The 144,179-nt window shown below is 42.4% G+C and overlaps 1 protein-coding gene across 1 annotated transcript; it reads left to right on the forward strand.

Annotated features, from left to right (window-relative positions):
• The first annotated feature begins 6,953 nt into the window (after window positions 1-6,953).
• reep3a (receptor accessory protein 3a) lies at window positions 6,954-77,315 on the forward strand. Its single transcript, XM_060933375.1, has 8 exons — window positions 6,954-7,039; window positions 37,389-37,461; window positions 43,643-43,719; window positions 43,885-44,005; window positions 50,397-50,510; window positions 58,988-59,114; window positions 69,905-70,032; window positions 71,971-77,315. Exons 1-8 carry the CDS (start codon window positions 7,008-7,010, stop codon window positions 72,043-72,045), a joined length of 747 nt encoding a protein of 248 aa, XP_060789358.1. The 5' UTR covers window positions 6,954-7,007; the 3' UTR covers window positions 72,046-77,315.
• The last annotated feature ends 66,864 nt before the right edge of the window (window positions 77,316-144,179 follow it).

The raw sequence follows: 144,179 nt of genomic DNA on the forward strand, positions 1-144,179 counted from the left end.
TCAAAAGCCTTCCATCCATAGATTCTGTCAATTTCTTTATCTGTTCACAACCAACATTGTGTGCAGCAGCAACCACGGCCTCCCAGACGCTGTTCAGAGAGGTGTACTGTTTTCCCTCTTTGTAGACCTCACGTTTTATAATGGACCACAGGTTCTCTATGGGGTTTAGGTTATGTGAACAAGGGGGCCATGTCATTATTTTTTTCACCTTTCAGACCTTTACTGGCTAGCCACGCAGTGGAGTATTTGGACGCATGAGATGGAGCATTATCCTGCATGAAAATCATGTTCTTCTTGAAAGATGCTGACTTTTTCCTATACCACTGCTTGAAGAAGGTTTCTTCCAGGAACTGGCAGTAGGTCTGGGAGTTGAGTTTGAGTCCATCCTCAACTCGAAAAGGTCCAACAAGCTCGTCTTTGATGATACCAGCCCATAGCAGTACTCCACCTCCACCTTGCTGGCGTCCGAGTCAGAGTGGAGCTCTGTGCCCATTACTGATCCAGCCACAGGCCCATCCATCTGGCCCATCAAGAGTCACGCTCATCTCATCAGACCACAGCACCTTAGAAAAATCAGTCTTAAGATATTTCTTGGCCCAGTCTTGACGTTTTATCTTGTGTGCCTTACTCAGTGGTGGTTGTTTTTCAGCCTTCCTTACCTTGGCCATGTCCCTCAGTATTGCACACCTTGTACTCTTTGACACTCCAGGAATGTTGCAACTCTGGAATATGGCAGAACTGGATGCTAATGGCTGCTTGTTAGCTTCACGCTTGATTTTCTGCAGATCATGTGCAGTTATTTTGCGCCTTTTTTTCCCCCCACACGCTTCTTTCGACCCTGTTGACTATTTGCAATGAAACGCTTGATTGTTCGGTGATCACATTTCAACATCTTCGCAATTTCAAGAGTGCTGCATCCGTCTGCAAGACATCTCACAATTTTAGACTTTTCAAAGTCTGTCAGATCTCTCTTCTGACCCATTTTGCCAGAGGAAAAGAGGTTGCCTAATAATTATGCACACCTGATATAGGGTGTTGATGTCATTAGACCACACCCCCTCTCATTACACAGATGCACAGCACCTGATATACTTAATTGGTAGTAGGCTTTCAAGCCTAAACAGCTTGGAGTGGGACAACATGCATTAAAAGGATGTTGTGGTCAAAATACTCACTTGCCTAATAATTCTGCACTCGGTGTATATATATATTAACCTTAGACATGGCAAAGGCACTCTCTGAATTCAACTTGATCTTGATGATGATGATGATGATTAGTACTAGTAATAGACTACGAATACACTTAAGCACAGTGAAATTCCTCTCTGCATTGAACCCATCTGAAGCAGTGAGCACACACACATACCCAGAACATGGAGCAGTTTGGGGGTTAGGTGCCTTGCTCAAGGGCGCTTCATGTTCACCTCACTGCATGACTTTGGACACGCATACACGGGCAAAACATGCAAACTCCACACAGAAAGGCCTCCATCAGCTGCTGGGCTCGAACCCAGAACCTTCTTGTTGTGACTTGACAGTGCAAACCACTACACCACCTATAGTAGTAGTAGTCATGATTGTAGTCGGCGGCACGGTGGTGTAGTGGTTAGCACTGTCGCCTCACAGCAAGGAGGTCCGGGTTCAAGCCCCGTGGCCGGCGAGGGCCTTTCTTTGCGGAGTTTGCATGTTCTCCCCGTGTCTGCGTGGGTTTCCTCCGGGTGCTCCGGTTTCCCCCACAGTCCAAAGACATGCAGGTTAGGTTAACTGGTGACTCTAAATTGACCGTAGGTGTGAATGTGAGTGTGAATGGTTGTCTGTGTCTATGTGTCAGCCCTGTGATGACCTGGCGACTTGTCCAGGGTGTACCCCGCCTTTCGCCCGTAGTCAGCTGGGATAGGCTCCAGCTTGCCTGCAACCCTGTAGAACAGGATAAAGCGGCTAGAGATAATGAGATGAGATGAGATGATTGTAGTTGTCGGTTTATTTGCAGTGCGCTTTTCAAGATTCAAGATTTTATTGTCAATGTGCAAGTCCAGTGAGATGTCATATGGAGCAAGCCTGTAAGCCAAAATAAAAGGGTGACATTAAAAATAAGTGTTGCCAGGCAAAACAAATCTCGCCTGGCAGCACTTATTTTATACCTATATGTTGATAATGGTAAGATTTCTCAATCATCAGCTGTCAGGTTATAGATATCCATCCATCCATTATCTGTAGCCACTTATCCTGTTCTACAGGGTCCCAGCTGACTATGGGCAAGAGGCAGGGTACACCCTGGACAAGTCGCCAGGTTATCGCAGCGCTGACACAGAGACAAACAACCATTCACACTTACACCTACGGCCAATTTAGAGCCACCAATTAACCTAACCTGCATGTCTTTGGACTGTGGGGGAAACTGGAGCAGACATGGGGAGAACATGCAAACTCCACACAGCAAGGCCCTTGCCGGCCGCTGGGCTTGAACCCAGGACCTTGTTGCTGTGAGGCGACAGTGCTAACCACTACACCACCGTGCCGCCCTGTCAGATTATAATCCTATGAAAATCCATGACCTTGAATTTAACATTTCAAAGTCCGTCAAGGTCAAAGATCATGGTGCCAAATGAAAGCCCATATGGCACTTCCTGTAAGTTGATAATGATAAGCATCTATCTACCATCAACCGTTTTCAAGTTATAGCCCTCTGAAAATCTGTGGCCTTGAGTTTGACCTTTCAAAGTCATTCAAGATCAAAGATCATGGTGCCAAATGAAAGGCCATATGGGAGTTCCTATATGCTCATAATAGTAAACATCTGTCTATCAGCAACCGTTTTTGAGTTATAATGGAAAATATATGTTATTTTGACCACAAGGTTGACCTTTCCTGTAACCTTGACCTTCACCTTGACCCGATTACCCCCAAACAAACAAGGTCAAAGGTCATGGTGCCAAATGAAAGTCCATATATGACTTCCTATATGTTGATAATGATAAACATCTCTCTATCTCTAGCTGTTTTCTAGTTATAATGGAAAATATGCAAATTTTAGCAATGACCTTGCCCTCCCCGACATTTGACCCCAACCACTAAGAAAACTATGAGAGATACCCTGTCATGTAGCATGTTAATGGAAGCAGAATTGAAAGATGAACATTTTGGAATTGGTTTGAAGTAAATATGGTGAATATGAAGGAAGATATCGCAAAAAGAAACAATTTTGACCTTTTTGGTGGCCTTGACCTTGACCGGATGACCCTCAAAATGCTGGTGGTTCTATTTGAGACCAATGCCCATCTATCCTGAAAGTTTCATGAAGATTGGTTCAGCCGTTTTCCCGTAATGTTGCTAACAAAAAAAAAAAAAAGAAACAAAGAAATCCCACTGAAAACAATACCTCGCCCCCTGGTGGACTCCAGCCCGGGCGAGGTAATAAAAAGTCCTTCCCGCACGGCAAATTAGGTGGCGCTGATCTCTGTTTCTATAGCCCTCTGCCTCTCACATAGCTAGGGTTACAGTGGGGGGGGCTGGTCCTCTGGTAACCATGAGAGTTTGACTCCTCACTCACATCTGTACTGCAGCATGCCTTGCCAGATGGCAGTAGGTGCCATTTTTATGATGGTCTTTGGTATGACCTGACCACGAGTAGAACTCGCGATCTCACACTCGAGAGGCGGACACGCGAACCACTAGGCCAACTCGCAGTTAGATCAAGGCTAATAAAGCTATGAACAAATCTATGCCAATAACACTATTAAGTAACCTTTAATAGGAACTTGTTTTTGGTTCTAAGATCCCTGTTCTTGGCTGTAGGCATGGAACCCAATAGCCTGGGCCCGCCCATCCTAAGTGTGACGCAACACGAGGGCCTGTTGCGAGCTTAGTCTGGCCAGGCAAGCTATCTACAGCTCTTCCAAGCTCCCGAAAAATCGGGAGCCAATCAACTTTGAGCATCTCCAACGGCCCTGGGTAGAGGCGTGTTCAAGGCAGTGACGTAGTAGAACTGCGACCGGAAGCCATAGATTGTTTACAGAATCTATGCCGGAAGCGCTTCATTCACATCACGAACATAGAGCAGCGGCAAGTCTTTGACACAGCAGTAGATGCTGTATTGAAAGCATTCAACGGGACGTTCTCATTGAAAACAGAGCAAAGAGCAGCCCTGGAGGTATTTATCTTCTTCCTGTTACTCGAGCAGTTTCCGTCGCGTCACATACGTCAGAGGAAAGAGTGATGTAATTGGTTTAAGCTTCGTCACAGCCTTTTCTGGCTTCGACCAGTAGCAAACTGAGGCATTTCAGGGAGGCGGGTCAACCACGCGCTTTGGGAAACGGTTGAGCTTAATATCTTTGCCAGACCAAATGCTCACAGAGCTTTGAAGTCGCGTTAGCCAGACTAGGAACCCAATGTGGTCTTCTGTTTTCTGGTGCATGCTGAGATGCTTTTCTGCTCACCATGGTTGTGAAGAGTGATTATATGAGTTACTATATGAATTCCTTCCTGGCAGCTCGAACCAATCTGGCCATTTTCCTCTGACTTCTCTTCTCAACAAGGCATTTGTTTCCACCCACAGAACTGTCGCTCACTCACTCAATGATGTTTTTTATTTTTCGCACCATTCTGTATAAACTCTAGAGAGTGTTGTGTGTGAAAACCCCAGGAGATCAGCCGTTTCTGAAATACTCAAACCAGTTCAGCTGGCTCAAACCAACACCCATTTAATACAAATCTTGCTTCTTGACTTAAACTCACTTTTGAGTGAAGCAGACATATTATTTCCCTCTACCTCTAAAATATTAAATACAATAGAACACTGTATTTAACTTTGTTGAACAGTGTTGTGTATATAAGCTATTCAGATGGTTCCTTGGTCAGGTCTCGGGACCTTACTGGTGAAGTAGCACCCTCATCTGCTCATTACTGGAAGTTGACTTTCACTACAACTGGCTGGGTTAAATAAATCACAGGCTCCCAACCGTTGTCCTTGAGAACCCTCTGTCCTGCATAGTTTCGTGTTTTCACTGCTCTAACACCCGAGTTAATTAATTAACAGCATGTACAGCATGTTCTGGGTTGTAGTGTGTGTTGGAGCAGGGAAAACACGAAACCGTGCAGTAAGGGGGAGTACATCAGGACTAGGATTGGGATCCTGTGGTTGATATTATTTGCATTGGCTTTCCATTTACTTCAAGTTGTGCACCTGGACATGACAATGAAAGAGTTTGAGAGATAATAATAATAATAATAATAATAATAATAATAATAATAATAATAATGAGAACCATTATTCCCACCTTGGGCTACCATCTTGTCATGCCTTGATGATCCTGAGAGCTATGCTGGCAGGAGCAAATGCTCCTGGTAGGGCCACCCAAGCCAGACAGGTCGAAAGTGAGGGGCCTGACAAAGTAGTCCAATACCCCGTAGCCGAGAAATACCGGGTTGGCGTCCGGCTGGGCATAGCCATGTCTTATGGGTAGGAGGGGCCCTTTAATCTTGGTTGATATCCCTCCTAGAGATGATGGCTCAATACAAATACTGGTTGATGGTAACCTTAAGACACACCTCAGTTATGAGCAAAATCTCTATTGCAAATAATGTAAATAACAGCGTGAACAGGGCTGGGACCAATGGTGAAGGTCTCTTGCCCAGTATGTGTCTCATTGACCCGCAGGGTGGGCCCGACCATCATCAAGCGACTGCGATGAGAACCACAACAATACCAGTGGTCAAAGGCGCTCTTGGGCTCATCAAGAAGGGGATGGAAAAGTACACCAGTAAAATCCCTGGGAAGATCAGAATGGAAGAGCTTCAGAAGATCATCCTCCTTGGAACTGCTCACATACTCAGGAGGACCCTGTCCATCAAGTAATCCATCACACCCTTATGATTGCCCCAAGTTCAAGGGATGAACTCAGCTCCATAAAAGAAAAGAGCTGGACTTCAAGGATAATAATAATAATAATAATAATAATAATAATAGACAATACTTTATTTTTTAAAAATACCCAGGACAGGGATTAATATTGTTGATTGCTTGTTTGATTTTTTTTTTTCAAAAATTGCTGTATTGCAGTATATGTGTAATAAACTCTGACAACCAAAGTGGAAAGTTTCACTGATTTTTTTTTTAATTTATTTAATTTTAAAAATAAAATCAAGCAATATGAGCAAACCTACCTTACAGCCTATTAAGTCAAGCCAGTTTATTTGTATAGAGCTTTTAACAATAGATATTGCAGCAAAGCAGCTTTACAGACAAAATATAGATTTCAAAAATATGAATTAATAAATTCATTCCATAAATGTATCATATTATACTATACTATAATCTATATACACTAAACTACTAGTTTATAACTATCTGACTATTTTTAATGATATCTCATGCTGTTATTCAGTTCTAACCCGGAAACTGGCCACTAAAAGCATTTGTTTGTTTGTTTGTTTGTTTCATAATCCAAAACCTCATGAGTTTATTAATGTTAAAAACATTCTCATGAGAACAAAAACCCTGTTGTGCAGTGCAGAAAGAGGACATCATTAAACCAGGCACGCAGACGTCATCTAGAAAATCTATCCAATCAGTGTTTTCAAGAGGCGGGGATTAGGCTCAATCCTAAATTCTGATTGGACACAATACCTATCAGTTAACGTTCTAGCCTAACCTTTTTTTTTTTTCAGCGACAAAATGGATAAATTATGATTTAGGAATTTGGATGTAAGCAAATAAAACACGATATGGCACCGTTTAATTAAAAATGTAATAAAAATGTCATGTTGCTCTGACGATAGTTTAATTCGGTTTTGCTTGCCGGGTAAGCAGCAAAGGAAAGTTTGAGCCCAATTCCAAACGGATCGAATTGTACACATGATGCACTAGGTAGGGAGTAGAATCTGATTGCTTCCTGGGTATATGTAGGGCGCCTATGTAGGGACTGTGACGTGATTCGGAACACAGATATCGATAAACTTCCCTTATTCCCACCTTAAACGTTGCTTCTGGCAAGCGACAGAAGGATAAAATGGTTTCGTGGATTATATCCAGAGTTGTCGTGTGAGTAAACAAACAAACAAACAAACAAAAAAATGTCTTATCAATTTTTTTATATATATATGTGTGAAATGTAGAGGGTTTTTTGTGACTTAGCAGTTTGCTAACTAGTAGTTATAACAGTGAGTGTGCGCGTGCGACCACTGACACTAATACAGTCCTCTGTTGTTGTTGTTGTTGTTATAATAAAACACATTTATAAATAATTTATTCTTATCATTAGAATTCACAACACTTGCTACAGATGTGTATTTATTCTGGATGTGTGAATATTTTCTTGAAAGGAAAACAACAACAACAACAAAATTTAGTTTTCCAATCCAACTGATATAACATGAATAACCAACCTTGGCATTGCTTTATTTTTCCCTTAAAGCATCATTATATATATATATATATATATATATATATATATATATATATATATATATATATATAAAATGCAAGTGTTATAAGGTTGTAATAACAGTTGAGGGCTTTGAACAAAAGCCCTGAGAGTTTTGCCACAGGCTTTCTTTCTCTGTGTAATGCTGTAATGCTACACCCCATTTTTTAAAATCTTTTCCTGTTTCAACATCTCAAAAATAAACCTGTCAAGTTTGAAACTAGTGTTCCTTAGAAGTTTAGCGAGACACCAGGACTGGAAAATCCTGTAATGTTATTCATCCTGCTTGAGGAATAAGGTGACGCTGGTCTACCTGCATCGTCTCATCGTCTACCATGTTGTTTTTGTTCACATGGAGGCATCAGAGATCGAGGACATGATCTGTGTATGGTATTTAACTTATAACGGGAAAGTAAGGTTAATAATATAACTAATGGCCCTTTTCCACTACCCTTTTTCAGCTCACTTCAGCCCGACACGGCTCGCGTTTCGACTACCAAAAACCAGCACGACTCAGCTCGCTTCAGCCCTGCTTAGCCCCTAAAACTCGCACCGTTTTGGAGTGGGGCTGAAGCGAGCCAAACTGAGCCGAGTGAGGTTGGGGGCGTGAGCAGACACTCCCCTGTGCACTGATTGGTGAGGAGGAGTGTCCTCACATGTCCACACACGCCCCGCGAGCGCGCTGGGATCTGTAAACACCGCAAACCCGGAAGGAGAAGAATTACAAATTACGAGAATTTCTGAAGCCTTATGCGCCTCGCCTCATCTATACGCTCTTGCCAGTATCTGTCCGCGTTGTCGGTGACAACAAGCCACAGCACCAAGACCAGCAACACTAACGACTCCATGTCCTCCATGTTTATTGTTTACTATTCGGGTCGTGAGACTACCGCTTAAAAGCTCACTGATGTCACTGTTTGCGCTGCTTAACGACATCACGTGACATCCACCCACTTTCGCTAACTCCACCCAATGTGTCCACCCACTTCCAGCCAGCACTGTTCAGCGCGGCTGTAGTCGAAATGCAACTCCAACAGCCCCGCTCAGCTCGACTCAGCACGGCACGGCTCAGCCCGACTCAGCCGCGTTTGTAGTGGAAAAGCGGCATTAGATTACACATTTTTCAGTGTTACTCAAATTAGGGTGGTGCAAAAATGAGTACACCCCACAACAAAAACTACTACATCTAGTACTTTGTATGGCCTCCATGATTTTTAATGACAGCGCCAAGTCTTCTAGGCATGGAATGGACAAGTTGGCGACATTTTGCAACATCGATCTTTTTCCATTCTTCAACAACGACCTCTTTTAGTGACTGGATGCTGGATGGAGAGTGATGCTCAACTGGTCTCTTCAGAATTCCCCATAGATGTTCGATTGGGTTCAGATCAGGAGACATACTGTACTTGGCCACTGAATCACTTTCACCCTGTTCTCCTTCAGAAATCCAACAGTGGCCTTAGGGCCTCTGCATGCTCTTGCGACAAGGCTTTCGCAGATAGCTTTTCGCAGACAGTTGTAATTTATCATTGAGCGGGGAGTAATAGGCGTGTGCGATGTTATTCACTGCCACAACGCAAGGGGGCGCGAAGTCGTGAAATCGCTAGGAGTAGTTGGTGGGTGTAGTTAGTGGAGTGTTTATCCTCCAGTTACTTATAATGACTAGAACTGGAGTTGTATAGATGTACGCACTTCCTCACTTCCTCGATCAACCGCTCTTCGTGCTGCTCCATCTTCGCTCGTGTTTTTAAAAATGGCGGTTGTGAAAACAAACCAAACCGGGAAAGTAGGGAAGCGGAAGTGCGTGTACAGCGGATGTAGAGTCAGGCTTTCGTCTAAACGGGGGAACAGGGGCACTGCGCCCTCTTACTCTTGGCGTGCGCCCCCTTACCGACTCCGTGAAAACATCCCAGCAACACTACGTGACAATGTGTCTGATCATCAAATACGTTATAATCAGGGCTTTGAACCGGTTCAAGGAACGAAAACGAAAACCGGGAACTTTTTCTATTTCACATGGAACAGAAACGAAACCAGAAACTTTATTATTTTTTATGTTCCGGAACAGAAACGCTTATTAAAAATAATGGTAACCGGTTAATACCGGTTTTTATTTCGTTCCTCAAAGTTTCTGTAGCCTACAAATAGTCATTCTTCTCCTGCGCAAGTTTCTATGACCCGCTGGGGTTCACTTCCTGTGTGACGTTCGCTGATTGAATGGAGAGAGCGGGAAGGTGGACTGCTAGTGAGTAAATGCATTACTGAGTGTCTGAGCAAAGAAGAGCCTGAACGATGCAACCTCCCTATTGGCTGTTTGTAAAAATGTATCAGTTGTTGCCCTTCCCACGGGAATCATCGCGGGCTCGAGAGACGAGACCTGACGAGTTAGTTCGTTGGTAGCAGAACAAAATGTCTGGACACAAATCGGGTTTTCAGAAAAGGAAAGAAAATAAACGGAGGGTCGAAAATACAAAAAAGGAGGCAGAAAATGCAAAACGAGTTTTAAGGTAGGACAAATGGTTACTTTTTAAGGCAGCCCGCCGTGGCTGCAGGCTTTCAGTTGTGTCATTGAATGGTTACTTTTCTGAGGCAGCCCGCCGTGGCTGCCTGCAGGCTTATTTATTATAGCCCATTTAGTTAAAATAGTTGATATAAAATGTTTATAGTTATAGTTATGTGATGGTTGTCCTGATTTAGACTGGTGTATTTTTTTTTTTTGGGGGGGGGGGGGGGGGGGGGGGGGGGGTTGCGCGATGTTGCACCCGGGTCCAGATTAGGGCAGAACCGGCCCTGGCTACATTTCAGGTGTAGTTTGTTTTATGTATGTGTGTACTTGCATAGATGTGTACTTGGTCTTCCAATATGGCGCCTAACAAAATCTCGCAGCGCAGTGACGTCATGCGGTAGCCCTCTATAGGGCCTGACTAGCCTTTGGTAACACACTAAACGAATTCTCTTTCATTTTTGGCACTTTTTCTGTTTGTGTAGATGGGAAGACATACTGAGAATCCAAATCGCCAACATTTGAAATAATAATTGTTTTGAATTATTTCTTGTCTTATTTAATGAAAGTTGTAATAGAATTGGCCTACATTTGGCTTAAGCTGGATGAGACAGAGACATAATTTTATAGCCATTTGTTAAACAGCTGACAGGGAACGTAATTAACCGTTCCGGGAATGAAATTTTTTTTGTTCTAACCGGTTCGGGAACGTCTATTTAATGGTGGAACCCAAAACCGGAAACGTTAAAATTCCGTTTCTGTTCGGAACGAACCAATAGGAAAAAAATTCCGGTTCAAAGCCCTGGTTATAATTGCTCCAAAAATATTCCAATCATAGTAGATACACCGCCAGACGGTGCAAAAACAATCCGAATTGGCGTTTTCCAGACTGAGGCACCATGTTGTTTAGTTGTTTACTTGTCGCGGCTGCTCTCGCGAGATTTGACATGTGTTACATACAAGGTCAGCTGACTTGTAGAGCGAGATTTCTCGAGACTGAATGACCTTTCACCCACCGGCGCGGGAGCTTTTGACAGAAGTAGTTCGCGAGTTGTTTTTGTTGACACTTGGGCATTTAAAGACGTCATCCCGTGGCACGAAGCGGAAGAAAGCCAAAGACTGTCCGGGGCAGAAGAAGATTACTTTTTTCTTTTTCAATGTTGACAGACAATTTGTTACAATTTCCCTCTCAGATAGCCTCAGAATGTCCCATTGGAGCATTTTTCAAAGGCTTTGCACGGCGGGGGGGGGACAACCGGCACCATCCCCCCCCGCTTCGCTCCCTCGCCATGGTGAGCGCCCTCATACTAAATTTTTCTAGAAAAAACCCTGAGAGTGGACCAATCAGAGCCCTCTTGTCTGCGATGCTGTCTGCGAGGCTTCTGCGGTGGTCACAATTTTTGGGAGGTGCGCGCAGAGCGTCTGCGAAGGGGGGGCTACGCAGACGCCATCTGCGACGCCATCTGCGAGGACTGCGTTGTCAGCATAAATTGGCCTTTAGATGTGTGTTTAGTCATGTTGGAAAAGTGCGCGATGACCAAGGGCACGGAGTGATGGTAGCATCTTTTCTTTCAGTATAGAGCAATACGTCTGTGAATTCATGATGCCATCAGTGAAAGGCAGCTCCCCGACACCAGCAGCACTCATGCAGCCCCACATAAGGACACTGGCACCACCATGTTTCACTGTAGGCACTAGGGATGTTAACCGATGACCGTTTGACCGATGGTTGACCGAATCAACGTCAACCGGTTAATTTTTTTTTGGTTGTCGGTTAAAAAAAAAAATCAATCGTTTTGAAGCTGCCGATTTTGGAGTGGAGAACCTGGAATTCTGTGTTGTAAACGCTTGGGGCATGCCATGCGGTGTAAGGACGACAGCTGACAAATCAGAAACACCCATTCAGTCATGTCCCGCCCTCCCGCCCCAGTTGAAGACAGCTGCCACTCGGCGAAAAAAAGCGTAGACACAGGCTTTTTAGCTTACAAATTACTATTCTGTTTTTTTTTTTTAAATTATTATTAGAAGGCACATCGAGTTTAGTCCTGCCTTGACCAGTGCATTCTGAAAGTATGTTTCGGATGCCGCCTTTTTCACGGCTGAATCGTGCAGATCCGATTTTTTTTTTTAGGGGGGGCGTTGGAGTGTCTGAATAATTTCATCAGAGTAAATTCTGTATTAAAATTACTAAATAAACAAATGCCATTACCGTCCATGAAACATAGGAAGTATAAGTATGAGAAGAAAACAATAAATCAGAAAGCCGCGCACGTTTTCGCAGAAACTGTGCAAATGTGCGCAGCTTTCTGATTTACTGTTTTCTTCTCATACTTCCTATGTTTCATGGACTGTAACGGCATTTGCTTATTTAGTCATTTTAATACAGAATTTACTCTGATGAAATTATTCAGACACTCCAACGCCCCCCCTAAAAAAAAAAAAATCGGATCTGCACGATTCAGCCGTGAAAAAGGCGGCATCCGCCAAAAGGCGCGCCGTTTGCATCCCTGTTTAAACTCATAGGTTAACCGACTTTAACCGGCTAATGAGGCTCGGTGGTCGGTCAAGATTTTTTTTAGTTTTCACCATCCCTAGTAGGCACCAGGCATTTTTCTTTGTATTCCTCACCTTTGTGAAGCCATCAGTTCCAAAATCATTTATCTTGGTCTCATCACTCCAGAGTATAGAGTCCCAGTAGTCTTCATCTTTGTCAGCATGGGCCCTGGCAAACTCTCGGCGGGCTTTTTTGTGCCTGGGCTTTAGGAGAGGCTTCTTTCATGGACGGCATCCGTGCATGCCATTCCTCTGCAGTGTACGCCGTATTGTGTCACGGGAAATAGTCACCCCAGTTTGGCTTTCTACTTCTTTAGATAACTGCAGTGAACTTGCATGCCGATTTTCTTCAACCCTTCATCAGAAGACGCTCCTGTCGAGGTGTTAACTTCCATGGACGACCTGGACGTCTCTGTGAGATGGTTGCAGTTCCATCTTTCTTAAATTTTTGGACCACTTTTGCTACAGTATTCTGACTGATAAGTAAAGCTTTGCTGATCTTCTTGTAGCCTTCACCTTTGTGGTGGAAAGAAATGATTTTCTTTGGGGAATTCTGAAGAGACCAGTTGAGCATCCCTCTCCATCCAGCATCCAGTCACTAAAAGAGGTCGTTGTTGAAGAATGGAAAAAGATTGATGTTGGAAAATGTCGCCAACATGTTCATTCCATGCCTAGAAGACTTGGTGCTGTCATTAAAAATCATGGAGGCCATACAAAGTACTAGATGTAGTAGTTTATGTTGTGGGGTGTACTCATTTTTGCACCACCCTAATTTGAGTAAAACTGAAAAACGTGTAATCTAAGGTATATTATTAACCTTTCTTTCCCGTTATAAGTTAAACAGATGTTATATTAAACTTTGTCTTGCCAACATTTTGTGTTCATTGAGATATTGTTTAATATGTTACTTTTCAAAGGGGGTGCACTCATTTACGCTCAGCACTGTAAGTGTAGTGCGCATGTGTAAATCCAACCCCCCCCCCAAAAAAAAATTTAAAAATAAACTCCTTTATCATGGTGTTAGCGGTCACAACAGCAGATAATATCCCTCCATGTCCTCCTGTCCTCTGTATCTTCTTCTGTCACACCAACCATCCTCATGTCCTTCTTCACCACATTCATAAATCTCATCCTCGTTTTCTTCTACCTGGCAACTCCATCTCCAGCATTCTTTTCCAAATGTAACCTGGATCTCTCCTCTGTATGTTATTTCTGTTGTCTTGTACACTTTCCCTTTCACTCTTGCTGGCAGCCTTCTGTCCCAAATCACTCCTGACATCCTCCTCTCCTCCATCCATCCATGCATTCCAACCTGCTTTCACTCTCTTCTTCACTTCTCCTCTGCACTCTCCATTTCCTTGTACAGTTGACCCCAGATGTTTGAACTCATCTGCTTTGACCACCTCTGTTCCTTGCAGCTGCACCATTCCACCGTCCTCCCCCCCGCATTCCTGCACATGCACTCCGTCTCGCTCCTACTGACTTTCATTCCCCTTCTCTCCATTGCTCCCTGTTCTCCCTACAGATCAACGGTATTCACTATTGATCCTGAGCGTATTATAATCTTGGTCAGGAACATTGTGAGTATGCATGTCGCATGGCAACCCAGGAACATCTAAACCTCGTAAACATTTTGCAGACCTGTTTAAACTCCACGGACCCCCTCAGGACAGATTTATTGAACGTAATCCTTCTGTTAAAATAGTTACACTACCGTTCAAAAGTTTGGGGTCACTTTGAAATGTCCTTATTTTTGAAAGAAAAGCACTGTTCTTTTCAATGAAGATCACTTTAAACTAATCAGAAATCCACTCTATACATTGCTAATGTGGTAAATGACTATTCTAGCTGCAAATGTCTGGTTTTTGGTGCAATATCTCCATAGGTGTATAGAGGCCCATTTCCAGCAACTCTCACTCCAGTGTTCTAATGGTACAATGTGTTTGCTCATTGCCTCAGAAGGCTAATGGATGATTAGAAAACCCTTGTACAATCATGTTAGCACAGCTGAAAACAGTTGAGCTCTTTAGAGAAGCTATAAAACTGACCTTCCTTTGAGCAGATTGAGTTTCTGGAGCATCACATTTGTGGGGTCGATTAAATGCTCAAAATGGCCAGAAAAATGTCTCGACTATATTTTCTATTCATTTTACAACTTATGGTGGTAAATAAAAGTGTGACTTTTCATGGAAAACACAAAATTGTCTGGGTGACCCCAAACTTTTGAACGGTAGTGTACCGGTAGATCATTATTGGAATATATTATATGGACACGAGTGTTTTACTGGGGAATACGGCACTCGTATTTTCCATACGAGCTCCATCCAGGACATGGAGAACCAAAACCGGGACATACACTACCGTTCAAAAGAATGACTGAATGGGAATGCGATGGCCTCTGTCCTTCAGTTTCTTTTGTTTTGCTCCGGGCGGCTTGTTGTCGGAAGCTAAGGTTAGCATAGCACCTTGTCAGGTGGTTTCTGAGGTTTGTAGTATTCCTACAATAACTAAGCTCTGCTTGGCATATCTTACAAACTACCTTGGTTTTATCAAGCTCTTCGTCCTTTGTCGTTTTAAATTTGAAATGATTCCACACGTCAGATTTCATTTGAGACGGCTTGCCGAGCGGTGTTTTCCCTGCCTCAGCCATGGCTCTGGCCTCAGCCATTTTGTGTGCATGCTTGAACGTCACAGCGTACGACTGCGCAGCTGCGTCATCACGCACGAGACGGCTGAGGGAGGAAAATCACACAATACACGAGATTGTGTTGTGGAAAAAAAAAAACTCGATCTCATGCCCTGTGAATCGATAGTGCGAAATTTAAATGAAATCGATCCAAAATCGATTAAATCGATTTTTTTACCCAGCCCTGGTTATGGGAAACACCGGATGCTGATTTCAGCGCAGTCTGCACGCGCATATAAGGACACTGTTTTCACAGAGGCTTTGCGAAGTATTATCATCACTGTCATGTTTGTTTCTAGCCATGTTTATGACTCTGCTTTCGGTTTTGTTTGTGTTTTGTTACTCTGACCCTGCCTCACATTTTGTTTTTGTAAATATCACGCCTGCTAATAAGCACTCTTCCTGCACTTAGAGCCGTCTATCACCACATACCTGACCGAATACTTCACAAAGTCTCTGTGAAAACAGTGTCCTTATGTGCGTGTGCTGATTGCACTCAAATCAGCATCAGGTGTTTCTCATAACGACTGGGTCTCAAGAGTGCACAACGCGCTCTGAAGGATCCCCGAATGTAAATGCACTTTTCAAGTCTTGGTGAGGTGAGGCGAGGCTCTGCCGAGCCGCTGTGTTGATGAGGCTTCCGCGAGCATCGGGGACATGGATTCGAGACAAATACATCTCAAGAGGCTCGACGAAGGTTCCCCGAACTTCGTAAAGTATTTCCAAACCCATCTGCAAGTATTCACCGCTTAGTTTGCCAATGAAAACATCTCTACCAAATTTCAGTGCATGCACTGAAATTTTTTCACGACTTTTTGGCCACGCATGAGGCAGAGACACACCAAAAAACAACTTGCAAAACTTGAACATTTGCCGTTTGGTGCATCACACGATTGGTGGTGATGTGACCAGTTTTTCATTGCCAAGTATTCGCAAACCCATGGCAAGCTGTAGTGTTACCAGAGCCCTAGAGAAGAGCTTTTTGTTCTTGCTCTGGTTGGTGAATGTACGGGTCTGCCAGGTAGTAGTAGTAGTAGTTGTGTATGTTTTTTTTTTTTTCTCACACCTCCAAATTTATGTTTGCAATCCAATCAATGAAAGTTTGGCCAGCTTATGGCCCTTTTCCACTACCCTTTTTCAGCTCACTTCAGCTCGCTTCAGCTCACTTCAGCCCGACACGGCTCGCGTTTCGACTACCAAAAACCAGCACGACTCAGCTCGTTTCAGCTCTGCTTAGCCCCTAAAACTCGCACGGTTTTGGAGTGGGGCTGAAGCGAGCCAAACCGAGCCGAGTGAGGCTGGGGGCGTGAGCAGACACTCCCCTGTGCACTGATTGGTGAGGAGGAGTGTCCTCACATGCCCACACACGCCCCGCGAGCGCGCTGGGATCTGTAAACACCGCAAACCCGGAAGAAGAATAATTACGAATTACGAGAATTTCTGAAGCCTTATGCGCCTTGCCTCATCTATACGCTCTTGCCAGTATCTGTTGGCGTTGTCGGTGACAACAAGCCACAGCACCAAGACCAGCAACACTAACGACTCCATGTCCTCCATGTTTCTTGTTTACTATTCGGGTCGTGAGACTACCGCTTAAAAGCTCACTGATGTCACTGTTTGCGCTGCTTAACGACATCACCTGACGTCCACCCACTTTCGCTAACTCCACCCAATGTGTCCACCCACTTCCAGCCAGCACGGTTCAGTGCGGTTGTAGTCGAAATGCAACTCCAACAGCCCCACTCAGCTCGACTCAGCACGGCACGGCTCAGCCCGACTCAGCCGCGTTTGTAGTGGAAAAGCGGCAATAGTGGATCGTCCTGTACCCCCCCAGGTACTGCCGTGACTGGGGGGTACGACACTAGGTGGTCCGTGTCTTGTGGGGAAATACCACATGCTGGGCATGTGGGGGAGTCACGGTAGCCCCAACGGTGCAGGGTGGCTGCTGTTCTGCCATGTCGTGACTGACTGTAGCCTATTGGCTTGTGTCCACTGCTTTCAGGCATGATGGTTAAAACTGGACAGTGGTTCAGTGGGGTCAGTGACTAGATCATCACCTGTGTGTGTGGGGGGGGGTTCCCTCCATTTTTCTTTCCAGGTCTCTTTGATGTTAAAGTTGTCTTTTTGGAAGCTATAGAAAGGTTTTCTCGACTTCAGTCATAAGGTGTTTGGTGGGCCCTCAATTATGTGTTTGAGTGCAGTATTAATGTCTGTACTTCTGATGTATTGATGTTTTTGAGTGGCCTCCTCTTGGTGGAGTGATAGCACTCGTTGTTGGCAGCCTGTTGTTGTGTTGATGTTGGTGTGGATTGTATGGCACCTGATATAATTTGCATCGTTTCATTGAGTTGGATATCTACTTTGTTTGCATGGACACTACGTGTCCATATTAGGGCACAGTGTTCAGCTGCACTGTGGCACAGCGCTAGTGCAGATGTTCTAAGCACCGCCTGTGATGCTCCCCATGAGGTCCTGGCTAGTTTCCTAATTACAGAGTTGCGCTTTCTGTGATTTTCTAAGTGTTGTTTGTAGGTTAGTGTTCTGTCAAGCACAACTCCAAGGTACTTGGGGTGTGTTTCTGGTCACATCAAAGTCCCTCTCATGGCAGAATCTGGTCTTCCCAGGCAGTCTCCTGTCCCAGTACTAACCAACTCTTTTAAGGCATATGGGTGCAGCACCAATCTCCGTTTCGATAGCCCTCGGCTTCTCGCCTATTGAGGTATTTCACCTGACGTCACAGGGTCACGTGACGCCCCGGTGTCCGCCATTTTGGAAGGCAAGCTAGCTAATGTCAACAACAGTAGCTGGTATGTTACTGTAGCAATGTTTACGTTCAGTCATTTGGATGACTGTTAAAACCTTTCAGTCTCAAGTTTTTCCTTTACTGGATTTACTAGTTTACTGAGCTAGCGCGTGCCGGCCGGCCGGCCGGCAGGCTGGCTAGCGCGTGCTAGCCAGGCTCCCGGCCGGCAGGCTGGCTAGCGCGCGCTAGCTCCCGGCTTGCCCGAGCGCGCTAGCTCAGTAAACTAGTAAATCCAGTAAAGGAAAAACTTGAGACTGAAAGGTTTTAACAGTCATCCAAATGACTGAACGTAAACATTGCTACAGTAACATACCAGCTATGATGTTGTTGACATTAGCTAGTGCTAACAGCTAGTTGCTAATACACTGCTACAACTACACCGACCCTAATAATACAGTTCTTGGTCATTGCCTGGTAACAGCAAATTTATAACGGGCCATGTCTCAACAGACTAAGAAGTTATTTCAATGACATTTAATAACATTTTGTTTATCCTGAGGACCGAAAGTAAATGAAAATGTGAACAAACCTTAGCCGTAATAAGATGGCGACCACCGGCTCCAGGGACGACCCGCTGATGTAGGCATGTTACCCAGCCTGACACAAAATATTTGTAGGTATCCAAACTCTTATACGCTTTCAGATCAATACCTGTGTATGGCGATGGGTTTTTAACGACATAGGTATACAGATCATGTGGGCCGAAGTCAGGTAAAGACGAGGGCTTCGTGTACTTCCGTACGTCAGTGAACAATCCTGGTGGAAGCAGGTAAACGTCGTTCTCTAAGCCTGCTAACCTCAATTTTTGCAAATACCTCTCCCTCTGCTCGCCCTGTAAATGCCCTACGTCGCTGGATAGTGAAGGTGTTTTCTGCATCTCGCTCCTTTTTCTTTTATGTTTTTCGTTTATCGCCTTCCTCGCATTCAAACTGATTCGAGCCGTGCCATCCAAAATGGCAGCATCACATGACTTGGTCTCGTGAGTGAAATACCTCAATACAGCTCGGGTTACAGTGGGGGGCTAGTCCTCTGGTAACTGCGAGAGTTTGACTTCCCCACTTGCATCTGTATTGCAGTGTGCCTTGCCAGATGGTAGTAGGTACCATTTTTATGATGGTCCTTGGTATTACCCGACCACGAGCAGAACTCGCGATCTCCCGGTTGAGAGGCGGACACGCTAACCACTAGGCCAACTTGCGATGTGTGTTTCTGGTGGAAGTAGAGTATTTGTTGCCTGTATTTTGCAGTGTCTGGTTTTCATTTTAAGGTACCAGTTATTGAAAAAGGATTGGATGGCTTGTGTGTCTTTGCTGAGTATGGTCTCAAGTTCATTTATGTAATTTGACTGGTAGGCAATGGCTGTGTCGTCTGCATATCCAAACTTAGTCCGCCAGGTAACCGCGAGTAAGAAAACAGCTAACAGTCCAGATATAAATGTACTCAAGCGCTCAAGCGATGATTTATCACTGGAAAAAATACAGAGAGCAAAAACAGAATTGTCAAAACTCAGTTCATTAGTATCAAAGTTGTTTTTATTTACTCCAAGCCACCCTGCATCTGGTCTCTAGTTTCTTGAAGCTAGTTACGTTCGCATGTGATATTAGCATGACACAGGAACAGTGCGTATTTGTTGTTTTATACATGTAGCAGAGATAGCTAAGGGTGGAGAGATGGTGAGGTAATGGGGGAATTGTTCCAGCAGCTCCCATCTATGCTCCCACACACACACACACACACACACACACACACACACACACACACACACACAGTATCAGGCGGTGCTGTCGTTCCCATAGTTACATGAAAATATACTGGCATGGATGCCGTCTCACTAAAGGCTGCACTTTTCCCACAAACACACAATCAGCGCTCATGGTGCTGTCCACTTGGCTCAGTTTCACTGACAGTTTTACAAGATAAAATAATTTTTTTTTAAATGACTAACGTTTATAAATCTGAAATAGAAAGATACACACACACACACACACCATACAGAGGATGCTCGAGTATCCACTGAATGAAATTATCCACTGAACAGAAAATACTATCATGTCCGTGTTGATCACATGACTTAAGGAAAGAATGAAACCTTTTGGGATATGGTCTTACAGGAAAATAATCAACCATAGGGACAGGGTGGTGTGTATTTTCAGCACATCCTGAAGTGTGTTATTCCTCGTACAGCACAGAGAGATGCCAAGAGTTATAATTTATTTATTAAACACTGACAGGTCAGGCATTTTTTTATCCATTTATCATTACATTTAATGTTGTGGGACAAAAAAAAAAAGAAGTTAGTTTTCTAGCTGCTAAGCTGTAAACAGTTGTTCTATCACCAGTCTCGCTTTTTCTCCTCCCTCTGGAAGTTAATAAAGCAAAAGCAAAAAAAAAAGCTGCAGTCTGTTCTAAAGCTGACACTGGAGACTCCTTCCATACATCTTAAGTACAACTCCAATTCCAAAAAAAGTTGGGACGCTGTGTAAAACAAATAAAAACAGAATGTGATGTTTTGCAAATCATGGAAGCCCTTAGCCTGGCAAGCCAGACTAAATGTGAATATTTAGTCTGGCCTCGATCCGTAGACATTTCTGACGGGGGTAGGAGGAACAAACCGCTGTCTTTCAAACGGTCTCTGTGCGTATAGGCCAACGCTCTGACCAATCAGCGCAACAGTGACTGTGACGTAGTCAGAGCGACAGAAAGCAGCGGGGGAGGCCTTGAAATAAATAATTTTTCAAAATGCGTATTAATTAATAAACAGGTTCTAGATATTAAGAAGTTTGGAGATAATGACCACAAGTTTGGAGTCTGTACCACATACACTCTTTTTTTTCCAAGTGTTTTTCAAGGGTTTGCTTAAACTGTTTTTGAGAGTTTTTATTTAGTGGTGTTTGGTGAAATAATTTCCCTTAAATTTAAAATAACGGGAAAATAAGAAACAATCAAAAAGTAATGTTTCAAAGCTGTTTATTAATTCTTCGTACTGCACAAACTAGCCCCATCCTTTTGGCTACGAGCGGAGCCAGCTGGTAGATCAGACTTTTGCCATAGCCGGTCGGCAAAACAGCGAAAACGTCCTTCTTGAAAAGGAATGAGCGGAGAGCCTCTTCCTGCTCATGTTTCAACGAAAACTCCAAGTCTAATTCTTCTAAAACTGATTCCAAAGCGAAGTCAAACGCGCGCTGTTCTCTAGCCGTAGCCATCTTTCCTGTTGTGCTTTCTCCAGCATCGCGCAGCCTTGTCGTCACTCCTGCAAAAGCCCGCCCAAAGAATCCAAACAAAAACCTTGCGTTGTGATTGGCGGGCACGAGTTGATGTCTGGGGTGTTTTTGTTTATATGGTGCGAGGCTAGACCCACTCGTAGGCAAAAATATTTTTGGCCGCTAGGCGGGTGGGTCTAGTTTACTAGGCTAGGAAGCCCTATATTTCATTGAAAATAGTACAAAGACAACGTATCAAATTTTGAAACTGAGAAAGGTTATTGTTTTGTTTTTTTTAAATATATGCGCATGTTGAATTTGATGTCAACAGCAAGTTTCAGAAAAATCAGGATGGGGACAACAAAAGACTGTAAAAGTTGTGTAATGCGAAAAAAAACCCTAATTTGTTTAATTGGCAACAGGTCAGTAAGATGATTGGGTATAAAAAGAGCATCCAAAGAGGCGGAGTCTCTCAGAAGTAAAGATGGGGAGGGGTTCACAGCTCTGTGAAAGACTGCGTGGGCAAACAGTGCAACAATTTAAGAATAGGGTCATTCCATGTCAATTCACACACCCTCCCCAGTGACACCTCTTCAATTTGCCTGATATTTATTTTCTTAGTGCCTTATGATGTCAAAAGAAAGAATCCAAAATTTTAGCTTCCTAGCTGGAACGGTTTTTGAATTTTGGCCCTTCAAAGTTTGGGTGCCACGCCCACTTTTGGGGTCCGGGAATTGTACACTTAATTTGCAAGCATTTTTGGAGGCCCATATCTTTTGTTCTAAGGGGGATATAGACCTGTAAATTGCTACATCTATGTATTCTGGCCCTGTCTATCAGATTCTGCACCTAAAAATAACACAAGTTTACTAACTTTAGAGATATTAACCCCTTAAAAGTGGATTTTTTTAATGACAAATTTTTTTTGACATTTCAGGGATCCATATCTTGGAAAGTTTTTGTGTTGATAGGGTTTAAACTGATTTATCGTCATATTTGGGAACTCTACTGTGTACTTATGCCGCTTTTCCACTACAAACGCGGCTGAGTCGGGCTGAGCCGTGCCGTGCTGAGTCGAGCTGAGCGGGGCTGTTGGAGTTGCATTTCGACTACAACCGCGCTGAACCGTGCTGGCTGGAAGTGGGTGGACACATTGGGTGGAGTTAGCGAAAGTGGGTGGATGTCAGGTGATGTCGTTAAGCAGTGCAAACAGTGACATCAGTGATCTTTTAAGCGGTAGTCTCACGACCCGAATAGTAAACAATAAACATGGAGGACATGGAGTCGTTAGTGTTGCTGGTCTTGGTGCTGTGGCTTGTTGTCACCGACAACGCCAACAGATACTGGCAAGAGCGTATAGATGAGGCGAGGCGCATAAGGCTTCAGAAATTCTCGTAATTCGTAATTCTTCTTCTTCCGGGTTTGCGGTGTTTACAGATCCCAGCGCGCTCGCGGGGCGTGTGTGGGCATGTGAGGACACTCCTCCTCACCAATCAGTGCACAGGGGAGTGTCTCCTCACGCCCCCAGCCTCACTCGGCTCGCTTTGGCTCGCTTCAGCCCCACTCCAAAACGGTGCGAGTTTTAGGGGCTAAGCAGGGCTGAAACGAGCTGAGTCGTGCTGGTTTTTGGTAGTCGAAACGCGAGCCGTGTCGGGCTGAAGTGAGCTGAAGCGAGCTGAAGTGAGCTGAAAAAGGGTAGTGGAAAAGGGCCATTAGAGAGTTTCAGGGCACTCAGAGGTTTGGTGGGGGTACAGGAGGGACCCAAATATGGCTTCGGGACAAAATTACTGTTTGGTACGCCCTACTTCAGGCCATGTGGGCACATGATGACTGGAATGAACCTTTAACCCTATCAACAGACACCTTTTATCAAACTTTTAAGCCAATAAAAACTTTGATTATCCAACACCTTCAATATAAACTAAGCATTTGTATATGGTACTGTTTTTGCATATTTTCTGAAAAATCCTAAGTCCGGAAAGTAGGTCAACTGTTGTTTTGACTGCCTGTTCATGTTTAAGGTAGTAAAGGCACACCCATATAGTGATTTTAATCTATGGGAAGATTATTTATACCCAATACCCCATTAGTTATATTGACAATTACAAGGGATAAACCCTTTCCCGGCTGTTTCACGATGCTGTTTTTTTTACATTTGACACCTTTCCCTGTATCCAACCAAACTCTGACCACTATACACTTAATAGTTAAATGCATCTTTCAAACAGGAAAGGGAAAGATGCAAACAAGGGGATGATCCCAAGAAAAACATCCTGGTTGCGTTACTACATTTGTTCTGACATCCAATCTGGAAGTTAAACCTAGACTCATCAGTTTTTTTTTTTTTTAAGAAAAGGGGAAGGGACCCCTAGCCACTCATGTGGGGAAAATTAGCATATCAATTTTCCCCTTTTTACTAATTGATATGCTAATTTTCCCCACATGAGACAGACAGAACTGAGGATGCCTTTCGGACGAGAGGCGAAACGTCTTCAAGACTTTTCAAGCAAGTCCAGTTGCTCTCTTCTATCAACCACAGATTACTATGTACCTGGATGACTGAGATTCTTCACAGATATGTTTCTACGCACTTTGGGATGAGATCCCTTCGACTGGTGCGGGAGTATGAGAGGACTTCCAGAAAACTGGCAGACATCTTAGCCAGAGAGGATCGTTCTTTTTTGTCAACCTGGAACGACCATCACTGAACAGAGGTGGGGGTCTATTAGGGCTGTAACAATACACCCAACTCACGATTCGATTCGTATCGCGATTTTTGACCCACGATTCGATACGCCCACGATTTTTTTTTTAAATGTTTTTTTAAAGTAGTAAATTTGACTTATTAACATTTACTTACTTACATTAACTATTTAATAACAAATAATTCAGACCACTGCAGAGAATGAGTAATATGTATGCAAAAATGAACAAATGTATATCCAAAGATTGTTTTATTTCTCAAAATAATACTGTTGAGCTGGAAGCTCTGTTTTTTTCGGTTCTGAAAAAGTCATTTTTCCAAATCGTGTAAATCCGTTAAGATTTTTTTTGGGGGGGGGGGGGGTATATGGGTGGCTCTCTCACTGTCTCACTCTCATAGGGCCAATGATTTTCTGTGATCGCGGAAAACAGATGGAAATCACGGAATTTTTATGGTGAAACATTGCTCGCGTGTCAAAATGTAACTACTGCAGAAGGCTTCCGCCCAAGCAGACATGCCTTCAGCGTTGCCAGATATTGCTAACGTTTTCCACCCCAAAATATGTTCAAAACCAGCCAAAAAGCACCTAAACCTGCCCAATCTGGCAACACTGCATGCCTTTCCGGTCAAGTGATTGTGATTGGCTTGTGGCACACCTAGCCAGCCAATGAGCTGCTTGTTTACAGATTCGCTCCCCGCGTCGCAACCAGAATGGTGACCGCTTAAAAGAAATGAATGCTCTGTCAGTGGTGAGTGTGGACGTTGCGTGACTCGCAGAAGATTGTCGCAGGTCGGCGAAAAAACGACTTACTAATAGATATAAAAAAATAAAAGTAATTTAAGTAAGTTTAAAATGTAATTTAAATAAAAAGTAAAGTATTCATAAATTGAAGTTTGGGAGCGCCTCTGTTTTTGGGCTGAGGAGAAGTTTGAAAGGGTGTACCGCGATTCTGCCTTCTTGTATCGTGATACGGATCGTGGCTCTGCGTATCGCGATTTCGATTTCGATACGCATATTGTTACAGCCCTAGTGTCTATGACATCTTTTATCAGCCACCTACAATGCAGCCATCAGCATTCTGATTCAGATTCTATGATGATCCATGAGAGGATAAATACTTGATACTCCCTATTAGACAGACAGAACTGAGGAAGCCTTTCGGACGAGAGGCGAAACGTCTTCAAGACTTTTCAAGCAAGTCCAGTTGCTCTCTTCTATCAACCACAGATTACTATGTACCTGGATGACTGAGTACTGTATCTTCACAGATATGTCTTGTCTAATGTGTACATCATAATCCAAGAAGGCTAGATTATTCCCACTGACGTCCTCCCGAGTGAAGTTGATGTTGCTATCCACTGCATTGATGTGCTTAGAGAAGGCTTCCACTTCATGGGTTTTGATTTTAACCCAGGTATCATCCACATATCTGAACCAGTGGCTGGGAGCAACTCCTGCAAAAGTGGTCAAAGCTTTATGTTCCACTTCCTCCATGTAAAGATTGGCCACAATAGGGGACACCGGTGAGCCCATGGCGCATCCATGCTTCTGTCTGTAGAAACTTTCATTAAACTGGAAATAAGTGGTAGTCAGGCAGAGGTCAAGCAGGGTGCAAATCTGATCCGTGGTGAGGTTCGTTCTATCCAGTAAGGTGTTGCCTTGAAGGAGTCGTTGTCTATCAGATTCGACTGCTTCTGTGGTGGGAATGCAGGTGAAAAGAGAAGTGACATCGTAAGAAACCATGGTTTCATCGAAGTCTATGCTCTTAAGACTCACACCAACAGGATGACTCAACGACACCTTAGATGAGCTTTTCATCCATGAGAGGATAAATACCTGATACTCCCTACTAGTCAGACAGAACTGAAGAAGCCTTTCGGATGAGAGGTGAAACGTCTTCAAGAATCTTCAAGCAAGTCCAGTTGTCCTCTTTTACCACCCACAATTGTGACTAAAAGTATCGAATAATCGTTTGTTGTTGCTGCTCTTAACTGAACCACGCTCCAACTCCTACACAGTTTGCCTATGGGTGACGTGAAACTCCTTTTTTGTCCATATTTTTGAAGAGAAACACATGACTCATTTCTGTTGGACACGGAGATATCTGCGGTGAGTTTCCCGATAATGTTTCCCTTTAGGGCTAAAGAGTGAGTTTAAAGTCGCTCTTAAGCAGCAAACGTTGTCTCTGTACGTGGTTGTCCCGAACTCGCTCATAAGAAGGAGTCTTAAGAGCAACATTACTAAGAGCGTCTTTGCAAGGCATTAGTGGCTGCGAAAGGCATTTGTACTGTAGTTGCTAAATCCAGTCAATGAGGTCACATGGTGTTCGTTTTTAACCAAAAAAACAATGAAATATAAAGTGTTAAAATATGTTAATATATTTTATTTTTTTTCGGTCCAAATCCTGCGCTCTGACTGGCTGGCGAGCGGGTCTGTATCCTACGATACGGACCCCAGTTACGGACCTCTGGCGACTCGCTCGTTCACAACATAGTAGCATTTTTTGTCAACATTTATCTTTTTTTTCTAAGCTTTATTTATAAGATTATCAAAAATCTTATAAATTTTTGCCAGCATTTCTCAGGAGAATAGCATTAATTTTACAGCATGGATAGCGATAACGACAGTCTTCACAGCGAAAGCGAGTTTTACTACCCTGAGGAAGAAGAAATAAAAGAAAACATTTCAGGAGAAAGCTAAAAACCTGTAACTTGCTAACGCCGAGGAAAAACATGGCTGAATCCTGAATGACTCAATTTTGTATAAATAGGGGACTACATAGGCGGCAAAATGTAGTTTTTTTCCTGCCATGGAAGTGCACTTGTATACCGAGGAGGAAGCCATTTGCATTACAGCCGTGAATGAGGATTCAAAATAGCGACTCGGCTCGGTTTTGCCTTTCGGGCGCTCTCGTTTTCTGTCAGAATTTGTTAAAGAAAAAAATAAATATATTATTTACCAGCTTAAGGTCGGTCCGTATGGTGAAATACCGTGACCTCGGCCTTGAATACTGACCTCGGCCCAGAGGCCTCGCTCAGTACTTTCAAGACCTCGGTCACGGTATTTCATGATACGGACCTCCCAGCTGGTAAATAGCAAATATGTATCATTGTTAAGCATTACATATATGTGGTAATTAATAAATTGAAACTATTTTACATTTTTGGACAATAACATTTTTTATTCCAAGCATGATTTTTTTAATTAAGTGAACAAACGTTCACATTAAAGAATGAGCAAATAATAAGCTAAATAAGTAAATGTTTTCCCTGTGCCTGCTCATTTCACTGTTACCCAGTCATGCAGTCAGGATTATTTCAACTGTTATCCACAATGTTCTCCATTTTATACAGCGTTAGAGGTGCAGAAATTTGTCTCATTTATAACACTAAATGAGATAAATGACTTGCCTAATGGAGTTAAATTTGATATCGCCATATTTTAATCAATATGGCATTACGATATCCGTGGTGTAATGGTTAGCGCTGTTGCCTCACAGCAAGAAGGTCCTGGGTTCGAGCCCCGTGGCCGGCGAGGGCCTTTCTGTGTGGAGTTTGCATGTTCTCCCCATGTCCGCGTGGGTTTCCTCCGGGTGTTCCGGTTTCCCCCACAGGCCAAAGACATGCAGGTTAGGTTAACTGGTGACTCTAAATTGACTGTAGGTGTGAATGTGAGTGTGAATGGTTGTCTGTGTCTATGTGTCAGCCCTGTGATGACCTGGCGACTTGTCCAGGGTGTACCCCGCCTTTCGCTCGTAGTCAGCTGGGATAGGCTCCAGCTTGCCTGTGACCCTGTAGAACAGGATAAAGTGGCTAGAGATAATGAGATGAGATGTTTTTTCGTATATTTATTTAATAATTCACTCGATGTATTGATGTACATCAAAAATAATGTAACACCGGCAGCAGATTCAGGACTTTAGTTCGGCCTTTAATCTTGTTATTCCCAACCACCTGGTGCACAAACTGCATGGACTGGGCCTCAACAGAACCATCTGTAACTAGATCTTGGACTTTCTGACCAACCGCCCCCAGTCTGTCAGAATGGGAGAATTGACATCCTCCACGCTCATCCTGAAAACTGGTGTCCCCCAGGGTTGTGTTTCGAGTCCCATTCTGTATAGTCTCTTCACACACGATTGTCAGCCTGTTCATAAAACAAACACCATTCTGAAATTTGCAGATCAGTGGTCTGATCACGAACAGCGATGAGTCAGCATACAGGGACGAGGTGAAAAACCTGACACAGTGGCGTTCCACCAACAATCACGTTAACAATCACACTGAAATTCCATCTGTCGAGCATGTATAGCATATCTGACAATAAAGTTGACTTGACTTGACTTGATTATAAACAAGTGTTGCCAGGCAAAACAAACCTCGCCCAGTAGCACTTATGATGAATATGAAGGAAGATATCGCAAAAAAAACTATTTTGACCTTTTTGGTGACCCTGACCTTGATTTTGACCTTGTGTGTGAACATACTTGACAAGTAAACATGGTCACACACACCATACTGCTCTCAGCCAATCAGAACACACCGTACTGCTTTCAGTACTGGATGAATATGAAGGAAAATATCGTGAAAAAAACGATTTTTACCTTTTTGGTGACCTTGATCGGATGACCCTCAAAATGTTGGAGGCTCTATTTGAGGCCAGGGCCCATCTATCCTGAAAGATTGGTCCAGCCGTTTTCCTGTAACAAACAAAGAAACCCCACTTTAAACAATACCTCGCCCCCTGGTGGACTCCGTCTCAGGCGAGGTAATAATAAAAAGACAAAGGAGATCATAATGGATTTCAGGAAGAAGAGGAAAACCGCTCATCAACCAGTGCGCATCGGAAGCAAAGTAGTGGAGAGGTTCCATCCATCCATCCATTATCTGTAGCCACTTAACTTGTCCTACAGGGTTGCAGGCAGGCTGGAGTCTATCCCAGCTGATTATGGGCAAGAGGCGGGGTACACCCTGGACAAGTCGCCAGGTCATCACAGGGCTGACACATAGACACAGACAACCATTCACACTCACGGTCAATTTAGAGTCACCAGTTAACCTAACCTGCATGTCTTTGGACTGTGGGGGAAACCGGAGCACCCAGAGGAAACCCACGCGGACACGGGGAGAACATGCAAACTCCGCACAGAAAGGCCCTCGTCGGCCGCTGGGCTCGAACCCAGGACCTTCTTGCTGTGAGGCGACAGCGCTAACCGTGGAGAGGGTCTTCAGTTTTAAATTCCTTGGAGTGAATATCACTGGGGCGGCACGGTGGTGTAGTGGTTAGCGCTGTCGCCTCACAGCAAGAAGGTCCTGGGTTCGAGCCCCGGGGCCGGCGAGGGCCTTTCTGTGCGGAGTTTGCATGTTCTCCCCGTGTCCGCGTGGGTTTCCTCCGGGTGCTCCGGTTTCCCCCACAGTCCAAAGACATGCAGGTTAGGTTAACTGGTGACTCTAAATTGACCGTAGGTGTGAATGTGAGTGCGAATGGTTGTCTGTGTCTATGTGTCGGCCCTGTGATGACCTGGCGACTTGTCCAGGGTGTTCCCCGCCTTTCGCCCGTAGTCAGCTGGGATAGGCTCCAGCTTGCCTGCGACCCTGTAGAAGGATAAAGTGGCTACAGATAATAAGATGAGATGAATATCACTGAGAACCTCTCCTGGGACTTGCATCCATCCATCCATCCATCCATCCATCATCAGGAGGGCACAACGGCGTCTCTTCTTCCTGAAGAAGCTGAGGATAGCTGGTCTGCCACAGAACCTTCTGGTCAACTTCTACAGGTGCACTGTAGAGAGCATCATCACATACTGCATTACGGCGTGGATTACCAGGACCGGAGGGCTCTACTAAAGCTTATCAAGGCAGGACAGAACATCATCGGGTCCCAGCTCCCTGAACTTGACGACATCTACCAGGCCCGTTGTCATAGTTGGGCCACAAATATTATCCGCGACCCAACACACCCTGGCTACCATCACTTTCAAGTACTCCTCCCGTCCGACAGCCGATACAGGACTGTCTTTCCACACACCACAAGACTGAAAAACAGCTGTGAAACTGATGAATATGCCCCTGGTTCTATACCCCCTTCCTTGGCCCACTCACTTATACACATCACTTAATTCTCATCTCATCTCATTATCTCTAGCCGCTTTATCCTGTTCTACAGGGTCGCAGGCAAGCTGGAGCCTATCCCAGCTGACTACGGGCGAAAGGCAGGGTACACCCTGGACAAGTCGCCAGGTCATCACAGGGCTGACACATAGGCTACATCCACACGACAACGGCAACGAGATTTTTTTTTTTAAATATCGCGTCCACATGGGCAACGGATCAGTAAAATTTCAGGTTCATATGGCAACGCAACGCTTGCTGAAAACGATGCAATACACATGCCACACCTCTACGTGTGCTGTAAGACGGTCCCATCGGAGACACCAGAACAATAGAAGTAGACGCATGCGCATAAACCCCTTCTTCTGTAGCATCAGCCACATAAAGTTTTGATTATTAATCAGTAGCGTAAAACGAAAGACGCGGAAAGAGGAATGAACGGGGGTAGATGGAAGCCGGTACGCCAACATTCTGATATCCTCCAGAATTCTTTAATGGTCCGGACTAAATTGAATGCTACACGTTGATGGATTACTTTGTTCTTCTACGCCCTTTTTGAGGAATGTATTGTCGGACTTAAACCAACATCTGAAGAGGTGAGATCACTCCTTTTTTTTTTCCTGTGTTTGCTGGCAGGATTGTTTTTGTTTTTGGAAAGCGCACGGGCGGTGCGTGGTTTGGTACTGCTTCCGCAGTGTTTGGATTAAAGACTCTGCCCTAAGGGCTATTCTCTCACACTCTCTCTCTCTCTCTCTCTCTCTCTCTCTCTCACTTTGCACCATTATACAATAAATATTCACAGTGAAAATATTTTGTAAGCGCGTTTCATGAACCAAGTTATAGGATTTGTTGACAACTCACATCGAGTTCGTTACACTTCTACCCAGCGTGAAGCACTGACAGTCATGTGGTTGTGACGTCATCGTAAACAAATCCGTTCTACTCATCCAGACGACTTCGCAACGGCGCCGTTGCCAAATTTTTTCACTCTGGAACCCGTTCTCAAAAGATTTCGTTTTGGGGCACCCAAAACGCCGGTGCCGTGTGGACGCCAGGCCGAAACGATAAACAATTTTATGAGATTCACCTGAAACCGTTGCCGTGTGGACAGGGCCATAGACACAGACAACCATTCACACCTACGGTCAATTTAGAGTCACCAGTTAACCTAACCTGCATGTCTTTGGGGGAAACCAGAGCACCCGGAGGAAACCCACGCGGACACGGGGAGAACATGCAAACTCCGCACAGAAAGGCCCTCGCTGGCCACGGGGCTCGAACCCAGACCTTCTTGCTGTGAGGCGACAGCGCTAACCACTACACCACCATGCCACCCCATCACTTAATTGTTGATGTTTATTTACTGTTTATGTTTACATACTCTTGCTGCCTGGCTCATTGCACTTTATTTATTTATTTATTTATTTATTCTAATTACACATGGCACCTTACTGCTCTCCGGTTTTAACTGTTTGTTTTCTAACTGTGTTGTTTTGTCGAGGAATTGTTTTTATTGTTTTTAACTGTTCTGTTTGTACCTCAGGGAGTGCTGTCTGAATCTCGTTATATTGTTGTTGTCTGACTCCAATATAATGACAATAAAGCTACCTGATCTGATCTGAGATTCAACACCAGTCTCCGCCTACTGACTGTAAGAGTCCCTTGGAGATGCATCGCATTCTGCGTAATCGGCTGTGAGCGAGTCGCTCTTTGTCGTGAAAGAGTGATCCAGGTTCATCGTAAGTTAAGAGCGAACTAAAGTACTACTTTGGCTACGATGTTATTTGGGAAAACCACGTTAGCTTAACGATGGATCTTAAGAGGCAGCTAAAGACGCTCTTAGCCGTAAGAGGCTTTCGGGAAACCCAGCCCTGTCCCCTCTGAGGGCTAATAGTTTTTCAGAACAAAACACAAAAGCCCTGGACACTATGGAAGTCTCATTAGCTACACCAGCTTCGAAGAGAAAGTTTGCATGTCAGGTCATGTGACCTTTTCAGTAAGGACACAGACATTTACAGTCGAGTTAAAGCAGTGCTTTCTCTAATATGTTTTTTTGTAAAACAGGAGCTCTGAAATATTAATACGTTATCTTTTCTACAGTAACAGCTTGTTCATAGGGACTTGTACAGATGACTGTCTACATTAGCAAATTTTAAATGCATGGAATCAGTGTATATAATGATGATTCGCCAGTGGTTTTGGAAGGAGTCTCCAGTGTCAGTCAGAGGTACAGCTGTAACGTGTCTGAGCTCTAAATGTTCTGACTTGTAATAACACGAACTAACTTCTTTCATGGATGTTCCACGGTATTAAGTATACAGTTGTGTATACTTTTTTTTTTTCATTTGTCTGATTCTGTATCAAGCTGTAAGGTTTATGGATCGATCTTTTAGACTAATATGCATTTTTTTTGGGTGAACAGTTTTCGAGGTTCATTGCTGCTATGATTAAACGTAGGCAAATAATTAAACAGACGGACCATGACTAATAAAGTAATAAAGGGAAACTACTCCCTCCCCCTCGTTTACATGGCACTCTCTTAGTTAATGTTTAACGTTTAATGACTGACCGTAGTCAGAAAGTGGGGGAATCCACTCGCTCACCAAGTCACTCACAAGCTCCTGGATCTGTCAGGTATGGACCCTTTTCACGTGACGTCATGACAAACGCGGCCGCCATTTTGGACATGTACTACCAGTAGTTTACCACAGCCAACATTGAGGAACGGCAGCAAAGAAAGTGTTTATTTTCAGCAAGACTTCCATCATGCCACTATATTGTTGTGCACCTGAATGTAGTAACCATCAACAAACAAGGCAAGGGTTATCATTGTATCGGATCCCGGTAGATGCTGACCGACGGAGAAGATGGATAGCGGCATACCAACGCTTGTGTAGTGACCACTTTGTTGGAGGTAAGACGAATAAAATTAGCCAGAAAAGGCATTACATTGCTGTTAACATTCCATTCTAGTTTACTGTAATTATGATCTGGCAGCTATTTACACCTGATCCAGTGTAAATAGCTGCCGGAGCCAACGTCCGAGGTTCCGGAGCGCGCTAGCTCGCGGCCGGCCGGAGCGCGCTCCGGCAAGCTCGGACGTTGGCTCCGGCAGCTATTTACACTGGATCCAGTGTAAATAGCTGCCAGATCATAATTGCAGTAAACTAGTAAATACAGTTTTCTGCATCTCGCTCCTTTTTCTTTTATGTTTGTCGCCTTCCTCGCATTCAAACCGATTCGAGCCGAAGTCCACTACATGTCCAAAATGGCGGTCGCGTTTACGAAGGTCACGTGACTGAAAAGGGTCTATAGGAGTCAGGACACACACATGATGTTGGTCTGAATAAAGTAACATCTTTATATGAAAACAGCGGTCATCACCATGACAGTGTACAAAATGCCATATTTATAGCCTAGTAAACTAGACCCACCCGCCTAGCGGCCAAAAATATTTTTGCCTAGCGAGTGGCTCTAGCCTCGCACCATATCAACAAAAACACCCCGGGCATCAAATCGTGCCCGCCAATCACAACGCAAGGTTTTTGTTTGGATTCTTTGGGCGGGCTTTTGCAGGAGTGACGACAAAGCTGCGCGACGCTGGAGAAAGCACAGCAGGAAAGATGGCTACGGCTAGTGAACAGCGCGCGTTTGACTCCGCTTTGGAATCAGTTTTAGAAGAATTAGACTTGGAGTTTTCGTTGAAACATGAGCAGGAAGAGGCTCTCCGCTCATTCCTTTTCAAGAAGGACGTTTTCGCTGTTTTGCCGACCGGCTATGGCAAAAGTCTGATCTACCAGCTGGCTCCGCTCGTAGCCAAAAGGATGGGGCTAGTTTGTGCAGTACGAAGAATTAATAAACAGCTTTGAAACATTACTTTTTGATTGTTTCTTATTTTCCCGTTATTTTAAATTTAAGGGAAATTATTTCACCAAACACCACTAAATAAAAACCCTTGAAAAATAAAAACCCTTGAAAAACACTTGGAAAAAAAATGAGTGTATGTGGTACAGACTCCAAACTTGTGGTCATTATCTCCAAACTTCTGAATATCTAGAACCTGTTTATTAATTAATACGCATTTTGAAAAATTATTTATTTCAAGGTCTCCCCCACTGCGTGCTCTGACTACATCACAGTCACTGTTGCGCTGATTGGTCAGAGCGTTGGCCTATACGCACAGAGACAGTTTGAAAGACAGCGGGTTGTTCCTCCCACACCCTTCAGAAATGTCTACGGATCGAGGCCAGACTAAATATTCACATTTAGTCTGGCTTGCCAGGCTACCATATTTACTCAATAACTAGCAAAACAGACTCATGGCTAACAACTTCTGCATAACAACACCACCGCTTGTGCATCAGAATTGATTCGTTTCTAAGGATTTGATTCAATCTGATATGATTCGATTCTGATTCAGTATCGATTCAGTGGGAATGTGTGCGTTGAATGGAGATTGAATCCGAATTGAATCGAATTAATTTGTGGATCGGAATCGAATCAATCTCATGCGATTCGATTCTGATTCAATATCAGTTCAAAACACACACACACACACTCCCACTGAATCAGAATCGAATCATCTCATCTCATCTCATCTCATTATCTCTAGCCGCTTTATCCTTCTACAGGGTCGCAGGCAAGCTGGAGCCTATCCCAGCTGACTACGGGTGAAAGGCGGGGTACACCCTGGACAAGTCGCCAGGTCATCACAGGGCTGACACATAGACACAGACAACCATTCACACTCACATTCACACCTACGCTCAATTTAGAGTCACCAGTTAACCTAACCTGCATGTCTTTGGACTGTGGGGGAAACCGGAGCACCCGGAGGAAACCCACACGGACACGGGGAGAACATGCAAACTCCGCACAGAAAGGCCCTCGCCGGCCCCGGGGCTCGAACCCAGGACCTTCTTGCTGTGAGGCAACAGCACTAACCACTACACCACCGTGCCGCCCAGAATCGAATCATATCAGATTGAATCAGAATTGAATTGCATGAGACTGAATCAAATCATTAATTTGTGGATCGGAATCGAATCAATTCAATCTCATGTGATTTAATTCTGATTCAATGGTGATTAAATCTGATATGATTCACTTCTGATTCAGTGGTAATGTATGTGTGAATTGATATTGAATCGCATGAGATTGAACCGATTCGATTCCAATCCACAAATTAACGACTCGATTCAATCTCATGCCATTCAATTCTGATTCAATATCAATTCAACACACACATTCCCAATGAATTGATACTGAATCAGAATCAAATCATATCAGACTGAATCAGAATCAAATCACATGAGATTGAATTGAATTGTTAACTTGTGGATCCGAATCGAATCGGAGCAACGGTGCCGATACCCAACCCTACAGTCGCGGTCAGAAGTTTACATACACGAAGGTCATGGCAGTACTGGTCTTTCAGTGATTTCTTTGAACTGTGATTTTTGCCTGGCAGAATGATTGTCCAGCATACATCGCTAATAAAAAAATAATTGTGTGCACAAGTTTTAATTTATTTTGGGGTTTTCTGAAATCAACACAGGGTCGAAAATATACATACAGCATCAAAAATACCTGTCCACAATGACCTTGATGTCCATGTATGTAAACTTCTGACTGCAACTATAATTACTGAATAATAAAAAAATAATAGCTTGTAAATGCAGATTGCTACAGTGTAAGAGGAATAAAGCATTTTGGGACGAGCTGTAATGGGAGAATAATCAGATTTGGAGTGGTGCAACATCGTAATAATTAAGTGAGATTTTTGCAGAAAATTATACAAATACCTGACTCTTAGAACACGTGTCTGTTATACACTATCACATTGTCATGAAAACTGAAATAGGAAATGAACTTAAACTCTCCTGTAGCTCATCTATATTGATAACAGTAAGAAAGAAATAAGGGTCTCAGACTCTTACCATGATTAAAATATATATATTTGATTTTAAATACAAATTTTCAAGTCCTGCACAGCAATGTTTGTACCCGGTGGTGACTGTGTCATACACGGCTCGACATTAAAGGTAGTCCGACTGTCTAGGACAACCAAATGTTTGGTTCAGACAAGTCAAACTTGTCCAACGGGACAAGTTAAATAGTTCTTGAAAATCACCATTTTTATAGGAATTATTCAAGAGTTACATCAATAAAGTTCCAACAAAGCTAGTTCAATCCCCCCAGTGATCCGGCCGTGTTAATTCTACTTTAATTATTACACTTAGATTCTCCTGGTTAAATTCAGAACTGCATTTTTAGCGCCAATAGGTTTTACTCTGGGACGTATACAGTACTGTCACTTATATTCTGTCTACATTCACTGGATATGAGCAATCGCGTGTGCTCATTGGCTACTCTACTACTACACTATCCGCTCATATACCGTGAATAAAAAAAAAAATGGTGGGGCGTGTTGCTGAACCAACCAAGTTCGAAATAAAAACTCTACTTGATAAACAAAACCCCAAAAATATTTAAAAAAGCAAACAAAATATGGAATGAAAGTATTTGATGATAAGAACATATCTTTTTTTTTTCAAGAATTATTATATTGTATTTTCACAAATTGCTCCTGTCATTTTGCCGGTTTGTTTACATTCTAAGCGAAAATGATTTTGTCGGACATTTTGTATTGCTAAAAATAAAAATGCTCTGTTTCTCAAAATCCAGTGATCGTGGATAGAATAAAACAGTTATTCCACTCAATCTCGTCATACATTGCTTATAGGCAACTCGGTGCTATGAGCTCATGTATGACTCGATTTCGTGGATTAACTGTTAAATATCTCATCTCATTATCTCAAGCCGCTTTATCCTTCTACAGGGTCGCAGGCAAGCTGGAGCCTATCCCAGCTGACTACGGGTGAAAGGCGGGGTACACCCTGGACAAGTTGCCAGGTCATCACAGGGCTGACACATAGACACAGACAACCATTCACACTCACGGTTAATTTAGAGTCACCAGTTAACCTAACCTGCATGTCTTTGGACTGTGGGGGAAACCGGAGCACCCGGAGGAAACCCACGCGGACAACATGCAAACTCTGCACAGAAAGGCCCTCGCCGGCCCCGGGGCTCGAACCCAGGACCTTCTTGCTGTGAGGCGACAGCGCTAACCACTACACCACCGTGCCGCCCCGCTGTTAAATATAAGATTTCATAATTTAAAGTGGTATTAAAGCTGTTCTTTTTTTTTTAAACTAGTAGGCTAATAAACTTCATGATAATTCTTTGGCTCCTTTTCTACAAAACATTGGAAAACTCAGCTGAACTTGTAGTCACTTGTCAAGTGATAGTTCACGATTTGTTTGTATTAGATATATATTTTAATAATAATAATAATCTATGGATTTACTGTATGTCTGAATGTGTGTGTTCATGTTCCAGGCTTTTCTTTGGCACGCTTTATCCAGCATATTACTCCTACAAAGCAGTCAGGACCAAGTGTGTAAAAGAATACGTAAGTCTGATTTACTTCCTTCCTCATAAAACAAAATCAGCTGAAAGAGGTGAATTCTGGCTGGGAGGATGGGATGGGGTGGGATGGGGTGGGGTGGGGTGGGGTGGGGGTATTTAAGGGTAATTTAGAGAGAGAGAGAGTGATGCACCTAGAAATAATATTTAAGATTTTCTTATAGACTCAGTTATTTTTCATATATTTCAGTTTCTTTATGATACTAAGGCCAAAAAAAAAAAAAAGTGTGTTTCCGGTAACCCGACCGATCGAGAATTTCCGCGTCGAAATTGCCGACCGTAAAGTTTTTATTACAAATTTCCCTTGATATTTTAGTGTAAGCGGCGTTAGTTTGTCATAACTTTTTGTTTCAACGCATTCAAGTTGTGAAAGAAACGATAAAAAGTAAAATGTTTCGCCACTTCTATCAGCCCTCCTGCATAAACATGGAAGCGCACTTGTATACTGAAGGAGGAAGGGAAAACCGAGCCGAGCCGCCATTTTGAATCCTCATTCAAGGCTGTAATGCAAATTGCTTCCTTTTCAGTATGCAAGTGCACTTCCATGGCAGGGAAAAACACTACGTTTTGCCGCCTATGTAGTCCCCTATTTATACAAATAAGAGTCATTCAGGATTCAGCCATGTTTTTGCTCGGTGTTTTTGCTCGACCCAAGTTCTACAGTAGGCTAGGCTAGGCCGTCTGCTTTTAATGGAAGTAGCCTAGCCTAGGACGTTATTTTCACGTTATTTCACGTTATTACATGAAAATATCTTGAAATAACGTGATAATTTCGTATCATGAAATTACGTGATGTTATGTTATTACATGATAAATATATTGTAAAAACGTGATAACTTTGTTAACAATATCTTTTCACGTAATTACTTGATTCTAAGCCAGTTTGTTTTTTGAGTGTGGCAGCAATACGCTTCCGTAGATCATAACTCGAACTCTTGCGATATTTTATTTTGTTCGTTTAAAGATTTAAAACACTTTTATTTTATTATGATGTGTGGTATAAAGGATTCTGTGCCAAAATACTATTTTGTACAATGTTTACTTGTGTTAATTTTTTCGAACAAAATAAAAAAAATTAAGAAAAAAAACCTTTTTCCTACCTACCGACCTTATTTTAGTATTTCATGTTACCTGAAACACACTCTTTTTTCTTTTTTGGCCTAATATTAAATTACATGATACTGATATTAAACAACACTCGGTATTAGTTTAAAGGTGCCCTTCCACCGAAAACGTTTAATACTGGCTCTTTTTGAAATACCATAGTTCACTCCGAGTTGCATATGCATGCTGCATGTGAAAATGTAATTCTACTCCCATTCCCTGTATTAGCTTATGAAAGAAAATAGTTGGAAAAACGAGCGAATCTGAAAAAGCCCTACAAACTTACGTCACTTCGAAAATTAGTATTCATGGCCTCGCCCATCTTGGCTTGCGACCGCCCACGGGAAGAAAGTTCGGATTTAAGCACGAGGAGAGATAGCTGAGTCCATCTCGTCAGTAGCTAACGAAGAGGACCTAACAGCAAGTTGAAAACATGTCTGAACAAGTTGGTGCCTGTGTTATTTGTGGCAGTAACACATCAGCATTGCATTTCTTGCCCAAGATAGAAGAGCTGAAGAAGAAATGGTTGGAATTTATCTTTGGAACACCACCAGCGAAGTATAATGCAGCATTAGTACTGTGTTCTGATCATTTCAGCCACAGTGACTTTTCAAACTTCGGTGCCTTCAGTAGTGGTTTTGTTTCGTGGTTGTTTTTAATCCCTGGATCTGTACCGTCAAGACGATCGACCACCAGCTCACAAGCTGTAAGTAAAGCATGTTCGAAGGTTTTTGTTACAAAATAGCATGTTCATACACTACCGTTCAAAAGTTTGGGGTCATCCAGACAATTTTGTGTTTTCCAGGCCATCCTTAAAAAAAAATCCGTTTCCTGTCCACCGGGTGAGCAAAAAAATTTTCAGTCGGGAGGGAGGGATTTTTTTTTTTTTTTGTTACTGTATATATGGATGGATAAGAAATTGCAATGCTGTGTTTGCTTTTTCTTTCAATACTTTTTTATTACAAAAGCAGACACATTTAATAAAATATGACAGTTTAATCAACTGAAATTTGTACAAAAACTTTAAGTTAGCATTTTAAATGCTGACTGCAACATTTGCAAAACTTTTACAAAGGTACTTAAAATGTCCGACACACGGACTTTTTGTAGTTCTGAATCGAGCGTTAGGCCTAGTTCGGATGAAATTACACTATTAAAATGATCACTGAATGATTTGTTTTTCTGAATCTTTACTATTTTGTTGTTCGCTAGAATACCATTTTGCGATTTCACACTTCAGCAAATGTTTGAAAACTCCGGATCTCCTTCCTTCATGGTGGCTGCCATTTTTTTGTGCCGCACGGCGCATGCGCAGAGCTGATTCGACAGGGCTTTCCACAAGCGCCGGCTGCGGCCACACAATTAAGTCCAGCCGGCTACTTTAATGACTATTTTTGTAGTCCACAGGCTCTAAATATTAATTTTCGATTTTAATAAAATTAAATGTTTATCTAACGGACTGACAGTAATGTCAAACTGAACCGCACTCATTTAAGTTGTGATTCGCGCTGTTTGTACCGATAATAACCACAAATTCCCCGCCGACTTCGTTGATCAGGGGAGAGTAACTCATCCGCGGTCCCGACATGCGGTGTGTGCGCACACTCGGCGGAGGCAGTATGAGCCTTAGTGGAAAGCCCTGGGAATGCGTAAATGTCAAGTTCGAGTTTAGATTTACGAGCCCGAAAAAAAATGTCGAAAAACCGGCGTTAAAAAAAAAATTTCACCCGCACAAACGGCACTCACCCGGCCGGTGGACCGGAAACAGAACATTTTTTAATAATGGCCCCATGAAAAGTCACACTTTTATTTCCCACCATAAGTTGTAAAATGAATAGAAAATATAGTCGAGACATTTTTCTGGCCATTTTGAGCATTTAATCGACCCCACAAATGTGATGCTCCAGAAACTCAATCTGCTCAAAGGAAGGTCAGTTTTATAGCTTCTCTAAAGAGCTCAACTGTTTTCAGCTGTGCTAACATGATTGTACAAGGGTTTTCTAATCATCCATTAGCCTTCTGAGGCAATGAGCAAACACATTGTACCATTAGAACACTGGAGTGAGAGTTGCTGGAAATGGGCCTCTATACACCTATGGAGATATTGCACCAAAAACCAGACATTTGCAGCTAGAATAGTCATTTACCACATTAGCAATGTATAGAGTGGATTTCTGATTAGTTTAAAGTGATCTTCATTGAAACGAACAGTGCTTTCCTTTCAAAAATAAGGACATTTCAAAGTGACCCCAAACTTTTGAACGGTAGTGTATTCTCCACGTTAGCATGCATGACATGGTCACAAGCTAGGCAGGGATGAGTTTTCCGCTTTTCGGCGGATTTCCGCTTTTTCTGAGTAAAAAATGACCTTTTTATATTATGCCAAATCCGTTGAGAATTTTTTTTAATTAATTTCGGGGGGTTGAGGTATGTTCGTTCATGCTGTTCAAACTTTATTAACTCCAGTGATGTTTACACATTATTTGTAAGTCGCCATCTTTAGTCTCGTTTAAATCTCGTTGAATGTGATGTAAAATTCGTGTTATCTACCGTACATTGTTATTGGTCAAAACATCGATGTCGAGACCATAATAGCCAATCAAAACAGTTTTTACAAAGACACCCACATTAGGGTGCGTCAGTTGCCCTCACTTTCATAAAATCTGATGCATTTTTGTTTGGGTGTTCCTTTTCACCAATAAAGACATCCTGTAACATTTTTTGACCATATTCAAAAGTCTAATGGTGGCACCATGAGGTTCATTTTTTTTTGCCAAAAAAACGCTTATTTTATGTTTTTGCGTAAGGTTTGAATCACAATGTTGGACTCCATTTATTGATTTCTTGTGACCCAGAGATCATGTTAAGAACCTTTGCAAGGGATTGACAAGCATTAATGTGATTCATAATACTGTATTAAGTATTGTTTAAAAGTAGTTGAACAATGATTCAATGAACAGCTAAAACTCAAACTGTGCTTGATAATATATTTAGAATATGCACTAAAAATGTGTATCTAAGATATTTGGTATACTCTATAAGGTGCCATAATGTTTCATGAAAAGTGATCGAAATTTTGTCATAAAAGCCATAAAATAGCAGCTTTTTCCATAACTTTGAGCTCCTGGTGCCACCATTAAACTTTTGAATTTTGTCAAAAACATTTCACCCAGTGTGTTTTCTTACCAAAAGGAACATAAAAACAAAAATGCATCATGATCGGAGGAACTTTTTATTTTTAGGGGGCAACTGATGCACCCTAACCCACATCCGTTTGTTCTGACCCACTGGAGGTAGCGTCACCGTGCTGTTAGCCAATCAGAGGTAACACGTTTACATGTCATGAATATTAATGAGTAAGCGCTGTCGTTCTCCCGCCACCCACTCCTCCACCAAACTAGAACATCCTGAAACAGGAGAACCACAGCATTTTTTTTCCACCAAAACCGGCTCACAGGGCATTCATTCATACTAGAGACCACCGCACAATTAATGAAAAAACGATGCAATGAGACCTTTAAAGTGCTGATGACACATTTTTGACATCTTTGGCGATGTTTTATAACATAAAAAGTAATTCCCGATGATCCATATATTAATTCACGAAGGCGCCTATTTTACAAGTTATGATGATAAACGCAGCTATTTGGGCAAATTTGACGGGGCTGCAGCACCCAGGAGACGAATGAGGAGGAGGGGCTATATGACGTCAGCGAAAGAACCTTCCTCCTAACTTACCAGTTTGTTGTTGATGCGACAGGTGTTCAGTTTATCATTATTAGTATTTTTATTAGACATTATTATACATTATTATATATATATAGTTATTATGCCTTCGCGTTGTGTTGCCGGCTTTTACTCCAAAACCCACAAGGATGGGGTAAGTTTATTCAAGTTTCCCAGAGATCCCGAGCTGCATGCGAAGTGGGTGAAGCAAGTCAGGCGCACTCGTGACAAGTGGGAGCCCTCACCAACATCCGTCCTGTGCTCTGAACACTTCGATTTGGATTGTTTTGACACCCTTCCCAGCTTAAAAGAATCTCTTGGGTGTTCAGTTCATCACAAACGTGTGTTACTACCATCAGCAGTGCCTACACAGTGTTGCCAGATTGGGAGGTTTCCCGCCCAGTTGGGCGGTTTCAAGTGCATTTTGGTGGGTTTTGAACATATTTTGGGCTGGAAAACGTCAGCAGTATCTGTTGCCAGATACAGTATCTGTTGCCAGATACTGCTGAAGTTTTCCAGCCCAAAATATGTTCAAAACCCACCAAAATGCACTTGAAACTGCCCAACTGGGCGGGAAACCTCCCAATCTGGCAACACTGCCAGTATTCCGGAGGGGGTCTACTAGTAGCTATGCCGGATCCAAAGACAGTCCTCCTGTCAGAACATGTGTTGTGAAACGACATAAGATAAAGGTACGTAGAGCTATAGATTCTACATAATAATCATAAACGTAATCATAAAGTCGGCGTGATATCAGTCATGTATTTGCTTGTGAAAGCTTGCGGCTTTCATGTAACTGCCGCCTAGCAACGAGAGGCAAAGGGTAAAGAGAGTAGGCTATCATAGATTCTATTCGGAAGAGATCAACACAATTCTAGACTCCCAGAAGAGGAAGAGCTAGCACTAGAGAGTTCACCGGCGTTTTCATGCGCCATTTCCATTGAATAGAACCAGAGTAGAACAGCCAGTGAACCGCAGCGTGTTCTCCCGCTGACATCACAGCATGGCCGCGAGCCACGGACCCAGTTTTCTTGCGCTGTGCAATTAAAAGTTGGATATTTGCGTAACAACAGCTTCTTTTCACGTAATTATAACAGAAATCTAACATGTTTGCCATGTTGTATAGTTTATTTAAGAAATTGCGTAGAGTCATGTTCGTGTCATTAGCCCTTTAAAGTGGGTTTGTTATTTGTGTGTCTGATGTTATTTGTGCTGAATCAGCGTCTCGGCCTCCTGTGTAGAGGAAAAGCAGTACAGCAGACAGACTAACTGATCCATATCAGGGCCTCCTTTCATTTCCCTTTCCTCCGTGTGTGTATGTGTGTGTGTTTCCGCAGGTGCGGTGGATGATGTATTGGATTGTGTTTGCTCTTTATACTGTAGCAGAGACCATCGCAGACCTCTCCATAGCATGGTGAAATGTCACACTCTGGCTTTCTGTCATACCTTTTTAAACAAATACTTCACTTGTTTGTTAGGACTCTACGCCACGCGTTCAACACTTCATTTGTCCCTCGTGACCTCAGTCACATCTTCTTCTTCAACGATGTCACTAAATATCCGTTTTCCGAACCACCAGGTTTCCGTTGTACTACGAGTTAAAAATGTGTGTGGTGATCTGGTTGGTGTCGCCGTACACCAGAGGAGCCAGTCTGATCTTCAGGAAGTTCCTGCACCCACTGCTGGCCTCAAGAGAGAGGGTACACACATTACATTACAACAGCCAGGCTGGTTTCAAGGAGAACTGTCCTCCAATATGGACACCATTAGGGCTGTTTCACAGTCATGGTTGTCTTTTTGAATAACACCAACTAACTTCTGCACCTAGTGTATAATATATATATATATATATATATATATATATATATATATATATATATATATATATATATATATATATACACATGTTATTTACCAACTGGGAGGTCCATATGGTGAAATACCGTGACCGAGGTCTTGAAAGTACTGAGCGAGGCCCTCTGGGTTGAGGTCAGTATTCAAGGCTGAGGTCACGGTATTTCACCATACGGGCCGACCTTAAGCTGGTAAATAATATATATATTTTTTTCTTTACCAAATTCTAACAGAAAACCAGAGCGCCCAAAAGGGAAAACCGAGCTGAGGCGAGCCGCCATTTTGAATCCTCATTCACAGCTGTAATGCAAATGGCTTCCTCCTCGGTATAGATAGTTTTCACTGACATCACGGCATTCCGGGGAACGCCCCCCAGCCGCCATCTTGGGGGGCAAACAAAACGGACCATTGCCACTACCGGCTACGTTATCTCGGACGAATTTATGAAGTTATATAGTCAGTTTTCTAAAATAAAGATCAATGTCGGCAAAATCAAGCAAACAGAAGTATATAGATACATTAGACGACATCTCACGACAACGGTATGCAGCCAAACTGGCCTTGATTGGGGGAATTGACCCCTACGAAGTGGACAAAGATGCATTTTCAAGTGACTATGCAGGGCTGCCAAAGCCTGAAACTGCCAAAGCCTGCTCCAAAGCCTGAAACTGACTTCATCAAACTTTAAAGGCTGTCTGATATTAGCCTGGGCCCGCCCATCCTAAGCATGACGCAACACGAGGGCCCGTTGCGAGCTTAGTCTGGCCAGCCAAGCTATCTACAGCTCTTCCAAGCTCCCAAAAAATCGGGAGCCAATCAACTTTGAGCATCTCCAACGGCCCTGGGTAGAGGCGTGTTCAAGGCAGTGACGTAGTAGAACTGTGACCGGAAGCCATAGATTGTTTACAGAATCTATGCCGGAAGCGCTTCATTCACTAGAAACATTACGAACATGGAGCAGCGGCAAGCCTTTGACACAGCGGTAGATGCTGTATTGAAAGCATTCAACGGGAAGTTCTCATTGAAAACGGAGCAAAGAGCAGCCCTGGAGGTATTTATCTTCTTCCTGTTACTCAAGCAGTTTCCGTCGCATCACATATGTCAGAGGAAAGAGTGATGTGATTGGTTTAAGCTTCGTCACAGCCTTTTCTGGCTTCGACCAGTAGCAAACTGAGGCATTTCAGGGAGGCGGGTCAACCACGCGCTTTGGGAAACGGTTGGGCTTAATATCTTTGCCAGACCAATGCTCGCAGAGCTTTGAAGTCACGTTAGCCAGACTAGTCTGATATATACAACTTTATATATTCACAGTGTGCCTTTTGGCGGATGCCGCCTGAATCACGCAGATCCGATTTTTTTTGGGGGGGGGCGTTGGAGTGTCTGATTATAATTTCAAAGTAAATTCTGTATTAAAATTACTAAATAAGCAAATCCGTTACAGTCCATGAAACAGGAAGTATAAGGATGAGAAAAAAACAGTTTAAATCGGAAAGCTGCGCACATATGCGCAGTCCTGCACACCGCTCGGGCTGCGCAAATATGCACAGCTTTCTGATTTAAACTGTTTTTTTTTCTCATCCTTATACTTCCTGTTTCATGGACTGTAACGGATTTGCTTATTTAGTAATTTTAATACAGAATTTACTTTGAAATTATAATCAGACACTCCAACGCCCCCCCTAAAAAAAAAAATCGGATCTGCGCGATTCAGGCGGCATCCGCCAAAAGGCGCGCTGTTTGCATCCCAAACACAAATCAAATCTTACAGAATAGACCTCAAATGTTTTTCAAAAATGACCCTTGCGTGAGTGAAGTGACAAGTTTCAAATAGAAACGTGACAAACGAGCGATATTAAGTGTACATTACAATGTAAACGTACACTCAGCGGTTCCAGTTAGGCATTCTCCAGAGATTGTTCACATGATGTTTTGGTTTCCAAAAACAAACTTAAACACAATTGATTGTTTATTTAAACAACTTGCCACTTATAAAATGATCGGAGCAGACTTTGCTGTGTTTGGAAGGCTGATAATCCTTGCGGTTGATTCTTGCAAGCCATAGATTTCTCCTTTGTATGCTGAGTTTCTTTATTTGCTCGCCTTCGTGCTCCCGTACAGTGGGAATTCCATAAAAGCTCCGCTTGACGTCATCATCTGACCTATTACGACAGCTGTGAATGCAACAGGTGTGCACCATTGCTAGCTTTAAATAGCCTGCTTGGGTTCTTTTGAAGACTTTGTACTCGCGCGTTACAATGTGTGCTCAGTCACCCGTACGGTAAGTTGGACCCCCAAGATGGTCGCCACTAGGGAATCCCCGACTCTGTGACGTCATGTGAAAACTATCTATACAAGTGCACTTCCATGGCAGGAAAAAACTACATTTTGTCGCCTATGTAGTCCCCTATTTATACAAATAGGAGTCATTCAGGATTCAGCCATGTTTTTGCTCGGCGTTAGCATCAGTTACAGGTTTTTAGCTTTCTCCTGAAATGTTTTCTTTTATTTCTTCTTCCTCAGGGTAGTAAAACTCGCTTTTGCTGTGAAGACTGTCGTTATCCATGCTGTAAAATTAATAGTATTCTCCTGAGAAATGCTGGCAAAAATTTATAAGATTTTTGACAATCTTATAAATAAATCTTGTAAAAAAAAAAAAAGATAAATGTTGGCAAAAAATGCTACTATGCTTGTTGTTGTGAATGAGCGAGTCGCCAGAGGTCCGTAACTGGGGTCCGTATCGTAGGATACGGACCCGCTCGCCAGCCAATCAGAGCGCAGGATTTTATGGAAACCGGACCACGAAAAAAATAAATATATACATTACACATACACTGGAGTTTCTACTACCTTATTTTACAGGGACACACCTACAGCACTAATGTCTCTTATAAGTTCTTACAAATATGTTTGTTTAAGAGTCAAATGCAGCTCAGTTTTGACCTTCATTTAATTCTACTTTAATTATTACACTTCGATTTTACTGGTTAAATTCAGACTTGCATTTTTGGCACTAATAGGTTTTACTTTGAGACGTACACAGCAGGGTTCCAGTCGAGTCACTAAACCTCGAGTCCGAATCCAGTCTCGAGTCCCCAGTGGTCAAGTCAAAGTCATTGAAGGAAATTTCTAGTCGAGTCCGAGAACAAGACTCCAACAGCACCATTTAACGGTGGCTGTTGCTGCCTTCATGTGAAAGCGTCTCTGCTACTGTGTTGGACTAACGTTACTGCTCGACTGCCCCGTTTTAGTTAACAGGCTACAGATAAAAAGCTTGTTCATCGCTCAGCAAGCCCCGCCCACTATCAACAGGGCAAATAACATGACAGAGGGTTAACACTAGCTAGTTCATCGCTCAGCAAGCAAGCCCCGCTATCAACAGAGCAATGAACACCGCGTGTCACTTCCTTCTCTGGGTGGAGACTTACCAAATGACGATTGAAGTTCGAGGTCGTCCCCGTCGTCTCCTCGATAGTTCTTCTACATATGGAACACATAGCAGTGCATTTTTTCCCACTGCACGAGAAGTCTGTATAAGCAGATCGGACAATCCTAGGGGCGTCTCTCCAGGCATTTTAGCGCCATTAACGTTAGTTTGTTAATGAAAACTCCCGGAGATTTCAATGAGTTTAGATTTTGATTGTTTTGTTTGGAAGATCTAATCAGTCTGCACAAAAGTTACTTCCTGCTTTTGTGATTTCTCATTAACAAGACGTCAATTAGGCCGATTAAGAAACTTTCAGGAAACTCGCTAGTCCTCACTGAGTTTTCAATAGATTTTGATTCTGATTGTTTTGTTTGGAAGATCTAATTGTTCTCATGAAGAGCAACTTACAGTAGTTCATTATAAACGAGTCTGGTTTCTCATGGTACAGCCGTGTGAGCTACTGCGTCGCTGACGCTCTGGTTGGACTATCATGGACCTGAAAAGTAAAGCCTGATTGTCAAACAGCCCATTAATGATAGAAACTTGGGGCAGTTAGAATGTTATCTGCTCCCTACTGGACATTAAGGGTAGTATCTCACTGGGCTGCAACAGCCCGCGACTAGTTAGAGACACAACAATTGCGATAAAATATGCGAATTAGCGACAATTTTCACTTGGAATCACACTGAATTGATATTCACATATTTTACCGCTATTGTTGTGTTTCCAACTAGTCTCAGGCTGTCGCAGCCTGGCTTTCCCTCGACAGGCAGGGAAGTAGAGGAAGCCTCACGGAAACTGACTTGAGAAGGGTTCGCGACGGCTTTGCGACACCAGCGATGCATTTGCGGCTATTTTGAGAGAAATTTTGTCGCGCGAATTTTTTGAACATGTTCAAAATTTCAGCGACGAAGGAACGACACTTTGCGACTCGTGCGAGGAAATTGAGAAGCCCCGCGAATGTTTCAAGACACTTTTGAAACTCTATCGCGAATGACGTTCGCAATTTGTCGCAAGCTGTTGCAGCCCAGTGAGATACTGGCTTAACTTTGTTACTTCTGAGACTGGAAAAGCTGCAAAATGAATATGTGTAGGTCATGGCTTTAGAAATAGACACATTGAAGGTTCTGGGTATTTACAACCCCGATTCCAAAAAAGCTGGGACAAAGTACAAATTGTAAATAAAAACGGAATGCAATGATGTGGAAGTTTCAAAATTCCATATTTTATTCAGAATAGAACATAGATGACATATCAAATGTTTAAACTGAGAAAATGTATCATTTAAAGAGAAAAATTAGGTGATTTTAAATTTCATGGCAACAACACATCTCAAAAAAGTTGGAACAAGGCCATGTTTCCCACTGTGAGACATCCCCTTTTCTCTTTACAACAGTCTGTAAACGTCTGGGGACTGAGGAGACAAGTTACTCAAGTTTAGGGATAGGAATGTTAACCCATTCTTGTCTAATGTAGGATTCTAGTTGCTCAACTGTCTTAGGTCTTTTTTGTCATATCTTCCGTTTTATGATGCGCCAAATGTTTTCTATGGGTGAAAGATCTGGACTGCAGGCTGGCCAGTTCAGTACCCGGACCCTTCTTCTACGCAGCCATGATGCTGTAATTGATGCAGTATGTGGTTTGGCATTGTCATGTTGGAAAATGCAAGGTCTTCCCTGAAAGAGACGTCGTCTGGATGGGAGCATATGTTGCTCTAGAACCTGGATATACCTTTCAGCATTGATGGTGTCTTTCCAGATGTGTAAGCTGCCCATGCCACACGCACTAATGCAACCCCATACCATCAGAGATGCAGGCTTCTGAACTGAGTGCTGATAACAACTTGGGTCGTCCTTCTCCTCTTTAGTCCGAATGACACGGCGTCCCTGATTTCCATGAAGAACTTCAAATTTTGATTCGTCTGACCACAGAACAGTTTTCCACTTTGCCACAATCCATTTTAAATGAGCCTTGGCCCAGAGAAGACGTCTGCGCTTCTGGATCGTGTTTAGATACGGCTTCTTCTTTGAACTATAGAGTTTTAGCTGGCAACGGCGGATGGCACGGTGAATTGTGTTCACAGATAATGTTCTCTGGAAATATTCCTGAGCCCATTTTGTGATTTCCAATACAGAAGCATGCCTGTATGTGATGCAGTGCCGTCTAAGGGCCCGAAGATCACGGGCACCCAGTATGGTTTTCCGGCCTTGACCCTTACGCACAGAGATTCTTCCAGATTCTCTGCATCTTTTGATGATATTATGCACTGTAGATGATGATATGTTCAAACTCTTTGCAATTTTACACTGTCGAACTCCTTTCTGATATTGCTCCACTATTTGTTGGCGCAGAATTAGGGGGATTGGCGATCCTCTTCCCATCTTTACTTCTGAGAGCCGCTGCCACTCCAAGATGCTCTTTTTATACCCAGTCATGTTAATGACCTATTGCCAGTTGACCTAATGAGTTGCAATTTGGTCCTCCAGCTGTTCCTTTTTTGTACCTTTAACTTTTCCAGCCTCTTATTGCCCCTGTCCCAACTTTTTTGAGATGTGTTGCTGTCATGAAATTTCAAATGAGCCAATATTTGGCATGAAATTTCAAAATGTCTCACTTTCGACATTTGATATGTTGTCTATGTTCTATTGTGAATACAATATCAGTTTTTGAGATTTGTAAATTATTGTGTTCCGTTTTTATTTACAATTTGTACTTTGTCCCAACTTTTTTGGAATCGGGGTTGTAGAAGAAGAAGTGGTGAAGCATGTGAATTTTGTTGCTGAATGTTTTCTTGGTGTGTGTGTGTGCTTCAGGAGATAGATGATTACATTGTTCAGGCCAAAGAGAAGAGTTATGAGACCATGGTGAACTTTGGAAGGCAAAGCCTCAGCGTCGCTGCTTCAGTCGCCGTCACTGCTGCTGTCAAGGTAGAGCACATGCACACACACACACACACACACACACATGCAGAGAGAGAGAGAGAGAGATATTCATCTTTGTTTCACAAAGGAGTCTTTCACAGTTTCTCAGATTTTCACTTCACTCCTGTCCTACCAAACCAGGCCAATAGAGTTATAACTGTACCGGTATCTTATCGATTGAATAATTAACAGCTTAATGGCTCAGAACACTGACTACACAAGCAACCTCATAAAAAAAAAAAAAAATACAGATTCAATGAATATGCAAATTAGAATGGCAGTATCGATAAGACTTACAGTCCTGTGCAAATGTCTTAGGTACGTGTAAAGAAATGCTGTGGAACAAAAATGGCTTAAAAATAATGAAATGAAATGTTTCACCATTAAAAAAAATACTATAAACAGTAACCAGTAAGCCGTAATAAATGAAACAAAGTCACTGTCAGCTCAAAGCAAGAAGGTTCTGGGTTCAAACCTCACGGCCAACTGCGGCCTTTCATTGTGGAGACTGCATGTTCTCTACGGCTAGTTTTTTTTTTTTTTTTAAGGAAAAGTGTAAAATTGTCCATAAATGGCTTCGAGTTTTGACTTTGTAACAAATAATCTGTCATAAATATAATTTCTCTGTTCATGTTCTCAATAATGACCACAAAGCACAAGGCTTATCGCACAGACATCATTAATCTGGGAAGCTTCTTCTCCCCCCCCCCTTTTTTTTTAAGAAATATGGCATTACATAAAATCTTTTTTTTAATTTTACATTTATTTCTCAGGCTCTGCTGCTAAAAATAATTTCTTGCTTCTGCATCTTATTCCTGAAGGTCGTGGGCATTGCTACTGTGCTTTGCTTTTGGATATTTCACTGTCATTCACTCTCTCTCTCTCTCTCTCTCTCTCTCTCTCCCTTCTTCCTCTTTCTCTTCACTAGACTAACCCTGTAATGGTCTTTGTACCTGGCTAAAGGTGGTGGAGCTGCAGGTAACGCCGTGATTTGTTTTATGTTCTGCTCACTGGCTGCTCCTTGCACACAAACACACCGACACTGCTCAATAATTATTGGCACATTGGTCTGTTTAAAATAAAAAGAAATTGTGAAAAATGCCTTCGTGGTCAGTTGGCTTTACGTCACACTGCCATGGGTGCAAGTTTTCCGGCATGTGCATGTGCATGTGCCGGAAGCTCCGTTTTTTTCGGTTCTGAAAAAGTCATTTTTCCAAATCGTGTAAATCTGTTGAGATTTTTTTTTGGGGGGTGGCCCTCTCACTGTCTCACTCTCAGCGTATTACCGGGTTACCGCGGTACAGTCTCTGCACGAGACACATCTTTTCATCTCATCTTCGCCACAAACCTCATTCAATTTATACGCCGCTCACCGATGAGCGGTCCTGACTAGCCCGTTGTTTCACGGTGTTATACATGTGTGATATCATGTTTCACGCACGTAGCACATTGTTCGACCAAATCACAGGGCTTTCCACAAGCGCCGGCTGCCGGCCATACAGCCGACTACACAATTAAGTCCAGCCGGCTACTTTAATGACTATTATTCTTGTAGCCCACAGGCTCTAAATATTAATTTTCGATTTTAATAAAATTAAATGTTTATCTAACGGACTGACAATAATGTCAAACTGAACCGCACTCATTTAAGTTGTGATTCGCGCTGTTTGTACCGATAATAACCACAAATTCCCCGCCGACTTCGTTGATCAAGGGAGAGTAACTCATCCGCGGCCCCGACATGCGGTGTGTGTGCGCGCGCATGCACACTCGGCGGAGACAGTAGTGTGTCGGAGGGAACAGAAGCAGAGATAACGCTTATTTTGTCTCCGGTAAACCAGTCTTCTCTCGTTCAATTACGTGCTGGCATCAAAAGACACCGTTGGTTGTAAATGAAACCAAACTGAGTGGTTGGAGTGTATTTTCATACACAAATGGAGAAATGTTCGCTGAGCGTTTAATTGTGTAGCCACCACTCCAGACCGTTGTCGCTGTTAATTCATAGCATGCTCAGTTGCGTGAATGTGTCATGCACCGAAAATAAGAGATTTACAAGCCAGGAACGCCTCATGATGCAATATGTGAGCTTGTATAGCCTATTACTGATTATTTTCAGTGCGCAAATCACAGTTTTCATTGGTGCATTAGCGTCTGGCATACACTAATGAATAAAAAAGATGCAATATGTTGTAGTAATAATAATACAACCCCAATTCCAAAAAAGTTGGGACAAAGTAAAATTTGTAAATAAAAACGGAATGCAATAATTTACAAATCTTAAAAACTGATATTGTATTCACAATAGAACATAGACAACATATCAAATGTCGAAAGTGAGACATTTTGAAATTTCATGCCAAATATTGGCTCGTTTGAAATTTCATGACAGCAACACATCTCAAAAAAGTTGGGACGGGGGCAATAAGAGGCTGGAAAAGTTAAAGGTACAAAAAAGGAACAGCTGGAGGACCAAATTGCAACTCATTAGGTCAATTGGCAATAGGTCATTAACATGACTGGGTATAAAAAGAGCATCTTGGAGTGGCAGCGGCTCTCAGAAGTAAAGATGGGAAGAGGATCACCAATCCCCCTAATTCTGCACCAACAAATAGTGGAGCAATATCAGAAAGGAGTTCGACAGTGTAAAATTGCAAAGAGTTTGAACATATCATCATCTACAGTGCATAATATCATCAAAAGATTCAGAGAATCTGGAAGAATCTCTGTGCGTAAAGGTCAAGGCCGGAAAACCATACTGGGTGCCCGTGATCTTCGGGCCCTTAGACGGCACTGCATCACATACAGGCATGCTTCTGTATTGGAAATCACAAAATGGGCTCAGGAATATTTCCAGAGAACATTATCTGTGAACACAATTCACCGTGCCATCCGCCGTTGCCAGCTAAAACTCTATAGTTCAAAGAAGAAGCCGTATCTAAACATGATCCAGAAGCACAGACGTCTTCTCTGGGCCAAGGCTCATTTAAAATGGACTGTGGCAAAGTGGAAAACTGTTCTGTGGTCAGACGAATCAAAATTTGAAGTTCTTTATGGAAATCAGGAACGCCGTGTCATTCAGACTAAAGAGGAGAAGGACGACCCGAGTTGTTATCAGCGCTCAGTTCAGAAGCCTGCATCTCTGATGGTATGGGGTTGCATTAGTGCGTGTGGCATGGGCAGCTTGCACATCTGGAAAGACACCATCAATGCTGAAAGGTATATCCAGGTTCTAGAGCAACATATGCTCCCATCCAGACGACGTCTCTTTCAGGGAAGACCTTGCATTTTCCAACATGACAATGCCAAACCACATACTGCATCAATTACAGCATCATGGCTGCGTAGAAGAAGGGTTCAGGTACTGAACTGGCCAGCCTGCAGTCCAGATCTTTCACCCATAGAAAACATTTGGCGCATCATAAAACGGAAGATACGACAAAAAAGACCTAAGACAGTTGAGCAACTAGAATCCTACATTAGACAAGAATGGGTTAACATTCCTATCCCTAAACTTGAGCAACTTGTCTCCTCAGTCCCCAGACGTTTACAGACTGTTGTAAAGAGAAAAGGGGATGTCTCACAGTGGTAAACATGGCCTTGTCCCAACTTTTTTGAGATGTGTTGTTGCCATGAAATTTAAAATCACCTAATTTTTCTCTTTAAATGATACATTTTCTCAGTTTAAACATTTGATTTGTCATCTATGTTCTATTCTGAATAAAATATGGAATTTTGAAACTTCCACATCATTGCATTCTGTTTTTATTTACAATTTGTACTTTGTCCCAACTTTTTTGGAATCGGGGTTGTAATAATAATAATAATAATAATAATAGAGCAAATGTCTGAAAAATTAATATAGCTTGTCTATTATGCAGGCATACTTAGGCTAATAATAATAATATGAACGGTTTTTGAATAATGCTCTCCTGCAATAAATAAATGGTCTGTGGAAAATACATTTAATCCTGGGAACTGCGTGCACAGAAGTTTATTTTGTGTTTACTCCCCCCCGGCTGGCTACTTATTTGTCATGGCTGGCTAGTATGAGCCTTAGTGGAAAGCCCTGAAATCAACACCGCTATTCCAGTGTATATATTGTAAAAAAGGTATCACAGCAAAAGCATATTAAAAATGGTTGTTTCAACATTTAAATTAGTAGTTGCTAGATGTTTTGAAATATCAAGCCTTGTACTTGAAATATTGTTATTTCAGATGAATCGATGAAACGTATTAAACATTTGATGTGAATATGCAAATCATATAACTATTAATATTATAAATGTTTGCATGAGATTGCATGAGAGACAACCATTTTAACTTGCAATTTAAATTTTTTTTTCGAGCCCTAAGGGGAGCTCACCTGCCTTTGTAACCCCCCCTGCATGGCTTTCAGGTTTTTGAAAATTTTATACTTGCACCCATGCACTACAAATCGGGAAATCTAACTTTTTAACTGATGTCGATTTATGCTATTTATTCCCCCTTTTTGTAAAAAAGAAAAAGAAGGACAATCCCTTGACCTGATCATTAATAATTAGTGATGAGGATTAAAGGAACAGTCCACCGTATTTCCATAATGAAATATGCTCTTATCTGAATTGAGACGAGCTGCTCCGTACCTATCCGAGCTTTGCGCGACCTCCCAGTCAGTCAGACGCAGTCAGACGCGCTGTCACTCCTGTTAGCAATGTAGCTAGGCTCAGTATGGCCAACGGTATTTTTTGGGGCTGTAGTTAGATGCGACCAAACTCTTCCGCGTTTTTCCTGTTTACAAGGGTTTATATGACCAGTGACATGAAACAAGTTCAGTTACACAAATTGAAACGTAGCGATTTTCTATGCTATGGAAAGTCCGCACTATAATGACAGGCGTACTAACACCTTCTGCGCGCTTCGACAGCGCGTTGATACGGAGCTCAGATATCAATGCGCTGCCGAAGCGCGCAGAAGGTGTTAGTACGCCTGTCATTATAGTCCACAAGGTGGGAGAATTCATCAGTCAAAGGGTTCACAAACTTTCAAGCACCACGGTAAATGTAATAACGGCACAGCGTAGACTTGTGTCACTTATCTACGCCGACTCACATAAAATACTTTGTTTTCCACCTTCCCTTTGAATAGTTTTAGACCAAACTCCGTAGCATCTTTAGTGCTTTTAGGAACAGCATTTTCTTTCATCATTTGTAATTCTTCCTCACTTACAGTGGCGAAGCGATTGTCCGCCATTTTGCCAAGTCACTCGAGGTGATTATCGAGAAATAGCGTCTGGATTTCTCAACCAATCAGCACACACAATTTCCTATAATCACCTGTGTATTTATACTGAATGTATTTATCATTCAAATTATTTTTATGTCATTTTGATTGGCTGAGTGAACTGCAAATAAAAACGTAAAAACAGTTAAAACATGAAAAAAAACTCATCGTGCGAACTTTATAATCAGTATTTCAAAAAAAAATTTGAATGATAAAACAATTATTGAACTTGGTTTTCACAAAATATCGTGATTTGTTAAACCTCGCCCAATAATTGATTATTATTTACCTAGTTTAGCAAGAGAAAGTGTGTAAAGAGGCATTAGATTTTTCTTTTTTTAATATTTGCTGTGGTTCTTTCCAGGGTGACGTGATCTACAAGAAGATTAAGCTAGTGTTATAAAAGTGATTAAATATTGTTTATAAGCTAGTGATGTTTAAATCTGTCGGAGAAGGTAATATCGTTTAAAAAAAAAAGTCACAGTTATTGGCACACCCAGAAATGTGCATGAAGAAGAATTTGAGTAAAAAGAAATATATGTTATTTACCAGCTGGGAGGTCCGTATCGTGAAATACCGTGACCGAGGTCTTGAGAGGGCCGAGGTCAGTATTTAAGGCCGAGGTCACGGTATTTCACCATACGGACCGACCTTAAGCTGGTAAATAATATATTTATTTTTTTCTTTACCAAATTCTAACAGAAAACGAGAGCGCCCGAAAGGGAAAACCGAGCCGAGCCGCCATTTTGAATCCTCATTCACGGCTGTAATGCAAATTGCTTCCTCCTCGGTATACAAGTGCACTTCCATGGCAGGAAAAAACTACATTTTGCCATCTATATAGTCCCCTATTTATACAAAATTGAATCATTCAGGATTCAGCCATGTTTTTGCTCGGCGTTAGCAACAGTTAGAGGTTTTTAGCTTTCTCCTGAAATCTTTTCTTTTATTTCTTCTTCCTCAGGGTAGTAAAACTCGCTTTCACTGTGAAGACTGTAGTTATCGCTGTCCATGCTGTAAAATTAATGCTATTCTCCTGAGAAATGCTGGCAAAAAATGTATAAGATTTTTGATAATCTGATAAATAAATCTTATTAAAAAAAAGATAAATGTTGACAAAAAATGCTACTAAGTTTGTTGTTGTTGTGAACGAGCGAGTCTCCAGAGGTCCATAACCGAGGTCCGTAACTGGGGTCCGTATTGTAGGATATAGACCCGCTCGCCAGCCAATCAGAGCGCAGGATTTGATGGAAACCGGACCACGAAAAAAATAAAAAGAAATATTTCCTTTTCTTTTTGCTCTGCTGGAGAAGGAAAGTGCTATCTACCGTCTTCCAAATACATTACCTCACACACGCCTGTGATTGGTTAATGTCCTGTTGATTAACAGGGGAAGGAGTAATACCATCTCTCTCTCTCGGACGCTCGTCCACGGGTAACTGTGATATCATGAGGATCCATACTTGCATGTCCCGATGATGATGATGATGATGATGATGATGATGATGATGGGCTGAATTTCGTAAAAAGTGCTCAGGAATGCTTATATCGCTAGACCTGAGGTGACACAGAAGCCATAATTTCCTTAGCAATGTAATATAATAGATTAAAAATTATGTTACTTGTTAGAATAGGATGAAGATCACATGCAGTGTCTTGCAAAAGTATTCATCCCCCATTGGTGTTTGTCCTGTTTTATCGCATTACAAGCTGGAATTAAAATTGATTTTTGGGAGGTTGGCGCCATTTGATTTACACAACATGCCTACCACTTTAAAGATGTGAATAATTGTTTTTATTGTGAGACAAACAATAATTAAGATGAAAAACAAACAAACCCAGAAGTCTGGAGTGTGCATAGGTATTCACCCCCCCCAAAAAAGTCAATACTTTGTAGAGCTGCAATTACAGCTGCAAGTCTCTTCGGGTATGTCTCTATTAGCTTAGCACAACTTGCCAGATTTCTGTTTTTTCATCTTAATTATTGTTTGTGTCACAATTAAAAAATGGTAGGCATGGGGCGGCACGGTGGTGTAGTGGTTCGTACTGTCGCCTCACAGCAAGAAGGTTCTGGGTTCGAGCCCAGTGGCCGACGAGGGCCTTTCTGTGCGGAGTTTGCATGTTCTCCCCGTGTCCGCATGGGTTTCCTCCGGGTGCTCCGGTTTCCCCCACAGTCCAAAGACATGCAGGTTAGGTTAACTGGTGACTCTAAATTGACCGTAGGTGTGAATGTGAGTGTGAATGGTTGTTTGTCTATGTCTCAGCCCTGTGATAACCTGGCAACTTGTCCAGGGTGTATCCCGCATCTCACCCATAGTCAGCTGGGATAGGCTCCAGCTTGCCTGCGACCCTGTAGAACAAGATAAGCAGCTACAGATAATGGATGACTGGATGGATGGATGGCGGTAGGCATGTTGTGTAAATTAAATGCTACTAACCCTCCAAAAATCCATTTTAATTCCAGCTTGTAATGCGACAAAACAGGACAAACACCAAGGGGAATGAATACTTTTGTATTTTGTACAAGACAATGTACTTATTTGTTTCCCTTAGTCTGTATTAATGCACTTAAAAAAAACAAAAATATTTGTTGTATTATGTTTGGTATCACTTTTTAGGCCCATCAGTTCGGTTTCTGGGCAACCACAACATAGGACTGGGCAGCATCCAGAAGATTTCGCTTGCCATTTGTGTACTTACGCTTCTTCTTTCTGCTCATAGTTGAATGAGTGCCCTTTGCAACGATTCAGGAAGTTACCGTTTTACTTCCTGAAAACAAAATTAAACACGAAATAACAAACGAAAGTGCAGTTCAGTCTAATGGTGGTCATTAGTAGATATAAGAGTCTCTCTGCAAATCTGACATTACAAATTTGCACTACACACACGGCATCAGGAATCCGTTCAATTAGCAATCGCATCTGTCTAATTCAGCCTAATCCATCTTGGGCGAAGAGACAAATGTAGGAATCGAGACATCTGTTGTAAACATACAGACTCGCTCCTTACAGCTGTGCCCCAGTCTCCAGAAAGATATTTCCCTCATTAGCGACAGCAGAAGGAAGATGTTACAGTGACAGGATACTGAAGGATATTACAATCGTGAATTGTGTGAAAATGCCAAGGCTGGGCGATGAAATCCTCTGCTACAGAACATCTTTGTGTATGTGAGCGCTTGGACATGAGCATGCTGATTGATTTGGCAACATGATTTGGTTTTACAGGGACAGGGTGCCATCAGCGAGCGTCTCAGGAGCTTTAGTATTCCTGACCTCTCCCAGGTTCCTTCCAGCCAATCAGCATTCGCCAAGCCAGCCAATCAGAGTGCAGACCCCAGGACCCAGGGCTCTGGTAGGAAACTGACACACAAACCTTCAATTCTCTTTCGTCAGAAGTCTAGGAATAACATATTTAATAACAGTACAATTATAAACATGGATAAAAACATGTTTCCAGACAACACATGGTCTCTTTTGGTCTTTTTATTTTTTGATAAAGGAGTCTTGTACGGTACAACTCTTTGATACCCACTTTTACAGGAAGACTGATGACCTTCTCAGTCCCAGGTTACAGTATTTTCATGAAGTCACCATTTCCGCAAGTTGTATCCCAGGATCCATTATAGAATTTACAGTTAGGTCCATATATATTTGGACACTGACACAAATTTTCTTTTTTTACCTGTTTACTGAAACATATTCAAGTTATAGTTATATAATGGACATAAAGTCCAGACTTTCAGCTTTCATTTGAGGGTATCCACATTAAAATTGGATGAAGGGTTTAGGAGTTTCAGCTCCTTAACATGTGCCACCCTGTTTTTAAAGGGACCAAAAGTAATTGGACAATTGACTCAAAGGCTATTTCATGGGCAGGTGTGGGCAATTCCTTCGTTATGTCATTCTCAATTAAGCAGATAAAAGGCCTGGAGTTGATTTGAGGTGTGGTGCTTGCATTTGGAAGATTTTGCTGTGAAGAAAACATGCGGTCAAAGGAGCTCTCCATGCAGGTGAAACAAGCCATCCTTAAGCTGCGAAAACAGAAAAAAAAACATCCGAGAAATTGCTACAATATTAGGAGTGGCAAAATCTACAGTTTGGTACATCCTGAGAAAGAAAGAAAGAAAGCACTGGTGAACTCATCAATGCAAAAAGACCTGGACGCCCACAGAAGACAACAGTAGTGGATGATCGCAGAATAATTTCCATGGTGAAGAGAAACCCCTTCACAACAGCCAACCAAGTGAACAACACTCTACAGGAAGTAGGCGTATCAATATCCAAATCTACCATAAAGAGAAGACTGCATGAAAGTAAATACAGAGGGTTCACTGCACGGTGCAAGCCACTCATAAGCCTCAAGAATAAAAAGGCTAGATTGGACTTTGCTAAAAAACATCTAAAAAAGCCAGCACAGTTCTGCAAGAACATTCTTTGGACAGATGAAACCAAGATCAACCTCGACCAGAATGATGGAAAGAAAAAAGTATGGCGAAGGCATGGTACAGCTCATGATCCAAAGCATACCACATCATCTGTAAAACACGGCAGAGGCAGTGTGATGGCTTGGGCATGCATGGCTTCCAGTGGCACTGGGTCACTAGTGTTTACTGATGATGTGACACAGGACAAAAGCAGCCGGATGAATTCTGAGGTATTCAGAGACATACTGTGTGCTCAAATCCAGCCAAATGCAGCCAAACTGATTGGTTGGCGTTTCATAATACAGATGGACAATGACCCAAAACATAAAGCCAAAGCAACCCAGGGGTTTATTAAAGCAAAGAAGTGGAATATTCTTGAATGGCCAAGTCAGTCACCTGATCTCAACCCAATTGAGCAGCATTTCACTTGTTAAAGACTAAACTTCAGACAGAAAGGCCCACAAACAAACAGCAACTGAAAACCGCTGCAGTAAAGGCCTGGCAGAGCATTAAAAAGGAGGAAACACAGCGTCTGGTGATGTCCATGAGTTCAAGACTTCAGGCAGTCATTGCCAACAAAGGGTTTTCAACCAAGTATTAGAAATGAACATTTTATTTACAATTATTTAATTTGTCCAATTACTTTTGAGCCCCTGAAATGAAGGGATTGTGTTTAAAAAATGCTTTAGTTCCTCACATTTGTATGCAATCATTTTGTTCAACCCACTGAATTAAAGCTGAAAGTCTGAACTTCAACTGCATCTGAATTGTTTTGTTCAAAATTCATTGTGGTAATGTACAGAACCAAAATTAGAAAAATGTTGTCTCTGTCCAAATATTTATGGACCTAACTGTAACTGTGAATAATCATGTTTAGCCATTTTTATATTTTCTCTGAAGGATTCTTCTGGACAGCCTACAGAAATCAGTTGCAGTTTCTCCCTGTTGTGCAGAGCAGAACTGTCAGGACCTTGTAGGCGTTTGGAGAAGGCCCAAACATATCAGCATTTCAAAATGTTATATTTAATTTCCTTCATTCTTTTGTAATTTCATAATAATTATTCTCTTATTGGCCTCATTTTCTATCAAATTTTCCTCAGAAATGAAAGGGTTACTGTCCTGAAAACATGAAAATCGAGTTATCCAATGAGATTTTTGTTTGTTGTGTCTAGGCTGAGAAGAGTTTAGAGCTGCTCACTCATTGGTTAGGACTTCATTGCCGGGACAGAAGGCCATGGCAGCATATGTTTATGTAGGAAGTGACAAATTAATTATAGTGGGAGGGACCAAAAATTTATCGCCCTCGGCCTTCTCAAAGGCCAACACTAGTTTACCCATGGGTCGGCACCGTCAGCACAGCAGTGAAGTCACCTTCCAGCCAGTGTAGCGTTCATCAGTAGTGTTAGAGAATGCTAATAAAGCAGTCAAGCCAGTGCTATCTATCGAGAGCAAGTAGCACAGGCTAACAACCGAGAAACTAAGATTTCTGTCTCCAGATTCTTCTTCCACACTGCATGCTTGCCACGGTATTTTTCACTCAGACTTAAGTATTCATTTCCCTGTGTAATTTACTGAGTTACTTTTAAAATCAACATCAACAACTACACACAACGGAGCAACCTGGCAGCCTGCCGCTAATCCCTTACAAAATCCTTTGCCCTGCTGCTTTTTTGGTGTCTGGCTAAGGTTTGGCTGAGCTCAAGTCCCAGCTCTAATAGTAACAGTTCGCCACTGATTGTAAACATGAATGAAGAATATCTAATGAAGTTTTGGAGCCTTTCGGGTGTTCTACGCATCTTTTTCTTTCCCGGCGAACAAAGAAATGCTTCTGCGCATGCACAGCAGAAAACTTTCTCATTGAATATTCGCATCAGGTCCGACGTGTGACGTCATGTTGTCTTGACAGCCATGCGATATCGTAAACCATATTCAACACTCATTCTCCATTGGGCAGAGTGGCATAATACATGTAGGATAAGCGATATGCTAACAATATTGCATGCTATCGAACCAAATGAATGAAACCTGCTAGAAGGGAATAGAACACGTTTTTATTCCATTGAAAAAGCGTCCTGTATGTATAATAATGAATAATATCGTATGTATTCATTGCACAACCAGAAAAGAACCCACTCACTGATACAGCTTTAATTAATTATTACAGTTCAATAATATTGTTGGGTTGGATCTATTAAAGGAGAACTGAAGGCACATTTTTTTATTATCAAAATTCTATTTATCTAATTTTATTAAATATAGGAATGCGGGCGGCACGGTGGTGTAATGGTTAGCGCTGTCGCCTCACAGCAAGAAGGTCCTGGGTTCGAGCCCCGTGGCCGGCGAGGGCCTTTCTGTGTGGAGTTTGCATGTTCTCCCCGTGTCCGCGTGGGTTTCCTCCGGGTGCTCCGGTTTCCCCCACAGTCCAAAGACATGCAGGTTAGGTTAACTGGTGACTCTAAATTGAGCGTAGGTGTGAATGTGAGTGTGAATGGTTGTCTGTGTCTATGTGTCAGCCCTGTGATGACCTGGCGACTTGTCCAGGGTGTACCCCGCCTTTCGCCCGTAGTCAGCTGGGATAGGCTCCAGCTTGCCTGCGACCCTGTAGAACAGGATAAAGCGGCTAGAGATGAGATGAGAATGAGATAGGAATGCGTTTTTGATCGCTATTTTGTCGCTGCTACAGCAAGTTATGAGTGTTTGAAATATGCTCTGTAATATATCAGTCCATATGTCAAAGCAATGGCCGTAAACAAGACGCGTTGAGACCTGTGCGAGACATCGTAGGACGGAAGTAAAACGTACATCGGAAATCAAAGTGACCGACATCTGCCAACGTTGTCAAAAGACGCGCGCGGCCTCTTTCGAATGCTGATGTAATCAAGCCGGAAGTTTTTTTGTTTTGATAGCGTTCAGGAAAGTTTGCGAAAAGTAGGCAGTAATCGTCATTTAAACTCGTTTTTGTGCAATACTTCGTTTGGAAAACAGTTTTCAAAATGGCGGCACTGACACCTGGTCGACACTTCACGTTTTGAAGTCTCACACAAGTCTCGTGAAGATCGCGCAGATAAGCGACGCCTGCCGTGGACCAAACGAACTAAATTCAACACGGCTAAGAACCGAACAGGCCGATAAGTATCATATTTAATTGCAATTAGTTGCCAATACGAGTCACGATATAAGGTTGCTAAAACCGAAAACGTAATTGAATAACATGTTAATTAAGAAATAAAGCAAGTTTAAAAATGACTTCAGTTCTCCTTTAAGAACAAGGTTCTTGAACAACTTAACGGACCAAACACATGCACACTGTTTCGCAGATATGCACTTTAAGAGAGTGTGTTAGCAGTATAGTTGTTCCTTCTCTAACTTCTGCTCAGCTCTGGAATATAAATAGAACATTATATGCCCTGGCACTGGCATTGCCTTTTTCAGTCGAGTCAGAATATTCTATGAATATCACAATCCACTCGAAACCTACAGACTGTCATTCCTGTTTATTCTGCACATCCTGCAAAAATTTCTATTCCATAAGCTGCTTTTTTTGGTGCAACTTTCCCCACAGAAATAAGGAACGGATGTGAATATTTTTGATTACTGGCTGCTGTGGCTGTGTTGCAGGATAAGGAGGGCGCACCTTGATTAAACTGCCTGAAATGATCCTCAAAAGCTTCAAAGACAGAATAATCTCTCAGTGATTTAATTTGAATAGCAACTGGTTTTACTTCCATCCAGCCTCATGTTTTAGTTAGTAAATTACTTGCAGAATTTAATATTGAAAGTGATCTTGTGAGTTGGATAATGGACTTTTTAACAAACAGAACACAGAGAGTTAAGGTAAATGGTTGTCTCTCTGAAAGGCGTGTCTCTTCTACTGGCTCCCCTCAGGGTTGTGTACTTTCACCTTTACTATACATCCTCTACACTAACGATTGTAGGAGCCAGTATAGTAATAGACATATCCTGAAATATGCTGATGATACAGTCATTGTCAGTTTACTGCAGAAACATGAATCCCAGCATGGGCCTGTGGTCGACGAGTTTGTTAGTTGGTGTGACAGGTCTTTTCTCCAGATCAACACCTCTAAAACTAAGGATATGCTGATAGATTTTAGGAAAAAACAACCTGCTTTTCCTCAACCCACCTGTATAAAAGGTAGCAGTATAGAGGTGGTAGAGCAGTATAAATATTTGGGTACTGTGATAGACAGTAAACTCAAATTTGATGTAAATACAGAGACTATCTGCAAAAAGGGTCAACAACGATTGTACTTCCTAAGGAAGCTTAACTCTTTTAATGTTGATAAGGTTATTTTGTCTTTGTTTTATAAATATTTTATTGAATCTGTTCTTACTTTTGCTTTCATTGCCTGGTATGGGGGTATCAGCCTGAAGGAGAAAAATAACATCAACCATATTGTGAAGGTGGCTGGTAACATAATAGGCTGTCCACAGGCTTCCTTAATAGATATTTATGAGAGGCAGGTTATGAAGAAGGCAGATGACATATTGGATTGTGTAAATCATCCTCTTTATTGTTCTTTTGAGGTCCTCCCTTCAGGCAGGAGATTCAGAGTCCCTTGTTTTAAGTTCAACAGGACAAAGTACTCCTTTGTACCAAGTGCGATTAGGTTGCTAAATTTGCACAATCCTTGCACTTAGATGAGAAGCTGTCTATAGCATTTTTAACTTGTAGTCTGTGTTACTAATTTGTATGTGTATGTGTTGTTATCTGTTGTGTTATCTGTATGTTTACCTGCTGCAAGACAAGTTTCCCCTCCTTAGGGGACAATAAACTTAAACTGAACTGAACTGAACTGAACACTTTGAAAAGCTCGTTTATAACTCTGATCGCTTCTGACATTTCCTGTGTACCTCTAAATACCGGGACACGACATTCCAGAAATATTCCTCGCCCACTCTAGATTAGTCACGCACTCAAAGACTGGTCATGAGGACAAACTCGTCTTGAACTTTCTCATTAAGGGAACAAGTTTAAGAGGAGAACCTGACTCCATGTAGCAGTCAGAGTTAGACCCCTAAAAGCAGGCTTTATTAGACTTTTTTCTGACCCATACAAAAATCTCTTCATAAAAGAATCCTTTGTTTGTCCCCAAAAGCCTATTTGATGCATCTGATAAATTTCTGCTATTCTCAGGAAGTTTGGATGAAAATCCCAGCATTTGTAGCACTTCTACAATACTCTGGCCATCCTTGCTCCTTGCTAAGGTCTATAGCCACTCAGGAGAGCAGCTCTGCCTGCTCACTATTTCGCAGGTGTGTCCTATCCCTTTTCCACCAAATCAGTTCCAGGGCTGGTTCGGGGCCAGTGCTGGTGCTGGTTCACAACTCGTTCAACTTGCGAGCCAGCTGAGAACCAGTTTGCTTTTCCATAGCTCACGGTGCTAAGGGAAGCCACGTCATTACGTCGCTGTATACGTCAGTTACGTCGCTACGTTTGCATAAACTTTGGCGCGAATATCAAAGCAAAAACAACACGGAAGAAGCAGCAGCAACAATAATAATAATAATAATAATGGATGACTTCACTTTTGTACAGCTGCTGCTTCTCGTCGCTTAAAAATGGCAACCTTTTGCGGTCTTGTTATGGAAGCAGTTCTTTCCTCTGGCCCAGCAAAGAGTTGGTGCTCGCCTGGAACCGTTTTTTCTGGCCCCAGAGCCAGTTCTTTGTCAGTGGAAACAGAAAACCCAGTTCCAAACTAAGCACTGGCCCCGAACCAGCCCTGGAACTGCTTTGGTGGAAAAGGGGCATCAGAGAACAGGACAAAAGTCGAGGCCACTCGCACCTGTCTTTCACACAGAGTATCCCCGTGTCCCAGTTGTAAGGATCCCCCAGGAACACCTTCAGTGAGTCGCAAGTCATAAGTCCTTCCCATGTCAGAACCTAGTCTTCCCAGGCAGTCTCCTGTCCTAGTACTAACCAGGCCCTTGAGGCACATAGGGCGGCGCCAATCTCCATTTCCGTAGCCCTCTGCCTCTCGCCTGTACAGCTAGGGTTACAGTGGGGGGCTAGTCCTCTGGTAACCGCAAGAGTTTGACTCCCCACTCGTATCTGTATTGCAGTGTGCCTTGCCAGACGGCAGTAGGTACCATTTTTATGATGGTCTTTGGTATGACCCGACCGCGAGTAGAACTCAGGATTTCCCAATTGAGAGGCAGATACACTAACTACTCCTCCAGTGAGTACCGCAGATTTAGTTGAGGACGGCCTACACTGCAAGTGCCATGGGAGACTGTCCAAATAAGCAGATATTTTGGGAGCCGGTGGTCCAGCATATGGATCACATGACCAAAGTACTGGAGGCGACAGTACTTACTTCCTTACTTACTGCCTGTTATGCCTGCTGGCATGTAGGGCAGCAACAAAGGCTGACCACTTCTGTCTGTCCTGGGCCAGTTTCTGTCCTGTGCCCCAAGTGTGGTTCAGGGTCTTCATTTCTGACTCTACTGTGCGTCTTCAGATGTTCTTGGGTCGCCCTGTCTTACGCCATCCTTCTGGTGTCCAGCGTAGAGCAGTATGTGTGATGTTATTTTGTTCTCTTCAAATGATGTGTCCGATCCATTTCCTTCGCCTTCACATCATGATGGTTTCCATGTTATCCTGATTGCACTGCGCGAGTAGTTCTTGGTTAGAGATGGTTCTTGGCCAGAAGATGTGTAGAATTCGACGGAGAATCTTGGTGTGGAATGATGAAAGTTTGGAAATGTCACACTTAGTGATCCTCCAGCATTCTGATCATCATCATCATCATCTTTTCCCATTAGGTGCCTTTCCCGCCTTAGGGTGCGTCTGTCTGGATAGGTTGGGAAATCTTTCCTCCAGCAGTCCCATGAAATCTGATGTCTTCATCATCATTCTCCTTGCCTGTTGGGTGTCTGTACCCAGCAGGGATTCTATCCTAATCCATATTGTCCTAGATGTTCTTCTATCAAACAGAATTTGCTTCTGAAATGCACTATGTTCCATTCTGCATATGTGAGCAATATACTTGAGATGTTGGAGGTAGCAGAAGTCCTGGACTGGTAGAGTATGTGTTAGTTCACGCAGTCGGGCATTAGAGCTCTTGAAGTTCCAGTCTATTTCTCCTTCTACTTGAGGTCCTGGGTCAATATTTGGCTTCCTTCTTTCCTGCTTGGAGTATTCTTACATACATATCCTCCAGATATCATTTTCCACAAGAAGCCATGCCATATTACCTTGATCTTCTTGAGCTCATTTTCAGACAGTTCCCACACTTGAATGCTGTACAGAAGGTGCGGGTGGACACATGTAGTGAGGAATTTCACTCTAGTTGTTAATCATATCCTCTGGTCTGTTAAGATATGTTTTAACGCATTCCATTTCTGATAATCAGCACCGATTCTCGTATAGAGGAATTGTGATGCATCATCAGAGTTTGTGATGGTATATCCAAGGTATGTAAAACTACAAACATTTTTAATCTTGTTGTTTCCAACAGATATTATGCTTTCCTGCTCCTTGATTTCCTCATCTGTATTGAAAGCCATTGTTTCAGTTTTATCATAGGATATCTGCAGTCCAAAACGCACAAAGTTATTATCGTAAATCTGTAGAATATTCAGGAGCTCATCAATAGATTCAGCAATTATAGCCTGATCACCTGCATGTAGCAGTTCACTGGTTCTGTTTTCACCATCTGCTGGGCAGTCACGAAGTTCTCTTGGAGATACTTCATTTGGGATGCAGTATTCGATCCTGAAACCTGTCTTTGGTTGCGCAGAAACGCAGATGGGCTGTGAGGCCCGCGCCAGAGTGACAGAGTCGCCTGCGGCGGTGGCAAGAATGGCCCGGCCAAGCCACCATGGAATGTCTGGCCTTGTGAGCTCTCGCATACTATTCTCCTTTCCTTATGGAGTACCTTGCACAGCAAACAATGATTGACAAACGATGTTGTGCCCCCATCGTGTTGTCTCTCTGGACCTCCAGAAATGATGCCATGTGGTGCACAAAAGTGCCACAGACCGGATGGATATGGAAGTTGCCCCGCAGTGACAACTGACTTGCCGAGCGATGCCATCCGTTGGCTATTTGAGTGGCTCTTCTGCATGCCATCTGGTGGTGTGCCATTGACCCTGTTGGGTTCATCTGCCACATTGCACCAAAAAGCGCCCTGCTGCCTGCAGCTTATTGGTGATGTACTATTTAACCCATAGCTGGAACCCAGGCAGGTACTACCACTCCGGGTCAGAGTGGACCTGGAAGCAATGATGATTAAGGGGTAACTCCACGTTCCCCAATACTCAAGTCCTCCTGAACCTGAGACTCACCACCGGTTGCAATTTAAAGTCATACCCAGGACTTATAGAAGTGTAGAGAGAACACAGCTCTTGTACAATCTTAGCTTGGTATTGGTGCTATACTGGGGTGACCTCCAACTGCTCCCCAGGCTACTCTGGGTATGTTGTACGTTGCTCTGGATAAGAGTGTCTGCTAAATGCCATTAATGCAATGTAATGTAATGTTTGTATCTCAGCAGCATATTCCATAAGAGAGCACTTTTCAGATTAAAAAAGAAACCATAATGAAGGCTGCTGGATTTTGGCGCAAAATGAAGAAGCGAGTGTGACAGTCAAAGTGTCCAGAAGAACTGCAGCTGGTTCTGCAAGATGCTCAGTAAAACCTACAGCTCAGTTCCTTATAAAACCGCACTCATTAGACCTGAGACTAAAGCAAAGGGTCGTCTCACACCAAATATTGACTTTGTTTCATTTATTATGGCTTACTGATTACTGTTTTTAGTATTTTTTTTAAATGTTGAAACATTTCATTTCATTATTTTTAAGCCATTTTTGCTGTACAGTATTTCTTTACATCTGTCCAGAACTTTTGCACAGCACTTAGAGTGGCAACGATTTTGATTGTTTCTGGTTAGATAAGATTTAGAATGCTCCAATAATTAGTGATAGCAATATATAGTGGTTATTAGCTCATCCGGCCGACAGGCGATGAGTTTCTGCCATCAGGTGTTGTCCATCGTCCCTCCAGCGTCGTCCACATTTCACGAAAATTGCTTCTTCTCTCTCAATTCTTCACTGATTTTTATTCTTTTTGGCAGGAAGGTAGGTCTGCCTGGGGTGCATGTACTATAGCTTCTATCCAAATTTGCATAATTGCAATTAATAATGAAGATATGGCGTAATTAATCAATCCCTAACGAGCAGTTTCCACACGCATCGCTTCTTCTCCCTCAAATTCTTCACTAATTTTGATTCTTTCTGGCATGAAGGTAGGGGTACGTAGGGTGCATATAACGTCTAGCCAGATTTGCTTAATTACAATTATTAATGAAGTTATGGATTAATTAAGCCTTCATGTGCAGTTCAACAAAAATCGCTTCTTCTCGGTCAATTCTTCGCCGTTTTGGATTCTTTCTGGCAAATAGGTCGGGATTCCTCGGGTGGATATAACTTCTATATATAGCGTGTATATAGTGTATATAGCTTGCAACATTTATTGCGCAAGGTGGCCCACTTTAGATCATTCCTTCTGGACTAGACGGGACTGGAGTGAGCTATGCCATCATTGACGGTCTCGTACAGTGTGTGTGTATATATATATAATATATATATATATATATATTTTTTTTCATTTTTCTAGTACTATTAAAATGTGTTCTATAAATAAATGTGACTGGTCTGGTCCGGCTTAAATCCTTCTCTTCTGTTAATGCCCCATTAGAGTACAAACAGGCAGGACATGGGGAGGAAGTAGACGGAATGTTTTCTGAGGATGACTCATCGCTGGCAAAGGGTCTGCGCAGAACCCAGAGTGTGAAGATGAGTCGTGCTAAAGTTGTACGCAAAGAGGTGTGTATGCACACAGAACAGTTTGTTAATATTGGGAGATCTGTTTGTACGGAAGCCGTGAGAGGCCCTTTATTCACCGTGTTATCCCGAGATAACGACATAATTAATTCAGGATGTCGAGAAAACAACACAACTAATTCGAGATCTCGAGAAAACAAAAACGTTATTCCGGGATAACAACATAATTAATTCAGGATCTCGAGAAAACAACACAACTAATTCGAGATCTCGAGAAAACAAAACCGTTATTTCGAGATCTCGAGAAAACAAAACCATTATTTCGAGATCTCGAGAAAACAAAACAATTATTCCGTGATCTCGAGAAAACAAAACAATTATTTCATGATCTCGAGTAAACAGCTGAGAAATGGTTCATTCAGGTGCGCCAAGAGACTTGTGATATGCTGACTTTGGGGCTATTTCTCATTCTGTATAGAGATCTTGCAGTCACGTGACCGGAAAGTACACAGCCGCCATCTTGTCGGTAAAAAACACATCTAAATACTACTGCACTCATGTACAGAATGGATCAATTTCAACCGACGGACTACACGGCTCATTTTTCTAATGAACAGATAACTAGATATATGTCTAAAATAAACGATCTACAGATTAGTGACCCTTATGGCTTACCGGACGGAGTTTTCACGACCGTGTCAGTGGATATTGAACTGCCAGCGGAATACCCAGACGTGTATAATTACCTCATCAACTTTCCCTCGCTGTTCAGTGGTGAAGCACTGCGTGCTTATAAATCTCTGCACAGTTATCTTTACAGAAATTCAGGATTTGTCAGCCGCGGCATCTTGTAAACAAGAAAATAATCCTCATTGGACGGGTAAGTCACTTAAGTATTGAGTATAGCACTGACCAGCCGATTATAGAATAGAATAAGGTAATTCCAGCTGTAATTTCAAATCGTCCGTCTTGTTTACCACGGATCTGGTGTTGGAGAGGTAGAGGCTTAGCAGTGGAGATTTGAGTAGCTGTTTTCTGAGCTTAGTCAACAGGCCGGCTCTGCCTGCAGCCTCGCTTTTGCTTCCGCTCCCGGCGCCGCCTCCTTCGCTTTGCTTCCGATAACAATCCACGCAGACCCCGCTGGTCTCGCTATCTCGTCCAGAATGTTGTGCATGCGATGGAAATCGCTACAAACCGTCATTTTCTGCTGGAAACCAATGTCCAGTAAGTCCATACGGTTGTAGTGGATATTGAAGTCCGGTAGAGACGAACAACACGCAAAAATACACACAAAAAACATAAAAAACGTGCACAGGTAGGGAGAGCTTGTAGCCGCAGCCGTTGTAGTAGAATTGTATATAGTAGGGTTTTCCAGAAGAAAAGGTAGAAGTAGAAGGCGGAAATATGGCGTTTGACCGACAAGATGGCGTCTGTCACAATCTGGATCGGCTGTGACGTCACATGCAAGTGCTCCATTGACGCAACTTTGGTCATTAGAATGTCTGGAATAATCGATCACCTAATAAGGCAATATTTTGATCGGGGTTGACACAGGCAGAGATTGCATTAAGTCTTTTAATAAGGGATAATTTCAAAATTATTAATAATTAAATATGTCCGCCAATTTCTAAGTCTTCGTTGTCTGACCCACAGGGGGGCGCAGCTCTGCTAGAAATCTCAGCTGTTTTCTCGAGATCATGAAAGAATTGTCTTGTTTTCTCGAGATCACGGAATAATTGTTTTGTTTTCTCGAGATCTCGAATTAGTCGTGTTGTTTTCTCGAGATCCTGAATTAATTAAGTCGTTATCTCGGGATAACAAGGTGAATAAAAAAAGATTATATGAGGGGCCTCTCGCAGCTTCCGTATGTTTGTAACTTCACATACTATTAACATGTGTGCTATATAATCTTAATGTATTATTTTAATATATGTGTGTGTGTGTGTGTGTGTGTGTGTGTGTGTGTGTGTGTGTACACAGTCTCGTTACGGCTCCCTGAAAATTAAAACCAGAAGGAGGCCAGTGATCACTGCCAACACGTTCGAACAGCCATGATGAACAGAAAACATACCATAAACCAGCTTGGATCATCCCCTTGGGCAAACCGCAAATGAACAAACTTTGCATGAACAGGCCTAGTCCTTTTTTTTTTTTTTTTTTTTTTTTTTAAACCACCCCGACCACCCTCTGTATGAACAGGCCAGGTCATTATGTGTCACTGAACAAACCTTGCATGAAAAAACCCTCATCATCCTGTAATGCATCAGCAAAGTATGAACAGTTAGTCATTCCTTAACACCCACTAAACAGGCCGAGTCATCGCACAGCACAGCTTTGGTATGAACAGACCTGATCATCCTGCAGCACATACCATAAAAACCGCTATAGAAAGAGGTCTAGTCAATCCTTCATAGAATGGAAGGATCCTCTGTATAACTAGGACAGATTATGCAATAACACACCACAAAAGCATCTGCATCAATAGGCCTAGTCATTCTCTAACACACCACTGAGGACTGTACTAAAGGTGATTTAACGGATATCATCATTCCAGAAGACACCTCAAGAGCCTCTATGAACATCTATGTCATATGCTGATGATGTAACCTATTTCTGAGTAGCACCCGTATCCGTATACCTGATCATTCCTCAACACACACCACAGAAACCACTATATTAACAAGTCAAATCAATCTGTAACACACAGCAGAAGCAGAGTGTAATGTCAAACGCATCACAAAAACCATCTGTGTCAACAGGCCTGTCGTTCTGTATCATTCGTCCAACAAACCCGAGGATCAGAACGATGTTGCCTTTGTATAACAACAGAGATGATCAGCTAAAGATCAAACGACACCTAAAGAGCCTCGAGGAACAGTCCTGATTAGATCGTTTGAAAATATACTAAAGGGAAACATCTAACAGACCCTGTCATCATATCATGTAATACAAATCCATAATGCCAGTGTAGGAACAAGATCTGTCGTTCCCGTGTGGGTGGCATGGTCGCCTCACAGCAAGAAGGTTCCGGGTTCGAACCCAGCGGCCGGCGAGGGCCTTTCTGTGTGGAGTTTGCATGTTCTCCCCGTGTCTGCGGTTTCCCCCACAATCCAAAGACATGCAGTTAGGTTGACGTGGGGCGGCCTTGGGCTGAGGTGCCCTTGAGCAAGGTACCTGATCCCTGACTGCTCCCCGGGCGCTCTAGTGTGGCTGCCCACTGCTCTGAGTGTGTGCGTGTGTTCACTGCTTCAGATGGGTTAAATGCAGAGGATGAATTTCACTGTGCTTGAAGTGTGTGTGTGACGAATAAAGGTTTCTTCTTCTCTAACACACACCCAAGGATCCTCTATAGGAACAGCTTCATCAGTCTGTAACACACATTCAGTGAGCGTAGATATAAACAGGCTTCATCATTCTGTAACAAACCAAAGGACCTTCTATACGAACAGGCTTTATCATTTCATCATTCCGTAATAAACCCAAGGACCTTCTATACAAATAGGCTTCATGATTTCATCATTCTTTAACAAACCCAAGGACCTTATTATGAACGGGCTTCATCATTTCCTCAAACCATAACAAACCCAAGGACCTTACTATGAACGGGCTTCATCATTTCATCAAACCGTAACAAGCCCAAAGACCTTATTATGAACGGGCTTCATCATTTCATCAAACCGTAACAAACCCAAAGACCTTATTATGAACGGGCTTCATCATTTCATCAAACCATAACAAACCCAAAGACCTTACTATGAACGGGCTTCATCATTTCATCAAACCATAACAAACCCAAGGACCTTATTATGAACGGGCTTCATCATTTCCTCAAACCGTAACAAACCCAAAGACCTTATTATGAACGGGCTTCATCATTTCATCAAACCGTAACAAACCCAAAGACCTTATTATGAACGGGCTTCATCATTTCATCAAACCGTAACAAACCCAAAGACCTTATTATGAACGGGCTTCATCATTTCCTCAAACCATAACAAACCCAAGGACCTTATTATGAACGCGCTTCATCATTTCATCAAACCGTAACAAACCCAAGGACCATACTATGAATGGGCTTCATCATTTCCTCAAACCATAACAAACCCAAAGACCTTATTACGAACGGGCTTCATCATTTCATCATTCCGTAACAAACCCAAGGACCTTACTACGAACGGGCTTCATCATTTCATCATTCCGTAACAAACCCAAGGACCTTACTATGAACGGGCTTCATCATTTCATCATTCCGTAACAAACCCAAGGACCTTACTACAAACGGGCTTCATCATTTCATCATTCCGTAACAAACCCAAGGACCTTATTATGAACGGGCTTCATCATTTCATGAAACCATAACAAACCCAAGGACCTTATTATGAACGGGCTTCATCATTTCATGAAACCGTAACAAACCCAAGGACCTTATTATGAACGGGCTTCATCATTTCATCAAACCGTAACAAACCCAAAGACCTTATTATGAACGGGCTTCATCATTTCATCAAACCGTAACAAACCCAAGGACCTTATTATGAATGGGCTTCATTTCATCATTCCGTAATAAACCCAAGGACCTTCTATATGAATAGGCTTCATGATTTCATCATTCCGTAACAAACCCAAAGACCTTATTATGAACGGGCTTCATCATTTCATCAAACCGTAACAAACCCAAGGGCCTTAGGGCCTCTACATGCTCTTGCGACAAGGCTTTCGCAGATAGCTTTTCGCAGACAGTTGTAATTTATCGTTGAGCGGGGAGTAATAGGCGTGCGCGATGTTATTCACCGCCACAACGCAAGGGGGTGCGAAGTCGCGAAATCGCTAGGAGAAGTTGGTGGGTGTGGTTAGTTGAGTGTTTATCCTCCGGTTACTTATAATGACTAGAACTGGAGTCGTATAGATGTACGTACTTCCTTACTTCCTCGATCAGCCGCTCTTCGTGCTGCTCCATCTTTGCTCGTGTTTTTAAAAATGGCGGTAGTGAAAACAAAACAAACCGGGAAAGTAGGGAAGCGGAAGTGCGTGTACAGCAGATGTAGAGTGGACCAATCAGAGCCCTCTTGTCTGCGACGCTGTCTGCGAGGCTTCTGCGGTGGTCACAATTTTTGGGAGGTGCACGCAGGGTGTCTGCGAAGGGGGGGGGGGACTACGCAGGCGCCATCTGCGATGCCATCTGCGAGGACTGCGTTGTCAGCATAAATTGGCCTTTACTATGAACGGGCTTCATCATTTCATCAAACCGTAACAAACCCAAGGACCTTATTATGAACGGGCTTCATCATTTCATCAAACTGTAACAAACCCAAGGACCTTATTATGAATGCGCTTCATCATTTCTTCAAACCGTAACAAACCCAAGGACCTTACTATGAACGGGCTTCATCATTTCATCAAACCGTAACAAACCCAAGGACCTTATTATGAACGGGCTTCATCATTTCCTCAAACCTTGACAAACCCAAGGACCTTATTATGAACGGGCTTCATCATTTCATCAAACCGTGACAAACCCAAGGACCTTATTATGAACGGGCTTCATCATTTCCTCAAACCGTAACAAACCCAAGGACCTTACTATGAACGGGCTTCATCATTTCCTTAAACCGTAACAAACCCAAGGACCTTATTATGAATGGGCTTCATCATTTCTTCAAACCGTAACAAACCCAAGGACCTTACTATGAACGGGCTTCATCATTTCTTCAAACCGTAACAAACCCAAGGACCTTATTATGAACGGGCTTCATCATTTCATCAAACCGTAACAAACCCAAGGACCTTATTATGAACGGGCTTCATCATTTCATCAAACCGTAACAAACCCAAGGACCTTACTATGAACGGGCTTCATCATTTCATCAAACCGTAACAAACCCAAGGACCTTACTATGAACGGGCTTCATCATTTCTTCAAACCGTGACAAACCCAAGGACCTTATTATGAACGGGCTTCATCATTTCATCATTCCGTAACAAACCCAAGGATATTTTTACATGAATTTTTTGTTTTTTATTCTGTAACCTACCTGAGGAACCTCTATATGAATGGGGTTAGTCATTCCATAACACACCAGACGATGATGATCATCAATATGAACAGGCTTTGTCATTTTCCAAGGATCTTAAATACAAACGGACTTCGTTGTTCCATCATTACACACCAGATGATCCTCTCTATAAATGGGATTCGTCATTCCGTAAAACACACCTGAGCGTCTACTATATGAATGGGCTTCATCATTACATAGCGAATACACCTGAGGAGTCTTGAAAACTTTTTTTTTTTCCTAGGTTATCCCTTAACACATTCTAATATTAAACATTTAGTCTGAAACTAAACATCAGCACAACATTTTAGCCTGGGAACCCGATCACTCGTGTTTATTACCTTTAGTTGCTTTGCGTCCTCGTAACTTTATATAAAAATATAAGGCTGCTAGAAAAGGCTGCATCATTCAGTGCTAAGTAATGAAATCAAATCAATACTGGCCTAAAATGCTGGATAACATTTAACATAAACACGCCGTGAAGATGTGTAACGCTGACTGACAATTTTCTTAATTTTTTGGGATCATCGTTTCGCATCTTAAGCACTTTCTATTAAAAGATAATATTATGGGATGTCGTCATAGCAACGTCTTTTGAAACAGTTCTGACCTTTATTAATATGTGTATCAGATCAGGATATTATTTATTTACGATATTTAGATTAAGACCAAATTCTTATAAGAGCATGTCTGTATCGTACATTCATTTCCACTTTGAGAATGGGAGACACAATGACACACATCCAGTCGTGTTTCATAAACGCTGGTCTTTATTTTATTTCAGCACTCCGCTCGTTTCCAGCAGGGACAGCAGTGATGATATTGTTTCGGTTTGAGTTTTGTTGCAATACCAAAAAGTGGCCTTTATTTCCTGAATGGAATGAAGCCTGAGCTCATATTCAGCACTTCTCCAACACTGACGTACCCATTTCCTGTCTGGAAGTCGTAATGCTCGGCGGCATGTTTACAATTTAGTCTTTGTGTTTTTGTTTTTTGCTTTTTTTTTTTCCGTCTTGTACATTGTAATAGTGCTTTGTTTAGGGCATGTGCAGATAATTTTATCATCAACACAATGTTGTGTTGTTTTTGTTTCAAATGTCGTGTATTCCTGTGTTCGATTCAGAAGGAGTCGATTTTCAAAGGCACCATTTTGAGGAGCGCTTTGTGCTCCAAATCCTGAAGGCCGTATCCCATAATACGGTTCACATGACAAGAATTGCCTCAATGTTCAGAAGCTATGGCAGAAGTAAACTAACCATTTATGAAATACAACATTGTGATATGTTGATTAATGTGCCTACACTTTAAAGGGGTACCAAATATAATATATACAGTTGCTGATGTGACAAAGTAACGTATTCTTAAGTATTCTATCAAATTTATATACTAGAAAACAACGAAATATCTTGGCAATTGTAAATATAATAGTCAGTACGCTAAACGGCACAAGAGTCGCCATTTTTAAAAGACCGTGACGTCAGCCCTACCCACTGCACTAGGAGAGAAGCGTGTAATCATGGCGTCGGGTGCATCAAGTGAAAGCGACAGCTCTGTCGAATCATACGAAGAGATCCCGCAAGACGCACTGCAAGCAGGCTATGGCTTAGAAGGGTACCAGTTTGAACCAGTTTGTGTAGCCGATCACTTACAATTCATCCTACTTTCCGATTCACACGTGCTATTCCCAACCTCAATGAGCCAACACAACTGGGCACATACATACGTCATGAGTGTTGCGCAGAGAAAATGAACGTGCATTCTGATTGGATAAAATTAATATCATGGCGGGCTGTTCAAACTGCGGAAATAGTTTGCTCGAGCTACTTTCAAAACACTATAACTTTCCAACCTTAGAACAAAAAACTTTTGTAAGTCTTGAATAAGGTTCGTTAATGTGTGTTTTATTGTTATATTTACTCTATATATTGCCCTCTGTTCCCCTTTAATTTAGACTGAATGTACAGACTAGAGGTCTGCGCGGGACAGAATTTTCAGTCCCGCCCGCTCCCGCAAAGAATTATGATTTTCAGTCCCGCTCCCGCCCACGCCTGCCATATTTTGTCCCGCTCCCGCCCGCAAATCCCGCATGATGCAGACGTTCGCGTTATTTCTCACGAAAGTTCTTGTCATTGGCTTGGGGAATTAAACATGCTGAGCTTAGCTGAGCTCTCCACTGACCGATCCTTCACCTAGCGCACGGAGCGAGGGTGCGCGTTGCCAGGCAGCATGCGCAGCTGAGGTTTTACAGAGATACCCATTGTGAGCTTCACTAGAGGAGCTCTGCTCTTCTGCCATGATCGGAGATCTCAAACACGGAAGAGCGGAAAGGAATCGGAAACATACGAGACCACATCCGCAAATTTAGGCATCTTAAAATGTTTTTATTAATGCCAAATAAAATATCCAGCACAAATTATATACGATAGAAATAAATTAATCATTTATAAATTTTAAACACATTTTTAGTTAGCGGGACTGCAGCTTATCACCTCTCCCGCCCGCTCCCGCATTGTGCACTCCCGCTCCCGCCCGCGCCCGCAATGAGCTTTCAAAATTTGTCCCGCGCTGCACTGCTTTGCATCGGGTCCCGCGGGAGTGCAGGGCTCTAGTACAGACTACATCCAAGCACATTAAGCACCGTGGTATTGTTTAGAATTGAACCGAATTAATTGTATTGCACTTACATATCGAGTACGTATCCATTCCATTTAAATGTAGCTTTATGGACTCAGATTTAATCTAGCCCTGGACTTCACTGTACATTTAAATTCTGGATTAGACTTCGTTGGCGTCCTGGAAAAAAAAAAAAAACACATAAAGCAATTATTTCATTTTAAATCCATTAACAGATTCCAAACTATACCAGAAATACAGTCGCCTGCCACTTTATTAGGAATACCCATAACGTCCACCTGCTGTTTTGTGCAGTTCTTTAATCAGCCGATCCCACAACGCATCAAATCACGCAGATACAAATCAAGTAGTCTGGCTAACGCGACAAAGCTCTACGAGCTATTGGTCTGGCCAAGATATTAAGCCCAACCGTTTCCCAGAGCCCGTGGTTGACCCGCCTCCCTGAAATGCCTCAGTTTGCTACTGGTCGAAGCCAGAAAAGGCTGTGATGAAGCTTAAACCAATCACATCACTCTTTCCTCTGACGTATGCGACGCGACGGGGCTAACTGGTAGATTAAACTCTTACCGAAGCCGGTCGGGAGCAAGGCGAAAACGTCCTTCCTTTCAATAAATACCTCCAGGGCTGCTCTTTGCTCCGTTTTCAATGAGAACTTCCCGTTGAATGCTTTCAATACAGCATCTATGCGTAATAGATGCGGAAGCGTGAATGAAGCGCTTCCGGCATAGATTCTGTAAATAATCTATGGCTTCCGGTCGCAGTTTTACTACATCAGTGCCTTGAACACGCCTCTACCCAGGGCCGTTGGAGATGCTCAAAGTTGATTGGTTCCCGATTTTTCGGGAGCTTGGAAGAGCTGTAGATAGCTTGCCTGGCCAGACTAAGCTCGCAACAGGCCCTCATGTTGCGTCACGCTTAGGATGGGCGGGCCCAGGCTACAAATCAAGAGCTTCAGCTAATTACTTTGTTCAAACGTCAGAACGGGAAAAATTGTGATCTCACAGTGAAGTGTGACTTTCTTTCACTGTAGCATGGGTGTTGGTTTGAGCCAGATGGACTGGTTTGAGTATTTCAGAAACGGCTGATCTCCTGGGGTTTTCACACACAACAGTCTCGAGAGCTTACACTAGGGCTGCGTACCGGTACTGTGTACCGGTACTGTACCGTGAAAATCGATTCGGTACAGGTCCAAAATACCGGATCATGACGTACGGGTACTGTACCGATATAAATTTACACCAAGTATCTGCTTATTTTGTGACTGAAGATGCGTAAATCCTACTACAGAGACGAAAATTTAGCACTGGAAAAGACGTAAAATGCCGCGCTGAAACTTGAAATCAGAGCCATCTTTGATTTGAGATCCTCTCGCCACAGTCTCACGAGACATTGCGAGAGCTTGGCTGATCCAGCGTTCTGATTGGTCAAAAAGACTCAAAATCAGGTCAGCCATTTTTCCTTTGTCTTTGCTGCTTTGTGTAATTTTGCCGCAACAAGACAACTTATGACTTTTTGTCCCAAGTTAACTATAGTGTGAGACTGAGAGGGTGACTGAGAAGTGAGGTAGGAAACCTAGTTATGTTCGGTTTTCTTTGAATAAAGATACTGACAAGTCGTCAACAGTTTATTAATGTTTCTGTCATTATTAAAGAAGTTCAGAAGAATTTGTCAAATTGTTCAGGTACAGGTACAGGTCCGGACCTGTACCTAAACCTGATGTTACGTTTAGGTACGCAGCCCTAGTTTAAACAGAATGGTGCGAAAAACAAAAAACATCAAGTGAGCGAGCGACAGTTCTGTGGGTGGAAACAAACGCCTTGTTAAGAGAGGTCAGAGGAAAATGGATAGTTTGGCTCGAGCTGCCAGGAAGGAAAGATATAGCAACTCATATCTCACTCTTTACAACTGTGGTGAGCAGAAAAGCATCTCAGCATGCAACAGCAGAACACCACATTGGGTTCCACTCCTGCAGCCAAGAACAAGAATCTTAGAATCAAGAACAAGTTCCTATTAAAGTGGCCGGCGAGTGTATTTGTATAAAAAGTTGAACAAAAAAAGTGTATGTTAATGTTTGCGTGTTAGTGTTTACCACTACAGTGTTCAACTGTTTCATTTTCATGTGTGTAAATGTGTAAGCAAAACTTTCTCATATTCAGCATCCATTCTGTAAATGTTAGAACATCAAAAACATCAGAGTCGGCCTCGATCCATATACAGTGGATATAAAAAGTGTACACACCCCGTTAAAATGATCGGTTTTTCTGATGTAAAAAAAAAAATGAGACCACGATAGATAATTTCAAAACTTTTCCCACCTTTTGTGGCCTATAACCTGTACAATTCAATTGAAAAACAAACAAATCTGTTGGGGGAAAAACATGAAAAATAAAAAACATACAATAAGCCGGTTGAATAAGTGTGCACACCCTTAAACTAATACTTTGTTGAAGCACCTTTTGATTTAATTACAGCATTCAGTCTTTTTGGGTTCACGCCTGCCATCAATTAAAATGACTCTGATTCACCCCAAATAGGATTTTCCTGACATTTACTCAGTTGCATCCTCCAGTAAAAGCCAGGGTTCAGAGAGAGCTTACAAAGCACCAAAGGGATCTCATTGTTGAAAGGTATCAGTCAGGAGAAGGGTACAAAACCATCTCCACGGCATTAGATATACCATGGAGCACAGTGAAGACCGTCATCAAGAAGTGGAGAAAATATGGGACAACAGTGACATTACCGAGAACTGGACGTCCCTCCAAAATTGATGAAAAGACCAGACGAAAACTGGTCAGGGAGGCTGCTGAGAGGCCTACAGCAACACTGAAGGACCTGCAGGAATTTCTGGCAAGTATTGGTTGTGTACTACATGTGACAACAATCTCCCATATTTTCCACATGTCCTGGACTATGGGGTAGGGTCAAAGAAAAACATCCAGGCCCGGCTAAATTTTGCAAAAGAAAAAAAAATACATCAGCTCTCCCAAAAGCATGTGGGAAGATGTGTTATGGTCTGATGAAACCAAGGTTGAACTTTTTGGCCACAATTCCAAAAGGTATGTTGGGCGCAAAAATAACACTGCACAGGGGTGGCACGGTGGTGTAGGGGTTAGCACTGTTGCCTCACAGCAAGAAGGTCCGGGTTCGAGCCCCGTGGCCGGCGAGGGCCTTTCTGTGCGGAGTTTGCATGTTCTCCCCGTGTCCGCGTGGGTTTCCTCCGGGTGCTCCGGTTTCCCCCACAGTCCAAAGACATGCAGGTTAGGTTAACTGGTGACTCTAAATTGACCGTAGGTGTGAATGGTTGTCTGTGTCTATGTGTCAGCCCTGTGATGACCTGGCGACTTGTCCAGGGTGTACCCCGCCTTTCACCCGTAGTCAGCTGGGATAGGCTCCAGCTTGCCTGCGACCCTGTAGAACAGGATAAAGCGGCTAGAGATAATCAGATAATGAGGGGACAGCACTGCACATCGCCAAAAGAACCCCATACCCACGGTGAAGCATGGTGGTGGCAGCATCATGTTTTAGGGTTGTTTTTCTTCAGCTGGAACAGGGGCTTTAGTCAAGGTGGAGGGAATTATGAACAGTTCTAAATACCAGTCAGTTTTGGCCCAAAACCTTCAGGTGTCTGCTAGAAAATTGAAGACGAAAAGGAATTTCATCTTTCAGCATGACAGTGATCCCAAAAAAATCTTTGGAAAGGCCCAGCCAGATCCCAGACCTCAATCCAATTGAAAATCTGTGGGGTGACCTGAAGAGGGCTGTGCACAAGACGCCCTCGCAATCTGACAGATTTGGAGCGCTTTTGCAAGGAAGAGTGAGCAAATACTGCCAAGTCTAGATGTGGCAGGCTGATAAACTCCGACCCAAAAAGACTGAATGCTGTAATTAAATCAAAAGGTGTTTCAACAAAGTATTAGTTTAAGGGTGTGCACACTTATTCAACCAGCTTATTGTATGTTTTTTATTTTTTATGTTTTTCCCCCTAACAGATTTGTTTGTTTTTCATTTGAATTGTACAGGATATAGGTCACATTAAAGGTGGGAAAAGTTTTGAAATGTTTTATCCTGGTCTCATTTTTTTACATCAGAAAAACCGATCATTTTAACGGGGTGTGTTCACTTTTTATATCCACTGTATCTGTACTGTTAGATCAAGACACTTTGTAAAACACGCCATATTGATTGATTGTGTTGTGTGAGTTAAAGCGGAGTGGTTTAATGAGAGAAAACACTAACATTATGCTGTATGTGCTCTCCAAAGAGAGAAAGTCCAGCAGCTGGTTTGAAGGCCGTGGTTAATCCTTGATCTACACTATGAATGTTTCTGCATAGTTTGTTAAATAAAAGTTTAAATGCTTTGACTTTATAACGGTTGTATTTTGGTGTCAATATTACAACTAAAATGGCTTATACAAGATGTGCAATTCCAATTACAGTGTATACAATTTCAGAAAGGAAACATGTGATTGGTGGACAAAATCATAGTTGTTTAGTTTTGCACTGGAGTCTGTTCCACCCAAACCACAGTCATGGGGGAAGACTGATGACTTGACAGTTGTTCAGAAGATGATCATCGACACCCTCCACAAGAACGTTAAGCCACAGAAGTTCATTGCTGGAAAAGGCTGGCTGGAAAAGGTGCACAAGCAACGGGGATGACTGCAACCTCGAGAGGATTGTCAAGAAAAGTCGATTCAGGAGCTTGGGAGAACTTCACAAGGAGTGGACTGAGGCTGGTGTCAGTGCATCAAGAGCCACCATGTACAGACGTCTTCAGGAAATAGGTTACAACTGTCACATTCCTAATATCAAGCTACTCCTGAACCAGAGACAACGTCAGAAGCGTCTTACCTTGGCGAAGGAGAGAAAAAAACCGGACTGTTGCTCAGTCATCCAAAGTCCTCTTTTCAGATGAAAGTAAATTTTGCATTTCATTTGGAAATCAGGGTCCTAGAGTCTGGAGGAAGAGTGGAGAGGCACAGAATCCAAGGTGTTTGAAGTCCCCGTGTGAAGTTTCCACAGTCTGTGATGATTTGGGGTACCATGTCATCTGCTGGTGTTGGTCCACTTTGTTTTATCAAGTCCAAAGTCAACACAGCGTCTACCAGGAGATTTTAGAGCACTTCATGCTTCCGTCTGCTGACAAGCTTTATGGAGATGCCGATTTCCTTTTCCAGCAAGACTTATAGCACCTGCCCACAGTGCCAAAATTACAACCAAATTGTTTGCTGACCATGATATTACTGTGCTTCATTGGCCAGCCAACTTGCCTGACCTGAACCCCAGACAGACTCCATGGGCTGTTGTCAAGAGGAAGATGAGAAACACCCGACCAAAAAATACAGACGAGCTGAAGGCCGCTATCAAAGCAATCTGGGCTTCAGTAACACCTCAGCAGTGCCACAGACTGATCACCTCCATGCCACACCGCACTGATGCAGTAATTCATGGGAAAAGAGCTCCAACCAAATATTGAGTGTATAAATGAACATACCTTTCAGAAGTTGGACATTTCTGTGTTGTGTTGTGTTGTAGATCCTTTTTTATTGATCTGAGGAAATATTCTAATAATTTGAGATACTGGATTTCTGGTTTTCATGAGCTATAAGCCATCCATTCATCCATTATCTGTAGCCGCTTATCCTGTTCTACAGGGTCGCAGGCAAGCTGGAGCCTATCCCAGCTGACTATGGGCGAGAGACAGGGTACACCCTGGGCAAGTCACCAAGTCATCACAGGGCTGACACACAGAGACAAACAACCATTCACACTCACACCTACGGTCAATTTAGAGCCACCAATTAGCCTAACCTGCATGTCTTTGGACTGTGGGGGAAACCGGAGCACCCGGAAGAAACCCACACAGACACAGGGAGAACATGCAAACTCCACACAAAAAGGCCCTCACCAGCCGCTGGGCTCAAGCCCAGGACCTTCTTGCTGTGAGGCGACAGTGCTAACCACGACACCACTGTGCCGCCAAGCTATAAGCCATAATTATCAAAATTAAAACAAAAAAGGGCTTGAAATATTTCACATAATGAATATAGAATATATGAAAGTGTACCGTTTTGATTTAAATTATGAAAAAAAAGAACTTTTTGATGATATTCTAATTGTTTGAGATGCACTAGGAAAGTAAATTTAAAAAAAGAGCTGGATTTGTCATGTTCTGAATTCACCACTAGATGGAGGCTTTGTGTTTGATTTATTTTTACTCTCTTGCCTCAAAAACATCTTCCTGTCAAGAGCAAAATGTGATGAGCCCTAAAAAAAAAAGATGCCACTGCACACATTAGTACGGAAGCCGCGAGAGGCCCTTCATATAATCTTTTTTTATTCACCTTGTTATCCCGAGATAACGACAATTAATTCAGGATGTCGAGAAAACAACACAACTAATTCGAGATCTCGAGAAAACAAAACAATTATTCCGTGATCTTGAGAAAACAAGACAATTATTTCATGATCTCGAGAAAACAGCTGAGATTTCTAGCAGAGCTGCGCCCCCCTGTGGGTCAGACAACGAAGACTTAGAAATTGGCGGACATGTAACAGAGCAGAAATGGCTTTTTACGATGCCTTGAAAGAGAAGGGGGTCCCAGAGGAGAACATCACCCGGATAATGCAATCTCTCCCTGTGTCAACCCCTGATCAAAATATTGCCTTATTAGGTGATCGATTATTCCAGACATTCTAATGACCAAAGTTGCGTCTATACAGAATGAGAAATAGCCCCAAAGTCAGCATATCACAAGTCTCTTGGCGCACCTGAATGAACCATTTCTCAGCTGTTTACTCGAGATCACGGAATAATTGTTTTGTTTTCTCGAGATCTCGAAATAACAGTTTTGTTTTCTCGAGATCTCGAATTAGTTGTGTTGTTTTCTCGAGATCCTGAATTAATTATGTCGTTATCTCGGAATAACGGTTTTGTTTTCTCGAGATCTCGAATTAGTCGTGTTGTTTTCTCGAGAGCCTGAATTAATTATGTCGTTATCTCGGAATAACGGTTTTGTTTTCTCGAGATCTCGAATTAGTCGTGTTGTTTTCTCGAGATCCTGAATTAATTATGTCGTTATCTCGGAATAACGGTTTTGTTTTCTCGAGATCTCGAATTAGTCGTGTTGTTTTCTCGAGATCCTGAATTAATTATGTCGTTATCTCGGGATAACAAGGTGAATAAAAAAAAGGATTATATGAAGGGCCTCGAAGGGCCTCTTTCGGCTTCCGTACATTAGTGCTCTTGCTCTTGAGATGAATTAGAGCACCAAACTAGTAGGAGTGTACTCGGTTATGACTTTTACATGTCGTATTTATACAAATGGTCCTGAAATGTATTTCATCACTTCTTAGAGGCAAACAAAACCCAAAAAATAAACTCCATTCGCCAATCAAGGTAAGTGCCCTAATGTGTGTGTGTTCACTGCTTCAGATGGGTTAAAGAAGAGCCTTGATTAATTTCCCCTCAGGGATTAATCAAGTATTAAAAAATAAAATAAAATCGCCTGCTGCTGACAGTTACTGACAGGGCTGCTATGCCTGGGATTTAGATATCTGTACTACTAAAGGCTGTTGGTCGGTCTGCCTGTTTGTCTGTCTCAGTCTGTCTGTTCACCGATGCAAATCGACACGGCTGAACGCACATACTCCATACTTTGCACATGGATTGGTGACACCCCAGAGGGGCCCAAGACAACATTTTTGATTTTCCAAAACATGGGATTAGTGCTAATCCAACACACTATTCATTTCCCATAGGCTACATGCTAACACACTGCATGCAGCCTCGGTCGGGAATCCCCTCCCCGACTCGCCTGGGAGTTTAGATTGTACAGGACCTCGCAGTCAGCGCTCCTCACCGGAGACTTCCGCTAGGCCCGAGTCTACGTCTCCTCAGTGATGGGCAATAACTACTACGTCTCCTCTCTCCCACAGGCAATAACTGCTAGTCTTATGTATGTAAGCTTGGCCAAGTGCATTTCACAGATTGCATTATGGTTATAGAAGAGTCTGAATTATCGCTCACCGTACTGCCTTTCTTTTCTTCCCGTTTCGGTAATCTTTTCCCACGTGAAGTGTTCCACCATGAAGTGGTCTTAGCAAACCATCTTGTACCTGCCGAAATTAAATTCGTTCACAGCGTGACCAGCGCCGATGAAATGCAGCCTTGTAATATCCACTTTAAAAGTAATATATTTTATAGGATTGAGGAGGGCACAAAAATGAGGTTCCTTTGCGATGTTCTGGATTATTTTTACACCCAAATGCTTGAGGGTTGTTTACAGCGATATATCCACTAGATCTCAGACTCGGTAAGTCATGTGGTGAGTAGGTGATCGAAATATATGTTTGGTTTGCTTGAAACCAGTACAGGCAGTCCTGGTTGCTACTTGTTTTGGTTAGTTAAATCCTTGAGAGTTATCTTCGCTTGCACATTCTGCTCTCTGTTTAATTAATGTTATGTTGATCAGTAATGTCTTTCTTCTTTCCATAAGACTGATGATGATGATGATGTTCGTCCTTCAGGGTTGAAGATGACCATGACTTCAATTTGGTGGGTGGCGGTTGTGGGTCCGGAGTTGACTGATGAGGCCAATCCGCGCTTTGAAGGTATATCCACGTCCGGCATGCGTGGGTAGGTGCTGTAGTGGGGGTGGTGATGGTTTGAGCCTTCTGCATAACTCATTTCTTCTGGGCCTCAGCGATGCGTTTCACCTCTGCTGCACATGCGCCACTGGTGAGCTTTGCTCGCCATGCTGGACGATCCTGAGCAAGCAATTCCCAAGAGTTGAGATCGATTTCTAGGATGTTGAGGGACACTTTGAGATTGTCCTTGAAGCGTTTCTTCTGCTCCCCAGATGAGCGCTTACCTTTCATAAGACTGTGATCCTGATGGATGATAATATGGTACATAATGTCTCTCTTCTTTGATACAGTAGTGTAGTCTAAACCAGTGATGTAATGCGTCATCACCCATTTATAGTATACATATATAACTTAGCTTCGTCAATTAAGTCATCATCATCATCATTATCATCATCCAATCACATAGCTACAGTGGTGCTTTAAAGTTTGTGAACCCTTTAGAATTATCTATATTTCTGTATATGACCTAAAACATCATCAGATTTTCACACAAGTCCTAAAAGTAGATAAAGAGAACCCAGTTAAACAAATGAGACAAAAATATTATACTTGATCATTTAGTTATTGAGGAAAATGATCCAATATTACATATCTGTGAGTGGCAAAAGTATGTGAACCTCAAGGATTAGCAGTTAATTTTAAAGTGAAATTAGAGTCAGGTGTTTTCAATCAATGGGATGACAATCAGGTGCGAGTGGGCACCCTGTTTTATTTAAAGAACAGCAATCTATCAAAGTCTGATCTTCACAACACATGTTTGTGGAAGTGTATCATGGCACAAACAAAGGAGATTTCTGAGGACCTCAGAAAAAGTGTTGTTGATGCTCATCAGGCTGGAAAAGGTTACAAAACTATCTCTAAAGAGTTTGGACTCCACCAATCCACAGTCAGACAGATTGTGTACAAATGGAGGAAATTCAAGGCCATTGTTACCCTCTTCAGGAGTGGTCGACCAACAAGGATCACTCCAAGAGCAAGGCGTGTAATAGTCGGCAAGGTCATAAAGGACCCCAGGGTAACTTCTGAGCAACTGAAGGCCTCTCTCACATTGGCTAATGTTAATGTTCATGAGTCCACCATCAGGAGAACACTGAACAACAATGGCAGGGTTGCAAGGAGAAAGCCACTGCTCTCCAAAAAGAACATTGCTGCTCATCTGCAGTTTGCTAAAGATCACATGCACAAGCCAGAAGGCTGTTGGAAAAATGTTTTGTGGACAGATGAGACCAAAATAGAACTTTTTGGTTTAAATGAGAAGCATTATGTTTGGAGAAAGGAAAACACTGCATTCCAGCATAAGAACCTTATCCCATCTGTGAAACATGGTGGTGGTAGTGTCATGGTTTGGGCCTGTTTTGCTGCATCTGGGCCAGGACGGCTTGCCATCATTGATGGAACAATGAATTCTGAATTATATCAGCGAATTTTAAAGGAAAATGTCAGGACATCTGTCCATGAACTGAATCTCAAGAGAAGGTGGGTCATGCAGCCAGACAACGACCCTAAGCACACAAGTCGTTCTACCAAAGAATGGTTAAAGAAGAATAAAGTTAATGTTTTGGAATGGCCAAGTCAAAGTCCTGACCTTAATCCAATGGAAATGTTGTGGAAGGACCTGAAGCGAGCAGTTCATGTGAGGAAACCCACCAACATCCCAGAGTTGAAGCTGTTCTGTACGGAGGAACGGGCTAAAGTTCCTCCAAGCCGGTGTGCAGGACTGATCAACAGTTACCAGAAACGTTTAGTTGCAGTTATTGCTGCACAAGGGGGTCACACCAGATACTGAAAGCAAAGGTTCACATACTTTTGCCACTCACAGATATGTAATATTGGATCATTTTCCTCAATAACTAAATGACCAAGTATAATATTTTTGTCTCATTTGTTTAACTGGGTTCTCTTTATCTACTTTTAGGACTTGTGTGAAAATCTGATGATGTTTTAGGTCATATTTATGCAGAAACATAAATTCTAAAGGGTTCACAAACTTTAAAGCACCACTGTAGGTGCGCCGCCCTGTTTACAGTCTTGTATGTTTTCCACGTGTTTGACCTTTGCTTAGGGTTACCGTAATTTAATATTCACACCTTCAGGCCATAAAAAAACAAGGTTTACCCTCACACACAAGCTTGCACATGCTTGAGGGCCGCCGAAGTTTTGAATGATGAGTAACGAGGACGTGTGACTCACTCTACAACACTGATAATTTACTCTTCTTTGTTGTTCTGATGCGTTCCATTATGAGCGCTAATGTGTGGCTTTACCAAGTGACGCACGTAGCAGCTGGAAATGTACAAAGGTTCAAATAAAAAAAAGGAAACATAATAGCAAAGGTTATTGAAACGGGAACATGTCAGTGAATCATGTCAGAGCCTTGGGCTTAAAGGAATAAGCAACAGAAGTTGTTGCGTGCATGCATGTGTGTGTGTGTGTGTGTGTGTGTGTGGTCCAACAGCAGTCATTTTGTTGTGTTCCCTGTCACAAGGACATGGTTCAGTCTTTCATCGTATCACTTTGAAGACGTCCTGTGTCTCAGACAGCATCAGAGGAGAGGAGAGGAAGGGAAAGAGAGACTCTTAAGGAATCTTATCTGTACCGAGGTCAGAGGTCAAAGTGTGGCAGGATCTCCGGAGCAAAGCACAGAAAGAGGCAGCGCTGAGAGAGAAGGCTAAGCTGTTCTGTCCTGCAGATTTGAAATGCATTATGGGTGGTGAGTTAAGAACAACAAAATATCCGATACGGTGGTGCGACGTGGCCGGATGAAAGCGGTGTGTAAGAGCACATCCTGAAATGTTGCAATCCTCTTAAGACCTGGTCCCACAATACTGATTACTATAACTACAATGATAACTATAAATAAATGGGTCCTGTGCAGTTTATGTGGTTGGTGGTCACACCAGACCAATAACGGTACCTACGGTATAGCCCAGGCCTGGGTTTATCGGCATTGGTGAGATCTTTATTGAATCAGTTTTGAACAATAATGCAAACTATGACAAACTTTCATGAACAGCAATGCTTAATGTCCATTTTAGACCAAATTTATCCATAAAACTTTAAATGACTCCCACCCCTCCCCCCACATTACTGACTGTCTTCAACTCCTGATTCATGCATTCAATTCGAATAAACGGGAAGTGATTCAGTCTAGCTATCTGTTTTTTGGGGCTTATTCTATTAACTGTTATAAAATCAATTGCATAGAAAGTCGATCCATCCATTATCTGTAGCCGCTTTATCCTGTCCTACAGGGTCACAGGCAAGCTGGAGCCTATCCCAGCTGACTACGGGCGAAAGGCGGGGTACACCCTGGACAAGTCGCCAGGTTGTACAGACAACCATTCACACCTACAGTCAATTTAGAGTCACCAGTTAACCTAACCTGCATGTCTTTGGACTGTGGGGGAAACCAGAGCACCCGGAGGAAACCCACGCGGACACGGGGAGAACATGCAAACTCCACACAGAAAGGCCCTCGCCGGCCACGGGGCTCGAACCTGGACCTTCTTGCTGCGAGGCAACAGCGCTAACCACTACACCACCGTGCCGCCCGCATAGAAAGTCTATTTTCTGTATTATGTGAAATTTCAGTAATAAAAAAGTTTTTTTTTAACCCGTCCCAATGTTCTGGTCAACTCTGTTAACTCTGTTATAAAACCACATAACATCCACAAAGACTTTTAATAATACGCATGACACCTGCACCGAGTGATGTCACTTCCTCTGGCGGGAAACTTCAGAAAGGCAGCGAGGGACAGAGTGTTATGTTTCTTCTCTCATTAATTTGAACAGAATTTTGGGAATACACCAACAGTAGATTAATTATTCGTCAACTCTGTTCCTGTGATATTGGAGTGAATCTCTCCGTTTTTTTTTAAACAATAATATGATTAAAATCCATAAAATTCTGTTTTTATACATGCCATGTGCTAGCTAGTTTGAGGTTAGCATGTGGAGTTAAGACACAACATGGCGGACAATGTCAACTCTGTTACCATCAAGTCTGTTTAATGGATTGCCCAGTTTAAGGTTAACAGAGTTGACGATGACTTAAATTTTTTAGTTTTCTTTCAACGCTTGAAATGTGCCCGCAATTATAGAATGGGCTGTATGGGATGTGTGTGTGTGTGTTCGATGCCTTCACACTTCCTTAATATTATCTATTCAACTTGCTTTTGTCAGACTCTACCATCTCTTTCATTTGTCCTCCTCAGGAATGTGTTCAGACTTCTCCCTCGCTCAGTTTTTTCCCTTTTTCACTCACCTCACTCACTCTTGCTTGACCTTAACCGCCTCATTCATTCCTTCTGCCTTTAAATCTCTTCCTCCATCTCTCCTGCTGCGCAACTCACACGCCGCTCTTCAGTCTGGCCTTAATAATCCATCCTTTAATACCCAAAGGTCCGGACCCCCGACACATACCCGCGATCGGGTTCCTGAGGCCTCCTTTTCATTTTTCTTTTTCATTTCATACCTCTGTCCTCCTTTTTTCCTCAGGTTCTCTGGGGTTTTTTGGACTACTATAACCAGAATACATAAGTTAGCAATGGGGGGCAAATGAGGAAGCATTGATTGACACAAAGAAGAACATAATGCCCTGATTCTGCACCCCAAACGTTAATGGTGAGAAAGTGAAAGCTCATTCTTCCGCACACACAGCTTAAAGTCGTGTAAAAATGGGACATGGCTGTGGTGGTACCAAAAGATGCTTGCAAAGGAAATAAAGGAGAATATAATAACATGCCTAGCTTCTGTACCCAAACACATAGCTCTTCTTTTGCAGCCAGGATAAGTAAGAGAAAGCTACCAGTATGTGAGACTTTGTGCCTATAAATGTGACACAGGTGCTGTTGTACCTAAAAGAATCACCACACCACCATGGAGGTAGACGTAGGATGACCTCCCTCACTTTTGCTCCAAAACAGCAATCCAAAGCAAGCAAGCAAAAACAAAACAAAAAACCTTTTCAACAGAGCCAGAAGATTGTTTGTACTTTGCTCCCAGAGAGAAAGTGTTTTGTGGCTAAAAATGAAACCTGGCTTGTTACCAATTGACCGCGCAAGACACTGTTTTACAAAAGTATTGTGATGGCCAAACAAATAACTCGATGTCCTACCTCATTTCATGACCAGTGGTTCTTTCCCACGGAACCAGAAGAATCCAGATAGCAAATAAGTGATGGTCAAGTGCTAGCCCACATTGACCACCTTCATCTAGCTGAAAAACCTAACTGTCAGAACATAGCCACAACTCAACCCCAATGAACCCATATCTTAGACATGATATGCACCAAAGAACTTGGGCCACTTTTGATCCAAAATTAAAACCTGTGCATGTTGGTTTGGCTAAATTTGTGGGAAACCATAACCAAGGCTGCTGTCAGGGTTTGGATGCAAGGTTTTATTGAACAAAGCAGATAAATCCAAAAGGTTAAAACAAGTATCAGGAGATCAGCAGACAGATGCTATACTATGTCAGTAAACAACAACAAAAAAGATGGAAAAATATAAGAGTGTACACAACCAAAATACTCATGACTTTGCAAAGTTTCAATCAAAGTCAGTGTTATTTATGGGGTGTGCGTTGATTGGAAACAGGTGGTTAGGGGGAAATCATGGCGTAATGGTTAGAGAGGTGACCAAAAGGTCACTGGTTCGACTCCCTAGACCAGCAGGAATGGCTGAAGTGCCCTTGAGCAAGGCTCAAGCAGCTCCCCAGGCTGCTCTGGGTATGTTGTATGTCACTCTGGATAAGATCCATCCATCCATTATCCATAACCACTTATTCTGTGCAGGGTTGCAGGCAAGCTGGAGCCTATCCCAGCTGACTATGGGCGAGAGGTGGGGTACACCCTGGACAAGTTGCCAGATCATCGCAGGACTGACACAGAGACAAACAACCATTCACACTCACACCTATGGTCAATTTAGAGTCACCAATTAACTTAACCTGCATGTCTGTGGGGGAAACCAGAGCACCTGGAGGAAACCCATGCAGACATGGGGAGAACATGCAAACATCACACAGAAAGGCCTCTGTCGGCCACTGGGCTCGAACCCAGAACCTTCTTGCTGTGAGGCAACAGTGCTAACCACTACATCACCTTGCCATCCACTCTGGATAAGAGCATCTGCTAAAAGCCATACATGTAATGTATTGGTTATGATCAGAAGTCTGGGGAACTCGAATAAGCTTGCAGATCATCTGATGCATGATGTGACTGGGTGTGTAGTTTGGCTGAGGGTTCTGCAAAATGGAGATGTTAGTAGCCACATTTTCCAAGAGCTGCAATAACTGCTGGAAAACCATTAATGAGTCACTGGTCCAAGACTAAAGCTGCTTTTAGACGGGCAGTGGGAACAAGTTGCGCCTTGAACAAGTTGCACCCACTTTCCTTCATGTTTACACACTCACTCTCTATCAGTGACAAACCAGAGGTTAAATGGGTAAACACAAAAGTGCATATGCGCAAATCACCGATCAGAAGTTTGTTTTTTTGTTGTTGTTTTTTTTTTTTTTTAAGAATAAGCCTTTTGTTGCATGCACAGTGAAATTCCTCCTCTGCATTTAACCCATCTGAAGCAGTGAACACACGCATACAAGTGAGCAACGAGCACAAACACAGTTGAGCAGTTGGGGGTTTGATGCCTTGCTCAGGGCATTTCAGCCATGATACAGACGGAGGGGAAAGTGCTGTTCGTTCACTCAACACCACCTCCCCCCCACACACACATTTTTCCTGCCGATCCCAGGAATTGAACCGGCAACCCTTTGGGCTGCTTCTCTAACCTTCAGGCCATGGCTGAATTTGCTTTATTGTCCTCTTGCTGCTCATTTCTGGTTAAACATTTGGTGATTCAGCAGTAAATCTCACTTCCGGAAAACCGATTCACCTATTTTAGATCCATTATCCATCCATCCATTATCCGTAACTGTTTATCCTGTGCAGGGTCGTGGGCAAGCTGGAGCCTATCCCAGCTGACTATGGGCGAGAGGCGGGGTACACCCTGGACAAGTTGCCAGGTCATTGTGTCATCCCTACTCATCTCATCTCATTATCTCTAGCCGCTTTATCCTTCTACAGGGTTGCAGGCAAGCTGGAGTCTATCCCAGCTGACTATGGGCGAGAGGCGGGGTACACCCTGGACAAGTTGCCAGGTCATTGTGTCATCCCTACTCTTTTAGATTAATTTTTCAGTTGAAAAAGCAAAAAATGATCTACGTTGCCTCACAACTGGATGACGGTAAGAACTTCTATTTTAGTCCAGTTATCACTGCAATTGGCTTGAGAACTGCTCGACTCCATCGTTTAAAGGCGGAGAACTCTAACAAGGAAAAGCACTCAAGAAGAACTGACTATTGTATTTGCCGCAAAGTGGTCTTGTCCAGATGATAAATGACCCGGATGAACACTACCGCACACACGTAAGCTCTCCTATTTGTCACCAATTGTGTTTAGACGGTAAGCGGGGACAAGTTGCACCTGGAACAATATGTTCTAGAACAATTTGCACCATCTCATAAAGTGGAGCGAGTTGTGCCCACCGGTGTCAAATTGATCTGGAACAAATCATGTTTAGATAGACAGTTGCACCAGGGCAGCTTGTTTTGGGAACAGAGTCTCTGGACTGTCAGAGTAGCTTGGGATGATGTACCCAGTGGGGCAGTTTCTCAAGATGTCATTTGTTTCAGTGTGCTAAAGTCATATTTTGCTCAGAAAAGTTTGCTATCTTGAAAATATTTTTATCCAGAGAAGTAAGACATGGTTGGGTAATTTTTAAAATAAAAGTTTTGCAATATATCAGAAAAACATGACCTTTTCTTGATTAGACACTAAACATTTATACGTATTGAAAGGTCATTCTTTTGCACCAAACCAGAAGTAGTGTGTATTCTGCATCTAGGCCAAGCAACAACTTGTGCCTAAAAATAAGACCTGGCTAGATATACCAAAAGATGCATTGCATTGTAATAATACTGTGTTTTTGGCAGAGGAGAGCATCTATTGAAGATAATTGTCCAGTCGGGAAGGACTCCCATGAATATATATTTAGACTAGGTGTGGGTTTTGGAGATAAACAACAATCAGATGGAAAAAAAAGAATTTGAGAGATTTGTGTTTTCTTTGTGGCTCTAAGAGTTTGTGTATGTCTGCAATGATCTGGAAAGAAGAGTAGAAAATAAAGCCCACAAATAAAATGAAGGAAATGTTTCATTGTTAGACCACAGACATGTACAAACATCCATCCATCCATCCATCCATCATAATGGTTGCCCAACCTGAGGTACTGGATTGGCCTTGCTTATGACCTGACTCCCAGTGGAACCCATTTTGGGAAGCAAAGAAAGCTTAATTATGTAGCTGAACCAGTAAAGTATTCTTGAGGAACATTTTTCACCTGTGACACAGAACCAAAAACAGACCAATAATTACTCTTTCAGTTACATGTTGGATCTGACCGGATTTGAAAGAGTTCCTTTATGGAGTTCGGACCACAGGTAGAGACTAAGGCTTGATAAACCAAGGACAAGGAATGGTATGACCATCGGTGTTCAAATGTCTGTAGATTGACCATGTCTAAAGCATCTTTATATGAACAGTCATAAGGCAGTTTGAAGACGGATCTAAGACCAAAACAATTGGCTTTCTCAAGTTTATCACGGAGACCATTACTAATACCCAGTAGTAATGGATTACAGTATTCAAAATACAGTAAGATGAAAGCCTTATATAGCTTCACAGTGGTGTTGTTGATCACATTTTTATTCGTTTGATAGCTGAGAGTTTGGCGTATACTTTGTTAAGTGTGTTTTTAATATGAAGATCATAGATAATGTACTGTAATGCCAAGTAGTTCCAAATTGTCTTTCTATTCAATAGCCTTGTTCTTGAGAGTGAACGTATCACCATTACCAATAAAATGAAAGAATGAAGGAAATGTTTCATTGTTAGATCACAGACATGTACAAACATCCATCCATCCATCATAGTGGTTGCCCAACCTGAGGTACTGGATTGGCCTTGCTTATGACCTGACTCCCAGTGGAACCCTTTTTGGTAAGCAAAGAAAGTTTAATGATGTGGTTGAACCAATAAAGTACTTTTGAGGAACGTTTTGGTAACGGCGATAACATCCCTACGTTCACTCTCAAGACCAAGGCTACTGAATAGAAAGACAGCCTTTGTCTTTGAATAATTGATAGATAGGTAGTTAAGAGTGAGCCAGTCAGTAATTTAAACCAGATCTTGGTTGATCTTGATTTCCAACAGATCAAGAGATGAATCACTGGAGTAAAGAGTAGTATCATCAACATGAGGGATGAGGGCTGCTGAGATTTGGAGGAACACAAGTTAATCACACTACCTGGGTTTTCAATCAGCCTTGGGCATCATTACTTGTAACTGGATGGACTATCAGGTGCAAGGAATTGATTTGGTGGTTTATATAGTCAGGATAAATTCGTGGTTGGGGTTCATGATTTTAGGTCCATGGTGTGAGCAGGGCTGCAGGCCTTCAGGAATTGCATGATTTTAAAACATGTGTGTATGTGTGTGTACACACTTGCAGCATCTTTAGCTCACTGTACACCAGTGCTGTCCAAAGGTCTCGGATACTGCACATTTTGCGCTAATGAGGTCCAAATATCCACCAGTCAGTGCCCTTTGTCCCAATGATCTAACCAAAAGTGAGGGGATTACACACACACACACACACACACACACACACCTGCCTGCTAGCCCTACTAATGACACCATGCTAGCATGGAACGTGGTGAGAGAGAGAGAGAGTAATTAGCAAAGAATTCATTATGTATGGAGCTGATTGGGCTCGGCTGCTCAATTGGGTCAAAGAGCTCAGATTGCTTGACAGGATTGAGAAAAAAATCGCCAGGTTTCTTGCTGAATCTTTCGGAAAAGGGGCTGTCAGGCGTCATTAGGGTGCCCTCTTCGTGCCCAGGCGATCAAAAGGTCCCAAACACACACAGGCACACTGGGCCCCACAAGTGAACTGTATCATTCATAAATTCAAAGCCTGGCTCTGATCTAATGAAGCAACAGGCCAGAAAGACTTGGGTCTTGTGTGTTCATGATTTGAGAGACAATGACAGCACTGGTTTCCTAATGAGGTAGCTTTTCTTTACAGAATTAGTATCATTCCCTCTCTCATCTTTCATTATGTCGTCTAATGTTTACCTCATGGAATACCCCAAAGTCAAAGACTGAGGTGCTTGACATCTTTTTGTTTTTTTGATGAGGAAAATCTAATTTCAAGTAGATTACACTGCCAAAATAAAAGGACCTTAAAGGTCCCATGGCATGGTGGTTTGTTGATGCTTTAAACGGGCTCGTGGAGGCTTCCGGATGTTATATCCGCAGCCTTTCTCGAAATGAACCCTTGGTACGTAGATATAGCCTCCTGGGAGAAAGCCCCATTTCAGCACTTTTCCCAGTGCGTCGTTTTGCTAATGAGAAGCAGGAGGTGGGGAAGGGTAGACGGTGGGGGCGTGCCATGGGGGGAAGGGGAGGGGCTGCCGTCTGCCTCCCAAACCGGCCGAGAGCGCTCCTCGTCGGGCACGGCCAGGCGGGCGAATGCCCTGGTCCGTCCGCCCTGTCTAAAAAAATGGTACAACTCGAGTCCATGTACCTGGCTAACTGCAGGAAGTGGTTAGCTGCACAGCTAATGTAGCCATTGCTAGGCTAATGCACCGATTTTAAAACACGGCAAAACGACCAGTTATACACTTACTTGTTCGGTGTTTATGGCTGATGCAGCAGGGATGCTTGGTACGGACCCAGGCTTCAGTGACAGTTGATGTGCAAAACCTGCCCTACTGTCCCAAGTTGTGGAAACATTCATCAGGAAAATGCTTCCGACAAACATACACCGTCTTAGGTAGACTCGACGACATATTATTGAAGTAAATAAAATTAAGCCACTGCGTCTTCAGGGGCTCTCCCGTCGGCAGTAAAAACAGACTCCTTTCTGTGTTGTCACATCCATGTACAGCGCAATTTCCATGTTGTGTCTTCTATGGGCTCCTCACTACAAAATGTAGTCATGTGTTCTGCGCATGCGCAGTAGGCTTCGCGCATGCGCAGTAGGCTTGGTAGGACAAACAGCAACTTTTGAGTTGGGCGGGCAATCCATACAGTGGGTGGGAATCCAGAGGGGGGGCGTGGGGATCATCTCCCTTGCTGACATAGGCAAGGGAAGAGTTTATCAACGCGCCGTTTTGACTTGCCATTCTCAAATGTTGGGCATAGTTTGGTTTACACATTATGAAATTTCTAGCCACTGGGGTGACTTAAGAAGGTCAGAGGAACTCATTTTAACTTTAAAAACCTCAGAAAGTGAAAATTTCATGCCATGGGACCTTTAAGGGACTTGCGCAAAGACACAAAAGCTTGGTGGTACCAGCAGCTTTCTGAACAGTAGCTCAACATTTGCTGGGTCCACTACTTCTATATGATGTGGCCAAACTTCATGGACACCGGACCATCAGTTCTTCTCCAAACTGTTTCCACAACGTTTGAAGCACGCAATTGTACAGAATGGCTTTGTATGCTATAGCATTAAACTTTTTCCTTCACTGAAACTAAGAGGCTAAAAACTGTTCCAGCATGACAAAGCCCCTGCGCACAAAGCAAGACATGGTTTACCAAGGTCGTAGTGGAAGAACTTGAGTGTCCTGCAGAAACCCCTGACCTCAACCCTACTGAACACCTTTGGGATGAACTGGAAAACGGATTGCACCCCAGACATTACTCCTCATCTAACATCAGTACCTGATCTCACTAATTCTCTTGTAGCTGAATGAACACAAATCCCCACAGCCATGCCTTAAAATCTAGAGGAAAGCCTTCCAAGAAGAGTGGAGCTTATGATAAGTTACATTACTGGCATTTAGCAGATGCTCTTATCCAGAGTGACGTACAACATACTCAGTGCAGCCTGGGGAGCAGTTGGGGGTTAGGTGCCTTGCTCAAGGGCACTTCAGCCATTCCTGCTGGTCCAGGGAATTGAACTAGTGACCTTTTGGTCTCAAAGCATCTTCGCTAACCATTAGGCCATGGCTTCCCATAAGTGTAAAAGGAGAATAAATCTGGAAAGGGATTTTCAAGAAGCACATATGGGTGTGATAATCAGGTGTCCACAAGCTTTTCAACATATAGTAGCATTGTCTATGTGCTGTCTGACACTAGGCTATGCCTTCGGTATCCAAAAATAAATAAAGTCTGGTACATTAACCCTTTGATGCAAAACATATGGACACCCCTTCTGATGCACAACATGGGTCAAAAATGACCCGCATTCATTTTCCAGGTTATTTCATGCCGACTGAGTTTTTCTTTGCTCTATCTTTTGAAATCAATTTATTTTATGATTGAATATTCCAAGTATTCTTTAAATATCTTGATTTTAATTACCACAAATCATTAATTTAATTTTTTCTTTCCTACTTTATGAACAAAAATACTTTTTATATTACTACACATGGGTCATCCAAGTGTGATTTAAAATTAAATGTCTTAATACTATAATAATAATAATTTGTTTCAAATAATTACTTTAGCAGTGAATGGGGCCAGTTATTTATTTATTAACTATGTCGTTAGCTAAGCCAACTACAATAAAATTAGCTAACTAAAGTAGAATATGTCAACAGCTCGGTAGCTAATAGTAATTACTTGTAACTTTCTGACAAGTAATCTACTCACTCTCAAGGTAACCTAAACATGATCCATTTTTTTCTAAGGTAATGTTAGAACAATTGAAAAACATTACTTTCATGTATTAGATGGGCAAAGGGCGCTGTGCTGAGCTGTGAAATGTCTGACACAAGCACAATTCACAGTTCCCACCAAACGCTGGAGTAAATGCATGCGGGTCGGTTCTGACCCATGTGTGTAAACTTGATGTAGAATTACAAAAGCTGTGCTTGTTCATAACTTAAGAAAGGAAAAATAAAAATGATGATTTGTGCTAAACAAAAACAAGATATTTACTGCATATTTGGAAAAGTAAATGACAAAATGAATTTATTTCAAAAGTATATCATAGAAACACTCAGCCATACATGAAATAACCTGAAAAATGAACGCAGGTCGTTTTTGACCCATGTTGTGCATTAGAAGGGTAGTGATACAAAAAGGGGTTTTATTCAAAAAGTAAGAAAGGAAAAAAATAAAATAAGGATGTCTCATCTCATTATCTCTAGCCGCTTTATCCTTCTACAGGGTCGCAGGCAAGCTGGAGCCTATCCCAGCTGACTACGGGCGAAAGGCGGGGTACACCCTGGACAAGTCGCCAGGTCATCACAGGGCTGACACATAGACACAGACAACCATTCACACTCACATTCACACCTACGCTCAATTTAGAGTCACCAGTTAACCTAACCTGCATGTCTTTGGACTGTGGGGGAAACCGGAGCACCCGGAGGAAACCCACGCAGACACAGGGAGAACATGCAAACTCCACACAGAAAGGCCCTCGCCGGCCCCGGGGCTCGAACCCAGGACCTTCTTGCTGTGAGGCGACAGCGCTAACCACTACACCACCGTGCCGCCAAAATAAGGATGTATGATGATCAAAAACAAGTTAATTGAGGAATACCTTGAATACTGAATGATGGAATTAATTTATTGCAAAGATATAGAAGATAAAAACTCAGCCGGGTCACTTTTGACCTATGTTTTGCATCAAAGGGTTAACGAGGCTTTTACAAGGACATAATGTCTATATTGACTCTCGATGCTAATGAATATGAATGTTTTGTTAAACCTGTGTGTGGGGGGGTGTCTATAATCTCAGTTTTAGATTTTAATCCAAGTAGTGATGACTTCTCGAAATCCAGCAAGGCAACTTTCACCCTGGAACCTGTTCAAAACAACACCAGAGCTGTTTTGCAAAAATGCCATTTCCACTGACATCGAGTGTGTAATGTGGAACTATGTAGAGCAGAGAGGTCAAGAGGGAAAGTAATGTGTGTGAGTGAGCACAGTACGCACCCAAAGAAACAAATCATACTTGCTCATTAGTGGCAGTGTAATCAGTGGTGCTGGGAAAGAAAAGGGAGTCACATTGTTGGTGCACAGGTCAGCTGACCCTGTTTGTGTCCTTCCTCACAGTCCCACACACATTCTAAAGGAGGCAATTAGGGGAATATGCTAATGGGTCTGGGAACACACACACACGCACGTTTGTCTCACTATCCTTCTGAGGACCTTCTGTTGACATAATTATTAATGCAGTTAATTAATGCTGTGCCTGCACCTAAACCTAACCTTCACCTCAGTAATGAAAAGGAAGCTTGTTGGCTCTTTTATTTGTTTGTTTGTGTTTGTTTGTTTTTGTTAAAACTACAACAACAGTTTTCTTGTGGGGACCATGGAAATGTCCCCACAAGGTCAAATTTGTCAGATTTTACTATCCTTGTCGGGACATTTTGTCCTTAGTGGTATATAAAAACGTGCACATATACAACCCCGATTCCAAAAAAGTTGGGACAAAGTATAAATTGTAAATAAAAATGGAATGCAATAATTTACAAATCTCAAAAACTGATATTGTATTCACAATAGAACATAGACAACATATCAAATGTCGAAAGTGAGACATTTTGAAATTTCATGACAGCAACACATCTCAAAAAAGTTGGGACGGGGCAATAAGAGGCTGGAAAAGTTAAAGGTACAAAAAAGGAACAGCTGGAGGACCAAATTGCAACTCATTAGGTCAATTGGCAATAGGTCATTAACATGACTGGGTATAAAAAGAGCATCTTGGAGTGGCAGCGGCTCTCAGAAGTAAAGATGGGAAGAGGATCACCAATCCCCCTAATTCTGCGCCGACAAATAGTGGAGCAATATCAGAAAGGAGTTCGACAGTGTAAAATTGCAAAGAGTTTGAACATATCATCATCTACAGTGCATAATATCATCAAAAGATTCAGAGAATCTGGAAGAATCTCTGTGCGTAAGGGTCAAGGCCGGAAAACCATACTGGGTGCCCATGATCTTCGGGCCCTTAGACGGCACTGCATCACATACAGGCATGCTTCTGTATTGGAAATCACAAAATGGGCTCAGGAACATTTCCAGAGAACATTATCTGTGAACACAATTCACCGTGCCATCCGCCGTTGCCAGCTAAAACTCTATAGTTCAAAGAAGAAGCCGAATCTAAACGTGATCCAGAAGCGCAGACGTCTTCTCTGGGCCAAGGCTCATTTAAAATGGACTGTGGCAAAGTGGAAAACTGTTCTGTGGTCAGATGAATCAAAATTTGAAGTTCTTTATGGAAATCAGGGATGCCGTGCCATTCGGACTAAAGAGGAGAAGGACGATCCAAGTTGTTATCAGCGCTCAGTTCAGAAGCCTGCATCTCTGATGGTATGGGGTTGCATTAGTGCGTGTGGCATGGGCAGCTTACACATCTGGAAAGACACCATCAATGCTGAAAGGTATATGCAGGTTCTAGAGCAACATACGCTCCCATCCAGACGACGTCTCTTTCAGGGAAGACCTTGCATTTTCCAACATGACAATGCCAAACCACATACTGCATCAATTACAGCATCATGGCTGCGTAGAAGAAGGGTCCGGGTACTGAACTGGCCAGCCTGCAGTCCAGATCTTTCACCCATAGAAAACATTTGGCGCATCATAAAATGGAAGATACGACAAAAAAGACCTAAGACAGTTGAGCAACTACAACCCCGATTCCAAAAAAGTTGGGACAAAGTACAAATTGTAAATAAAAACGGAATGCAATGATGTGGAAGTTTCAAAATTCCATATTTTATTCAGAATAGAACATAGATGACATATCAAATGTTTATACTGAGAAAATGCATCATTTAAAGAGAAAAATTAGGTGATTTTAAATTTCATGACAACAACACATCTCAAAAAAGTTGGGACAAGGCCATGTTTCCCACTGTGAGACATCCCCTTTTCTCTTTACAACAGTCTGTAAACGTCTGGGGACTGAGGAGACAAGTTGCTCAAGTTTAGGGATAGGAATGTTAACCCATTCTTGTCTAATGCAGGATTCTAGTTGCTCAACTGTCTTAGGTCTTTTTTGTCATATCTTTCGTTTTATGATGCGCCAAATGTTTTCTATGGGTGAAAGATCTGGACTGCAGGCTGGCCAGTTCAGTACCCGGACCCTTCTTCTACGCAGCCATGATGCTGTAATTGATGCAGTATGTGGTTTGGCATTGTCATGTTGGAAAATGCAAGGTCTTCCCTGAAAGGGACGTCGTCTGGATGGGAGCATATGTTGCTCTAGAACCTGGATATACCTTTCAGCATTGATGGTGTCTTTCCAGATGTGTAAGCTGCCCATGCCACACGCACTAATGCAACCCCATACCATCAGAGATGCAGGCTTCTGAACTGAGCGCTGATAACAACTCGGGTCGTCCTTCTCCTCTTTAGTCCGAATGACACGGCGTCCCTGATTTCCATAAAGAACTTCAAATTTTGATTCGTCTGACCACAGAACAGTTTTCCACTTTGCCACAGTCCATTTTAAATGAGCCTTGGCCCAGGGAAGACATCTGCGCTTCTGGATCATGTTTAGATACGGCTTCTTCTTTGAACTATAGAGTTTTAGCTGGCAACGGCGGATGGCACGGTGAATTGTGTTCACAGATAATGTTCTCTGGAAATATTCCTGAGCCCATTTTGTGATTTCCAATACAGAAGCATGCCTGTATGTGATGCAGTGCCGTCTAAGGGCCCGAAGATCACGGGCACCCAGTATGGTTTTCCGGCCTTGACCCTTACGCACAGAGATTCTTCCAGATTCTCTGAATCTTTTGATGATATTATGCACTGTAGATGATGATATGTTCAAACTCTTTGCAATTTTACACTGTCGAACTCCTTTCTGATATTGCTCCACTATTTGTCGGCGCAGGATTAGGGGGATTGGTGATCCTCTTCCCATCTTTACTTCTGAGAGCTGCTGCCACTCCAAGATGCTCTTTTTATACCCAGCCATGTTAATGACCTATTGCTAATTGACCTAATGAGTTGCAATTTGGTCCTCCAGCTGTTCCTTTTTTGTACCTTTAACTTTTCCAGCCTCTTATTGCCCCTGTCCCAACTTTTTTGAGATGTGTTGCTGTCATGAAATTTCAAATGAGCCAATATTTGGCATGAAATTTCAAAATGTCTCACTTTCGACATTTGATATGCTGTCTATGTTCTATTGTGAATACAATATCAGTTTTTGAGATTTGTAAATTATTGCATTCCATTTTTATTTACAATTTGTACTTTGTCCCAACTTTTTTGGAATCGGGGTTGTAGAATCCTACATTAGACAAGAATGGGTTAACACAGGGCTTTTCAAAGTGTGGGGCGCGCCAGAGTTCTTCAGGGGGGCGCAATGTGAGGAAACATAAACCAGAATAAGTTACTATTGTGGACATTTCGCGAACTTCAGCTAGCCTTTGCCAGAGACAAAATGGATCGATTTTTAGTACCTAAAGCTACAGTGAGTGAGGAGACAGAGTCTGGGCCAAGCAAAAAACAGACCCTCCAGGATTTCGTGATGTTGTGATTTGCAACTTCAACGCAAATTCAACCAATCCCCGCGAATTCAGGGCGGTGTTGCAATTATATCCAATCACTGCAACCTTCCCGCAAATTTGACCAATCGTTGGCGTCGTCTTGAGGTGACGTCGACAAACTACCTTCCGCCTTACTTCCGTGTATACGTTCAAGAGAAGCAGCAGGCGCGCAGTGTTGCCAGATTGGGCGGTTTTAAGTGCATTTTGGCGGGATTTGAACATGTTTTGGGCTGGAAAACGTCAGCAGTATCTGGCAACATTGCATGATGTGCAAGTCAGTGTTTATACAGGCTTAAATTCTGTGACTGAAAGTGTGTGATGTTTACAGTGAAGGACTGTGTGCACTTTACATTATTTTTTACTTAATACAAGAAATTAATGGATGCCAACATTTTTGCCAAAATGGTATTTTATTTTCCATTGTTTAGGCAGCTTCAGCATGATACTGTGAGATTCTGTTCAAATTGCTGGTTTTTTTCTTCTATGAAGCCTGAGCCATTTATTTTATTAGTTTATAATTATTGTTTAATTTAGTCTTCAGGAGAGACTGCCTGCACACAGTACTAGTATTAATAGTTTTTTTCTTTCTTACATGAAAGCTGAGGCATTTATATTATATTTTAAGGCAACTTCATGTTGTGCTGTGAGGTTCTATGCACTTTAACTTTTGAACCAACAGGTGCATTTGGATAAGTAAAGCCTATTTTTCTGCATTTTTGTAGTCCTGGTAATCTTTTATATTGGTAAAGTTGTTTATAGGACCATTTCTCAGTGTCTTTGTTTTTTTAATCAATAGTTTTTCAGTAATAACTTAATATTTAACATATCACTCAATTTTAATCACAAAAAGAGAAAATTGCAACAATTTCTCGCAACTTTCACTTCCTCCCGCAATGTAATCGCAACAAAAACCTAAAAAACACCGCAACTTTCATCGCAATTTTTTTGAAAACCCCCGCAACATCAGACATTTTAGCCCGCAACAATCACAAAAAAGGCCCGAGAAATCCTGGGGGGACTGAAAAAAGAAGGAAGTATGACCACGATTATTTAAAGTTTGGATTTTCATGGACTGGATCTGAAGATGCTCCACTGCCACAGTGTGTTGTCTGCCAAGAGGTGCTAGCTAACGATGCTATGAGATGTTTAAAATGTGTAAAAAAAAATGATGTTTTAAAAAGCACAGATGTTTAAAATGTGTAAAAGAAAAAAATAAAAATGTGTACAACAACCATTTTTTTTAAAATACGAATGGAACATTAAGTATAGCAACAACAAAAATTGTGAGGGGGGCTGACTCTCCCACACTTTGAAAACCCCTGGGTTAACATTCCTATCTCTAAACTTGAGCAACTTGTCTCCTCAGTCCCCAGACGTTTACAGACTGTTGTAAAGAGAAAAGGGGATGTCTCACAGTGGTAAACGTGGCCTTGTCCCAACTTTTTTGAGATGTGTTGTTGTCATGAAATTTAAAATCACCTATTTTTTCTCTTTAAATGATACATTTTCTCAGTTTAAACATTTGATATGTCATCTATGTTCTATTCTGAATAAAATATGGAATTTTGAGACTTCCACGTCATTGCATTCCGTTTTTATTTACAATTTGTACGTTGTCCCAACTTTTTTGGAATCGGGGTTGTTCACATGCGCCAGTGCCGTATTAAGCCAATGCGGTGCCCCTGGGCACTATACCTCAAGTGCCCCACCACCCCCACCCTGCGCGCATGGGGTCGCCGACCCCTCGGCTAACACTGGCTGTGGTTGTAGCATCTCCCCGGCTAGTGCTACCAGGGCCATCTCCCTCACTAGCATCGCTGATTTCACTAGCTTCGGCTTCAGCGCTGGTAGTGACAGCAGTTGTCGATGTTTTTATAAAAAAACGATCTAACACTGGAACATTTTTAATTGCAGCTACACGCCTGGAGTCTCTCTTTTTTAATTTTCTCTTCGCACAACCACTCAATTGATGTCTGTCCATTTTTCATTTCTACCGCGGTTTTTAAAAAATTGATACATTTCACCGTAGGTGGACTGGCTCAACTGACAGGTTGAGGAAAGGGGGGTTAATGGTCACATAGGCCACTCTTGCTCAGAATTATGATTATTGTTGTTGTTCTTATGAAATTAGTGTTCATAATGAATTATATATGACTATTTAACAATGTCAAGTGTATAACCATTTTAAGTGTACAGACATTCACGAAAAATATTTTAAAAGTTTCTCTCATGTGGTGCCGCCCCACTGGCTGTGAGTGGTTAGTGCCCCTGGGCACTGTGCCGCAGGCCCATATAGTTAATCCGGCCTTGACATGCGCACACACACACACACACACACACGTTTGTCTCACAAACCTTCTGAGGACCTTCCGTTGACATAATTATTAACGCAGTTAATTAATAGTGTGCTGGCACCTAAACCTAAACTAAATAATGAAAAGGAAGCTTTTGGGCTCTTTTATTTTGTTTTTTATTTTTGTTAAAACAACAACAGCAATAAAAATTTTCTTGTGGGGACCATTCAGACATCCCCACAAGTTGAAACTGTCAGATATTACTAACCTTGTGGGGACATTTGTTCCTCAGTACTGTATAAACACACACACACACACGTTTGTCTCACTATCTTTCTGAGGACCTTCCACTGACAGTTATTAATACAGTTAATTAATGCTGTACCTGCACCTAAACCTAACCCTAACCTCAGTAATGAAAAGGAAAGTTGTTGGCTCTTTTTGTTGTTGTTGCTAAACAACAGTACCAACAACAATTTTCTTGTGGGGACCAATGTTCCCACAAGTTGAAACTGTCAGATTTTCCGATCCTTGTGGGGACATTTGTTGCTTAGTAGTATATAAAAACATGCGTACACACACACACACACACACACACACACACACACACACACACACACTTTTCTCACTATCCTTCTGAGGACCTTCCATTGACAATTATTAATGCAGTTCATTAATGCTGTGCCTGCACCTGAACCTAACCTTAACCTCAGTAATGAAAAGGAAGCGTGTTGGCTCTTTTCTTTATTGTTAAAACAACAACAGTTTTCTTGTGGGGACCATCCAAATGCCCCCACACGGTCAAATTTGTCAGATTTTACTCTCCTTTTGGGGACATTTGGTCCATAGTAGTATATAAAAACCTGTGTGCATACACACCCACGCGCACACACACAGGATTGAGTGCCTAAACAAATAGAACTATGTGTGCCAAAAGGAGGTGTCTGTCTACATCCCATCCTGTCTGAGAGTATAACTATGAAACTTAATGTAGTATGTGTGTGTGTGTGTGTGTGTGCGCACGCGCACGCGGGTGTGCGTGCGTGTGTGTGTCCTTGTTATGTTTCTCAGCAATTCCATTCAGTATCCAAAGAAAGTGTTGAAAGAAAGATGTCTTCTTTCATAAAACAGGATTCTCAGTCTGGTTCAGAGGAAGTGACTGCCAAAAGACAAAATATTGTTGACACAAACCTGTGTCATGTATGGGGGGGTGAATATATGCCAAAAGGGATTCACTAGGGTTAAATTAGGGCAAGAATTTTTTTTTTTTTTTTATAATGCTAATCATACACAAGACTTTTGAAAAGACTCTGAAAAGACTGATGTGTGATTGCCATCCAAATACAATGAGTCATTAGTCAGAGTTTTTAATTACAGACCGGTTTTCTTAAAAGATTATTTTTAAGAGATCTTCCTGTACCTGCTTTGCTGCTGCCTGTTGGGTGCACAGAGAGCTCACTTATTGGTTGGTGAAAATGTCCACGTTACTATTTGCATGAGCCAAGACGAAATATTAAACCTGGTCGATTTTATCAAGTCGTGAAGACGAGAAAAAGACTGACTCAATTTAAGACAGCGATCCTGACCACTGAACAGTCGAGATGACATTAGTGTGTCATAACTCTAGCAAAACTCTCCTGACTTTCTTTTGGAAATTTATCCGTAACAGTGAAATCGCTCGAAAAGCCATTTGGTGCAAGGCCGGCATAAAGAATAAAACATGACAAACTGTGCTTTTATAAGAAAACAATCCATGACGGGTTAATATGATGTTTCCTAATGTAAAGTGAAGTTAATGACTCTGCGCTGACTCTTGAGCCTCTTTCATAAATGCTTAACATCCATCCATTATCTCTAGCCGCTTTATCCTGTTCTACAGGGTCGCAGGCAAGCTGGAGCCTATCCCAGCTGACTACGGGCGAAAGGCGGGGTACACCCTGGACAAGTCGCCAGGTCATCACAGGGCTGACACATAGACACAGACAACCATTCACACTCACATTCACACCTACGCTCAATTTAGAGTCACCAGTTAACCTAACCTGCATGTCTTTGGACTGTGGGAGAAACCGGAGCACCCGGAGGAAACCCACGCGGACACGGGGAGAACATGCAAACTCCGCACAGAAAGGATCTCGCTAGCTGCTGGGCTCGAACCCAGGACCTTTTTGCTGTGAGGTGACAGTGCTAACCACAACACCACCGTGCCGCCCTAAATGTTTAGCAGAAAAATACATTTCCATTTTCCTTTATTAAAGAACATGTTTTCATAACCGGATTATCATTAGGAGACGATTCTGTAGCTCATCTCCCACACACCTGTGATGACCTGGTGACTTGTCCAGGGTGTACCCCGCCTTTCGCCCGTAGTCAGCTGGGATAGGCTCCAGCTCGCCTGCGACCCTGTAGAACAGGATAAAGCGGCTACAGATAATGAGATGAGAGACATACAGTTCCCTCCACAATTATTAGTACCCCTTGTAAAGATTAGTAAAAAGGATTAGAAAAAAAAGAAAAACCCAACCTTTAATTGAAAAATTTATTCGGAGGAAAAACAAATCGCTGGTCAAGAAATACTTATTTAAAATCATTTAAATTACAGCCAGAATTACTACAGAGCTTTAATAAGAGAAAATTAATCCAACTTCACATTTGAGAACATGGATAAGGAATGGGTCATAAAACTTATAAAACCAAAAGTGTATCGATAAATTACTTTTTTATTCATAACAAATACTAGGATGTAAAGATCACTACAGTCTGTGTGAGTAGAAAATGCCCTCTGTGGATTTTTAAAGGTTTGACTTTCATGGGTATCTGTTGCTTTTATTTTATAATATGTGGTTTTTTTAAGACATGTATTTAATCAACAGGGTATTTTGATAGATTTCAGTTTATATGAGATTATTTTTGTTAACAGCAAAAAAAAAAAATTCCTTAACTTGAAATTATGGACAAATTATCAATTTGCGCATTGTGGATGATGTTTGATTGACTGATCACTGGCGCATTTTACCTTTCATACCCTACTGCAGGGGTGGCACGGTGGTGTAGTGGTTAGCGCTGTCGCCTCACAGCAAGAAGGTCCGGGTTCGAGCCCCGTGGCCGGTGAGGGCCTTTCTGTGCGGAGTTTGCATGTTCTGTCCGTGTGGGTTTCCTCCGGGTGCTCCGGTTTCCCCCACAGTCCAAAGACATGCAGGTTAGGTTAACTAGTGACTCTAAATTGACCGTAGGTGTGAATGGTTGTCTGTGTCTATGTGTCAGCCCTGTGATGACCTGGCGACTTGTCCAGGGTGTACCCCGCCTTTCGCCTGTAGTCAGCTGGGAACCTTTAATAGTTTTTTGGATAATTCTGAGGGAAGCCTTAAAGGCTCTATGGAAAGCAGAACCCTTTTAGGAAGCTAAGCAGCTTTGCAGGGCCACTTTTCAAAAGTGTACTTTAACAGCATCATCAAAAACACCACAAACAACAGGAGGCACTTTCAGACCAGAGGAACTTTTTCATAGTTCTTAGAACTATCCAAGGAAGTTCTCCCTTTTCTGTATGTCCACATTGCAGGAACTGAGGACAATCATAGTTCTTTGGATGCTGTTTTGAGGGACTTTTTTTTTTTAGCTCCAACTTCAGGGTAGGTTCTTTTCCAGCACAAGAGGAACTGTGAGTGATGTAAGTGTACAGTGATTGGTCCGGACATAAGTGTACTTTGATTGATTGGTTGAACATGTGCACCGGCAACCACCATTTTTAAAAATCAGTGTAAAAACTTTCTCACTCTTCTGTTCAGGATTGTTAATCCTGTCCTCTTCATACTGGTGTTTGTCTTTGAGCAACCCTGATGATCAACTGAGCAGAGAGAGAGAGAGAGAGAGAGAGAGAGAGGTAAGTGCACCTTCTGAACTTTTAATCATTATGATCTTTGATGGAGGTTTGGCAGAAAGCTCATGGCTCATGAAAAATCCATACTGAGTGTTAATTATATCTGAGTAGAACTGGCGTGATAAGCGGATAGAAATAAAAAAAGAGAAAGATAGAGGAGAAGGGTGGCACGGTGGTGTAGTGGTTAGCGCTGTTGCCTCACAGCAAGAAGGTCCAGGTTCGAGCCCCATGGCCGGCGAGGGCCTTTCTGTGCGGAGTTTGCATGTTCTCCCCGCGTCCGCATGGGTTTTCTCCGGTTTCCCCCACAGTCCAAAGACATGCAGGTTAGGTTAACTGGTGACTCTAAATTGAGCGTAGGTGTGAATGTGAGTGTGAATGGTTGTCTGTGTCTATGTGTCAGCCCTGTGATGACCTGGTGACTTGTCCAGGGTGTACCCCGCCTTTCGCCCGTAGTCAGCTGGGATAGGCTCCAGCTTGCCTGCGACCCTGTAGAACAGGATAAAGCGGCTAGAGATAATGAGATGATATAGAGGAGAAAGTAAGGATAAGAAGTGAGGGCCCTGCAGCGAGTACCTGCACTGTACCTGACTTTAAAACAAGGGTGCTGATTGGTTAACTGTAAAGCTTGTTGTGACATCACCAGTGATGGTGAATTTTTTTTTTAACATTTAAATTTAAATTCCATATTTTAAAAAAACCATATATTTAAATTTAAAGGTTGATATGGAATTTAAACTGATAGACATTCCAGCTGCCATTGGTGATGTCATACTAATCTTTACAGCTGACCAATCAGCACCTTTGTTTTAAATCCATATTCCAGAGCCTCTACAGAACCCCTTTTCTCTCCCACACCTTCATCCTTACTTTCTAAACCATTCCAACCAAACTGATTTTTTTTAAATATTCAGGTTGAAGGTTTTAGATTTTCATATTAAAATCCATTGCTGAAATGTCTGTCAGGTCCAATCTCACCTGCCTCTGGTGATATCAGAACGAATCCTATGCTGCTGATTGGTCGGCTGTCGTGATGGAAGGAATTGAAACAAACTGAAATACTTTGATGGAATGATGTCTAAGTGAAACCTCAAATACTTCAAAATTGTTACAGAAAGGGGCGTACTTGCACTGTGAGTTTAAAACAAAGCTGCTGATTGGTCAGCTATAAAGCTCATTGTGACATCACAAGTGGCAAGACATACCGTATGTACTGACATATGTGCATTCAATTAATCAATGTATTTCAATGGGAAAGTCTCAAACTTTAACCCTTTAGAGGGACGGTGCATGTAGGACGTCTTGGAGGCAAAGTGAGAGAGGCGAGATTGGGATGGTTTGGTATATTGGGAAAAGAAGACTGTCAGAAATAGGGGTACAGTAGGAGTCCATTTCTATACCCCAAGGTACAATCTACTCTAATGTACCTCCTAGAGCTCATTATTGGTCTTCAAGGTTTTAGGGTCAAAAAGGTACATACAGTACATGTTCCCAAGCAGTATATAAAGGGTACAAATAAGTACCTTAGAGGCGACTGTCCCAGTGACAAGCCATTGTACTGCTAAAGGTACGTTCAGAAAAAGTCAAAGTCCATCTCATGCCAGAATCTGGTCTTCCCAGGCAGTCTCCTGTCCCAGTACTAACCAACTCTTTAAGGTGTATGGGTGCGGTGCTTATCTCCATTTTGATAGCTAGTCCTCTGGTAACTGTAAGAGTTTGACTCCCTACTCACATCTGTATTGCAGCATATCTTGTCAGATGGCAGTAAGTACCATTTTTATGATGGTCCCGACCGCAAGTAGAACTCACAATCTCCCGGCCGAGAGGCGGACACGCTAACCACTAGGCCAACTCGTGATAAAGGTACAGTAATGTACTTTATTTTCTAAGAGTGAATGCTGGAGAGGGCAGCATGGTGGTGTAGTGGTTAGCGCTGTTACTTCACAGCAAGAAGGTCCGGGTTCAAGCCCCGTGGCCGGCGAGGGCCTTTCTGTGCGGAGTTTGCATGTTCTCCCCGTGTCCGCGTGGGTTTCCTCCGGGTGCTCCGATTTCCCCCACAGTCCAAAGACATGCAGGTTAGGTTAACTGGTGACTCTAAATTGACCGTGAGTGTGAATGGTTGTCTGTGTCTATGTGTCAGCCCTGTGATGACCTGGCGACTTGTCCAGGGTGTACCCCGCCTTTCGCCCGTAGTCAGCTGGGATAGGCTCCAGCTTGCCTGCGACCCTGTAGAACAGGATAAAGCGGCTAGAGATAATGAGATGAGATGCCGAAAAACTCTTGAATCAATTTCAGTAGAGTCAGTACATCAGTTCAGATTGAATTCATTCTCAAAAAAGTGTTAAGAAGAAGAAGAAAGATGGTGAACAAGTAGAAATGCAGTCCCCTCTAATCTTTTAATCTTCTCATTCTCATCCCTAAAGGAGTGTGCTTTAGCAGAGAGCTCATGAAAAACCTCTAATGTGTGTTAATTAGACATAAGAAGCCAGACAAATGTGCGTGCACGCACACACACACACACACACACACACAATTGCTTTACTCTGTGTGTGTGTGTGTGTGTGTGTGTGTGTGTGTGTGTGTGTGTTAGGGGCTGCTTTAATCAAGTCTATTGTGAGCAGAACTCCAGCTTAATCCTCCTCTGAGTCTGTCTGTCTCTCCCATGAGTCTCATCTTAGCTGCGACCCTTAAACGGATCGAATCCCTTAAATGCACCCCTCAAACATGCTGCTATCTCTCTCTCTCTCGTAGTATCTGTACCTCTGCGGTGCCGAGTTGAGCTCCATGTTTAAAGGAGGGATTTAAAGAGCCTCGTCTCTGATGGGAAAGGAAGTCCAGAAATTCGGGATAAATAAATTGGAATTTGATCTTCTCAGGGTGCTTTAATTTTTTGTGCCATATTTTCACAAAGACATTTTATATTTAAATATTGTGTAATCCAGGAAACTGAACAGCCATGATTCTATTAAAACATACATGCTTGATTACAGCAAAATATATGATTAAACACAACCCCAATTCCAAAAAAGTTGGGACGCTGTGTAAACTGTAAAGAAAAACAGAATGTGATAATTTGCAAATCATGGAAACCCTATATTTCATTGAAAATAATACAAGGACAACATATCAAATGTTGAAACTGAGAAATTTTCTTGCTTTTTTTTTTAATACATGCTCATTTTGAATTTGACCTCAGCAACAGGTTTCAGAAAAGTTGGAACAGGGGCAACAAAAGACTGAAAAATTTGTGTAATGCTAAAAAAAGCTAATTAGGTTCATTGTCAACAGGTCAGTAACATGATTGGGTATAAAAAGAGCATCCCAGAGAGTCAGAATCTCTCAGAAGTAAAGATGGGGAGGGGTTCATCGCTCTGTGAAAGACTGCATGGGCAAACAGTGCAACAATTTAAGGATAATATTCCTCAATGTGGGCGGCACGGTGGTGTAGTGGTTAGCGCTGTCGCCTCACAGCAAGAAGGTCCTGGGTTCGAGCCCCGGGGCCGGCGAGGGCCTTCCTGTGCGGAGTTTGCATGTCCTCCCCGTGTCCGCGTGGGTTTCCTCCGGGTGCTCCGGTTTCCCCCACAGTCCAAAGACATGCAGGTTAGGTTAACTGGTGACTCTAAATTGACCGTAGGTGTGAATGTGAGTGTGAATGGTTGTCTGTGTCTATGTGTCAGCCCTGTGATGACCTGGCGACTTGTCCAGGGTGTACCCCGCCTTTCGCCCGTAGTCAGCTGGGATAGGCTCCAGCTTGCCTGCGACCCTGTAGAAGGATAAAGCGGCTAGAGATAATGAGATGAGATGAGATTCCTCAATGTAAATTTCAGCAAGACAAAGCCAAACCATTTTCTGCACCTATAAAAACTGCATGGCTCTGTATTAAAAGAGCCCAGGTGCTAAACTGACCTGCCTGCAGTCCAGCGCTGTCTCCATTTTAAAACATTTGGTATATTATGGAGTACAAAATATGACAAAGGAGATGCCAATCTGTTGAGCAACTGAAATTGTATATCAGGGAAGAATGGGACAACATTTCTCTTTCAAAACTACAGCAATTGGTCTCCTCAGTTCCCAAATATTTACAGTGTGTTGTTAAAAGTAAAGGTGATGCAACACAGTGGTAAACACACCCCTGTCCCAACTTTTCTGAAATGTGTTGTTGACATCAAATTCAAAATGAGCATATATTTAAAAAAAAAACAATAAAAGTTTCTCAGTTTCAACATTTGTTATGTTGTCTTTGTACTATTTTCAATGAAATGTAGGGTTTCCATGATTTGCAAATTATTGCATTCTGTTTTCATTTACAGTTTACACAGCGTCCCAAATTTTTTGGAATTGGGGTTGTATTAAAAATTTGATGATATAGGTATTTTCTTAGGGCGGCACGGTGGTGTAGTGGTTAGCGCTGTTGCCTCACAGCAAGAAGGTCCGGGTTTGAGCCCCGCGGCCGGCGAGGTCCTTTCTGTGTGGAGTTTGCATGTTCTCCCCGTGTCCGCATGGGTTTCCTCCGGGTGCTCCGGCTTCCCCCACAGTACAAAGACATGCAGGTTAGGTTAACTGGTGACTCTAAATTGACCGTAGGTGTGAGTGTGAATGGTTGTCTGTGTCTATGTGTCAGCCCTGTGATGACCTGGTGACTTGTCCAGGGTGTACCCTGCCTTTCGCCCGTAGTCAGCTGGGATAGGCTCCAGCTTGCCTGCGACCCTGTAGAAGGATAAAGCGGCTAGAGATAATGAAATGAGATGAGGTATTTTCTTTCCAGTTTTTGACACTTTCAAAGTCTGCTCAGGTGTATTTGTATATATGCCAGGAGTCAGATCGGAAATCAAAGCTGACCATTTGAACCTTGGCTCAGGGCTTTGGTCAGACTGTGCAAGAGTCACTTTTCAAAAGAGAAATTCATTTTTTCTAGAAGGGAACACGGTAGAGTGTATATCTCCACCAAGCCATTTTCAGATTTGCATCAAAATCTAATCAATTGTTCCTTGGCCCACAGCCCACCTTTCCTCCAAATTTCATCAAAATCCGTTCACTACTTTTTGAGTTACATTGGGAAGAGGGAAACAAATAAACAAAGGCAAAAACATAATATCCTCCAACAAAGCTGGCGGGAGTAATAAATAATATTTAATCATTAATAAAAGGCTGAAGTTATTATTTATCTTAATTAGCTAGCAAAAGGCTCCAAAATGCATCTAAACTGTCATTCAGTAAATCACTAACAAACATGGCAGACTAAACCTGATGTACATATCAACCAGCAGTGTGAGCATGTACCAGGTAGCAGGACAGGTCTGTCTGTTTTTGTGTTTTGGGGATTTTTTTCCTAATAAATTTGCATAATGTTTGTTGACTGAAATAAATAGTCCACACTGGTGAACTGATATTTAATCACTACCCTGAGGTCTTTAGGTTCACATGGAGAAAACCCCCCCCACACATCTTTCTTGCTTACAGAACACAGATGCAGTGACGCTCTAAAGCCAGAGTTGGTGGAGGTCGAGCTTAAGATTAGCATCTAGACCTGATTTTCCATGTTTGTTTGGGAAAGCCAACTTTTCTTAAATCAATGAAACCCTGATGGAGTAAACCATGAAGTTCTGCCCACACAAATATGCCATTTTACTCAGAAAAACTGTATGTCATTTTGCGCTGCCAACACCTTATTGGTGATGTAGTATTCTAGAGAAAGCCATCGAGCAACGTCAACCTCTGTACATGGTTTTTGTAGACTTCTCAAAGGCCTTTGACACCGTTGACCAAGAGATGCTTTGGATGCCCAGAAAGACTGATACGACTCATTAAGCTCTTCCATGAGAACATGTCTGGGAAGGTTTTGATCAGAGGAAACATTAGTGAAGCTTTTCCTGTCAATCATGGTGTCAAAGAGGGATGCATTCTTGCCCTGACATTGTTTATACTCTACCTTACAGCAGTCCTAGAGACTTTGGGCACTAACCTACATAAAGGAGTCTATGTCAGGACTTGATTGGAAGGCAAACTCTTCAATCTTGACAGACTCAAGTCCTCAATCGAAACTCAGCAAAGTTGCATGCGAGAACTGCTGTAGGCAGACGACTCTGCATTTGTAGCAACAGATTGGGATGACATGCAGGAAATTGTTGATTGCTTTGCCATAGCTACAACCCTCTTTGGATTGAAAATCAATACGACAAAAACAGAACTCCTGTACCAACCCTCAGCTGAGCCACAGGCAATGTCAAGCAACATTGTTTTGGTCAACGGAATGCCTCTTAGGAGTTTTGAGAGTTTCATCTACTTAGGCAGTGCAGTTACCAACACAAACTCATCAGACTTGGAAGTAGACTTCCAGATTCAAGCTGCCACCAAAGCCTTTGGTGCATTACAAAAGCAACTATGGTCTAGCCATGACATCAGGAGAACCACCAAGTTGAAAGTATACAATGCTGTAGTTTTACCATCTCTGCTTTATGCCACCGAATGCATAACGTTCTACTGTAAACACTTTAAGAAACCGACCAGGCTACAACTCAGACACCTGCATCAAATCCTCAAAATAAGATGGCAGGACAAGGTCCCCGATGTAGAAGTCCTCAGGCGAGCCAAAACAGCAAGCATGGAAGCCCTTATCATAGCCTCCCAACTTTGTTGGGCTGGACACATCTGGTCTGACACGCAACTACCCAAAGCCGTTTTCTATGGAGAACTGAGCCTTGGAAAGAGGAGACAAGGAGGACAGAAACTGAGGTACAAAGAGGTCTTGAAGAGGAACATGAAGAATGCCGGAATTATCGATCAGACATGGGAAAGGGATGCCTCAGATAGAGCAACATGACGAAGCATAGTTAAAAGCTCCGTGGCCGCAATTGAAGACAAGCATCAAAGGGGGTATACGAGGGCTCATGAAACTAGGCATTCCATCACAGCTCAAACAGGTCATTCATGCCACTGCTGTGGACGACTCTGTCACTCTGGTGCGGGCCTCATGGCCCATCTGCATTTCTGCACATCCTAATGAAGCAATCATCATCCCTTGCAATGGACAGCTGACAAAAACAATATGTTGTAATTAGGAGTTTCATCTTTTTTTCCAGAGACTTTCCCCAATATCTTGTTTTCATGACCATGCCTTAAAAATTTACAAAAGCACTCAACACAGCAGAATTAGAAGGGCACTTGGTAGATTACAGTGCATACCTCCACCAAGCCACATGTTATCAACACCAAAATCAAACCACTTCAACCTAGGATAATACTAAAGCTGTCCACCAAATTTCATCCAAATCCATTCACTACATTTTGAGTTATGTTGGGAACATACAAAAAAAGACATTCCATGTCCCAACAGCTAGCCACTGTGTCCGGGGATCAGGTCGTCGAGGCCCCTGCCTTCGACTGCCGCCCTATGGTCATGAGCTTTGGGTAATGACCGAAAGAACAAGATCGTGGATACAAGCGGCCGAAATGAGTTTCCTTCGCAGGGTGGCTGGGCGCTCCCTTAGAGATAGGGTGAGAAGCACAGTCACTCGGGAGGAGCTCAGAGTAGAGCCGCTGTTCCTCCACATTGAGAGGAATCAGCTGAGGTGGCTCGGGCATCTTTTTCGGATGCCTCCTGGACGCCTCCCTGGGGAGGTGTTCCAGGCATGTCCCCCCGGGAGGAGGCCCCAGGGAAGACCCAGGACACGCTGGAGGGACTATGTCTCTCAGCTGGCCTGGGAACGCCTCGGTGTTCTTCCTAAGGAGCTGGCTGAGGTGTCTGGGGAAAGGGAAGTTTGGACTTCCATGCTTAGACTGCTGCCTCCGCGACCTGGTCCCAGATAAAGCGGAAGAAGACAAGACGAGACATACAAAAAAAAAAAATCCACAAACATCCAGATTTCCATCAAAATCTAATCAGTTGTTCCTTGGCCCATGGCCCACCTGTCCTCTAAATTTCATAAAAATCCGTTCACTACTTTTTGAGTTACGTTGGGAACAGTAGCAGGAACAAACAAACAAAAACAAACAGAGGTGACAACATAACCTCCTCCAACAAACTTGGCAGAGGTAATCAACTTCTACTAGAAATAAAGTTGTGTTACACATTCATTCCCATTTTTTTCACCAATTTTATTTGCATTCCAATGAATGAATGTAACCATTCCTCTCACCAATAGACACATCACATCCATTTCTCAATCTTTCACTCTCTCATATGCAGCTTTGCAGGTTAGAACAGCTGATTATCATCTTCCTCAAACCAAACACATCCTTATTAGACCCAGGTCAACCCCCCCGTGACCTCTGACCCCTTCCTAATTACATACAACTAAGATAGCGATGATGGCACACATCCAGAAGCGTTTTAAAACGTCTCTCATCTCTTATTCCAGACGCTGCCTGAAGGAAACATATACTTCCACTAAACACTTGAGTCAGGTCACAGGATGTAACTGTAATCGACATGTCAGACTAATTCAATGTTTCTGATGTTAAAGATAAAGAGAGAAATGATGTTTAAGTTCAGTCTTGCAGTGGGCTGAACTTGAATTCATGAAATGAAATTAGAAAACTTGTATTGCTTCATTCAGCCAGAATGCTATTGTTGTAATAACTTTATCACTTTTATAGTAAAAACTTATTCACAGAGACTTGTATGGCTGATGTACATGCCATAATCCAATAAACAGCTTAAAAAAAATCTGTAATTATCTGTAAGGAGACACGTTTATCGAACAGCTATTGGAGTTTCCTTAACAGTCAGTAATTTTCCACAACAGAGAAGAGATTGTCCTTTCCAGTTTGTTGTTGTTGGGAGGGTTTTTTTTTTCTTCTTAATTTCAAGTGAGAAAAGAGAGGCTGGGGAAGGAATGACTGTTAGAATGTAAGCAGTAACAGGAACTAACTTGTTTCACAGATATTTAATGGTTATTCAACGAAATCGAGTCGTACGTGAGCCGATAGCCAACGAGGCGACGAGATTGAGTGGAATAACTGTTTTATTCTATCAACATTCAGTGGATTTTGAGAAACAGAGCACTTTTATTTTTATTTTTTGCAAATTCGATAAATAAAAACTTTATACAAAACGTCTGACAATCATTTCTGCTCAAGCGGACTTCTTAAAAACCTATCAATGACTGCATGAATTGACTTTCGCGTTTTTTGGAGGGGGTTTTTTTTGTAGAAAGTGCCGTCTTGCTGTCGTGCTGAGGTATTGAAGAGCTTTAGACATTTATTTAATTCTTCCTTGGACATTTCAGTTCTGTAATTTTCCAACTTCTTTGAGCTTTTGAACCAGTCTAAAAAAATTCTAATAGTTTTAATGCTTAAAAATGAAGAATGTAAACAAACCGGTGAAATGACAGGAGAAATTTGTGAAAAATGTGATAATAATAATAATAATAATAATAATAATAATAATAATTCTTGAAAAATAAAAAAGGTACGATCTTACCATCAAATACTTTTATTCCATATTTTGTTGCCTTTTTATTTTTGGGGGTTTTGTTTTCGAGTAGAGTTTTTATTTTATCCTCGGTTGGTTCAGCAACATGCGCCGTCATTTTGTTTTCCTCTACTCACGGTATATGAGCTGATATCCTACTAGTAGAGTAGCCAATCAGAGTGCACGATTGCTCATATCCAGTAAATGTTAGTAGAATAATTGTAGATGCATTGCTGCGATATAAGAGGAATCAAATCAAATCAAAATCAAATCAAGTTTATTTGTATAGCGCTTTTAACAATAAACATTGTCACAAAGCAGCTTTACAGAATTTGAACGACTTAAAACATGAGCTAATTTTATCCCTAATCTATCCCCAATGAGCAAGCCTGTGGCGACGGTGGCAAGGAAAAACTCCCTCAGACGACATGAGGAAGAAACCTCGAGAGGAACCAGACTCAAAAGGGAACCCATCCTCATTTGGGCAACAACAGACAGCCTGACTATAATATTAACAGTTTTAACAGGTATAACCCTCAACTGTCCTCATGGGGCCGTCCTTCACAGGAGTGGTGCGATAAAACTCCGATCAGACACAGGGCACCAGGATGGATCAAGCAGGTCCGAGGGGCAGAAGAGGCCAGCATCTCAATCCCAGGATCAACATGTAACTCAGAGGGACAGATTGGGGGGGGAAGAGAGAGAGAAAGAAAACACAGGTTGTTAGGTATGCCCTAAAAATGACAAGTATTAAATCTGCGTGGTAGGCTCGCAGAGACGAGTCTTTACATCAGGCATAACACACAACAATGGCATGTTAATATGGTAAAATATATCATGACCTGCTCTGGCTGGATGCTTGATTGGGTGATGGCAGCACACTCCTCAGCAATGATGAGATGCAGATGGGACCCTTAGGGCTGGCCAAGACAATTCAGTTACATTTCACCGGGTCTGGGACATGCGACAGAATGTCTGACGGCCGATTCCCTGCAGGCTACGATAGCCAGTCGAGGTCTCCACCCTCTCCACCAAAAGATTTCCTGTTGACTCCATGTAACTCAGAGAGTTAAACACTTGAGTAAAACACTTGAGTATGTGCTGTTATTGGAAAATCAAAATCAAAATTTGAGATAGGAATAGTAACTCTGCTTCCATCATTGAGTTTTTTCAAAAACATAACAAAAATAGGTGTGAATCAGTGGTCGGAGAAATACACTACCGTTCAAAAGTTTGGGGTCACCCAGACAATGTTGTGTTTTCCATGAAAAGTCACACTTTTATTTACCACCATAAGTTGTAAAATGAATAGAAAATATAGTCAAGACATTTTTCTGGCCATTTTGAGCATTTAATCGACCCCACAAATGTGATGCTCCAGAAACTCAATCTGCTCAAAGGAAGGTCAGTTTTATAGCTTCTCTAAAGAGCTCAACTGTTTTCAGCTGTGCTAACATGATTGTACAAGGGTTTTCTAATCATCCATTAGCCTTCTGAGGCAATGAGCAAACACATTGTACCATTAGAACACTGGAGTGAGAGTTGCTGGAAATGGGCCTCTATACACCTATGGAGATATTGCACCAAAAACCAGACATTTGCAGCTAGAATAGTCATTTACCACATTAGCAATGTATAGAGTGGATTTCTGATTAGTTTAAAGTGATCTTCATTGAAAAGAACAGTGCTTTTCTTTCAAAAATAAGGACATTTCAAAGTGACCCCAAACTTTTGAATGGTAGTGTACGGTAAATAATGAACTGCTGTCTGAATTTCACCGACAGCTCAGTGCTACATTTGTATTCTGCCACTCCTAGAAATCTCTTGGAATAAAATCATTCTCATCCAAAGCATTTATGACGATGAGTTTAGCCCATGATACCAACTGAGCTTAAATATCACTTTCAGCATATTGTAGAAGATAATGGATTCATCTGTGTCTGCAATACTTGGTATTAGAAAACCGTATTTAAATCTACACAAGATCAACATGTTTTCAAAGGCTGTTTCACTTAAATTAAGCATTAGTTAGTCATTTCACAACTGCAGACACTTCGTAAATCTCTGTTTATGGACTCGGCTTGCCAAAGGGACTTATCATGCACACCCGCATGCAGGGACACACAGACTCGCTGGGAATTGTTTTAATCTGTTTTCAAAATGGTTTAATAGTTTTGTCTTACACAATAGAGTCAGTGTTTTGCTGACAGCTCAGTCATGTACGAACTGCTGCATGGTGAAATTCACTGTGTGTGTGTGTGTGTTACATGCAGGCTTTATGTACACTTTGTATACATGTATGCATTTTTCAGTACAGGCAGGTAATGTGTGTTTTTTCAGATGAGCCCCAGCATGCTAGCTCATGTCTCCGAGAGGATTCTTGAACACTTTAAATACCCCAGGGTGGTTCTTTCCGTGTGCTTTGGGCACAATTTCATCGTGTTTCACCACAAATATTGCCTTGCATCACTCCTGTCTTCGCTGAGCACACACAACAAAGGTATGAATTAATTCCATTGTATCGACGCAGACATAACAAAAGAACCAGCATTTGGGGTAACATGGTCTCATCTCATCTCATTATCTCTAGCCGCTTTATCCTGTTCTACAGGGTCGCAGGCAAGCTGGAGCCTATCCCAGCTGACTACAGGTGAAAGGCGGGGTACACCCTGGACAAGTCGCCAGGTCATCACAGGGCTGACACATAGACACAGACAACCATTCACACTCACATTCACACCTACGCTCAATTTAGAGTCACCAGTTAACCTAACCTGCATGTCTTTGGACTGTGGGGGAAACCGGAGCACCCGGAGGAAACCCAGGCGGACACGGGGAGAACATGCAAACTCCGCACAGAAAGGCCCTCGCCGGCCACGGGGCTCGAACCCGGACCTTCTTGCTGTGAGGCGACAGCGCTAACCACTACACCACCGTGCCGCCCCGGGTAACATGGTATTCTCATTCTCATTATCTCTAGCCGCTTTATCCTGTTCTACAGGGTCGCAGGCAAGCTGGAGCCTATCCCAGCTGACTACGGGCGAAAGGCGGGGTACACCCTGGACAAGTTGCCAGGTCATCACAGGGCTGACACATATACACAGACAACCACTCACACTCACACCTACGGTCAATTTAGAGTCACCAGTTAACCTACTGTAACCTGCATGTCTTTGGACTGTGGGGGAAACCGGAGCACCCGGAGGAAACCCACGCGGACACGGGGAGAACATGCAAACTCCACACAGAAAGGCCCTCGCCGGCCACAGGGCTCGAACCCGGACCTTCTTGCTGTGAGGCGACAGCGCTAACCACTACACGACCGTGCCGTCCCGGGTAACATGGTATTTAATGATAATTTAATGACACTGAATAACTGAGGTTAGAACAGATACAGGGAGAGAAGGAGACACGCCGGCTTGTGATCTTTTCACCTTGAAGTTGGTTGGGTTTTACGCAACCCGTATTTCTGTTTGCAGTGATCCATTCAATCCATGTATTGGTGAACTAACATGATTTTAAGAAACTATTGGTCACAAATAGATAAAGCAGAGCTTCAAGTGCTGAGCAACATAAATATTATCTACCACCTCAAGTCCTGTAGGGTTAAAACATTGAAGTTTCATCCCATTTTTAGCTCATCTGTCCATAAGGCTGATGAGCTGTTGCCATGGCGTGGCGTCTGTCGTCCACAATTCAGTTAAATTGTATCTCCTTCGTCAGTTCTCCAAGGATTTCCATTCCAATTGTTTTGGTTGAAAAGAACTCGTCACTCTGCACAAAACTCGATTGTTGTTTTGTCAAATGTTTTGCTAACAAGTTACTAATTAGGCCAAATGAATACATTTTCCAGGCCTCTCACTAGAATTGTATCTCCTCTCTGATATCTCATCCGGTTCCAGTTCTGATCAATGTTTTGGATAGATCTTCCCTTGGGGAACAAAATTTAGTCCTTTACTGATTTTCTTGTTGTAAATAATTTGTTTATTTTCAGTTAAATCGTATCTCCTCCTTCTATCATCAATGGATTTCAGTTCTGATTGTTTTGTTTGAAAGAACTCGACCTTCTGTACAACACTTGGTCATTGTATTGTACATTTTTTGCTAACGAACTGCTAATTAGGTCACCTTAACAAGTTTTGGGACTTTTTATTAGAATTGTATCTCCTCTTGCAGTTCTCACCCAATTCCAGTTCTGATTGATGTTTTGGGTCGATCTTCCCTTGAGGAACAAAACTTGGCCGTTTGTTTGTTGATTTTCTTGCCGTAAATAATTTGTTTACACCTTTATTGACTTTCAGTTAAATCATGTCTCCTCCCTCAGTTCTCAATGGATTTCAGTTCTGATTGTTTTATTTGAAAGAACTCGACCTTCTGCACAAAACTTGGTCATCGTATCGTCAATTTGTTGCTAACAAATTAGTAATCAGGGCAGCATGGTGGTGTAGTGGTTAGTACTGTTGCCTCACAGGAAGAAGGTCCTGGGTTCGAGCCCAGCAGCCGACGAGGGCCTTTCTGTGTGGAGTTTGCATGGTGTCCGCGTGGGTTTCCTCCAGGTGCTCCGGTTTCCCCCACAGTCCAAAGACATGCAGGTTAGGCTAATTGGTGGCTCTAAATTGACCGTAGGTGTGAATGGTTGTCTGTGTCTATGTGTCAGCCCTGTGATGACCTGGCGACTTGTCCAGGGTGTACTCCGCCTTTTGCCCATAGTCGGCTAATAAGTCGCCCATAAGCGGCTACAGATAATGGATGGATGGAAATTAGTAATCAGGTCAACTTAACACATTTTCTTCTGACTAGAATTGTATCTCCTCTCTCATTTATCATGCGAATTTCGTTCTGATTGATGTTTTGGGTCAATGTTTCTTTCTTTGGGGAACAAAATTTAGTCCTTTGTCGATTTTCCTATTGTAAACAATTTGACATGGAGGTTGGTCCTCTTTCACATCGTCACATTTCAGTTCCGTTTAATGTTTTGGTAGGTCATGGTTGTTTTGATGGTAGGCCAGATGAGCTACTATGTCCTTGATGTTCTGGTCTTCCATTTCTACCCATAGCCTATATCTACAGCTCCCAACATGGCTATACTTCCTCTGAGACATATGACATATGACATGCCACCACACCGCTTTAACCGGCTACATCAACATTACCGGAGAATTAAACATGCTTGGAGGAGAGCACTAATCTCCCTTTTTCAGTATGCATTATCTAAAAAAGACGTGGAATTAGCGAGTGTTAGTCTGCTTGAAAGGGAGCAAAGACAGCTGGGGTTTCCACCCTTCCGTATAACACACTCAAATTACATCTGAGAGTGTCACATCCTGTACAATCCATACAGACAGAGAAGAACAATATCAGGGACCACTGTGAAAACTAACACTGTAAGGTTATTTTGTGGCTGTTAATTTTACACTAAGGAACAAATCATATCCTGCAAATGCAAACTTGTTCGATACATATGGTAATTAGGTGGCACCACTGTTTTCTAACCTTCTTTATCACCCCATATCTACAAACCTCAACTCACACTGTTAATACAGAATGATTTCAACAGAATACAATTTGTTACCTTCATCAAGTTTCTTGAAGGAGGTTATGTTTTTGCATCAGTTTGTTTCTTCATCTCTTCCTAACGTGACTCAAAAAGTAGGAAATGGATTTGGATGAAATTTGGAGAAAAGGTGAGCCATGGGCCAAGGAACAATTGATTAAATTTTGAGGCAAATCCGAATATGTGGCTTGGCGGAGGTATGCACTCTACCAAGTGCCCTTCTAGTTACCTTTGCAAACTGTGTTGGAGTAGGTTATGTTTTCACCTACATTTGTTTGTTTGTTCTGAATGTAACTCAAAAAATAGTGAACAGATTTTGATGAAACTTGGAGAAAAGGTGAGCCATGGGCCAAGGAACAATTGATTAAATTTTGAAGCAAATCCGAATATGTGGCTTGGCGGAGGTATGCACTCTACCAAGTGCCCTTCTTGTTACCTTTGCAAACTGTGTTGGAGGAGGTTATGTTTTCACCTACATTTGTTTGTTTGTTCTGAATGTAACTCAAAAAGTAGTGAACAGATTTTGATGAAATTTGGAGAAAAGGTGAGCCATGGGCCAAAGAACAATTGATTAGAGGTTTTCATGCAAATCGGGATATGTATGCAGAGCCAGGATTTTTTTTTTGTCTTTTCACAATGCAGCTCAAAAAGTAATGAATAGATTGTGATGAAATTTGGTGTACAGCTTTAGTATTATCCAAGGTTCAAGTGATTTGATTTTGATGTTGATAATATGTGGTTTGGTGGAGGTACGGTACACACTCTACCAAGTGCCCTTCGATTTCCTTATGTCTTCACTGGAATAACACAAGTGGGATTGTAGAGGTGTAATGATGTACACAAAAATGTGACAATCCGCATTGTGGTAATGTGCAATTCACAGTATTTATTATGCATCTAATGCAATCAAAACAGGGTCTCTCTCTCTCTCTCTCTCTATATATATATATATATATCTCATCTCATTATCTCTAGCCGCTTTATCCTGTTCTACAGGGTCGCAGGCAAGCTGGAGCCTATCCCAGCTGACTACGGGCGAAAGGCGGGGTACACCCTGGACAAGTCGCCAGGTCATCACAGGGCTGACACATAGACACAGACAACCATTCACACCTACGGTCAATTTAGAGCCACCAATTAGCTTAACCTGCATGTCTTTGGACTGTGGGGGAAACCGGAGCACCCGGAGGAAACCCACGCGGACACGGGGAGAACATGCAAACTCTGCACAGAAAGGCCCTCGCCGGCCACGGGGCTCGAACCCGGACCTTCTTGCTGTAAGGCGACAGCGCTAACCACTACACCACCGTGCTGTGTGTATATATATATATATATATATATATGTAACCCATATGATTTTTAGACGCCCCCTAACCCATTCTGATGCACTAAGAGTTCACTGATAGCCCCTAGAGCGTGCGCCAAAATGTTCATTCAAATAATAATAAGCAACTGCCGCTTTAAAACCAGACTTGAAATCGAGAAACTGGATAGACACGATTACCTTCGATACAGAGAGAGAGAAACTGACATCTAATCTCCCTTCGTCTAGATCCTTATCTATAATCAAGACCCCAAGATCATCGGAGATCTTGATTAAGAGCAGATATCTTGACTGGTTTTTTTGTACACCTGGAAACCCTGTGTCACCATCATCTTCGTCTGTGGATACCTTGGAGTCCCCCACCTGTGGTCCCCATCTCTCTTGTGTCACCATTCCCCCTTGCATGCCTCCTCACATTTCCTGTGGCTGATCTCCCTGAGCTACTTGCCATCATCCCTTACCCTGTGACTGTGGTAGGATCAAATTTGAACACAATACACAGACTTGGATCGGAAATTGGACTGAGCCACACATTTAACATCCCCACTCCATTCTTCTTATTTTATTTTCATTTTTTGGGTGCACTCAGTTTTCTTTGGGCTTATTTTTATTTAGTTTTTTTTTTGTTTTTCTGAGATCTCAGCTGGGTTTTATTTAATATTTTGTTTGTTTCATTCATTTCTCATCTCATTATCTCTAGCTGCTTTATCCTTCTACAGGGTCGCAGGCAAGCTGGAGCCTATCCCAGCTGACTGCGGGCGAAAGGCGGGGTACACCCTGGATAAGTCGCCAGGTCATCACAGGGCTGACACATAGACACAGACAACCTTTCACACTCACATTCACACCTACAGTCAATTTAGAGTCACCAGTTAACCTAACCTGCATGTCTTTGGACTGTGGGGGAAACCGGAGCACCCGGAGGAAACCCACGCGGACACGGGGAGAACATGCAAACTCCGCACAGAAAGGCCCTCGCCGGCCACGGGGCTCGAACCCAGACCTTCTTGCTGTGAGGTGACAGCGCTAACCACTACACCACCGTGCCACCTCATTCATTTCTTTTATTTGTTATTTAGAACCATAGTGCCAGCACTAATAGTATATTGGTATTGATATAGTTTTTTTTTTCCATCTAGTTACAATTTAACAGTGTTTGGGGTGCACTTGTATCACATAGAAAACCCTAGGAAACAAAAGTAGCTTACCATTCACAACTTAATAATTTAACTGAGTTAAATAGATTTTTAGTAAGAATTAAATAAGTCTTTAAATAGTTATTGATAAATAGAGTGGTTATTTATTCTTCATATTGAGACCTTTACTAACCCAGTTTAAAACACAAATAGATTCTTAGCATTGACATGTTATTTATTCTTCATATTGACACCTTTACTAACTGCACTTAGAATACTGTTTACATGATTGATAATTTGCACAGAGTAAATGACTTTTATTCTCTTTAACTTATTGTCTAAATAAATATTTATTGTATTTTTTATCCTTATACCAGTGAGTGTTGTGTGTTGTTGGGGTGAGTAATTGATTGTGGTCTTGCCTAACCTAAACCAGTCTCCTCTAGAACCTAGAACTTAGAATTAGACTGTTCCTGCACAAGCACAGGCCTCTCCCTTGTCGTACGGGTTACACACACACACACACACACACACACATATTATTATTATTATTTTATATATATATATATATATATATATATATATTACAGGGCGACATGGTGGTGTAGTGGTTAGCGCTGTCGCCTCACAGCAAGAAGGTCCGGGTTCGAGCCCCGGGGCCGGCGAGGGCCTTTCTGTGTGGAGTTTGCATGTACTCCCCGTGTCCGCATGGGTTTCCTCTGGGTGCTCCGGTTTCTCCCACAGTCCAAAGACATGCAGGTTAGGTTAACTGGTGACTCTAAATTGACCGTAGGTGTGAGTGGTTGTTTGTCTCTGTGTCAGCCCTGCAATAACCTGGCGACTTGTCCAGGGTGTACCCCGCCTCTCGCCCATAGTCAGCTGGGATAGGCTCCAGCTTACCTGCGACCCTGTACAGGATAAGCGGCTACAGATAATGGATGGATGGATGGATGGATACATATACATACATAGAGAGAGAGGGAGAGTGCAAGCGAGCATGCTGGTCACATGATCGCAATCTTTTATGGACAGCCTGCTCCATTACTGGGGATGATCATAACCATTAAAAAGAGTTCCTCAGTAGCTTTCAAATGATAACAGCCTCATTCCAGTACAATCCACAGGACCTGAGAAAGAGGTCACTGAGTATGGTCATTTTAGCCATCTTTGGAGCTCTATTTCTGATTAAAATGATGCCTCAGACTTTGTTTATTCCATCAGTTTTTTGGGGAGAATTTATACATTTGTTTATTTTTTTAAGATACAGTGAACCTGGGGCGGCACGGTGGTGTAGTGGTTAGCGCTGTCGCCTCACAGCAAGAAGGTCCTGGGTTCGAGCCCCGGGGCCGGCGAGGGCCTTTCTGTGCGGAGTTTGCATGTTCTCCCCGTGTCCGCGTGGGTTTCCTCCGGGTGCTCCGGTTTCCCCCACAGTCCAAAGACATGCAGGTTAGGTTAACTGGTGACTCTAAATTGACCGTAGGTGTGAATGTGAGTGTGAATGGTTGTCTGTGTCTATGTGTCAGCCCTGTGATGACCTGGCGACTTGTCCAGGGTGTACCCCGCCTTTCGCCCGTAGTCAGCTGGGATAGGCTCCAGCTTGCCTGCGACCCTGTAGAAGGATAAAGCGGCTAGAGATAATGTGATGTGATGTGACAGTGAACCTGTAGAACATTTTTGTTTACAATATGAAACTTTTGTTCATTGCACTTATTTTGTTTTATACACAACCCCAATTCCAAAAAAGTTGGGACATTGTGCAAAACGTACATGAAATCAGAATGCAAAGATTTGCAAATCATAGAAACTATATATTTCATTGAAAATATTACCAAGACAGCATATCAAATGTTCAAACTGTAAATTTTATGTTTTTTTGAAAAATATATGCTCATTTTGAATTTAGTGTCAGCAACATATTTCAAAAAAGTTGGGACGGGGCAACAAAAGACTGAAAAAGTAGTGTAATGTTTAAAAAAAATGGTTTGTTGGCAACAGGTCAGTAACATGATTGAGTATAAAAAGAGCATCCCAGAGGGGCGGAGTCTCTCAGAAGTAAATATGGGGAGGGGTTCACCGCTCTGTGAAAGATTGCATCAGTAAACAGTGCAACAATTTAAGAATAACATTCCTCAGTGTAAAATTGCAAAGAATTTAAGGATCACATCATCTGTGGTCCATAATATCATTAAAAGGTTCAGAGAATCTGGAGAAATCTCTGTATGCAAGAGACAAGGCTGAAAACTGACATTGGTGCCTGTGATCTTCAGGCCCTCAGGCGACACTGCATTAAAAGCAGACACGTGTCTGTAGTGGAAATCACTGTATGAGCTCGGGAACACTTCAGAAAACCATCGTCTGTGAAAACACTTCATTACTGCATCCACAAATGCAAGTTAAAACCAGATATAAACAATATCCAGAAACATCGCCACCTTCTCTGGGCCCGAGCTCTTTTACGATGGACTGAGGCAAAGTGGAAAACTGTTCCGAGGTCTGGTGAATCAAAAGTAGAAATTCTTTTTAGAAATCATGGACACCATGTCCTCCAGGCTAAAGAGGAGGGGGACCATCCAGCTTGTTATCAGTGCAGAGTTCAAAAGCAGCATCTGTGATGGTATGAGGGGGCATTAATGCACATGACATGGGTAGCTTGTACATCTGGGAAGGCATCATTAATGCTGAATGATATATACACGTTTCAGAGCAATGTTCTGCCATCCAGACAAAATTTTTTTCAGGGAAGGCCTTCCTTCTTTCAGAAAGACAATGCCTTCTGCACATATTAAAATTGCATGGTGCCATAGTAAAAGAGTCCGGGTGCTAAACTGGCCTGCCTGCAATCCAGACCTGTCTCCCATTTAAAACATTTGGTGCATCATGAAGCGCAAAATTCAACAAAGGAGACCCCAAACTGTTGAGCAACTGAAATTGTATATCAGGCAAGAATGGGACAACATTTCTCTTTCAAAACTACAGCAATTGGTCTCCTCAGTTCCCAAACATTTACAGAGTGCTGTTAAAAGTAGAGGTGATGCAACACAGTGCCCCTGTACCAACTTTTTTTAAATGTGTTGCTGGCATTAAATTCAAAATGAGCATTTTTTTTTCAAAAAACAATAACATTTCTCAGTTTCAACATTTGATATGTTGTCTTTGCACAATTTTCAATGAAATATAGGGTTTCCATGATTTGCAAATCATCACATTATGCTTTGATTTTTGTTTTACACAGCATCCCAACTTTATTGGAATTGGGGTTGTAGACAAAACAATGCACATAAATAAAGGAGTCTTTTCAGTCATAATTTGATTTCAATTTAAAATTTTGTTCCAAATATTTGGTGGATCGAATTAAACAGTATCGTGAATCAAACCAAATCATGACCGGAGCGTATCATTACACCCTTTCTAGAATATACATTTTTGCTAGAATATAATAAATTAAATTACAGGCTTCTCCATATTGGTTTCCAGTTGTAAAGTGTCATAGCTCCTAGTCATGCATGCACTCTACGGTCATACTCTGTTGGCTAGTCATCATAACATTTTCCATACAGAAGAAAGACCTAATATCCAGCATTTGCAGAAAATATCATGAGGAAAAGCTAGGAATAAAGTCCTTGGCTGAAATGCACAAGGGAATACAAGTTCACTGTAGGTAAAGTTAGAACACTGTAAAGTGTACGTGCCATAAAACAGATCATTTCTGCAACCCCTTGACGTGTACAAGACACCAAGGAACGTGCCTGGGGAGAGAAGCATACTGATAGCATGAAACAACAGATTACTTCAAGAAAGCTTGCCAGATTCCTCATCCCTCCGGCATCACCTGAATCTGACATGGTAATGGCACACTTCTGTCAAGTATTTTAATTGTAGGTTCAGAAAACGATACAGCCCAAAAGGTTATATAAAAGGTTATGGCAGGGTACGAGGTTATTTAAGGTTATAAAAATGGTGCGTTGTGCATAGTTTTTGTTTTTAGACATGAAGAAGCAGCTTCGAATGATTTTAATGATCAAGCATAAACAAGTTGATATTGGTTTACGCTGATAAGTAGAGATGGCACAATACCATGTTTTCTTTTGCAATCCTGAATATCAGCCAATATTTATCCAATATTTAAAAAAAATATGGCAGCATTAAGATTTTTAACTGAAGCACTTCACAGTTAAACTCTTTCACACAAGAATCATCTCATCTCATCTCATCTCATCTCATCTCATCTCATCTCATCTCATCTCATCATCTCTAGCCGCTTTATCCTGTTCTACAGGGTCGCAGGCAAGCTGGAGCCTATCCCAGCTGACTATGGGCGAAAGGCGGGGTACACCCTGGACAAGTCGCCAAGACAAGAATCATGTAAACTGTAAATATAATAAATATAAATATAATATGAAATACAATTATCATAATCTAATATACCATGCACTGAGAGGCTCTGGTTGAAATTATGGATTCTCTGAGGTGACTGGCATAGTACCATATTCTGAGGGGCACAGCCCCAAAGAAAATAGTACTATGCCAGTCACCAAAGAGAATCCATAATTCCCAATGCCTGTCAGTGCATGGTATATTAGATTTATATCCCTAATCAAAAAAAAAAAAAAAATCCAAAGTAAGTGTTAACTACAAAGAATTAGAAATAAATCTGAAAAAAAAATATGTAGCAGTCTAAATCTCAGCATAAACTCATTGAAGGCAGCCATGTTTGTTGTTTACGTCGTAACGACCTTCGACCTGCGTGTGTACCATGCTATCACCTGCCTCACCAGGCATGACTATGATATGTAGATCTACACACAAAGAAATGCTCACTGAGCCACAGCTGTGACTCAGGTTGGCCATATACAGTGCTCAGCGTAAATGAGTGCACCCCCTTTGAAAAGTAACATTTTAAACAATATCTCAATGAACACAAACAATTTCCAAAGTGTTGACAAGACAAAGTTTAATATAACATCTGTTTAACTTATAACAGGAAAAAGTAAGGTTAATAATATAACTTAGATTACACATTTTTCAGTTTTACTCAAATTAGGGTGGTGCAAAAATGAGTACACCCCACAACAAAAACTACTACATCTAGTACAACCCCGATTCCAAAAAAGTTGCGACAACGTACAAATTGTAAATAAAAACAGAATGCAATGACGTGGAAGTTTCAAAATTCCATATTTTATTCAGAATAGAACATACATGACATATCAAATGTTTAAACTGAGAAAATGTATCATTTAAAGAGAAAAATTAGGTGATTTTAAATTTCATGACAACAACACATCTCAAAAAAGTTGGGACAAAGCCATGTTTCCCACTGTGAGACATCCCCTTTTCTCTTTACAACAGTCTGTAAACGTCTGGGGACTGAGGAGACAAGTTGCTCAAGTTTAGGGATAGGAATGTTAACCCATTCTTGTCTAATGTATTCTAGTTGCTCAACGGTCTTAGGTCTTTTTTGTCGTATCTTCCATTTTATGATGTGCCAAATGTTTTCTATGGGTGAAAGATCTGGACTGCAGCTGGCCAGTTCAGTACCCAGACCCTTCTTCTACGCAGCCATGATGCTGTAATTGATGCAGTATGTGGTTTGGCATTGTCATGTTGGAAAATGCAAGGTCTTCCCTGAAAGAGACGTCGTCTGGATGGGAGCATATGTTGCTCTAGAACCTGGATATACCTTTCAGCATTGATGGTGTCTTTCCAGATGTGTAAGCTGCCCATGCCACACGCACTAATGCAACCCCATACCATCAGAGATGCAGGCTTCTGAACTGAGCGCTGATAACAACTCGGGTCGTCCTTCTCCTCTTTAGTCCGAATGACATGGCGTCCCTGATTTCCATAAAGAACTTCAAATTTTGATTCGTCTGACCACAGAACAGTTTTCCACTTTGCCACAGTCCATTTTAAATGAGCCTTGGCCCAGAGAAGACGTCTGCGCTTCTGGATCATGTTTAGATACGGCTTCTTCTTTGAACTATAGAGTGTTAGCTGGCAACGGCGGATGGCACGGTGAATTGTGTTCACAGATAATGTTCTCTGGAAATATTCCTGAGCCCATTTTGTGATTTCCAATACAGAAGCATGCCTGTATGTGATGCAGTGCCATCTAAGGGCCCGAAGATCACGGGCACCCAGTATGGTTTTCTGGCCTTGACCCTTACGCACAGAGATTCTTCCAGATTCTCTGAATCTTTTGATGATATTATGCACTGTAGATGATGATATGTTCAAACTCTTTGCAATTTTACACTGTCAAACTCCTTTCTGATATTGCTCCACTATTTGTCGGCACAGAATTAGGGGGATTGGTGATCCTCTTCCCATCTGAGAGCCGCTGCCACTCCAAGATGCTCTTTTTATACCCAGTCATGTGGCACCTTGTGGCAGTGGCGGCGTGGCCAAGCAGCAGTCTGTGAATGGAGGGCGGGGTCGGGGAAGGTAAGTGGCTAAGTCATTACACCTGGTGTCAATTAATGTGTGTGTGTGTGTGTGTGTGTGTGTGTGTGTGTGTGTGTGTGTGTGTGTTTGTTTGTTTGGTGCAGGGATGGAGTATAAAAGGAGGGGGAGAGCAGAGAAGAGCACCCGGCCAGAACACGTGTGTGTTGCGTGCTACGGTGTGAGTGAGAGAAGCTGAAAAGCTGATGATAAAAAGTAAAATAAAGTGTCTGTGTGAACGCCAACTCTTGCCTGCTGTGCTTCTGTGCTCTGCCCACATCAGGGATTACTACAGTGGTGCCGAAACCCAGGAACGCAGAAGGGAACCACCCCATGGAGTCCTCCCCATTCGAAGAGCTCATCCTTGCCCTTGCTACCCCCCAGCAGAACCAGCATCAAGCACTGGTCACCCTCCGGAAGGAGCAGCAGCAGCGCTTCGAAGCCTTGATGCTGGCCCAGCAGGAAGATCGTCAGGTGTTCCGGCACCTGCTCATGTCAGCAGGGCCATCGGCCACCGTTGCCACCACCCTCATGAAGATGGGACTGCAGGATGATCCGGAAGCGTTCCTCGCTCTCTTTGAACAAGCAGCCGAGGTGTGGGGGTGGCCGCAGGAGCAGCACGCGGCGCGCCTCCTCCCGCTCCTGACTGAAGACTGCATGATGCCAGGTCATTTTTGTTATGAGTATCACTAAATCGGAAAAAAGTCAAATGCACCCACTAAAGTCACTGTTGGTGGTTAACAAAATTGCACCTGTTCATTGTGTGAAGTTATTTTTTATGTGTCACCGTTGCTTGACACAGTGTGATTTTGTGTTATGAAGTTTGCATGATGCCATGTCATGCCTGTTCATTGTGTCAAATTATGAATATTCTTATTTTTAAACATACAGTTGAGTGTCACTATTGCTTGGCACAGTGGCATGTTGTGTTACATCTAAAACTAAATAAAAAAGGAAACACAAAATAAAAAGTAAAATGCACCCATAAAGTCATTGTGGGTGATAAATTGTGTCACATTCATCTCATTATCTTGGCATAGCAGTGGGTTTAAAAACAGGCTGATGAATATATGGACTAGTTGAATGAGGACTTATTGTTGAGTCTCTAAAATAGTCATTGAATTAAGTGACTTTTGTAGGTAAAATTAAGTGTTTAACAACATGTTAAAAATACACTAGAATGCAGGAAATGACATCTAATTAATTAAAAAAATTCTGGGGAGGACCCCCAGACCCCCCGCCAGTGTCCCCCCCACATTAAAAATGCTTCTGACACCCCTGCATCTAAGGCCACTGTTGGATTTCTGAAGAAGAACAGGGTGAAAGTGATTCAGTGGCCAAGTATGTCTCCTGATCTGAACCCAAACGAACACCTATGGGAAATTATGAAGAGACAAGTTGAGCATCGCTCTCCATCCAGCATCCAGTCACTAAAAGAGGTCATTGTTGAAGAATGGAAAAAGATTGATGTTGCAAAATGTCGCCAACTTGTCCATTCCATGCCTAGAAGACTTGGTGCTGTCATTAAAAATCATGGCGGCCATACAAAGTACTAGATGTAGTAGTTTTTGTTGTGGGGTGTACTCATTTTTGCACCACCCTAATTTGAGTAAAACTGAAAAATGTGTAATCTAAGTTATATTATTAACCTTACTTTCCCGTTATAAGTTAAACAGATGTTATATTAAACTTTGTCTTGTCAACATTTTGGAAATTGTTTGTGTTCATTGAGATATTGTTTAAAATGTTACTTTTCAAAGGGGGCGGACTCATTTACGCTGAGCACTGTATGTACCAGTCACTGAATTACTTTATCACTCTTACCATGTTGAATGTCCTTCATGTCTCATGTCCTTCATGGACTCATTTACGCTGAGCAAAGTAGCTTGCAACTGTGACATCAGTTCATGGTATATCCAGGATATACCATGACTGACTCACCCCATATCCTTTTTTTTTTTTTTGACGTCATGAGATACATTACTTAATCGATGGTGGAACTATTTTATGTCACGTGAGCCATCCTTGGCCAATCCCTGCACAGGAATTTTTTGATGAGGGACATAATAAAAAATAGATTTCTTTCCTGAGTGTGAATGGTTGTTTGTCTCTATGTTTTAGCCCTGTGATGATCTGGTGACTTGTTTGTGTACCCCGCCTCTCGCCCATAGTCAGCTGGGATAGGCTCCAGCTTGCCTGTGACCCTGTTCAGGATAAGCGGCTACAGATAATGGATGGATGGATCGATTTCTTTCCTGGGTCTTCCCAGGCAGTCTCCCATCCAAGTATTAACCAGGCCCTAAAGGCACATTGGGCAGTGCCGATCTCCGTTTCTATAGCCTTCAGCCTTTCGCCTATTACATAGCTACACAGGAAATTTGCCTGAGTAAAATTTACTCAAATTGAAGAAAATTTCACTCTACGCCAGATAACATTTACCACGAGCTGGCCTAGTGGTTAGCATGTCTGCCTCTCGATCGGGAGATTTGTGAGTTCTACTCGCAGTTGGGTCATACCAAAGACCATCATAAAAATGGTACTTACTGATGTCTGGCAAAGCATGCTGCAATGCAGATGTGAGTGGGGAAGTCAAACTCTCACGATAACCATAGGACCAGCCCCCCACTGTAACCCTAACCGTATAGGCGAGAGGCCGACGGCTACGGAAACTGAGATCGGCACTGCCTAATGCACCTTAGTACTGGGACGGGAGACTGCCTGGAAAGACCAGTGCATGGCATAGAAAGGACGTAAAGCTTAGATAACATTTGGTCCCTCTCTAAAAAGAAAGCAAGTTACTCTTCTGATAGAACTGTTTTTCCAGAGTCAATTCTCCTCAATTCAGTGTTAATATTTTACTCTTTGTGGTGGTATTCGACTCTATTCAGTGTGTCTTGAAATTAACTCTTGTAGTATTTTACTCAGAACCACAACCAACTCTGTTACGCTGTAATCTTGCTCCCACTCCAAGTCCAAATTTTACTCTCTAAACTCAAAATAGAGCAAAATAAACTATTTTTGAGGAAAATACTTTTAACTCTGGAAAAATTGCTCAGTCATTTTTCCTGTGTATGCTTGCAGTGGGGGACTAGTCCTCTGGTAACCGCAAGAGTTTGACTCCCTACTCACATCTGTATTGTAGCACCTCACCAGATTGCAGTAGGTTCCATTTTTATGATATTTTTTGGTATGACCTGACTGGGAAGTTAACACGCTACCCACTAGACCAGCCTGTAGCCTTGTACAAGATAAGATCTCTGATATATTTACTCCAAAATCTGTTCCATCATTTTTGCAGGTATCGGACAATCTATAGATATTCTGGGTATTGGATCAGTGCTATCTCTAGCTTAAAACTATAAATAAAACATCAGTAATTTTTTTTTTTTACACTTGCACGTCACTTTACCACTTTTAACTAGTGCAATGGACATTGATCAGATGAATCAGTCACATCTATTTTCAAGCAGATTATTCCTTTATAACATTCCAAGGGGCGGCACGGTGGTGTAGTGGTTAGCACTGTCGCCTCACAGCAAGAAGGTCCGGGTTCGAGCCCTGTGGCTGGCGAGGGCCTTTCTGTGTGGAGTTTGCATGTTCTCCCCGTGTCCGCGTGGGTTTCCTCCGGGTGCTCCGGTTTCCCCCACAGTCCAAAGACATGCAAGTTAGGTTAACTGGTGACTCTAAATTGACCGTGAGTGTGAATGGTTGTCTGTGTCTATGTGTCGGCCCTGTGATGACCTGGCGACTTGTCCAGGGTGTACCCCACCTTTTGCCCGTAGTCAGCTGGGATAGGCTCCAGCTTGCCTGCGACCCTGTAGAACAGGATAAAGCAGCTAGAGATAATGAGATGAGATGAGAACATTCAAAGGATCTGTCCCTTCTTCACCACCTACTCTACTCAGCTCCTGATCCTCTCCTACTTGGATTACTGCAGCTCTCTCCTTGCTGGCCTCCCAGCATCTGCCACCAGACCCCTGCAGCTCATCCAAAACGATGCAGCCCACCTGGTCTACAACCTCCCTCATTGCTCCCACACTACCTCTCTTCTTGCTGCCCTTCACTGCCCTTTCAATTTCAAGGATAAGGAGTATCCAAGCAGTATCATAAACTGTCAAGAATAAATCTATTGAAAATGTAACATACTTTACATATTTAGGAGCTATTATAGCTTGCTCTGAACATGGAACATCAGATAAGGAACTGGAAAGAAGAATTGGATTGGCTCACAGTAAGTTTGCCGAGTTGAAAAAAACTACTGTGTAACTACCATCTTAAATTAAAATTAAATTACCATCTTAAATTAAATTGTCCAGGGTGTACCCCACCTTTTGCCCGTAGTCAGCTGGGATAGGCTCCAGCTTGCCTGCGACCCTGTAGAACAGGATAAAGCGGCTAGAGATAATGAGATGAGATGAGAACATTCAAAGGATCTGTCCCTTCTTCACCACCTACTCTACTCAGCTCCTGATCCTCTCCTACTTGGATTACTGCAGCTCTCTCCTTGCTGGCCTCCCAGCATCTGCCACCAGATAGGGCAGATAGGGCTCACCGGTGTCCCCTATTGTGGCCAATCTTTACATGGAGGAAGTGGAACATAAAGCTTTGACCACTTTTTCAGGAGTTGCTCCCAGCCACTGGTTCAGATATGTGGATGACACCTGGGTTAAAATCAAAGCCCATGAAGTGGAAGCCTTCTCTAAACACATCAATGCAGTGGATATCAACATCAATTTCACTCGGGAGGATGTAAGTGGGAATAATCTAGCCTTCTTGGATTGTGATGTACACATTAGACAAGACAGAAGCCTTAGCATCGAGGTCTACCGGAAACCCACACACACGGACCAGTACCTACTCTTCGATTCTCACCACCCACTGGAACACAAATTGGGGGTCATTAGGACCTTGCAACACAGGGCTCAGAACATCCCTACAACGGTAGAGGGAAAAGAGAAGGAGCAGAATCACATCAGGAAAGCACTTCAGAACTGTGGGTATCCCAACTGGTCTTTCTTCAAGAGCAGGAAAAGGAACATAACGGACAAGGAGGATAACAGGAACAAACGCAAGAACATTGTCATTCCCTACATTTCTGGTCTATCTGAGAAACTCAGGAGGATTTTCTACAAACACAACATTCCGGTACGTTTCAGACCCAGTAACACCCTGAAGCAGAAATTGGTCCACCCTAAGGACAGAATACCCAGACACAAACAGGACAACGTGGTGTATGCAATTCAGTGCAGTGAGCAATGCACGGACTCGTATATTGGTGAAACCAAGCAACCGCTTCACAGGCGTATGGCTCAACACAGGAGAGCCAGTTCCTCAGGCCAGGACTCTGCTGTCTACCTTCATCTTAACAACAAAGGACACTCATTTCAGGATTCCAACGTACGCATTTTAGCCAGAGAGGATCGTTGGTATGAGCGAGGAGTTAAAGAAGCCATTTTTGTCAACCTGGAACGGCCATCACTGAACAGAGGTGGGGGTCTAAGACATAATTTATCAGCCACCTACAATGCAGTCCTTGGCACACTTCCCAGACAACTGAATGCACACCAAAACCCAGCTGTTTTCAGTGGCTCACAGGAGGACAGAGAGAATCAGCATTCCATTGATCACCTTAACGGGCAATCCATTGATCACCCTAACGACTCTCGAGGCCATTCACATTCAGCCCCCAGTGACCCACGCCAACAGGATGACTCAACGACACCTTAGATGAGCTTTTCATCCATGAGAGGATAAATACCTGATACTCCCTACCAGTCAGACAGAACTGAAGAAGCCTTTCGGATGAGAGGTGAAACGTCTTCAAGAATTTTCAAGCAAGTCCAGTTGCTCTCTTTTACCACCCATAGTTACCATCTTAAATTAAGCATATGGATGAGGTTCTATAACACATATATCAGAAGTCATCTCTGTTATTGCTGCGAAACATTGACTCTCTGCGACACTCAGACAATACAATCGAATTGAAACTGTTCATATACATTTTCTCAGACGTATGGTGAGAGGTGGAATGGCTCAGAAGTCATCAAGGAAAGAGATCGAAGAAGCAAAAGCTCTAGCAACAACCAGAGATAGCGGCAGTATTGAAAGTATCGACTGGGCCTGGAAATAAACCAGTAAAAAGATACTGTTAGCATGTGAAACACACACACAAAAAAAATCAAACAGTACATTAAAAAACAAAATGTTAAATGGATTGCTCATGTACTATGGTCATCTAACGAAACACAAAGAAGTTCATGTTTGTAGACGAAAAGTTTTAGTAAAGTTGGATTCCACCACAAGACTGTGGATGAAAATGTTAGAAAGTTGCAAGAAGAACTGGGCGCTTCAGCAGAATCATTTCTTCAGGAATGTAGATGGAGAAAGAGAGTTGGTCATACCAATGTAAATTAAGTTGGTGCCTTAAGTGCCATAAGGCATAATAGGTTATGAAATATGTATGTATGTATGTATGTATGTATGTATGTATGTATGTATGTATGTATGTATGTACCAGTGGCAGCTGGTAGTCTTTCAAACAGGGGAGGCTGGTCGGTTATGATATTTCCAGATTTTAAAAGAAAAAACACATCAATTTTGCCCATACTCTTGCCTCTGATCTGGCTGATTGTTGGCAGCGTCACAAACTGTGAAATAACAGGTTCTTTTGGCCCATTAGCCTACTGTCCAATATACATGATGGTGGTGTTGGGGGGGTATATTTTAACATTTTATATTTTAAAATTGTGGCATGTTGTTTAAAAATTGACCTCGGCTGGGTTTTTGTTTAAAAATGTTTTCCAAATTGTAGCGGTGTTTAATTCATATCCAGAAAAACATATGTTCCAATATAATATACTCAGCATAAACATTTTAAATAGATTCTATATTTTTGGTCCATCCATGACATATTACTAAAGTAGCCTATTTACTGTTGTTGATGTGGGTCACTTGCTGTTAGCCAATTCACTTTCTCGTACCAGGAGAGCTGAAAGGAACAAGTATTATTCCCTACCTTTTTCACCAAGTCAATTTGAGGCATTGGTCTACCCTGCTCTTTAATTTTAATTTTTTTCTCGAAAGGAAGACTGGCAAATGGCTTTGCCAAAATTAAATCAGCAATGCTTGGCATCCGTGCGCAGCTTTCTTGCTAGCTGACTAGCCCCCTCAAGTTCAAGTTCAGTCACTCAAATAAACAAAATTTCTGGAACTAAGATAGCAAACTTGACAACACTATATTTACACTTTATTTACAATGAAAATATATACAAACTAAAAAAGCTGGTAGAAACCGTATGTGCACTGATGTTGCCAGATACTGCTGACGTTATCCAGCCCAAAATATGTTCAAAACCCGCCAAAATGCACTTAAAACCGCCCAATTGGGCGGGAAACCACCCAATCTGGCAATACTGTAAACCGCTGCCTGTCTATATTTGAAACGAGCTGTCAATCAAAGAAAATATCCGTCCGCTTTCACCAATCACCAGTCTCCTCGCGGAAACTGCCATGTCCCTCCCATGTGAGGCTCGGAGTCCGTGGGCGGGCATTTTCGCAGTACTTGTCCAATAACCGTCTTGCATTTTGAGATTGAAAAGCGCATAGCTCCCAAATGCCGTTGAAGTCCATTGAGGCTGGGAGTCCGTGAGAGTCCGTGGGGCGGGCATTTTCGCAGTATTTGTCCAATAATTGTCTTGCATTTTGAGATTGACAAGCACATAGCTCCCAATCCACTGAGGCTGGGCTGCATCGCGCTGTCACGAGGGGGAAAAATTCACGCACACATTAGGCGAACTGGGGAAAGTTATAACGGAATGATTTCGCACTGTAGTTGGGTTGAGCACATATATTTCTATGATTCTGGATCTGAAATAGCAATGTTATAACGTCAGCTATAACATAAACCTAGCACAATTCATCCTACATGATGTTCGTCATTTTTAGAGGAGGCTGAGCCTCCCTCGTTGTCTTAGAGCAATCGCCCGTGGTATGTACTGGCTGCCTGTTGCAGCTTGCATCAAATTTAAGATGGTCAGGTCCAATATACCTCCAGAGACTGATCCGATCCCACATACCAGCCAGATCCCTGCGCTCCGCTACTACTGGTCACCTGGCCCCATCTCCTCTCCACTCCTGCCCAGCCCGCTCAAGACTGTTGTCTGTCCTGGCTCCCTATTGGTGGAATGACCTTCGCATTGAGGTCAGAACTGCCGACTCCCTGACCACCTTCAAGGTGAGACTGAAGACTCACATCTTCAGGCTGCACCTCTCCCCTTCTTCCCTGTCCACAGTCTAATCACATAGTGGTATTGACCAACCCAGGCTGTGCACTGTCTACCCTGGTCATGATGACTTGGTGTTAACTGTTGGGGTTTTATTTTCTCTATATAGTTGTACTTTGTCATCTCATTTGTATGGTTGAATTGTTTTGTTTTCCTTGGCTGTTTGCTGAGTGTTGGTACTTCAACAGAATATTACACCAGGTTACACTTGTCTAGAAGTCCAGCACTTCTTGTACATGACTTTTGCACTTGTTGTATGTTACTCTAAATAACAACTTCTGCTAAATGCCTGTAATGTAATGTATTTTGAAATTGATGTGAGGAGAATAAATGCATACTTGTTTGTCCTTTCATGTTTGAACATTCTCTTTTCATCGTCAACTTTAAAAAGTTATCAGTTCGCAAATAAGACATATAAGAAATAATCTTCTCTGCAGGATTTCGTTCAAGGATTCAGTTCAATCCAGTGAAATACTGAGCTGCATAGAGAAACTGAGACTTCACAGTAACTCTGTATTCCCAGAGTTGAAAAGAACGGATGGATGTGAGTCAAGGTATCTGCCACGCACACGTTCTTCTCCAGCTCTCGGACAGGCTGTCAGTGGACATCGAATAAACCTTTAAGGTGTACAGCTTTCTCTTCTGCGATTCTGCTGAAAGGAGAGAATCCCTGAAGGATTTCTCTTACTGTAGTGAGTTGAGGTTCTGTGAAATTATGTGCCATGGATCAACCAGATGGACCTCTGACATCTCAAACAGTTCCCAAATCCGAACATCTGACGAGGTCTAACTCGCAGTTTTATAAATGTACTCAAGGTTTTTAAAATAAATGACCTTATCTTTTAAAGCATTCTTTGAGACTAATCAAGAAGTGCAATGGTTCTATGCATAGGTATTTCATGGAACAACTTTCTTGTGACTTGTCCATAAACTAGTTTACTGTGATG

The sequence above is a fragment of the Neoarius graeffei genome, chromosome 11 (genome assembly GCF_027579695.1).
Source record: "Neoarius graeffei isolate fNeoGra1 chromosome 11, fNeoGra1.pri, whole genome shotgun sequence".
Classification (NCBI taxonomy): domain Eukaryota; kingdom Metazoa; phylum Chordata; class Actinopteri; order Siluriformes; family Ariidae; genus Neoarius; species Neoarius graeffei.

Coding starts and splice junctions, on each gene's coding strand:
- reep3a (XM_060933375.1), top strand. CDS start 7,008: ATGGTTTCGTGGATTATATCCAGAGTTGTCGT. Junction 43,720..43,884: donor GCAGACCTCTCCATAGCATG/GTGAAATGTCAC, acceptor CCGAACCACCAG/GTTTCCGTTGTACTACGAGT. Junction 59,115..69,904: donor CCCCAGGACCCAGGGCTCTG/GTAGGAAACTGA, acceptor ATGCCCCATTAG/AGTACAAACAGGCAGGACAT.